Source organism: Pan troglodytes, chromosome Y, assembly GCF_028858775.2.
Source record: "Pan troglodytes isolate AG18354 chromosome Y, NHGRI_mPanTro3-v2.0_pri, whole genome shotgun sequence".
Classification (NCBI taxonomy): domain Eukaryota; kingdom Metazoa; phylum Chordata; class Mammalia; order Primates; family Hominidae; genus Pan; species Pan troglodytes.
In genome coordinates, this window is record NC_072422.2 from 14,616,901 (window position 1) to 14,761,079 (window position 144,179).

Here is a 144,179-nt window from a genome sequence, read left to right on the forward strand (position 1 = left end):
AAAATTTTGTTACAGCAATGATCTGGTCTACTAAATATAATTCTATAATTTATAAAACATACCTAGACTCTTACTATAACTCTGATATGTATGTCTGTAGGAACTTCCACTTGGATGTTCTGAATCATCTCTACCACGGCCATCATGATCACTATTGAAAAAACAACAAAACAAAAACAAAAAAAAAAAACACTTCGTTAGTGTCAGAATGAACAATTTAAGATAATATTGGAGAAAACCAGAAAATGTTATAGTACCCGTATCCTCTAGAGGAATGTTTATCACGGAAAGAATGACCATAATCACGCCATGCAGAGTCTTTACGTGGCGGAGCATAACACGTGGTGTCCCGAGAACTTCGATGATTTATGCTTGCATAAGTTAAAGAAACAAATTTTAAATGATCAACTTCTAGTATTCAAAACATAACCTGTTTACAACTTAAAAAAAATAAAAGACCAGACATCTAAACAGACATTTCTTCAAGTACAATATATTCAAATACCCAAAAAGTGTGGGGAACTGATACTCCTTATTAGGGCTTCAGAAAATGCATTTCTAAGCCAAAATGTGATACCATACTTCCCACATACTGGAATGCCTATAAATTGTAATGAGCTGGAAATATCAAGTCTTTGAGAGGATATAGGTAAATTGGAACCCTGATACAGTGCTTGTTGGAATGGAAAATGATGCAGCTACTATGGAGACATGTGGTGGATCCTCAAGAAAACAAACATAATTATCATATGATCAAGCAACTCCACACATATATAGCCAGAATTGAGTAAGTGTACTCAAACTAATGTTTGTTCCTAGAAATACTGTGGTAGAAACAACCCAAACAAAATAATGGGTTAACAGCTTGTGTAAGGAGTGAAGTGTGATGATATCAACAAACCTTCAGGACATCCAGCAGAAAGAAAAGAGACAGACAAAAAAGTTGTGTAGTGTTTGAGCCCATTACAAGGAAATGCCCACAACAGGTAAGTTCATAAACAGAACACAGATTGATGTTTCCTGGTGGCTGCAGGAAGGGAGAAAATGAAAGGGACTGCTTAACTGGTAGTGGAGTTGTAGTGTGGAGTCATGAAAATGTTTTTATTACTAAATAGAGGTGGTTGTTACACAACACAGAATGTATTAAATGCCATTTAATTGTTAACCCCAAAATGTTTGATTTTGTTTTGTGAATTTCATCACCACAACAAAAATCAACTATTTTTTTCAATTTTCCTTTACCTATCTTCAGTTGCATAAGCATCATATCTTGTTGAGATACTGTTGTTTCTCCAGGAGGAGGATGGCTGTCTGCGTGAAGGACCTGCATATTTCTCTCTTCCGTGTGAAATGGGACCTTTAATTGAACATGATTACATATTATGTGAAGTACAGAAAATTTTTAAAACTATCCTTTCTTCTCTAAAACAACTTTAAAAATGATTTCTCCCATGACTCTCCTTCTCTTTCCCTGAGTTACCAGACATTCATGACACCTTCAGTACAGCTTACAGCTTTGTATAATCTCTTGGCTCCTACAAGTCCAATTCTTCTTAAACACAGTTTAAGCTGAACATTCATTCTCAGGTTAACAGTTCATTTTTAACAGTAAATAACTAGTTAGTTATTATTTTCCTTTTCATATGAATTACCGATGACTATTAATGACACAGGGAAAATAAGTAAAACCATCAAAATTTACACTGATTTTAAAGTTTACATATGTTGTCCTATCTCAGCCAAAGAAAGTAAATTTACTCATGATGTTCAATCTGTCTCACACACACACAAGTACTGCAACTCATTGACTACTGAATGTGAAATTTATACATAAAATTTCTTTGTCTCCAAGTGGTTGGCTCTATCTTAAATGAGGACAAATTAAAATATGCTACTCCAGCTTTTCTAACGATGGCTAAGATTTATTTTACATGGAATAAGAAATACTGGTAAAGCCATTACATCATTGTGCCTCATTCAAAATAGAGCAGTTTTTCCTTTAATATAGCTTTCACCTGCTATTTCTGACAGGTCAGTCTCTTACCTATGATGTGTTCACTGGCTACTCTTTAAGGGGAAATGTGCTAGCTTAAGTATTGTGAACTCAATTACTTTCTAATTTCACCAATCCTCTGATACGAAATGTAAAATTGAAAACAGAAGGTTTCCATTTCCTCCATATTATGATGCCTGCCTTAGTAAGAATTTTAACTTGTTCTGCTTAAACTTCTTTGCTGAGAACTGTGACTTTTTTATCGTGCTTTCTTCTGCTCAGTCTGAAATCTTACCCTTCTCCTCCTTCTCAAGATTATTACTTCTATTCAATCCTACTGCTCACTGCATGTTGCCTATTTCTAAATTCTCTGTTTCACAACTCTGCATTTCTGTGATATCCACTTAACTGAAAAATGATGGACTCTTCCATGGCTACATGTGAAGACTTACTTTACTTTCTAAATAGTATTTCAGCGTGATGATCCCTTTTCTGATAAATCCTCTTGTCCTTCCTAGTATCCTCAGATAACCAGTAAGAATGCCTTGCGTATAAGCATTACCTAAGTCACAGAAATTTTATGGCCAGGCACAGTGGCTCACACTGGAGCCAGTGTGGAAGACTGACACATATGGACTGTGTGAGCCCAGGGCTTTGATATCAGCTGCGACAATATAGTGAGATCCTGTCTCTACAAAAATACAGAAAAAAAAATTGAATAGGTGTGGTGGTGCATGCCACTTGTGTAGCAACTCAGGAGGTTGAAACAGGAGAATTGCAAGTGCTCAGGAATTTGAGGCTGTAGTGAGCCATCATTTCACCAATGCACTCTGTCCTGGTGAGAGAAAGACACCAAACTGACAAAGAAACTGAACACGCAATTTTTAAATTGGAACACCACGGGTCCAATACAAAGAGACCTAGGAAATGGAAGAATTGATCAGATTAAGAAGCTTATCATCAAAGAATACTGCCAGGAACTTTAAGAAAACTTAGGAGGAATTCTCTAGGAAACAAAGCATAAATTGGATTGATTGCCTCACTGTAATCCCTTCTTTGATCTACAGTTAGGTCAAGTATTTTTTCACCATGAATCTGAAATTCACCTAGTGAGATGGAAACTATAATAAAAGCCATCGATCAATAAATGTATCCATGTATGTGACAATGCTAGTATGTTTCTCAATCTTAAAGTTAATCATTCAGGTAAATAGCTCATTTTCAGTCATACAAAAACTACTGTCTTCCTCTCAGGTAGCATTTGCCTTGGCCTCCCATCCCACCGTTTCTTCTTGCCACAGTCGAAGGAGCAGATTTTTTAGGAGGAGGACTTCTAGTTCTTGAAAATGGACCTCTTTTAACCCCAAATGTTCCCTAAGAAGAACTCACGTTGAGATCAAGGGTGTATCTACTCTCATCTGTGTTTCAAACAAAATCTGTTTAGTTGAGACACATCGCTGTTTCTTAAAATGCTGAATTTTAGATGTTTAGAAACCTTTCCTACATATTGTAAACTTAAAATTGCACATTTCTCTAAACTTAAAAAATTTAGTATTTCTATATGAAATTAGTGTAATTCAAGCAATAAAAGTCCATTTAGAAAATCTACAAATTAATCAGGAGTCAGTATGTATTGGTGTGAGAGACAGATGTGGGATAAGTGGAGAGTGAAAAGAGAGCAGAAATCTATCAGTTAAATGTTTAATTATAATCTAGATCAAGAAAAACATATTAGGAGATCAATGATAAATGGCTGCTCATATCATTCTGGTATGAAGAAAGCTTTGTCAAAACATACCAGAATGTTAAATGAAATTCCACACAAAGGAACTCAACTACAGAATCAAAAAGTGACACCTCAGAAAAATATATTATCTGTAAAATGTGTTAACAGAATTTAGGATTCCTACAGTTCCTTTATGAAATAGTAACTTCCAGCTTAGGTTGTGCTCAATTTTAATAATCTTTAAGAATTGAATTTTAAATAATGAAAACATTTTTGTATATCTACAAAGAATGTAAATATATTCCAATTCCCCAGTGGTGTCACAGATATCAACAGGGACATTCTCATACATAGCAGAGTATTATTAAATTTCACCCTCAAGATCAATTGAGAGTCAAGTAAAATATAACACAAAGCTCTGTCTCTTAGAATGGAACATACACTGCAATTTCTAGTTGAGAAAACATCTCCAATGAATTACACATCTAGTTGTCCAAATTCCAGATTAAGTGTTAGGTTTTTGAAGATTGGTTAATAGATAATATAATTTAACCAGTAGGTGTATTTTTAATGCACCATTTGCTTGCTTTTTTAAGTAAAAATTGACCCCTCATTCCTATCAGTAAATCCCTCATAATACCATTTTCAGTGACCCATCCTCCAGCAAGGAAAGTTACATACTTATTTGTGAAGCAGTGGTTTTTAGACTTTTCCTGAGTCATATAATCTTTGGAGAAATTAAAGTTCTACATTCCTTAAATGAAAGATTCTGTATGGCAGGCCAATGTGCATATTCTCCATACCAAATGGAAAAGGAATAGATTTGTATACATGTGTGCAAGTGTATTCACAGAAAAACACATATTTTGAAATGAATCCTAAAATACTGAGTTACTAATGTCCTGTTGGAAGGTTTTCATGATTTCATCATATTTTAACAATGCAACTTTTATGAGTTTCAGGGCCCCAAAGTAAGAAACTCTAAATATTATGAATGGGAATGAGTTCTGCAGATATCCTTTTGAGTACACATAATCAGCATTTATAAACTCAATTCACTTTGAAATTTGTATTATTTCAATACAAAGTAAGTTTTTAAAACAATTTTTAGATATAAATATAATCATTCTTAATAATACTTCCTTAGTACTTACAAATCACTTTGCTCATGAAGAAGAATTTACTTTTCATAGGATGTAAATATAATTGAGAAATTTCTACATCTTCAAACACTGTCTTTCATTACTACGGTTTCATCTTTATATGTTAAAATGTTACCCCAGTGTCCCCCATCTGAGGGATGCCATCCACCTGTTCCTCCACTACTTCCTCTTTTCAATCTCAGAATTCCTAAAGGGCTTCTGTGTCTTGAAGGAGATGGTGTTCTCCACGTACCACAACTTTGAAAAGATGGTTTGTTGGCTGCTTCTACTTTATTGCTTTTGCATACAAAAACTAAAAGTATTAAGTGTATTATCGATGAAATTCTTACATTTAACCTAACATTTTACAAACATTTTTTCAACAAATATATTTCAGTTCTAGATGTTTTCTTTGAAACAAACTTTTCTTTCTTTTTTTTTCCCTGAAATGACCACATCGTTCTCAAGGTGAAAGTTAAGACATTTACTGAGTACCTGCCTTCCATGAAGGAATACACACAAATTCTATCATTCAAATTTCTTGAAAGACCTCCAGCATTAAAAAATGACACCTCAAGAAAAATTAACCTATCACAAATTCTATAAGACAATGCAGCACATCTGTTCTTTACAATACATAATTTACTTCATCTTTGCATCCACATCACTTATTTAAAAAAGCTTCAGTGTCTCAAGTGTATATGAAAGAATGGGTCATTAGAAAAGTAAGGTTATTGGCTGGGCGCGGTGGCTCACACATGTAATGCCAGCACTTTGGGAGGCAGAGGTGGTTGGATCATGTGGTCAGGAGATAGAGACCATCCTGCCTAACACGGTGAAATCTTGTTCCTACTAAAAATAAATAAAAAAAAAAAAATAGCTGGGCATAATGGCAGGCGAACATAGTCCCAGCTACTAGGGGAGGCTGAGGCAGGAGAATGACATGAACCTGTGAGGCGGAGCTTACAGTAAGCCAAGATAACACCACTGCATTCCAGCCTGGGTGACAGAGGGAGACTCCATCTCAAAAAAAATTAGATTATTTATTCAAAATGATGATTCAAAATATTGATTTTGTATTATTTCTTGTTTATTTTGCTCATAGTTACATACAATGTCTCTGTATGATTTAAAATTCTGCATTTACTCTACTTCTGTTTCATTAAATGAGATCCATGGTTGATCTCCTTCATGTTTTCTACCTTACTAATTTCTTATTGGCCTTAGACATGTCCCTAAAAACAACTTTTTGTAGAGTACTGCATGTTATGTCTCAGAAATGCTTAAATGTCCTAATTAAATTCATAACAACTTTCTTCAGTTTAATCTTTTCTATAGTCCAAAGTAATGTTTGAAAATAGTTCTTTTAAGAACACTATTTAAAAATTACATGGCTTTTGTTAATTGGTGGAAGATCTTAAATCCCTTCCAAGATATCTTGCAGCCGCATAGCCAATATTTCCTACCTTGAGACTTCTTTTGTTATTTCTGGTCCTAAAATATTTCCCCAGATGTGCATATGGGTGCTTGCTTCCTATTGAGGTTAGTCAAAATTTCTTAAACTGTTTATTCCCTCTGAAAACTCTCAGTACCCCTTTTATGTCTGTTCTTAATAGTTATATAATATAGTTATAACATATATTTATTTTTATTCAATAAAATATGTGATATGAAGTAATTTAGAAATCACATCTACACAAATTACCTGTTTTGTGCTTGAAAACTAGTGGAAAAAATATCATAGTTTACTATACATAAGTCAAAATTAATAAAATAACTTAAGCACGTTTATTTTGCTTCTGTTTTAGGCTATCTCTCACCGTTTATCTTGATTATACTCACTTATTTGGTTTAAATTATTTTCAATATCAGAGATACAGGAAACATGTTTCAAATACTGTCATACAAGGAGGGAGGCAATTCAAGGTTTTATGGAGGCAAATTTAAACTGTGATTATTTATGGCCCCAGATTCTACATACACTAAAGTAACACACTTTAAGTCAAAAATCCATTATTTCTGTCAAGCAAATCAGAAATTTGACACATGCAGACTAAAAGGACAAGTTTTCAATCACAGTGGTTAAGTAGATTGTGTATTTAAATTATGGCCACATTCACAAAGAAAAACCACTTTAATAAAAGTGCACATGAAAATTATGGTGCCCTAGCTCGCTGTCCCTCAACTTGCCCACCCGTCAGACATGGCCGACAGTAAAAGGAAGAGTCTTCAAGAAACAGACAATGAGTTTACAAAAATGAGTTTCTTAATAACACTAGAGATTTCTTTCCCTAAAGTCTCCTCCCATAGTTCAACACCGATACGTTCAAAACACATCCTGTTTTATAAACAATATCCAAAAAACTTGCTGTCTTTGTATTTTTGCTGAGAGACAAACCTGAGCAGAGAAACAGAAAATAAAGGTGCTTCAGTGTATGAAAAACAGCCTCTGTGTTGCAGGGCCCTCATGGTGCATACATCTGGCTTCAGGACCACAGTTGGCCGACTGCAGCATAAGATCCATACCGTACCTAAAGGACACCGAAAGTGCTGGAAAACCCAGCCTCTCTCCATGGCTGATCAGTGCAGGGGCAGTGGGCATCTTCTGGAGCTCCCTGCATCCTGGTGGCCTGCTGTTCCACCCTCCTGGGAAAAGTATCCTGTGAGAAGCCATCAGAGCTTGTACCAGGTGGCACTGGCAGTGTGCACTTTGGAATTGGGTATTTGGAAGTCCTACACTCTAACTGGCACCCTGACTGTTGCAAGCCATTGTCCCACAGTGAACACATGAAACATCTCTCTTCCTTAGGCAGGCCTGGCAGATGATACTGAGAATTGCTGATCTAGAGGAGAGAGAGAGAGGGACCAGTGCTGGTTGCTTGGGCGTCTTGGGCGCAGTGGGCCTGGGCAGGAGAGTAGGAGGAAATTTGCCTTGTACAGTGGAATTCTCCTGCTCTTGAGGCCAAGAGCACTGCAGGAACTCTTACAGGCTTAGGAAAATACAGGCTTCCAGTACCATTCTTCTTCCCTGAGCCTAGTATCATGCTGAACTCCCAGGAGCATTCTGAAGGACCTCTCACCCAGTGTCCTGGGAACACCAGAGGCCAGCAGCCACGGATGCTCATGGAGAGTATGTGTGGACACTGTTGTGCACTGCCTTGCTGACCCTGTGGCTCCTGGAAGCACAGAGGCACCCCTGATGCTTGCTGGCAGGGCTTTCGCCTATGGCTCCTAGACTTCTGTATGCAGCTGACTGGGCTGTGGGCCAGGGTCCGACAGCAAAAGCAGCAGACGGCAGGCCTGGTGGGGCTTCCCAGGAAACCTGGGTCAACGTAGGCGTGACAAAGGATTGACAGCAGGGGACTCCTGAGGGCTTCCAGGGGAGTGGCACACAGAGGCCAGGGGTCATGGTGTTGTGGGGTGGGAGGAGTAGGCCATGGTATGTGGGAGCTCTGGAGGAGGGCGCCCCTGTTCAGCCTTCAGGAAGGAGAAGGCAGCAGGGGAGCAGAGCAAAGAGGCAGCCTTGGGTGATGATGCAGTGCTGGTGGTGGACAACGTAATGGAGATGATCAAGCTGGTGGCTGGGGAGGAGGCCGATGAGAAGTGGCAGAAGGACCAGAAGCCACAGCCTGGTCTTGGCCTCAACTGGCAATGGACTCTAGATATCCATCTCTTGGAGGTTGGCTATGTGAACACCCCAGGCCCCAGGGCATCCCCGGTTTCTGGACAAGATCCTCAACCTTGCAGCTGCTCGTTCGGTATGGCTCACAGCTCGGGCTGGGTGTTAGGCTTCCCAAAGCAAGATGGAGTGGGGCCAGGCCAGAGGTCCTTGGGGTCAGCCAGAAGGGGATGGAGGACAGAGGAGAAACCAAGGTCAGGCTCCCGTAGAAAGGAGGGCAGGTTGTTTGTGGGTTCTGTGAGAGCACATGGTAGGGACAGGTAGGCAAGATCATGAGGAACTAGGGAGAAAGACAGTGCCAAGTACCCTTTACACACAGCAGAATGTTGAAGGGGACTTTTCTCTTGTAAAGTCCCTGGAGGAAGGAGATTCTGCATGTCCATTCCAGCCATGAAACCATCCCCACTCCCCATGCCCGTTTCTAGCAGTCTTACCCCAGAAACCCAATGTGCACACCCAGAAGTCAGCCCGGGTCACAAAACATGAAGAAGTCCTGCTTAGCTGCATGATGGAATTTCACATCAGGTTGTAGACATTGTGTTTGAGGAAGGGGTGGGGTTTCTGAGCCAGTTGATGTCCCTCTGGTACCACAAGGTGTCTCAGCAGAAGAACTGAGAAGAAGGAAATCATGCTTCACCCCAGCTAGCTGGCCACCTCCGCCCATCTAGATGAAATGGTACCTTTGAGTCTCTCTTTCCCCTTTTTAGCCAGGCAGGTGGAGGAACTCAGCCATCCCAGGTACCAGTGACAGGATGAAGTTTTCCTCTTGTCACCACACTTACTTCTTCAAGGAAGTGATCACTAAGGAGCATTACGTTGACGTCCTCCTAAAGGAGTGCCTCCTGGCGTGGTAGAGGAGGTGGTATGTGGAAGGGTATGTCTGGCATAAGCCTTCAGGACTCCTCTCCCTCTAGGATAAAGGGTTTCTCATTCCACTGCATGCTAGTGGTTCTGGGATCATGAAGTTCAAGCCCCCAGCTACAGGCAGGACACCACCTAATTGAGGTTCTTCAGCTGGTTGGCTGACCATGACTGTCCACAGTCTGGCAGCGTTGCTAAGATGGAGCTGCTGTGGGTCCTCATGTGAAAGGAGTTTAGGGGTTATGCCTTGGCCTCTGGGGAATTCGCTTTGAGCCAAGACCTGACCTGTCCTGGAACACTTTCCCCAGTCCCCCAGATCATCAGCCAGGGCCAGTAGCTCAATCCCCTGTAGTACTACCTGAGGGAGTTAGGGCCTCAGAGAGGGAACAGAGAGGAGGCCAGGGTGGGTGCTGAGAGGCCTGTGGGTGCTGGAGCTGGGACACCTGGAGAACCTGAATTTCAGAGAAGAGACTGCAGTGAGCAAAGCCAGGCCATTCATGGACTGAGGAAGAGAGGCCCATCAGGGAACTGTAACATGCACATTCCAGGATTGTAGTACCTTAAGCCTCCTAATTGGCCTGAGTGGCTAAGTGCACTGTTTTGAGAAGCAAGTCTCAATGGATAGCTGCTTCATCATCCCTTATCAGCTGCCTTCCCCTCCCTTAGGCCTGCTACAACCTGAGGCTCAGTTTGGACTCAAATAAGGCCCTCTCGCCCTCTATGCATATGTCCATGCCAGGTCCGTCTATGTCTATGTGTTTTCAGAATGGGTCTCCCAGACCTGTCCTATACATTTACAATGACCTTAGTCTTTTAAAAACATGTTTTGTTCTCTGCAATTCTCACTAACCCTACCATAGCAACCCAGAGAAGATAGGCCACTTCACAGGGAATCTGGATAACCATACTAAGCACACAGAGGGGAGGAAATTGAAGACATGTCCAAATGGCAGAGGACAATTTGTGTGTGTCCAGGGAGGAAATCTGGCTGAGCATTACAGCCTACCTAAGTATTGACGCAAACACCCAGTGTCATTTGTCCCTGAGCATGTGCAGCAAGCCATAAGGATTAAATAACATGCACATCAATACTACCTAAGTGACCTACAGATTCTAAGCCATCCCAGTGTAAATATCAATGACCTATTCCTCATACAAAAACACTCTGAATATCCTAAATTTGCTATGAAATAGAAGATCCTGAAGAGCCAGAGCAATCCAGTAAACAGCACAGGGCTAGAGGCAGCACACTACCTAACTTTATAATATACTGCAAAGTTTTACCTAAAATAGCACAGCACAAAAGAAAGGAAGACAGACAAGCTAAAGAAAAACAATATGGTCACAGAACAAAGTCACTGCTTTTGCTTCTCACGACCTTTACCCAAAGAAGCAAGAACGCACAATGCAATGTTAAGTCTTTTCTATACGCTAGGTGAAGAAGAACCTGAATGTCTATGTAAAGGATTTTAAAATTAGATTATTTTGGCCAGGCTTGGTGGCTCATGCCTGTAATTCCATCACTTTGGTAGGCCGAGGCAGGTGGATCAACTGAGATCACGAGTTTGACCCCAGGCTGCCCAACATGGCAAAACCCTGTCTCTACTAAAAATACCCTAAGGTAGCCAGGAGTGTTGGTGGGAGCCTGTAATCCCAGCTACTCGGGAGGCTGAGTCAGGAGAATTTCTTCAACCCGGGAGGCAGAGGTTGCAGTATGACAAGATTGTACCACTGAACTCCAGCTAGGGCAACAAGAGCAAAATTCTGTCTCAAAAATAAAAAAATAAAAATAAAAATAAAAGAGTAGACAATTTCTCATCAATCTCCAATATCAGACACATGATGATAAAAAACACAAGAAAAAATCAGAAGGAAGAATCTCCATGACAATGGTGTCAGTAATGATTATCTCAAAGGGACTGCAAAAGCACAGTAAAGAACATCAAAAATAGAGAATGAGGTTATATTAAATTAAGGTGCTTCAGAAGAACATGAGAAACTAAACAGAGGGAGGAGACATCCTACAGGATGTGAAAAATTATTGGATCACCATACATCTTACAATAAGTGAATATTTACAATACATACAGTACTCAAACGACTAAATAGCATGAAAATGAATGGGCTAATGAGTTGAATATTCAGTTATTTTAGTAAGACATACAGTTGCCCAGCACACGTACTACAAAATGCTCATGATCCCTAATCCATAAGGCAAAAGCAAATCAAATCCACTATGAAATGTCATCTCACTTCAGTCAGAATGGCTATTATCCAAAAGGCAAAAGAAACACATTTCTGGTGAGGATGCAGAGTAAAGGATATATGTGCACCCTTTTGGTGAGAATGTAAATTAGTGCAGGCCTTAAACAGAGCTTTTTGTCAGTTTAAGTACAGACAGCCCTAAGAAATCTACCAGCAGAACCACGCATCATATGATCCAGCAATCCGAGTAGCGGGGCAACACCATGTGTTTGGTTCCATTCTTTCTAGCATATTTCCTCAGTGTGCATTATTTAATGACTCCCTATGTTTGAGACCACTTTTCCTTAATGGGATGTTTCCCATTTGCCTGGTGTTTCTGGAACTTTCTCTGTCTCTGTCACTACGCCTATGTCAAGGTCTACGTCTATATCTATGTCTATCTATGCCTATCTCTATCTCTATCTCTCTGTCTGTCTTTGTCTCTGTCTCTATCTATATTTCTGTACCTATCTCTATCTTTATATACCTGTAACTCTATATTTATCTAACTTGAAGCTGTTTGACACCTCTTTGCTCTTTGTTTGGATTATTGCTTCTGTCATGCGACTCTCTTAATCAACCGAAACCCATCTTCTTGAACCCTGGTGGATCTAGGCTTTGCTAAAGAGGCATCCTTGCTGTTTCCATGCTGTTGTAAGGGTAATCTGGAACTTCAATGATCTTTGAGAAAGTTAACATCTCCCTACACTGGTGCATCTTCACATCTTCCCTCCTATTACTTGTGTTCCTTGCTTTTCCTTTTACTATCTTCCATTTAGCTCCATTCAATTCTTTGACATATCCCACTTCAAACCTCTCATCTTCCATCCTTCTATTTACCGCTAAACAAGTCTTTTTTTTTCTACTTCAGCTCTCAACCCACTATAGGCATGAGAAAATTAGGGTCTCAAAATCAGAGGCTCTTGAGAGATTCAAGGATCTTGTCCATATTCCAAAAAAATTATCTGATAGAAGTGGAAAAGAAAAATGGCTAATTGGAAGAGACTGAGCATTTTAACTACCCAAGTTTTGAAGACATCCAGACTGTCTCTGAATGTATCCTATGGGTAAAATGTAGTCCTCTGATCCCCTAGATTAAACATTAGGGCTAAATAATCTCAGAAAATTCTTCTTTACCAATACAGTCAAAGGGTATTAGACCTCCTGTTGAATAGATAACCTTGTCTTATTTTTTTGGAAGCAAAATTTAGATAAAAACATAAAATATAAACCAGTGAGATTTACGTTACTCTATTGCTTTATTCATGACTAAATTTTAGGAGAGTTATAAAATCTGTTTGCCAATATCTATATCTTTTACATATACATTATGTGTGTGTTATGTTTCTACCACTATGTGTTATTACCATGTTAATTTTGAATATCACTTAAAAGGGTGCTACTCTAATTTATTTAGAGACAAGTGAGCAGTATTGTGAATTACATACTCCTAAAAATCCTGGAAATAGATAACCAAGTTCACATGACTTATGCAAATACTTAGTAAATGAGATTAGCTTAAAATTATTTAATGCTTTGAACTTAAAAATGAATTAAATAATTAAATTAATTAATTATTTAAAATTATTACCAGTTGTTATGGTGTAAGTGCATGAATACTTTTGTGGGCCAGGTATGGTGGCTCACACCTATAGTCTCTGCACTTTGAGAGGCCAAGGCAGGTGGATCATCTGAATTCAGGAGTTTAAGACCAGACCAGCCTGGCCAATATGGCAAAACCCAAACTCTACTAGAAATACAAAAGTTAGCCAGGAATGGTGGTGCACACCTGTAATCCCAGCTACACAGGAGGCTGAGGAAGGACATTGCTTGATCCCAGGAGGGACAGGTGGCAGTGAGCTGAGATCTCGCCACTGCACTCCAGACTGAGTGAAACAGGGAGACTCTCTCAGTGAAAAGAAAAAAGAAAAAAAAGAAAAAAAAATGTGAAAAAAGAGAATACATTTACATTCTTCTTGGATTTACTAATTCACTAATTGAGCTGCATTACATTCACTGGACATTTAGTATTTTATAAACATTTTTGTGACAGCAGAGGCATTTCTCCTGTTCACTAAAAAAGTGTTCTTTTTCTTTTAACAGAATGTTATTGGAAACTGGTTTTATTACCAATCCTTGTCTAAAATATCAAATACATTTAAGAATGATTTCCATAGAATCAGATATAACCAGGCAGCATTAAAATCTAAAGTTGACTGTGGGAACTTATAAAGGCCCATTGGGAAAAATAGCCTTGTAATTGTTTATAGATTTCTTAGACTAAGTGATGAAAAAGATCACTTCTGGGCAAGTTCTGGTATTTGGCGACTTTGAGAGGAGAGGATTTCAACATAATCTACAGGTTCTCATAGAAAAGCCTGGTGGCAAGTTCCTGGCTTGGCATCTAGTTCCAAGGCTTTACAAAATGTAATCTGAGACTAACAGAAAGTTCTCACAAAGGAAACTGTAAAGGCCTCTGTGGCCAGGCCTGGTGGCTCGCACCTGTAATCCCAGCACTCTCACAGGCCAAGGTGGGAGGAAAACTTGAGCCCTGGAGATCATGACTAGCCTATGCAGCATGGTGCAACCCAGTATCCAAAAACAAACAAACAAAATACAAAATTAGCTAGGCATGATGCTGTGCACCTACAGTCTCAGTTACTCTGGAGGCTGAGGTGAGAGGGCCACTTGAGCCCAGGAGGTTTAGGCTGCAGTGAGCCAGATGATGTGTCTAATTTAAAAAAGTAAATAATGAATAAACGAGGAAATAAATAAATAAAGGTCTCTTTGGTCAATGAGCACTGTTACTTCATTTAGGTAAATAATGACAAAACTAGTAAGACCAGACTTATTTTGTGAACAGGAGTCAAGAGAAGTAACTGCAGAGAGAATTCTGTTTCAGTGGAAAACTAGAGAACACCCACATGAGATATCTTACAAATTTTTATTAGCCTACACTTTCAATTCTTGTTTTATTCAAAATAAAGCTACAGCTCTCCAAACTAAAATTTCAACATTGTGTCCTCCTATCATGATTTAGCATTACTGAAAACTACAACTACCTAATTGTCCCCAAACCTTGTAATCTGAAGCTGGATGACTCAGTATCAACATTTTAAAAAGTCATCTTAATGTTTTTAACACCCGATTGCAACACTGGAGTCACTAAAAACTGCAAACCAGGAAATTCATCCAATCGTTACTGCCATCCTCACTGCATCTTCTAAAATATACTTTAAGTTCAACATAGAGAAATGTCAATTGGCTGCCCTCTGGATAATGAATACGATCTTTGATTAGAACTAATGAGGTCAGGAAGACAGCACCCTCATAAATGTTATTAGTAACCTCCTGTAAGAAACCCAAGAGTCCCCAACCCCTTCTAACATGTGTAGACTCAGCAAGATGTCTGTTTAAAATCCACAAAGTGGACCCTTGCCAGAACACTATCCTTATTGATTCCTTCATCTTTGGCTTCTCAGGCTCTGGATTACAATAAATGGTTATAAACCTCCAAATCTAGCTATTTTCTCAGAGCAATCCTGGTGGCCAAAGATGATAAAATGTATTCTATTATTCATTAAAAAGCATGATTTTCATAGAAAATTAAGGAATACGTCTTTATAGAAAGGTTCATTATAGAAGAGCTTTTCACCGTTTACTATAACTTGCTGAAGCCTGTATTCCAAGGTTGATGAATTGTTTTTTGCATGTTATGCTTCTGTTTCCCATTACTTTAAATTATTATGATAGAATGCCTCATAAAGATAATTTAGGTTCAAAACTCATAGGGTCAGAGTATCACAGTTCGTCTTTTTTTTTTTTGGCAGAGTCTCACTTTGTCACCCAGGTGAAAATGCAGTGTGCAGTGGAGCAAAGATGCTCACTGGCAGCCTGGTCCTCATGGCCACAAGCAATCCTTCTGCCACAGTCCTCCAAGGAGCTGGACTGCACTGATGCACTACCACCTCCAGCAATTTGTTGTCTATTTTATAGCGACAAGATTTCTCCACGTTGCCCAGGCTTGACTCAAACTCCTGAGCTAAATCAATATGCCTGCCTTAGCCTCCCAAAATGCAGGGATTGAAGACCTGAAGCATCACAACTCGACAGACACTAATTCTTATGCTGCCACTTGGAAGATAGACAAGACTAGGGAGTTTTATCTTTGCATTTAATCCTCACAGTCCTACATTATAGGTGAAGGAAAACATAACTTCATAATGTAAGTAACTCACTTGAAAGTCAAAGTTGGTAACTTCTACTTTAAAATTATTTTCAGATATTCCCTTTAAACACTGATAATCTTGTCAACATTTTCCATGAAAATGCTTCCTCTTTGCAGATTATTCTGTTAATTGTAAGAATTATCAACTGAGAAACTTCTGGAAGTCACTATATTCTATTCTGTAAGTTGTAGGTTCAGGAAATTTATTTGGTTTTCTTATTTGGGTCCTATTCCTTATACTTTTATTGTTACATAATTTCTTAAACCTTTAAGCCATCCCCTATCTGAATCTTTGTTTTGTTGTTTTATACACAACTGTCCAAAAAACATCGGTTTAAAATATTCCTATTCATATATTCAATGATATCTGATAGGCTGAGCATGGTGGCTTATGCTCATAATCCTAGCACTTTATAAGGCAGAAGGGGGGGATCAAGATTTTAAGACAAGCCTGGCCAATATGGTAAAATGCTGTCTGCACTAAAAATACAAAATTTTACCCAGCTGTGGTGCCACACTCCTGTATTTCCAGTTACTTGGAATGCTGAGAAAGGGGAATAGCTTGAGCCCATAAGGTGGAGGTTGCAGTGAGCCAAGGTCGAGTCACTGCAACTTACGTGATAAACTAGCACCGCAGCTTAGGTGATAAAGCTAGACTCTATCTCAAACAAACAAACAAACAAACAAAAACCTGATAAATTTTCAATCCTCCCAGATTGTTCCTATTAGTAAGAATATGTTGCTAAACTGTTGGTTACAACAACTATTGTCAAATATTTGAAGACAATATTAATGTGAGTATTTTCCAAATCTAAACACTCATTTTCCACTATTTAAACTAGGAACATTTAATTTCATTAAGCTATATACTTAGGAAATTTAGCTGATTCAGTTTTGATTTTGTTGCAAAATATGTTTTCAATACCATTGTCCCACTCCAGTCACAGAATCCTTCAAGAAGATTGTTCTGGATGTTTTAAACTCTAGTATCAACCATATCTAATTATTTCCTTTGACCTTTGCTATTCCTCTGAAGGATAAACATTTTAGGGTGAGGCAGACAGTTTTGTGGTCTTTCTGAAGACTTCTGAAACTTGACTTTGTGATCCATCCGCCTCTGCCCCACAAAGCACAGGGATTACAGGTGTGAGCCAATTTGTCAGGCTGAAGCTGGTAAGTTTTTAAAAAGAAACACAGCCTAATTAGGAAACTTGTGCAGTTTCCAAGGGAGACTTCACATATGCCTCTATTTATGTGCAAACCAACAAAGGAAATTATTCACAAACAAAACAATTTACTTTCCTTTTGCATTTGCTTTTGAGCATGTGTAGCAATAACATCAGGCATTTTGCATTACAAGTATAATTTCATTTGGAAACTTTTAATACAAACATCACACCTAAGCCTACAGTATTCAAATAGCATTAAAAATTATGAAATTACTGGCCATGAACAGTGGCTCACAACTGTAATCCCAGCATTTTGGGAGGCTGAGGTGGATGGATCATGAGGTCAGGAGATCGAGACTATCCTGGCTAACACATGTGAAACCCTGTCTCCACTAAAAATACAAAAATTAGCAGGGGGTGGTGACACTCACCTGTAATCCCAGCTACCAGAGCCTGAGGTGGAGAATCACTTGAGCCCGCGAGGCGGAGGTTGCAGTGAGCTGAGAGAGAGAGTAATTATAAATATATGTAATTACTTTAAAAACAATCCTTTTCATCCTAATACCTCAAAAACTTCATGGAGGAAGGTAGTATCTATCTCTCCACACAAAACTATCTGTTTCTTATGGTGCTACTCAGGAAACTATGCAGAAACAACATCTTAATTTTCAATATGAAAACAAGACTTCATATGCAAGAACTATTATTTTAAATATCTGCTTTAGTCTCCTTTTTCAGACTGGCTTCCCCCAGCACCTTTTCTAGAAGTCCTGTAACTTGAGAGGATCACAGTGCACCCTATCCACTGAAGGTGGATACATTCATTGTTTTCTGCCACCATGCTCATGACCACTGGAATAGAAATCACCACAGCTTCTTGAGTAACCCTGCCAGCTTCTGTCATATCTATCTTGTGTATTGTTATAATCATGGTGACTGCTTCTGCCAGAAGTCACCGGAGCACCTGGTGCATGTGCTGCACCAGGAGAGGTCCCTGCAGGGTTGATAAAATAATAGAACTTACGTTGAACTACTTTTGAACATTTTTACTGGTATCACTAAACCATGAATCAGTTAAAGTACTATTTGGAAATATCTGCTTTCTTCTGCCTCTGTTTTGGATATTAACTGACTGCCAAGGTCAAAATGTTTTATTTAAAAGAAGTGTCAGAATAGTATTTTGAAACTTAAGAAAGTTTACTCTAAAATAATGGTTGAGTCACATTTTCTGAAAATAAGTTGAAGTTCTAACCTTCGTATAAATCCCTGTGCTTTATACTGTTAACAATTCTCAATATTTTCACATGGTATTTTTTCCTTTGTAATTTTCCTTAACATTTCATTAAAACAATGATCTGTTCTATTAAATATAATTATATAATTTACAAATAACACCTGGAATCTTACTATAACTTTGATATGTATCTCTTTAAGAACTTCCACTTGGACATTCAGAATGATCTCTACCACAGTCATCATGATCACTATATTAAAAAAAAAAAAGGCCAGGCATAGTGGCTCATGCCTGTAATCCCAGCACTCTGGGAGGCCTTGGTGGGTGGATCACAAGGTCAGGAGTGCAATACCAACCTGGACAAGATGATGAAACCCTGTCTTTACTAAAAATACAACAACAACAAAAAATAACTGGGTGTGGTGGCAGGCACCTGTAACCCCATCTATTCATGAGGCTGACGCAGAGAATTGCTTGAACTCAAGAGGCAGAGGTTGCAATGAGCCAAGATCACACCACTGCACTCCAGCCGGGTGACAGAGTGAGTGAGAATCCATCTCAAAAAACAAAACAAAACAAAACACACACACACACACACTTTTTTAGTATAAGAATGAACAATTTAAGAGATCCATTGGAGAAAATCAGAAAATGTTATAGTACCATAGTTTCCATATTCTCTACAGGAATGTTCATCCCAGTGAGAACAATCATAATCCTGGTATGCATAGTCTTTATGTGGTGGAGCATAATCCCTGGTATCTCAGGAACTTGCATGATGTCTGCCTGCATAAGTTAAAGCAACAAATTTTAAATGATCAGCTTCTAGTATCCAAATCATAACCTGTTTACAACTTAAAAAAGTTAAAGGGCTAGACCTCTAAACAGATATTTCTCCAAATATATTATGCAAATATCCCAAAAGCAGGTGGAACAGATTCTCATAATTAGGGATTCAGAAAATGAACTTCAAATACAAAATGAGACACCATATGTCTCACATACAGGAATGCCAATAAATTGTAAAAAGCTAGAAATATCAAGTCTTTGAGAGGATGGAGGCAAATTGGAACCTGGATACAGTGCTTGTTGGAATGGAAAATGATGCAGCTACTATGCAGACATGTGGTGGAATGGAAAATGATGCAGCTACTATGCAGACATGTGGTGGGTCCTCAAGAAAACAAACATAATTATCATATGATCAAGAAATCTTCACTCATTTATACCCAGAATTGAATAAGTGTACTCAAACTAATATTTGTGCCTAGAAGTACCGTGGTGGAGACAACCCAACTGAAATAATAGGTTAACATCTTGTGTAAGGAGTGAAGTGCTATGATGTAAATGATCCTTCAGCACATCCGGCAGAAAGAAAGGAGGCAGAAAAACTCATGTAGCATGTGAGCTCATTAAAAGGAAACGCCAAGAACAGGTAAGTTCATACACAGAACACAGATTAGTGCATGGGAGGGAGCCCCAGACTGATAGGGGAGGCCCAACCCTGTCCTTGGGAGTTTTGGACAGATTGCGGAGGCCCAGCCCTGCCCCAAGGAGCCCCAGACTGATGAAGGAGGCACAGTCCTACTCTTAGGGAGCCACAGGATGACAGATGAAGCACAGCCCTGCCCTCAGGGAGCCCTACACTGATGGAAGAGGGACAGCCCTGAGGAGCCTCAAGGAGCCCTGGATTGATGGGGGAAGCACAGTTCTCAGGGAGCCCCAGACTGATAGGGGAGACACAGTCTTGCCCACAGGGATTCTCTGATCACAGGAGACAGAGCCCAGAGCTGGCTTTGTGGCAGACAGGGTTTCCTACTCTTGGAGCCTTTATAGGCAGCCTCAGCCTGAAGCCCCTGAAATTGCATGAGGATGATGGCTTTGGTGACTGGTCCCAGAGGCCAGAGCAGCAACAGCAGTGCAAGGGGGCCCAGGGTGCCTCAGACAGCAGAGAGCCCCCCACTACCCATACAGTAGTCCTAAAGGGGAGCAAGAGGACAGGTGAGTGGGGGCATAGAGAGCGGGCGCTGGGCAGAGTGGGGCTCCCTCTGGCCTTGAGGGTGGGTGCTGGGCAAATCAGGGCTCCCTTCAGGCCCCCAACCTGCATTTGAGCAGCCACCCCATGCTCCCTGTTCCAAGCAGCCCCTGAAATTCCCCCCTGGCCAGGAAAGGGGGAGAAAGGAGGGAAGGGAGGAAGAGGGTGAGACAGCATGGTGGCCTGAGAGGGGCCATGAGGAAACCTCATTCTGGGGCTCCCCAGGGCCCCTGGGCCCCATCCAGGCAGGGGCCAGGCCGGGTGCTGCCACATGAGCACACAGCTCGGGTGGCTTCCATAATGGAGGTTGAGAGCCTGCTGCTGCCACTCCTTCCTCCCTTGGGGCTGGCTGATCTCCATGCCCACAGATGGGAGCAGGTATTTCCAGATGTGCATGCTGGAGAGTCAGACGGGAGAAAACACTTTCCAGATATGTGGATGTGTGTGTGCCTGTTTCAACCCCGGCAGTCCCAACAGGGGCTGCTCCCAGTTCCCACCTCACTGCTGCTGCTCAGGGTCGTTGCCACTCTCAGTCACCTGTGGCCATGATGTAGCCGACCCCACCCACCCTGTGGGGTCCAGGCTGTCTGGGAACCCAGACCTTCTCAGGACCTCCTTGCCCTGAGTGGGACCAGAACCCATAGCTGTGCTGACAGTTCTCCCTGCTTAGGGTCTTTCTTGGCTGCTCTGAGGCTCTAAAGCAGCCTGGAGCTCTAGAGACCAGTGTTGCTTCACAATACTCTCTTGTCCTCCTGCAACCAGGTTCCCACTCCCCAAGAGTCACTTGTCCTTGTATGTCTGAAATTGGTTCCTTTTGGTGGGTTCTTGGTCTCACTGACTTCAATAATGAAGCAGGGAACCCTCATGGTGAGTGTTACAGTTCTGAAAGATGGTTTGTCTGGAGTTTGTTCCTTCAGATGTTCAGATGTGTATAGAGTTTCTTCCTTCTGGTGGGTTCGTGGTCTTTCTGACTTCAGGAGTGAAGCCGCAGACCTCCGCAGTGAGTGTTACAGCTCTTAAAGGTGGTGCGTCCGGAGTTGCTCATTCCTCCCAGTGAGTTTGTGGCCTTACTGGCTTCAGGAGTGAAGCCACAGACCTTCATGGTGAGTGTTACAGTTCATATAGGTGGCTCTTCTGGAGTTGTTCATTCCTCCCGGTGGGTTTGTGGTCTGTCTGGCTTCAGGAGTGAAGCTGCAGACCTTCGCGGTGTGTTACTGCTCATAAAGGTGGTGCGTCCAGAGTTGTTCCTTCCTACCGGTGGGTTTGTGGTCTCGCTGGCTTCAGGAATGAAGCTGCAGACCTTCATGGTGAGTGTTACAGCTCATACAGATAGTGCAGACCCAAAGAGTGAGCAGCAGCAAGATTTAATGTGAAGAGCAAAAGAACAAATCTTCACAGCATGGAAGGGGACCCCAGCAGGTTGCCACTGCTAGCTTGGAAGGCCTACTTTTATTCCCTTATTTGGCCCCACCAACATCCTGATGATTGGTCCATTTTACAGAGAACTGATTGGTCCATTTTACAGAGTGCTGATTGGTCTGTTTTACAGAGGGCTGACTGGTTCATTTTACAGAGTGCTGATTATTCCATTTTTACAGAGTGCTATTTGGTGCATTTACAATCCTTTAGCTAGACAGAAAAGTTCTCCAAGTCCCCTACCCAATTAGCTGGATGCAGGGCACTGATTGGTGCATTTACAAACCTTTAGCTAGACACAGAGTTCTGATTGGTGCATTTACAATCCTTTAGCTAAACAGAAAATTTCTCCAAGTCCCCACCTAACCCAGAAGCCCAGCCAGCTTCACCTCTCAATACCCCCTCTAAACAGGACACCTCAACTGCTGTTGGGAATTGGGCACTGACTGCTCTAGCTACTTCCTGCTTGATAGGGGTGAAGAACGGGTCCTGCAGTTATAGTGTTCTCTAGAGTGGAAATGTTTAGGCCAGTGGAAAGGCCAGAGGGTTGGTCCAGGTGTCCTCCGTAGAAGTTTTTATTTGAACTCATTTGGGGCTCCATTTGTAAGACCATCAGTAGCTTGATGGCCTCGATTCTAGAGGAAACAAATTTGACAAGAATGTTAAAAATATAGGACTGAAAGGCAAGTAACAGCAAGATGGCTGCCATGGGATCTAGAAAGGGGAAAAGCCATGTTGCCGAACTCCAGAGGTTATTATAAGAGTTTGAAAGGCTTTGTCTGATTTCAGAAGCCATTCCTTATAAACACTGGGCGTCATCTCTTACTCTCCCTGAATGGTTAGTGTAAAAACAACATTATTCCCCTAAGAAGGTTCAGAGTCCTCCTTTCTCAAGTGAAGAGGTCTAGGCCTCAGTGGTTTTGGAGAGTCACTGCTGCTAAAAAGTCTATTTGGGATTGACTAATAAGGAGAGATTTTAATATTTCTTGCAAACTGTCTGAGAAATCTTTTGAGAGTGTGTGGTAGTAGGATAATGAAGTAGATAAACTGGCTATTCTGGTTCCTGTAGTAGTAGCCATTCCTAACCTTATAAGTAGGGGTATTAGTTGTATGGCTCTGCCCTGATGGACTTGAGCTTTGAGGGGTACTGATAAGGACTGATTTCCTGGGGCAATGTTAATGTTGGGAATTAGAAAAACAAAGATGCAGGGGAGTTTCCAAAATGTCCGAATAGGAACACCTTCATCTACAGCTCCCAACATAAGTGACACAGAAGATGGGCGATTTCTGCTTTTCCAACTGAGGTTTGAAGAGGCTAGTTGTTCTCCCAGCACATAGTTTGAGATCTGAGAACAGACAGACTGCCTCCTCATGTGAGTCCCTGACCCCCAGAGTAGACGAACTAGGAGGCACCTCCCAGTAGGGGCAAACCAACATCTCATACAGCCTGATGCCCCTGAGATGAAGCTTCCAGGGGAACAATCAGGCAGCAACATTTGCCGTCCTGCAATATTTGCAGTTCTGCAGCCTCTGCTGCTGATGCCCAGGCAAACAGCTTCTGGAGTGGACCACTGGCCAACTCCAACAGACTTGCAGCAGAGGGTTCTGACTGTTAGAAGGAAAACCAACAAACAGAAAGGACATCCACACCAAAAACCCATCTGTACTTCACCATCATCAAAGACCAAAAGTACTGCACCAACTAATGAGCAAAATAACCAGCTAACATCATAATGACAGGATCAAATTCACACATAAGAATATTAACCTTAAGTGTAAATGGGGTAAATTCTCCAATTAAAAGACACAGACTGGCAAATTGGGTAAATAGTCAAGACCCATCAATGTGCTGTATTCAGAAGACCTATCTCACGTGCAGAGACAGACATAGGCTCAAAGTAAAGGGCTGGAGGAAGATCTACCAGGCAATGGAAGACAAAAAAAAAAAAAAAAAAAAAGCAGGGTTTGCAAACCTAGTCTCTGATAAAACAGACTTTAAACCAAAAAAAGATCAGAAAAGACAAAGAAGGCCATTACATAATAGGAAAGGGATCAATTCAACAAGAAGATTGAACTATCCCACAAAAATATGAATCCAATACAGGAGCACCCAGATTCATAAAGCAAGTCCTTAGAGACCTACAAAGAGACTTAGACTCCCACAGAATAATAATGGGAGACTTTAACACCCCACTGTCAACATTAGACAAATCCATGAGAGAAAGTTAACACGGCTATCCAGGAATTGAACTCAGCTCTACACCAAAAGGACCTAATAGAACTTACCACCTGAAATCAACAGAATACACATTCTTCTCAGCACTACATCACACTTATTCCAAAATTGACCACATGGACAGAAGGAAAGCACTCCTCAGAAAATGTAAAACACAGAAATTATAACAAAGTGTCTTTCAGACCACAGTGGAATCAAACAAGAACTCAGTATTAAAAAAACTCACTGAAAACTGCTCAACTACATGGAAACTGAACAACCTGCTCCTGAATGACTACTGGGTACATAATGAAATGAAGGCAGAAATAAAGTTGTTCTTTGAAACCAATGAGAACAAACACACAACATACCAGAATCTCTGGGACACATTTAAAGCAGTGTGTAGAGGGAAATTTATAGCAGTAAATGCCCACGAGAGAAAGCAGGGAAGATCTAAAATTGACATCCTAAAATCACAATTAAAAGAACTAGAGAAGCAACAGCAAACACATTCAAAAGCTAGCAGAAATCAAGAAATAACCAAAATCAGAGCAGAACTGAAGGAGATAGACACACAAAAAACCCTTCAGACAATCAATGAATCCAGGAGCTGGGTTTTTGAAAAGATCAACAAAATTGATAGACTGCTAGCAAACCTAATAAAGAAGAAAAGAGAGAAGAATCAAATAGACATAATCAAAAATTATAAAAGGGATATCACTGCTGATCCCACAGAGATGCAAACTACCATCAGAGAATAATATAAGCACCTCTATGCAAATAAACTAGAAAATCTGTAAGAAATGGATAAATTTCAGGACACATACACCCTCCCAAGACTAAACCAGGAGGAAGCTGAATCCCTGAATAGACCAATAACAGGTTCCAAAATTAAGGCAATAATTAAGAGCCTACCAACCAAAAGAAATCCAGGACTAGATGGATTCATAGCTGAATTCTACCAGAGGTACAAAGAGGAGATGGTACCATTCCCTCTGAAATTATCCCAATCAATGGAAAAAGAGGAAATCCTCCCTAACTCATTTTATGAGGCCAACATCATCCCAATACCAAAGGCTGGCAGAGACACAACAAATCAAGAGAACTTTAGACCAACATCCCTGATGAATATTGATGCAAAAATCCTCAATAAAATACTGGCAAACTGAATCCAGCAGCACATCAAAAAGCTTATGCACTATGATCAAGTGGGCTTCATCCCTAGGATGCAAGGCTGGTTCATCATAGGCAAATCAATGAAAGTAATCCATCATCTAAACAGAACCAAAGACAAAAACCACATGATTATCTGAATAGATGCAGAAAAGGCCTTTGACAAATTTCAACAGCGCTTCATGCAAAACACTCTCAATAAATTAGGTATTGATGGGACATATCTCAAAATAATAAGAGCTATTTATGACAAACCCACAGCGAATAACATACTGATTGGCAAACCTGGAAGCATTCCCTTTGAAACCTGCCACAAGACAGGGATGCCCTCTCTCACCACTCCTATTCAACATAGTGTTGGAAGCTCTGGCCAGGGCAATCAGACAGTAAAAAGAAATAAAGGGTATTCAACTAGGAAAAGAGGAAGTCAAAATGTTCCTGTTTGCAGATGATACCAATGTATATTTAGAAAACCCCATCATCTCAGCCCAAAATCTCCTTAAGCTGAAAAGGAACTTCAGCAAATTATCAGGATACAAAATCAATGTGCAAAAATCACAAGCATTCCTATACACCAATAAAAGACAAACAGAGAGCCAAATCATGAGTGAACTCCCATTCAGGATTGCTACAAAGAGAAAAAAATAGCTAGAAATCCAACTTACAAGGGATGTGAAGGAACTCTTCAAGGAGAACTACAAACCACTGCTCAATGAAATAAAAGAGGACACAAACAAATGGAAGGACATTCCATGCTCATGGATAGGAAGAATCAATGTCATGAAAATGGCCATACTGCCCAAGGTAATTTATAGATTCAATGCCACTCCCATCAAGCTACGAATGACTTTCTTCACAGAATTAGAAAAAAACTACTTTTAAAGTTCATATGGAACCAAAAAAGAGCCTGCATTGCCAAGACAATACTAAGCCAAAAGAACAAAGCTGGAGGTATCACTCTACCTGACATCAAACTATACTATAAGCCTATAGTAATGAAAACAGCATGGTACTGGTACCAAAACAGAGATATAGACCAATGGAACAGAACAGAGTTGTCAGAAATAATACCACACATCTACAACCATCTGATCTTTGACAATCCTGACAAAAACAAGAAATGGGGAAATGATTCCCTATTTATTAAATGGAACTGGGAAAAATGGCTAGCCATATATAGAAAGCTGAAACTGGATCCCTTCCTTACACCTTCTACAAAAATTAATTCAAGATGGATTAAAGACTTAAATGTCAGACCTAAAACCATAAAAACCCTAGAAGAAAACCTAGGTAATACCATTCAGGACATAAGCATGGGCAAGAACTTCATGTCTAAAACACCAAAAGCAACAGCAACAAAAGCCATAATTGAGAAATGGGATCTCATTAAACTAAAGAGTTTCTGCAAAGCAAAAGAAACTACCACCAGAGTTAACAGCAACCTACAGAGTTGGATAAAAATTTTGCAATCTACCCATCTCACAAAGGACTAATATCCAGAATCTACAAAGAACTTAAACAAATTTACAAGAAAAAAAATTAAACAACCTCAACAAAAAGTGGGCAAAGGATATGAACATACACTTCTCAAAATAAGACATTTATGCACCCAACAGACACATGAAAAAATGCTCATCATCACTGACCATCAGAGAAATGCAAATCAAAACCACAATGAGATACCATCTCACACCAGTTAGAATGACAATCATAAAACAAAACAAAACAAACAAACAAACAAAAAACAGGTGCTGGAGAGGATGTGGAGAAATCAGAACACGTTTGCTCTGTTGGTGGGACTCTAAACTAGTTTAACCATTGTGGAAGACAGTGTGGCGATTCCTCAAGGATCTAGAACTAGAAATACCATTTGACCCATCCATCCCATTACTTGATATATAGCCAAAGGATTATAAATCATGCTGCTATAAAGACACATGCACACGTACATTTATTGTGGGACAATTGACAGTAGCAAACACTTGGAACCAACCCATATGTCCATCAGTGATAGACTGGATTAAACAAATGTGACACATATACATCATAGGATACTATACAGCCATAAAAATGATGAGTTCATGTCCTTTGTCAGGACATGGATGAAGCTGGAAACCATCATTCTGAGTAAAGTATCGCAAGGACAGACAACAAAACACTGCATGTTCTCACTCATAGGTGAGAATTGAACAATAACACTTTGACACAGGGTGGGGAACACCACCCATTAACTTATCTAAATGACGAGTTAATTGATGCAGAACACCAAAGTGGCACATGTATACATATGTAACAAATCTGCACGTTGTGCACATGTACTCTAGAACTTAAAGTATATATATATATATAATATTTATGTATACATATATAATATTTATATATGTATATATACACATATGTGTGTATATATATGTGTGTATGTATATGTATATATGTATATATATGTATATACATATATATATACACACACACACACACACTAAGGTGCAGGTGCCTGTGCAGTTAGTGGGAAGGCAGATATAGGTAGACTTTCCACATAAGAAGAATATACCTTGGCTGGGTAGACAAAACTTGTTGTGTATGTTAAAAAGTGTGTGAGTTTGTTGATTTAATTTTCCCATACTCCTAGAGTACTGGCCAAGGTAGCTCTGGTGAGTCACTGGAAAGGGCTTTCGGGAGCAAACTGAGTGGCTCCCTGTGTTCTATTTTCCCATTGGAGGAAAAACTGTTTTGTGTCTACTAGGAAACATTCAAGAGAGTGATTGAAAGAGGGGATGAGAAGGCATTCACTAGCGGTGGGGGTGCTGCTGCAGAGGAGTGAGGGGTGAATGCTCATGCAGGGAGTATGTTTGCCATTACAAAACCTGGGCTGTTTGTCAAACAGGGAGGAGGTGATGATATCTGGGGGCCCTGAGAAGCAGACAAGCCATCTGAATGGAGCTACTTGAGTGACTTGGAAGTTACTATGATCACTTGGGGCTAGAAGTTGTAGGGTGTAATTACACTGATGGGGTAGGATTTGACTACCTGTCAGATGGTCCAGAGAAGACTTAGCACAGTAAATAGGGATTTGGCCATTTGATGAGTGTTTTCAATATCCATATGAAGAGTTTGGTGGAGGGTTTTAAGTATTTTCCATTGGCTGGCTTTGGATATAAGTACCTTTCCTTCTTCTGTCATGAACCAACCCAAGGGGAGAAAACTCTGCCCCTTTGAAAGTCCCCATTCTGTTTCAGTTGGGGAATACTGGAGATTAATCTCTTGGAAGGGATTGTTCCATACCAAGGGTCCTTCTGTAGATATTTCTAATGGGAGGTTCCAACTGGCAGCAATTTTGGCCTCAGCATCTGTGTGACAGGTTTCCTTCTACATTTTCTCCTTCACCTTTCTGATGGCTTTGGCAGTGTAAGAATTCCACCTTCTTGGGTTTTTGCACTGCATGCAGTAACTCCATAATTTCATTGTGGTATTTAATGGGGGTTCCCCCAGAGGTTAGGAACTCCCTTTATTTCCATATTGCAGCATGGGCATGTAGGATTAGATAAGCATACTTGCTATCTGTATACACATTTATTCTTTTCCCTTTCCCAGTTCCAAGGCTTGGGTAAGTGCAACTAGTTCTGCTAAAGGGGCACTGGTCCCTGGGGGAAGAGGCTTACTTTCAAGTACTGTTACAGCACTATCTATGGCATAACCTGCCCTTCACATCCCATTCTCCACAAATGAACTTCCATTGGTATATAGGTTAAGGTCAAGATTAGCTAAGAGGACTTCTAAGAGATCATCTCTGGCGGCATAAGTATGGACTAAAATTTTTTGGCAGTCATACTCCATTGGTTCCCCATCCTCTGGGAGAAAAATAGCAGGGTTGATGGCCACACACGTACATATTTGAAGCAATGGCCCCTCAAGGAGTATCACCTGGTATCTAAGTAGGCCTTTGTCTGATAGCCATAAACTTCCTTTGGCACCTGGTATGCCATTTACATCATGAGTAGTCCAGACAGTAAGACACTTTCCTTGTACTATTTTGATAGCCTCTGACACTAAGACAGCCACTGCTGCAAGTGCTCTTAAACAGTGAGGCCAGCCTCTTGCTACCACATCAATTTCCTTACTTAGGTATGCCACAGGATGTGGGGTTGTCCCATGAGTCTGAGTAAGGACTGCAAGAGCTATCCCTGCTCTCTCTGTGATCTATAAAGAGAAGTTTTGTGCTGTGGGAAGGCTTAAAGCTGGAGCTTGTACTGCTTTAAGGTTTTGAAGGTTGTTTCTGCCCTTTGTTCCCATTCTACTGGATAAGTATTTGCCCTCTGTGTCTCTTTGATTAGAGTATAGAGGGGCCTGGCTAACTTGCAGTATCCAGAAATCCACAGTTAGCAAAAGCCGGTGATTCCAAGGAACCCTCACAAACATTTTAATGTCTTAGGGTGAGGATAATCCAGCATAGTCTGTATTCATTCCTTGCTGAGGGCCCTGGTCCATCTGGCTAAGATTAGGCCTAGATATTTGACCTGCTGTAGTCAAAACTGGGCCTTCAACCTAGACACCTTGTACCCTCGATTAGCTAGAAAGTTCAAGAGATCCTGAGTAGCCTGCTGGCATGAGGCTTCTAAACTGGGAACCAAAAGTAAATCATCCAATACTGAAGGACCAGCATGCCTGGAATTGAGAAGTGGCCGAGATCTTGGGCCAGTGCCTGACCAAACAGATGAGGACAATACCTAAACCCTTGGGGCACAACCGTCCATGTAACTTGGTATGTGTGGTCTGTGGGATCCTTAAAGGCAAAGAGAAACTGGGGTCAGAATGCAGGGGAATACAGAAGAAGACATCCTTGAGGTCCAGAACAGTGAACCATTCTTCTTCCTCTGGTATTTGAGAGAGCAGGGTATAGCGGTTGGGTACAACGATATAGAGGAATTACTGCCTCATTGATGAGTCTAAGATCTTGCACTAGTCTCCACCAACTGTTTGATTTTTGCACTCCTATAATTGGGGTGTTGCAGCGACTGCTGCACTTCCTTACTAAGCCTTGAGCTTTTAAATGTTTAAAAATATCCCGTAATCCTTTATGAGCTTCAGGCCTTAAGTGACATTGCCTTTGGTAATGAAAAGTGGTGGGATCTTTTAGCCTGATTTGGCCTTGGTGGGCATTTTTTACCCTTCCAAATTGTCCTTCCAATGCCCAGATTTCAGGGCTGATTTCCTCCTCAAGTAGGGGACAAGACATAGGTAATTTTCCCCACATTCATGTAGATAATAGCTCCAGCTTTGGCTAATATATCCCTCCCTAATAAGGGTGTGGGTCTTTCAAGCCTAACAAGAAAGCCATGTGAAAAGAACAAAATCTCCCAATTACAAATGAGGGGGTAGGAGAAATAACTGGTTAAAGGCTGTCCCAGGAACCCTCAGATGGTAACGGACCTTGAGGACAGTCGTCCTGGACAGGAGATTAATGCAGAGAAGGCCACACCAGTGTCCAGGAGAAAGTCAATTTCCTGGCCCTCAATGGTTAAACGTACCTGGGGCTCAGTGAGGGTGATGACATGAGCTGGCTGTTGCTCTGGGCACCCTCAGTCCTGTTGTTGAGTCATCTGGTTGGGGGCTTCTGACCCAGAGAACCTTTGTAGTCTGGGGCAGTGCACCTTCCACTGATTGCCTTGGCATAGTGGACATGGATGAGGGGGTGGCTTGTTTCTCATTGGACAATCTTTTTTTTAAAGTCTCTTGTAAACCACACTGAAAACAAGCCCTACTGGGTGACTGGCCTGCTCCATTTTCTCTCCCTTCTGAACCACCAAGGTTTCTTTGTCTGAGGTCCATGACTAAGGCTGTGACCTTTCTCTGATCTTGCTTTCCCTTTTGGGCCTGTTCCTCTTGGTCCCTATTATAAAACACCGAGGTTTTCAGGTTTAATAATGCCTCTAGATTTTGTTCAGGGCCCAGGGTTTGCTTTTTGAGCTTTCTGCCAATATCTGTGGCTGATTGGGTAATAAACTTATCTTTTAAAGTCAATTGACCCTCGAGTGATTCAGGTGACAGGGGAGTATATTTTCTTAAGGCCTCCCATAGCCACTTGACGAAGACAGAAGGATTTTTTTCTTTCCCTGAGTTATGGTGGACTTCATTGAATAATTCATGGGCTTTTTCCTAATTCTTTTTGTCCTTCTAGAACACAGGTGAACAGATGTTTGCAACTCCAGTCCCCCTGATCTTAGTCAAGGTTCCAGTGGGGATGCATACTGGTGATGACTTGATGACTGGTAGGGAATTTGTTCCTTTCTTTGGCTGTCATTCTATCATTTACTTGACTAAGATACCAAGTGTCTGCAAACTCTTGGCTGCAGCTAAAGCTGCATTCTTTTCATTAAATACCAGGGTTTTATCTAACAATAACATGACATCTCTCCAAGCGAGATCGAAGGTTTGCCCTACACCCAGTAAGAAACCTATGTACCTATGTGCCTATCAGGATCATCTGAAAACTTCCCCAGATCTGCCTTGATCTGCTTTAAATCAGAGAGGTAGAGGGGGCCATGTACCTGGGTTGGGCCAAATTCCTCTCCCCCATGGCTTGAAGGGGATATAACAGATAGCCCAGGGGTTTTTGTGGTCCTTTTGAGATTTCTTTGCTTATTTTCTTCTAGGTAGGGGAGATTAGAGGAGGCTTATTATTAATAGGAAGGGGAGCTATAGTGATGCTAGGATATGGATGCAAACTGTAAGGTCCTCCTGTGGACCTTTCACAATGGAATGTGAATTGCAATGTAAATTGCAAGCTTTGCATAGTTTTGTATTCTCCTTCAATGAAAAGAAAGCTTGGACATAAGGTATTTCACTCCATTTGCCTTCCCTCTTTCAGAAAAGTCAAGCTGCAGGATAGTATTGTACTTTATACTTCCCTCAGGTGGCCATTTTTTTCCCATCAGAGAGAGAATATTGGGTCTAGGCCATAGTGCAGAAAAAAATGAGCTGCCACTTTTTCAGGGTTTGTGGGTCAAATTGGTCCCAATGGCTTAGGATGCATTTAAGGGTGAGCCTGTTGATGTCTGAGTGTTTCCCATCTGAAAGACAAAAACACCCATGGTTTTGGTTTGTTTGTTTCTCCCCCTGCCCAAGAACCCACAATTGTCCCTGGACCCTGCTGATTGGAATAGTTGCATTCACTGATACAGCAGCAGAAACACCTCTTACCCACAAACCCACAACAGTCCCCAGGCCCTGCTGATTGGAATAGTTGCGCCCACCAATGCAGTGGCAGAAACACTAGTTTTCCTCCTAGACAACAGGGGGGACTGAGGAAGGTCAGATTTAGTGGCCTTTACTGACACATTCTTGAAAACCTGCGCCTTTGCCTATCCTCCTAGACCACAAAGAGGACTAGCAAAAATTGGAATCTGTGGCCCTTACTGATGCATTCTTGAAAACCTGTTAGAGTCCTAAGCATTCTCCTGTTAGTATTGGGAACTTACCTGTGTCCCATAAAGATGTTATGTCCCAAAAAATGAAGTGGAGGGGCATACTCTGAGGGAGGGAAGTGATCTCCACAGTTGGAAGAGTGATGCCTTTTGCCCTCATTTATATAAATAGGAAGGATACAATTTCTGAGGCTCCCCATGTCCTAGCTTCAGGAATAGCTTTTATAAGGCATGGTTGTCTGAGTAGGGATCCTAAAATTCCAGATAGTCTCCCCTACAGTAGGACCTTGGGCAAAAATTATGTCTTTCTGATTGGTGAGCCCAGTTGCCTAAAGAAGGTAACAGAGTCTTGGAGTTTATACTAGAAATCATTCTTATGGGAGAAACTAGAAAAGCACCAGAGACAGAGTGGTTTTTTTAGAAGCAGGACTAGCCTCAGAGAAGAGAGACAAGAGGAAGTTTGTCTGGCAGGCATAAAGACCCAGGAGGCAAGGTCAGGATAGACTCAGCAAAATGGATGAGTCTTGCTTGAGTGACATGATTTTGAGAGTTCTGCTCATTGATGCAGGGTCAACCAACTTGTCAGGACCCCAGAGCTGGATGGCTTTCTTCTCTGTCAACCCTCAGCTCAGCCCAGAGGTACAGGAAAAGCAGAAGATGGTTCCAGGCAAACCAATGATCCCAATTCTGAAGAGTTGGGGGTTGTTAGAGAGCCCTTTCCCAGAAAGCCTGACACCTGTGTCTTTAGTCCAGTGGCCATGCTAGTCACTTTTAACTGGCCAACAGGTGTCCGGTATTTGATCCCCGAATTCTAAGGAAAAATAGGACAGAATAGCAAGTGAAAGGGGTCCGATGGTACTCACCACTTGTCAATAGTTGATGGTCCCTTCGTCATCACCAAAATGTGTCCAGAGTTGGTTCCTTCTGGTGGGTTCTTGGTCTCATTGACTTCAAGAATGAAGCCGCGGGAACTTGTGATGAGTGCTACAGTTCTTAGAGACAATGTGTCCGGAGTTTTTTCCTTCAGATGTTCAGATGTGTCTGGAGTTTCTTCCTTCTGGTGGGTTCCTGGTCTTACTGACTTCAGAAGTGAAGGCACAGACCTTCGCAGTGAGTATTATAGCTCTTAAAGTTGGCATGTCCAGAGTTGTTCATTCCTTCCCATGGGTTGGTGGCCCTGCTGGCTTCAGGAGTGAAGCTGCAGGCCTTCACAGTGAATGTTACAGCTCATAAAGCCAGCACCTCCAGAGTTGTTTGTTCCCCACAATGGGTTTGTTGTCTTGCTGGCTTCAAGAATGAAGCTGCAGACCTTTGCAGTGAGTATTACAGCTCCTTGTTCATTCCTCCTGGTGCATTCGTGGTCTCACTGGCTTCAGGAATGAAGCTGCATACCTTCACAGAGAGTGTTACAGCTCATAAATATGGTGCAGACCCAAAGAGTCAGCAGCGACAAGATTTATTGTGAAGAGCCAAAGAACAAATCTTCCACAGTGTGGAACAGGACCAAAGTAGGTTGCCGCTGCTGGCTCAGAAGGCCAGCTTTTTTTCCCTTATTTGCCCCACCCACAGACTGCTGATTTGTCCATTTTACAGAGTGCTGATTGGTCCATTTTACAGAGTGCTGATTGGTCCATTTTTACAGAGTGCTGACTGGTGCATTTACAATCCTTTAGCTAGACAGAAAAGTTCTCTAAGTCTTCCAACCAATTAGGTAGACACAGAGCACTGATTGGTGTGTTTACAAATTTTAGCTAGACACAAAGTGCTGATTGGTGCATTTACAATCCTTTAGCTAGACAGAAAAATTCTCCAACTCCCCACCCAACCCAGAAGCTCAGCTGGCTTCACCTCTCACTGGCTTGGTGCAGGTGCCCACCTGCACCCACAGCAAGCCCAACCTGGGTCGCCCCATATGCACTTGGGAGTCAGCAACCCTGCATTTCTGAGATGGGGCAATTACCTTCTCCATGGCCTCAGGCTTAGGTGGGCATGGCTTCTCCCAACAGCAGGGAGTCCCTGTGGGACTAGCCCAGAGTGGGTCAGCACCCCACAACCCTAGACCTTACAGCCCCTTTTGGGCCAAATTCTCAGAGAGGGCAAGGCTCAGATACCCTCTTGTAAGATCTGGAGATATTTCCCCAGACTCTTCAGTTCCTCAACAACAGCTCCAGAACTAGAGCACATCAGGGCCATAGAGAACCTGAGGCCCATGGAGGGGACATCATTTGTTCCCACAAGTGCTGGGTGATGCAGAAGGGGTACAAGCAGGGGGTCACTTTGTATGTCTGTTTGATTGTTTTCTAAGACCAGAAATATCAGGATCCCAGGACACCCAGCCCCTTGGTCTTGGAAGGGATCATTGAACAGTGTTCCCCTCCCCTGAGCCCCACCACCAAAGTAGGTCAAGCTGACAAGCCCAGCTTCTTTTTCTCTCTCCCGGACTAATACCTGAAAGGTCAATGCCACATGCCAGCCACAGGAAGACCTGGCCCAGGCCTGGCTTTTGTCTGCTATTCTGCTGTTGCCTGGAACTCAGAAAACCTCCATGATATAAGGGTTGGAGTTTGCATTGGTGGATGGAGTAGTTGGGTGCATGGAGGGTGGGCTTTTCCTCAGCTGCTGCAGGCCCATGTCTCTCTCCACCCACTGCAGCTAATTGACAGGACTGAGTCCTAAACTGCTCCATAGAAAGGAGGTCTGTCTGTCTGTCTGCCTGCTTTCTGGGCTCAGATGTTAGGTTTCTCCAAGTGGGGGTTGAAAGGAGTCACAAGGTAGAGATCTGAAGACTGAATGGAGTTCTAGGAGAGGCTCAGGGAGGTAGGGAGGAGACTTATGGGAAGACATGGGGCCTGACACATCTTCTACCCTCCAGTAAGAATGTGAAGAAGTATCAGCCAGAATTGCCCATCTCCAAGACTGAACAGTGGGCTTTGAGGTATGACCTGGCTACCCTCTGCTTCCAGGTTCCTTCTCCATCCTGTCACCATTCCCTCCTGCAACCAATACTCATCCAATTAATCGGTGTTCTTCCATGCAATCAATGCCCCCTGTTGGAACAATACTCTACCATCCAATAAATGTTCCTCCATCCATTCAATGCCCTTTCATCCTATCAATTCTCTTATATCCAGCCAATACTCCTCCAGTCAACCAATGCCTCTTTATCCAACGAGTGCTCCTTAATCCAATCAATGTCTCTCCATCCAATCAAGATTCCTCAATCCATCAAATACTGCTCCATACAATCAATGCCTCTGCATCCAATCAATGCCCCTTCATCCAATCAATGTCCCTTCCATCCACTCAATTCTCCTCCATCAGTCAATGTTTCTCCATCTGACCAATACCCCTCCAAACAACCAATACTCAACTATCCAATTAATGGCTCTCCACGTAACCAATGACCCTCCAATCAATCACTCAGTGCCTCTCCATCCAATCATTGCTCCTTCATTTAACCAACACTTCTACCTTCAGTCAATATCCCTGCCTCCAACCAATATCCCTTCATCCATCAACTCCCTTCAATCCAACCAACAAATCTTCACCCAAACAATATACCTATTCATTCAGTGCTCTTCTATTCAATAAATTCCCTTCCATCCAAACACTATTCCACCAGCTAACCAAAACAACTTCATCCAATCGATGTCCCTCCATCCAATAATACCTTGCCATCCAATCAATGGCCTTCTATCAATTTCCCTCCATCCAGTCATTATGTCTCCATCTAAAAATAATAGTTTCACCCTGTCAATGCCTCTGCTTCCAATCAGTGCCCTATTCAATAATACTTCCTTATCTAATCTGGACATCTCCATCTAACCAGTATCCTTCCATCCAACAAATACTCCTCTACTAAATCAGTGCCACTTCATCCATCCAGTGCCCCTCAATCCACCCAGTACTCACTTTTCCAACAAGCACTTCTCTATCTTACCAGTTTTCCTTCATTCAATCAGTTCACCTCTGTGCAATTAATGGCCTTCCATCCATCTATTACTCCTTCACTGAATCAACAACCCTCCATTCAACTAATACTTCTGATTTCAATTAATCCCCCTTCAACCAACAAATACTCTTCCATCCAACCAGTACTCGTCCATCCAATCAATGTTCCTCTATCCAACAAAAACCCTTCTACCAAGCCAATATTTCTCCATCCAATTAATGCCTCTCCATCCAACCAGTAATCCTCTGTCCTATCAATGCTTCTGTATCCTATCTATTCCTCCATCCAACCAATACTTTCCCATCCAATCAATACTCCTTGAAACATTCACTGCTCCTCCATCCAGTCAATACCTTGCATGCTATCAGTGCCCCTCCAACCAACAAATAAGCCTTCATCTAACCAGTATTGTTGCATGCAATCAATGCCGCTTCATTGAACAAATATGGCTCTACCCAACCAAAATTAATTCATTCAATCCGTGCCCCTCCATCTAACAAATACTCCCTCATATAATCAGGACCCCACAATCCAAGTAATAGTTTTTCATCTATCAACACCTTTCTATATAACTAGTACTCCTCCATATAATCAATCCTCCCACATCCAACCAATACATCAATATTTAACCACTGTCCCTCCATCCATTCAGTGCCCCTCCATTGAAACCACGGCCCACCAGCTTTATCCCATGAGCAGCATGGAGGCAGACCCACATCTGTCCTGTGTGCCATCATCTCCCTGGTGCTCTTCAGGACAGGGAACTGTCTCACAATTCCATCCAATGAAGGAAGGCACATCTTTTCAGTGATTCCCCACTCTAGTGCTCCCAGGGAAAATACAAAGATAAAGTAGAGGGTTGTCCAGTGTGTCCCTCCAAAGCGTCAACAGTGGTCATCCACTAAGGTAATCCTGATTCTAAGGCAACCCCCAAACTAGCCTGCCAGGCCTCCATAGAGCTGCCCAGCATGGCTGTGGCCAGTACCAAGAGTCAGTGGGATATGGGTAAGGTGCAGGCTCAGTCTGCAGCCAAGATTCTGTCTTGCAATATAAGGTCACCTCCAGGGGTAAGGCTGGGCTGCATAGCCAGTGCCTGGGAGTTTAGTAGCAGGCCAGGTTTCCTTGTTAAGGCAGGTGTGGGACTGTGCAACATGAATGTGGTTAGACAGAACACTGAGGCATTGCAGTAGGGTCGGGTTCACTCTTGTTGGTGTTAAAGGCTGTGTTGGCTGAGTGGAGATGGATGGCACCTTTATTCCTTTATGTGCCTCTTTCACTGGGATCACACAAAAAAAGGTAGGCAAGTCCCAGACTCGCTGGCCAGGTAAAGCAAAGCAAGAGAGAAGGGCCCAGGGCTTCTACTTATGGAGATGCAGGGGTCTGCATTTGTGACATAGCCTACTGCTGCCCCCAGGATATTGTGGCTGGAGACATGAGCAAGAAAAGCCTCTGAAAGCAGAAGGGGGGGGCTCCAAGATCTTACCACCAATTAAGGGATAGCCTAAGAGTCATCAGGGCAAGCAGGGTGGGTGCAGCAGGGGAGGGCAAACAGGGGCTGTCCTCTTGCATCTGGGAGTGTTTCCCAGAGGCAAAGCCAACATCATCTCCTTTGTGCTGTTCTCATCTTCACTCTTGATCTCCTTCCCCAACACTCTCGGCCTCCTGCCTTCTGGGAAGAGGTATACGTTTGTGGTCCTCTGGCATGGGAAGAATGACAAGATGCTTGTGGAAGGGGGCCTAGCACCCTAGGCCTCCCATCTCAGTGAGTCCCCGGCAACCCATAGAGCAGGACCAGGTTCACGCATGTGCACCATGCTGAGAACTTGGAAGGCTCGAGGGGGCATGGAACACTGTTGCAGGCAGCAAAAGTGGGCCCTGAGTTGGCCAGAACCCAGACCAGCTCAGTCTCCCCACCCTGCACAGACACCACCTCCCTCACCTGACAAAGGATTCAAAGTCTGGTCATTTCAGCAAAGTGAGACTGGCTTAGCCACTGCTCCAGTAGGAGAGCTCAATATCCCATCTAGGACTCCCAAAAAGCCCCAGCAAGGCTCATGACGGAAGTGAGGGTCAGCCTGACCACCAAGGGGTTAGCATTGAAGAAAGGGGATGGCATGGAGCCCGGGTTCCCTGCCCATCTGTGTGCTGGGGGTCCATAGAGGGGCAGTAACTTAGGTCCTACTCCCTTGTCCCAGCTGAGAGCCATTCAGGAGTCCCAATGTCCTCCCCATCCCATGCTGCAGACATAACAGTGCCACTCCTGCCATGGTTAGACACACATTTGTTAGTGACCTGGGCCTTCTGCCCCATTTCCAGCACACATCACAGCCCAGAGTGGGGCAGGTGGCCTCCTATCATCTTTCCCTGCTAAACCCTGACTCTCAAGGAGCTGAAGCAGAGGCTTTTTCTAGTACCTTTGTGTCCCAATCCTGTGGTTGGCCACCCCCAACAGAGCCTGGCCGATGGCCTACTGGGCCCCTCCACTGTCCTTACTGGGGCCACAGCCCCTTCTCGGCCTTGCTTGGCCAACTGTCCTAGCAGGCTTTGGACTGAGGGCTCTCTCCTCATCCAGCTGCCAAAGCCTGGTCATAGCCAGTGATGAAACACTTTCTCTCCCTTCTCTCCTACCAGGCAACCCCTAGAGTCCTGGTTGAGGTTGGCCTCACTCACTGGGAACATGGAAGTGCAGAAGGTCCTGAGAGGGGTGAGGTGCATACCCCCTGTCATCTTCTGGGCTGCCTTCCTAAGGAGCTTCTGGGAACGCAGATTGTCCTTCCCTGGCTTGGGAAGCAGGGGCAGTGGGGGTCAAGGGGTTCCCTGGAAGCTCAGGCCATGCACCTCGTGTGCCATTGACATGGCCGAGATGAGCATGGCTGTGTCCTGGGGTGGGAGGGACAGTGGTCAGCCCAGCCCTCCTCCCTCCCAAGTTGGGAGGCCTGTGTCTCCCTTAGTCCAGGGAGGACCTGGGGCCAGCGTTGTGGAGACCTGACCATTCCGCTTCCTGAGCACCCAGAATCTGCCTGGGGTGTCCTGAGCTCAACTGTGCCTTGGGGACTTTGGTGTGACCCCACCATCACCCTGGTACAGAAATGAGGTCACAGAGGCTGAGTCCTTCTGGGGACAGGGCTAGAACCTGCCTCTGGAGCTCTGTCATCCATGCCACCCTGGCACAAAGTAGGACCCAAGTACACAGCGTGAGTCAGGATGCAATGCCATGTGGGCTGGGATGGGGGGTCGTAGGTGAGCCCCGAGTGACAGGCATGTCCCTGGCCAGCTACCAGCCACTCCAAGGTCTGGAAAAGTGGCTGGCCTCAGACACATCAGGAGTGCCCTGCCATCGCCAGCCCAACCACAGTTGTGTTCACTGTGAGTCAGCAGTGAGGGGTGGCAGCCAAGAGGCTCAAGAAAGCTGACGCTGCATCATCACAGGTACATTGGCCAGAAGGTGGGAGCAGTTTTCACTGAGCTATGCCAAATGAGATATTCCTGCAGATCTCCTGGCGGGGTGATCCGTCCTAGCTACCCATCTGGTTTGTGGGCACCACATGTTTGCAAAGACATTGACAAGTGGCATCTGTCAGAGCCAGAGGCTATCTGGTTTGGGGAAGGAGGGAGACCTGGGGGCTGCTGCTGGTGGGGGTTGGCTCTGCTGAGGCAAGAACAGAGCTGCTGGAGGAGTTTGGAAACAAGGAAACTGCCCAGGACTCGCTCACAGCTGCCGGCCTGCTCTGGATGCCAGGATTGCAGGAAATATGAGAAACCCAGTTCTAGCTCCTGGGGTGGACAGGCTGCTTGGGAGGCAGGCCACCTTCCCTTCACCTGGAGTTGGTCTCCAGCCAGAGGCCCAGACCTGGAGCACAAGTTCTCACACTGGGAAGCAGGCCTCTGAGGCAGGACATCTTGTCTCATGATGGAGATGTCATGTGGGCAGGACATGGAGGCAAGCAGAGAGAGGTGCAGGGAGCAGGCTCTGTGGGCTTGCAGGAGGCAGGTCTGTGGTCTCTCCATAGACTCCAGTATAATGTCCCCTGAATCCTATGCCTATATTCCAGCTTCCTGGGTCTGCAAGTCCAGCCATGTGACACCGTCCATGTACCCAGGGGAGATTCCAGCCAGATACCTGCCCCCTTATCCTGGATAAGGAGCTGCTTCCTATTGCCAGCATGGCCTACCCTCACCTCTTTGACAACACCCACTGCCACCCTCTTTTGATCCTGGGCCTTTTTGCCTCCCCACCCTTCCATTCTTTGACCCCCAGAGCTCTGCTTCTCATTACTTGGAGGAGGAAAGGAACTCCTAATCATTGCCCAAAGGGACATACCCCTGGAGAGGCCAAGTGCCTTCTAGGAAGGTAGGAGGTTGAGGCACAGCCTGTGCAGAGAGGATGGGTCACCCTCAAGATCTGAGGGGAAACTGCAGGTCAAGGTCTGACAATGGCCATGCAGGATGCTTGATGCTTCCTCTCTCCTGCACTCTGATTGCCAATCCTCTCTCCTCAATTTTGTGTAATAATTCACCCTGTGTATTCCCATGTGCTGGCTGTCTTGCACTCACTAAGGTGTCAGGACTGGCCAGGATGGGACAGCTGAACCAGTGGCCAGCCCATTCCCACAGCACAGAGTATAATATGGCCCCTGGGTTCAGGCAGTCTGTCCTGCCTCATGGTCTTTGCAGTGTAAGACTCCAGCACATAAGCTCTGTGGTGGTCTAAGACAGGGCACACACAATGGGTGGGGTCCAGGCTTCCTTTTCCAGAATGTCTGTGATATCCTACCACCACCATGACTAGCCAAATATAAACTTATGTGCCCTGATTGTGCACCCACTGAGGGCAAGATCCACCTTGGGGTCTCCCCCAACATCCCCCAGGATGTGCTAAGTGAAGGTTTTGTAAACAGACAAATGGGTGGATGGTGGGTGGATGGATGGATAGATGGATACATGGGTGGTTGAGTGGATAGATGATTAGATGAATGTATGGATGAGTGTATGGATAGGTGGGTGAATGGATGGGGAGGTGCGTGAGTGGGTGAATGGTTGGGTGGGTGAGTGGAGCAATGGGTGAGTGGGTAAATTGGGGATGGATTAATGGATAGAGGGGTGTATGGGTGAATGGGTAAGCGGGTGGGTGGATGGTTTGATAGATGGAGGGATGAGTGGGTGAATAGATGGGTGAATAGGGGGTGGGTGGGAGGGTGGCTGGAAGGCTCTGTGGATGGATGGATGGATGGATGGATGGATGGATGGATGCATGGATGGATGCATGGATGGGTTAGTGAATGGACAGGTGGATGGATGAATGCAGGGATATATGAGTGGATGGGTAGATGAGAGAATGGTTCGATGGATGAATGGATGATTGGATGGATGAAGGGATGACTGGATGAATGGACAGAGGGAAGGAGGAATACATAGGGAGAGGGATGAGTAAGTGGATGGGTAGGAGGGTGGGTTGATGGATCAATGGATAGAAGGAAGGGGGGATAAATGAAGGGATGGGTAGATGGTTGGATGGATGGATAGGTGGATGAATGCATGGATGGGTCAGTGAATGAAAGGATGGATGCATGCATGTATAGATGGATGGATGGATTAAGGGATTGATGAGTGATGGAGAGTTAGGTGGATGGATCAATAGGTGGATGGATGAATGGAGGGGTGGGTGTGTGGATGGGGAGTTGAATGGATGGATGAAAGGACGCATGGATAGATAAGTGAGTGGGAGAATGGATAGGTGGATAGATGAATGGAGGGATGCATGAGTGGGCATGTGGATGGATGGATGGATGGATGGATGGATGAAGGGTGGGTGGATGGATGGGTAGATGGAGGATGGAGGGAGGGATGCAGGGATGGATGGATACGTGGATGAGTAGATGATTGGATGAAGAGATGGATGGATGGATAGATACCCAGATACATGATTGATTGATAGATAGATAGATAGATAGATAGATAGATAGAATAGCTGGATATATAGGTGGGTAGATGGGGGGATCAATGGATGGATAGATGAATGATGGATGGATGGATAGCAGGAAGCATGGATGAAATGGAGGGATAAATGACTGGATGGTTAGGTGATTGTATGGGCGAATAAAGACAGAGGGATGAATGATGGAAGAGAAGGAGGGAAGATGGAAGAAGTGAAAGTGAGACTGAATGCATGGGAATGAATAGATGGGTGGATGAATTGACAACTGTGAAATAGCAAAGAGCCTGGGGACATCCCCCCTGCTCTACATCCTCTCCCAGGTCCAGCATTAGGGCCTGACACTCAGCCCTGCAGCCCTCAGTGCCGGAGAAGCCTCTTTGAGGAGAAGGCCCTCCAACCTCTGATTTTATGTACTTCACTTTGCCATTCCCTTGGCTCCTCAGAGGCAATATTTTCTGAAGGATTCATGTCAAACCCTGAATGAACACACACAGTTCAGAAAAGTGAAACCTTGACAGAGCCACCACCTATGCAAGGGAGGTGACATGTTCCCATCCTTTCTCAGATGCCCTGGCCACTGAGAGATCATCCAAGCCACCCTACCCAGTTGGGGATCCACCGAGTGACAGCACTCCCTTCCTTTCCCACCTGATCTGGATGGGGCGGTGACCAAGGGCAGATGGCAGAGGCATGCCCAAAGGCCACAGCTGGGCACTCAACATGAGTGCAGAGAGATCAGCACCAGGGGCAGGGGATAGCTGGGGTCTACAGTGCTGAGGAGACAGCCACTGCCCCCAGCCCCTGATCAGCCCTGGCCCCTCATCAGATCCTCTGCATCCCTCAGCTGAGCTCCAGGGCTTGCTTGTCCCTCTGAGCAATGCCCAGCCACAGTTCTGCTGTGTTTCTTATGCAGCCTCCCCTCCATGGCCACAGCAACCCCATGCCCCTGCTCCTGGTAATCTGGAGATCAGGCCATGCCCAATGCAGAGATCAGGAGGCTAAAAGGGGTTGCAGCCTAAGAGGCCCCTTGCCAGGGATAGCAGATGAAGTCCCTAGCCTCTTTCCTGCCTGGCCGAGCGACCACTTGACACCCTGTGACCCCTGCTACAGGCTCCTAGGCCAATCCCACACAGATGATGCCTGTCATCTCTGCAGAACGAGTCAATTAATCTGCAAAATCAGGACTAGGCATGTACGGAGGCAGCTACCTGGGGCTGGAGCAGCTCAGTCCCCAAGTGCTGTGTCAGCTTCTCCTGTCCTGGACCTGGCAGTGTCTGAGCCCACAGCTGGGCCGAATGGCCTCCAGGCTGGATCCATCTTGGGCACTCAGGTCAGCTCAGGGAAGCAGTAGAGGCTCAGGATCCTCTTGGTCTCCACCATCCCCAACCATGCTCCTTGGGTGCTGGGAACTAGATTGCAGGGCCCCAGCCACCATTTGGGTGTCACCCAGGCAGGGAGCTGGAGGCAAGACACTCAGAAGGCCATCTTCCCTCCCACAGCCTGCTCCCCACTCTGTGGGCTTGACTTAGCATTCTCCAATTTCAGAAACCCAACAACTGCCCTGGAGCCAAGGCCCCGTGGTCCATACTCAGACTCCTCCTGGTTGGAAATGACTTTCCAACCCAGGCTGGGACTCTCTTGTGCATGCCCCAACCAAGGCCTACAGTGGCCCAAGAGTCCCCTGTCCCACCTCCTCTCCTTAGACCACCACAGTCAGGCCAGATAGCAGCAGGGCACATGTTACTTGGTGCAGGCTCTCAAGGCCCCTGGTGTCTGCTCTGTGCTGTCCCTGCTACCAATCATGGTTGGCACTTCATTCAACCCCTCCATGGAAGAGTGAGGCCGCAGAGCCCATGGACAGGCAGGGTGTGCCTGAGACCACATTACAAGGCAGGCAGGCCTTAGGGTACTGGCTTAAAGGACAAGGACTCTCCCCTTCCTGCCTCCCCTGAGTGCCAGGCACTTGGAACACTGTTGGAGCTTTAGTTGCTGGGAACATCACTGTCTTCCTGCTTTGGGTCTATGGCTTCCTCTGTGCTGCATGCCTTCTCCTCCCTGTCCATGTCCTCGATGGGCAAGGTTTTGCAGGAAACTTAACAGCACTGTCCCCTGGACATCTGTGACCTGATTTCTGCCTACTGGGGATGTCTGCCAGCACCAGCCCCTGGGGGAGGTATGGTAAACTCAGACTGCAGCCAGCCTGGCTGTGTCTCTCAGCCACTTATTGTGTGGGCCTCAATGGATGCCCACCTAGGAAAGCAGAGTTGACCTCTAAGGGGGGCCTCAGATGGGATGCAAGTGTATCCTCAGTTCCATGCGGGGTGTCCCAGGCTTCAGGCTTCTTCCTCCCCTGGGGTAGACAGTGAAGGGCCTGCCTGGGACATTGGGCTGGGGAGCGGGAGGGAACACTGGCTGTGCAGACCGTTTTTCTGGGCTAAATGTTTACTCCCACAAAACATGCTGGGAAACTTGGAAGCCCAGTTCTGGTGACCACCACACCAGTTTGGCCCAAAGAGATCCCTCAGCTTTGTGTCCCAGGGCCACCCAACACCTTCCTTTTCTCCTCCCCTCCAAACCAGAATGTACCCACTCCTGAGAGTAAAAATAGAAGCTGACACCTCCTGGAGGCACAAGGAGGACCTTGCCTCTTCTCCAAGCACATCTTCTGCATCCTGAACTTCAGCCTTCTCCTCTGGCCATTCCTATACTTTATTAAATGCCTGTATGGGCACAGCACCCTAGTCCCACACACTCCCCACACACTCCAGCCACCCAGCCACAGGCCAATGGGCTGCTGGGAAGATCAAATGTCACTAAAGTGGGGGAGGGGGGGTATGAGCTGAGCACCAGTGCCTGCAGCTTGTACTGTACACAGGTAGCTCAAGCTCTTCTCACACTCAATCCGCAGGTCCTTATGGGCAGGAGCAGTCACCCAGGGCTGGGGCTGTTGGGGCCTTCTGCATGCAGGTGGATGGCCCCTCATTCCAGGGACACTCTGGGGTCCTGGGGCACTGAGGTCCAAGGCCCTTGTGGTACTGAGTATCTCAAATTCAAGCATCATGGTTCAGAGCCCTAGGCGGCTGCTTCAGGCTCTGGAGAGTGCAATTCAGACACAGTGGTGTCACTGTCTCAGCACCAGGAGGATGCAGAAGAAGGTGGAGTGTGGGAGGCCAGGAGGGGGAATTTGATGCTCAGGGAAGCCCAGTGCTAAGGAGTGGCCTGAGGCAGGAAGCAGGGAGGCATGGGCTGTGAGTGGCATGGGAGAGGCCACACAGGAGCTCTGCCAGGGCTTAGTTTGCTGGCTAGTGGCTGCAATGCAGACAGACATTTGCCCAGGCTACTCCTGGCTTTGCCATGATGCTCTTGCAGCCTTGGCCTCCAAAACAACCATTTTGTAGAGATGAAAACAAGGACAAGAGGGCAGGGGTTCATGTATGGCCAGCCGAGTGCATCAGGGTGAGGGCATCTAAAGCCCATGCAGCATTGGGGGCCAGTGTCTGGAAGTGCAGGACAAAAGTGGACAAGGGCTGCACTGGGGCAGGATGGGGCATGAGTGAGAGGCTGGGCTTCATCACTTCCCACTGGCTGGAGGCTGGAGGAGCTGGCACTTCTAAGAGTCCCCACACCCCCTCCGTGCCCTGGACATGGTCTCCCTGACTTGTGCCATCTGATCAGGCTTGGCCACCCCTCCTGAAGTCCATGGGGAGACATGGGGCAAGGCAAAGGCTGGCTAGGTGGACAACAGGTCAACGGTAATGGTCAGCACCACAGAAAGCAAGGGGCAGTGGCTCCTGCCTCCCCACCCTGTCTTGGCCCCATCACCTCTGAAGGAGTGAAGGGTGATGCATGTGCCCAAGGAATCTGATGGCACAGGTTATTTTTAAGCAGCCCCCCTTGAGACAGGCCCTTGCTGGACACCTACTTTGCTCTTCAGTTGTTGAAATTCCATCCCCTGTCCCTAGCCCCTCCCCACAACAGGGGCGATGACACAGGCCACACTGGGGGAAACAGAGCAGCCTTGTGTTGTTTTCAGGCACTCAGCAGAAAAGCAGATGCCTCAGTTTTCCCATTTGGAGAGTGGGTCTTTGCCACCTCATGTCGGGAGGCCTTGAGGTCACCATGACTGGGGGTATAGGGACAACCATGTGACTCTGGCCAGGGGGCACAGGAGGCAGATATGAGGACCTGGGGAGGGCCTGGCTGCCTGAGTTTGAGGGGGCTGCTGCGGGCCAAGAAGGACTGAGCTGTCACACCCACTTCACCTACTTCTTGGGTTTCTGAGCAGAAATGTCTTGCCTGTTTCTGGACACCTCAGCTGCCACTGGCTCCTTATAAATTACCCACCCCAGGCGAGGGCCACTTGGCCCACATCTTGGGGCTCTTGACAGGTGTCAGCCCAGCCAGGTCCAGTGGTGGGCACAGGAGGGCGGGTTCAGGCTCCTGCCCCTTTCTTAACTGACCCTCCTCCCTACAGAGGATGGCCCTAGAGGAGGTTGTGGGGTTTGGGGCCTGAACCAGCTGGGAGGACAACACCAAAGGCAAAGAGAAGCACAAGGGGCCAGTCAGCAGCCTGGAGCTGGGTCACACCAGGGGCCTGGGCAATGCTGGCTGGTGGGGTTGAGGACTGAGGAGAGACTTGCCCAGCCACAGCAGTTACAGGAGGCTTAACCTGAGGGGTAGCAGTCTCAGGAAAAGATTCCAGGATAGGAAAAAGCTGCCACCATTGCCTGGAAGATAGCTATCTACTGGGTAATTCTGCATGGAACTTAAGTTGCTCTGGGAAAATTAATATCCTTGACAGAGGGTTTGGAAAATTGTTCCCACCTCAGGAATGCAATGTAGATGCATTTTTAGCCAATGAATGTGTATTTTTTTCATACAACACTCACAGGGGGGACCATAACTATTGTCTTCCAGTGATCTGTACTGCATTGTTATGATCTTTGTTTTCTAAAACCTCAGCCATCATGCCGGTGCAGCTATTCAGAGCCTCCCCAGGCCTGGCCACCCTGGTGTGCATGGTGGCCAGCTCACAGAGAGGCAGTCCCCAGCATGCTGGCCTGGCACCACCACCACACATGGATAGGGCAGCCAGTTGCAGGCACAGAGCTTCCCCTAGACAGGGACCGATCCAGAGCATCCTAGGGCCTGGGAAAAGTAGCCACAAGGAGGGAAATAGGGATGGCTGCTCAGTGGGCTCTTTCAGTCCGAGTATGCTATGCACAGAGGCCAGTTCAGGGGACACACTGGAAGCAGCCCAGACAGAACCCAATGTGTTCCATGGCTCAGCCTCAATGTCTTCAGGGGACATGGGTGATGAGGAGATGGAACAGCTTCAGTGCTCTGTGATCTTGGAAGAGGGGACCTCAGAGGGTTGTGGGGGACACACCAGAGACTTTGAGCTCAAATAAGGAAGAGTTTCTCATTGGGAATGCTAGGGTGAGCAGATTACCCATCTTGGGGTACCAGCCTCAGTCATCCAGGGGCTCCCAGAGAGACCCCGTCTACACGTACTGGGCAGAGAACACCCAGAAACAGTTTTCAGCTCCATCAGCAGGACCTTTCCAGTGTCCAGAGCAGGCTGGATGGCACATGCCCTGCATTCTGGATGACCCTCCTCAGGGGAAGTTGCAAAGAGGATGTCTGCTTCTGGTGGGGGTGGACGCCATGACCTTCTAATGTCCCATCCAGCTCCAAGATTCCAAGATCCAGGCTGGAATCAGGGAAGGAAGAGGGAACAGAGTCCAGGGCGCCAAGGGCTGGGAGGGGCCGGAAGCCCTGGGAGAAGGGGGAATCTGAGAAGGTGGACTCATCCAAGGCCAGAGATGGCCCCCAAACCCTGCCCACAGTCCCCGGACAGCTCTTCTCTGAGAGACCCTCCATCACCCAACACCCAGGCAGCTCCTAACTCTCTTGTCTCCTCTCTGTCTCTGTCTCTATCTTTCTCAACCTCTTGGCAGAAACCACCCACTTTCACCATGTCTGATGAGGAAGTTTGAGTACCCAGCTAGTGGCTGCCCCCCTCCTGGCTCGGGATCCTGACCCCTTGGCTTTTGTGGGGCTGGAGCATGCACTAACTTGCACAAGTACAAGCAAAGTCCAGCCTCAACACCTCTCTCTCTCTCTGTTTCTCTCCCTGTCCCTACCCCACAGTGAACAGGTAGAGGCTAAGTGTACAGCCATTTTATTTTGGCTTCCTGCTCTAGACGCAAGGGTTACACATGGGCAGGGGGCTGGACTGTGCATACCATGTGTCCCCATCACAGCCCTACGTTGTGGTGATCAGACCATTACCAGCCCATGGGGGCTAAGAACTCTGGCAGAGTCAAAGGAATGAGAAAAGATAAGTTAAGTGAGAAAGTGGGACAAGGAGGCCAACTCTAGTATGGAGGCTGCAAACGCCCCCAGCTAGGGAAGCCCATACCATTTATTGGTGATCAAACAAAGAAACAGGTGATGAGGGTGTGGGGGTTGAAAGGAAATGGTGTATCCACAAATAAGCTACAGCTGTGATAGTGTAGCATTTTCTTTGAAACATATGGCTACTTGAGATAATGGGAGTGCTAGAAGCAAGGAAATTGGCAAGTCTAGCAGGCATGCAAGCCCTGCCTCAGCTTCTCTCCCAACAGTCAGCTTTTCTCCCAACAGCCCTACATTTCTTCCATCCCATGGGTTGCTTCTGAGTGACCCCCTGAAAACAGCTCTCTGACACGGGCCTTGTCTTTTCCCCAGTGTGTGGCCACAGGATCCTGAGGGGCTTATAGGGATGGGTCAGGCTCTGGGTCCTGTCTCTCTGCCTCTCTCATGCTCACTGTGGGACCTGGGCATCCAGTACCCCTAAGACCTCAAAAAGCCACTGTCGTCACGACAGCCTCTGCCTTCCGCAGTGCCTCTTCTGGGCCTGAGGACCACTGATGTCCTACCACTGGCCAGGGGAGTCACTCCTCCTCCCTTCTTGGGCAGCCCCTTCTAATGTGGTTGCCCTCTTTTGTTCTGTCCGAATACAGAGCAGTATGAAGAAGGTAACTCAAGCAACTGCTGGAAGCCCCCCAGCCCCTCCTTGGAATTTAACCTCTCTCCCATGTGTCACTCACAGAGCCCCCCACTCCTGTCCCCAGGCTGCTCCAGGCTGCCTTGAGCTTGTCAATCAACGATCCATCTTCCTCATCATTAGTCATTAATGATCACCATTAATTAATGATGAATGAGGCCATCACTTAAATAATGATGAATGACAGTCGTTAATTCATCACTAACCTCCATCTCTTTAATTAATTAATATACACTCATGATCCTTCATTAATCCTTCATTCTCCATGTGCAATGGCATGTGGGGTTCACTGGGGCTGGTCATGAAGGCCTCACTCTCATTAACAATGAATGCTCTGCCATGCCCAGTGCTGTTGTCTCTCAGCATCTCTCTCTATCTCCACCCTCCCAGTGTCTGAGTCTCCCCATCTCTCTCCAGTTCCTTTATGTGTCTCCCTTGGCACCCTCATGTCTCTGTGCACCTGTGTATCTCTTAGCTTCTCTTTGTCTCTGTATCTCTCAGCCTCTTGGTCTCTGAGAGAGGTGACAGGGTGCTGGCAACTCTTACAGCCCTCACTCACTCTTGGCACCTCCTCAGCCTCGGCATTCACTCTGGCCATGCTTGAGGAGCCCTTCAGCCCACCACTGCACTGAGGGAGCCCCTTTCTGGGCTGGCCAAGGCCGCCGGCTCCCTCAGCTTGTGGGGAGGTGTGGAGGGAGAGGTGCAGGCAGGAACTGGGGCTGTGCAGGGTGCTTGCAGGCCAGCACCAGTTCCACGTGGATGTGGGCTCCCCAGCCCCACACTCAGAGTGGCCAGCCAGCCCTGCCGGCCCCAGGCAGTGAGGGACTTAGTACCCAGGCCAGCAGCTGCGGAGGGTGCACTGGGTCCCCCAGCAGTGCTGGCCCACCGGTGCAGCCTGCCATGCCTGAGCCTCCCACCCCCACCTGGCCTAGGCTCCTACATGGCCAGAACCTCCCTGACAAGGGCTGCCCCCTGCTCCACGGCACCTGGTCTCATCCACCGCCCAAGGGCTGAGGAATGCAGGCACAAGGCGCGGGACTGGCCCACAGCTCCACCTGTGGTCCCCGTGCAGGATCCACTGAGTGAAGCCAGCTGGGCTCCTGAGTCTTGTGTAGACTTGGAGAACCTTTATGTCTAGCTAAGGGATTATAAATACACCAATCAGCACTCTGTGTTTAGCTGAAGGTTTGCAAACGCACCAATCTTCAACCTTCATCTAGCTCAATTTTTGTAAATGCACCAATCGGCTCTCTGTGTCTAGCTGATCTGGTGGGGACTTGGAGAACTTTTATGTCTAGCTAAGGGACTGTAAATACACCAATCAGCACTCTGTATTTAGCTCAAGGTTTGTAAATGCACCAATCAGCACTCTGTGTCTAGCTCAAGACTTGTAAATGCACCAATCAGTGCTCGGTGGGGACTTGGAGAACTTTTGTGTCTAGCTCAGGGATTGTAAACACACCAATCAGCACCCTGTAAAAATGGACCAATCAGCTCTCTGTAAAACAGACCAATCAGCTCTCTGTAATATGGACCAATCAGCAGGATGTGGGTGGGACCAGATAAGGGAATACAAGCAGGCTGCCCAAGCTAGCAGTGGCAACGCACTCAGGTCCCCTTCCATGCTGTGGAAGCTTAGTTCTTCCACTCTTTGCAATAAATCTTGCTGCTGCTCACTCTTTGGGTTCGCACTGCCTTTATGAGCTGTAATAATCACTGTGAGGGTCTGAAGCTTCACTCCTGAGGCTGATGAGACCACAAACCCACTGGGAGGAATGAACAAATCCGGACAGGAGGAATGAACAACTCCAGACATGCTGCCTTAAGAGCTGTAACACTCACCTTGAAGGTCTGCAGATCACTCCCGAAGCCAGCGAGACCACAAACCCACCAGAAGGAAGAAACTTCAAACATGTCTGAACATCAGAAGGAACAAACTCTGGACACATCAACTTTAAGAACTGTAACACTCACTGCGAGAGTCCGTGGCTTCATTCTTGAAGTCGGTGAGACCAAGAACCAAATTCCAGACACATCTGTCTCCCCCACCTCTCTCTCTCAGTCTCTGTCTCCTTTGGGGTCTGTGTCTCCATTTCTCCACCTCCATCTCCATGTCTCTCTCTATACATGCATCTTTGCATAACACCCACCCCCACCCTGTGCTGTAGCCCAGGGTGCCTGGAGCCCCCTTCCTGTGCTGGCCACATATGGTCTGTGTGTGCCTCCATGGTGCCTGGGCAGGTGTGGGCAGGTTTGGGCACACTTGGGAACTGTGCGGGGTGGCAGCTCTCTGGTCAATGGCACTGCCCTGGAATCCCTGGCACCCACTCAACTGGGAGCACGTTCTCACAACCTTTCCAGGCAGGGCTGTCCTGTGAGGAGTCGTGAATGCTAAATTTTCAAAATGATTTGAGAATACTTGGCTACCCTAAACATGAGCAAAACATTTCTCTTACTGCCAAAAGGTAGAAAGACTTATTTCTGCAAGGGAAATATGGCCCTGGGGAGTCATCTTTTCTCCTGAAGTAGCCACGTGGCACGCCCAGAGGCCACAGAAGGGTCTTCATATGACATGTCCCCAAAGACATTTCAGTGCCAGCCTTGTTTCTGGTTGCACTCACCAGGGCTTCCCCCAGGCCCTGTGGGTTTTGTCCCCATCCTCACTTGTGTCACCTGCAGAGCAGAACACAGCAAGGGTATCTGTGCACAAATGCCTCTAGGCATGGGAATAGCAGGCCCCCAGGAGGGAGGGGCCTCAGAACCCCCAACAGGGGCTGGGCCCAACCCAGTTGACAGTGACCGGCTATGCTGATGGGAGTTGCTGCTCTCCAGGGCTGGCCAGAGATGCGGGACTGACCCCCATCTTTCACCCCAGCCAAGAAGAGAGCTCAGGTGCTCTTCTCCTGGCCAGCCAGCATCCTGTCCTTGCGGCCTGAGTACACTCTAATCACTGTCTCTGTTCTGTCTCTCCCCCAACCCTGTCTTCTCCTGCTCCAGGCTTCTCCAGCTCTCAGAGGAAGCCCAGGAGGAAGATAAGTGGGATTCAAGGCCCCGACCCCCATGTCTCCTCCCCAGACTCACTGCTCCACATGTCATTGACCTCCATCCTGCCTCTATGGATTGCTGTGTGCCCCTGTCTAACCCTCTCCTATCTCCCCCTGCAGCCTGCAACCCCTCTCATCCACTGCAACTCTCATCTGCTGCAGAAATCCATGAGGAAGGTGGGAGAACACAGGACTTGTGGTCTTCATGTGTGTCCCAGGGCCCAGGGCCTGGCTGGAGCCCACATGGGGGTGGGGGAGAGGGTGGGACAGCCAGGAGGAACCAGCCAGCCAAGGGGCCCCCATATGTGGGCCTAATGTAACCCACTAACAATGGCCAATGCTTGACCAGAGAGAGCATGGGGTCTCCAGGGTGGAACCCCTTTGCTGCAGTCCCCCAGGCAGCAGCAGAGCCAGGGATTCAACAGGCAGGTGCAGGCTGGGCTTCTTGTCAGCAAGGCATCCCTAGGCATGGGCCAGAGGGGATGCTGCATGGCCAGAAGTAGGCCCGCCCTAGCCCTCCATCCCAGGTTAGGCAGCCGAGAACCCCTGGTGGCATTGACCCCTGGGCCTGGCCAGGACCCCAGCCACATCTTGGGACAGTACAGGGGGAGGGGAAGCACTTAGCTATGGGGCTGCACCCACCCCAGCTGCGAGGCCTTCTTGGTAGGGAGAATCTCACATTCCAAGGTTGCTCTTGCCAGACCCAAGAGAACAGACCAGGGGGCCAGATGATACCCAGTGCCCTTAGCCCCCTACCTTGCCCTATGAGGTCCCATGTCTCCCCTACTCTCCACCAGATCTTCTGGGGAGGAGCTCCACTGGGAACCTAGCCCCTTCCACCCTGTCCCCAAGCATCAATTCCCTGGCCCAAGCTTGGGGCACTGGTAGGGCCCCATAGGCACACCCTGGGGAAAAGAGGGTCTGAGTGAAAGGGGCCCCTTGTCCACCACATGCCCCATGCCTGCTGCTCCCCCACAGCCATGCTGCCTTTTCTCTTGCATGTGTCCTTGTGCTTTTTGCCACCTCAAAGACACTGCAGGAGAGGATTCGAAAAGTAAGGGCCCACTCCTGCTGCTGGAGATGCAGGATGCTGGCTCTGACTGATGCCAGGTAAACAGCAGTGTCTGGGGTCTCTGGCTGCCCTGCCTCCAGCTCACCCTGTCCTCTTTCTCTTCCCCTGACATGTGGGCCTTGGAAGGCCAGCCCTTGCTGCCCCATGCAATGCTGCTGGGGTCAGGCTGCCAGGGCTTTGCAGATGCCACTGCTCTGAGGTTCTGCCACACAGCAGAAGGGGAGGTTGTGGGACCACCCAGCAGTACCAGAGCCCTGGCAGGCCACACCCCCTCTTTCCCAATCATCTTTCCAATCCCCTATCCTCTTTCCTCCCTGTCCTCCCTTCCCAGCCTTCAAGGAAACTGCCTGTCTCACTCCTATTTCTTCGCTTCCTCTTCCTCACCCTTCCTCCTGGCCCCAGGCCCTGTATTCTTCCCCTTCAAACCCCTCCAAAGGGGCTTTTGGAGGTCTACAGCAAAAACTGGACCCAGGCCCTTCGACCCCCTCCAGAGGCATTGAATTACCCGCCCCAGCTCAGGGCACCTGTAGGGCCCCATAGGCACACTCTGGGGAAGAGAGGGTCCGAATGAGGTTGGTGGGGGGGCCTTGCCCACCTCAGGACCATTGCCCGCTGCTCCCCCGCAGGTGAACTGGTTTTTTTCTTGCATGTGTGCTTGTGGGTTTTCCCACCTCAAAAACACCACAGAGGAGGACGTGGAAAGTAAGGGCCCACCCGTGCCACTGGAGGTGCAGGACCCTGGCTGTGGCCAACATGAGGAAAATGGCATGGGCTGGGGTCTCTGGCTGCCCTGCCTCCCTCTCCCTTTGTCCTCTTTCTCATGAGCCCCTTCCTTCCCAATCTTCTTTCTGAGCCCCTCTCCTCTTTGCTCCCTTTCCTCCTTTCCCAGCCTGTCTTGCTCCTATTTCTTCCCTTCCTCTTCCTCACCCTTTCTCCAGACCCCAGGCCCTGAGCTCTTCCCCTCTGACCCCACCAGAGGCTTTTGGAGGTCTAGAGCAGAAACAGGACCGTCTTGTTTCTGAGGGTTGGGAATAAACTCAGCTGAAATGGAGGGTGGCCTTCAGCAGGTGGGGGAACCCAGGGCCCCAAGCTTCCCAGTCTCACCCAGTGTCTTTCTCCCTCTCCCCACGCTGGTGGTGTGCTGACCCAAGTAAATGTGGGGTCCTGGCAGGCCTGGTGCTGAGTGTGTTCCATGGTGGGGGCAGAGGAGCGGGCCAGGACCAGCTGCCTAGAGTCTGCACTCGGAGTGATGCTCAGAGTGCAGGGTGGGAGGGATGAGGGTCACCTGGGAGATGGTCTTGGGAGTCCCAGCAGGGTGTGATTTTGTGCAAGCTGGCAACTGCTACACTATATGCAGTTTTTGCAGGGAAATCTGAGGTAGGAACACAGCACTGCTGCCTTCTCAGTTGAGCTTCAAACCTGTATGGGCTCCAGGAGCTCTACTGCAAAGACGGCACCTGCATTCTGAATAGAGACCTCCTCTTGGCAGCACTTGGGCTCTGGGTGGTGGAGCCACATGTCTTACTGAAGCTGTAGCATCACCATTTGGTAAGAATAAAGCTCAATCAAGTTCATAGCAGCCTAGAGGAGTAGTTTTTGTTTGTTTGTTTGAAGTAGAGAAAGGTTTCGGGGTTTCACCATGTTAGCCAGGCTGGTCTCGAACTCCTGACCTCAGGTGATCCACTGTGCCCAGCCTATAGTAGTATTTTTTAAATGTACACCCAACTCACTTCTTTCCAATGTTAGGAATCATTTGGGGTGGACAGGCTGAGGACAGGCAAAGGCAGTGAAACCCCACTGCATGTTGTGACCTTCCAGGAGTCACCCCAGTAGCAGCACCATGCTCCAATCTGACACAGCCCACTCCTGCCCCCCACATCCGAGTTTCTGCCCATCATCCTGGGACAGTCACCTCTCACCCTGCTCCCTGGATCATGACAGTGGCAGGCTTTCCTCTCACATGACCTACAGACACAGTAGTGATTCCCCAGTCAGCTTTGGCCAAGGCCCGTGGAGCCAGCATCTGCCGAGACCCGCCTTCATCATGACCTCCGTGTGCTCCAACATCCAGCCCACCAAGGCATGGCCCGATTCAGAAATGCAACCACTTTCTGTTCTTCCTTGGCCAGGATCTTGTTCTTTTTGGCAGTCCCTTAAAGAATGCCAGAGTGTGTGTCGGGCACGGTGGCTCACTCCTGTAATCCCAGGTCTTTGGGAGGTCAAGATGGGCGGATCACCTGAGGTCAGGAGTTTGAGACCAGCCTGATCAATACGGTGAAACTCTGTCTCTACTAAAACTACAAAAATTATCCAGGCATGTTAATGGGTGCCTGTAGTCTCAGCTACTTGGGAGGCTGAGGCAGGATAATCACTTGAACCCAGTAGGTGGAGGTTACAGTGAGCTGAGATGATGACACTGCACTCCAGCCTGAGCAACAGAGCATGACTCCTCTCAAAAAACAAACAAAAGAATGCCAGGGGTGTGAGCTGAGGTCCTGGCCTCTCCCTGTCTGGGCCCTGCTCCTGCCCCATGTAGTCAAAGCAAGGCTCTCTCTGCACATCTGCCTCTTGTAGCTCTGCGCCAAACTTCACTGCAGCCATAGCTCTGGACACCCCAACTCAAAATGACATTCTTCAGCTGAAAATGCTGTTGAAGGAGGTCGTGATTTCTTCTTCTATAAATGTTGCAATAATCAAAATAGCTTCTGCTGCTTTTAGGAAGAAGTGCAACCCTCTGAGGAGCCTCTCCTCCTACCCCAGTATTGGGAGGGGCCTGCAGGGCTAGGGCAGTGGTCACAGAACAGCAGCTTTTGACATTCTCCCTAGCAGGATGGGCAGAGGTCTCCTCAGAGTTATGGGCCTCCTGCTTACTTTCCCTCTCCCCTCAGACCTGGCAGGGCAGCTCCTGTCCCTATCACTTTATGGCTCCTTATGGCTTCTACTCATCCCTTCAGAGGCCTTTCGCCTCGGGGACAAGACTTCTTCTTTTTTTTTTTTTTTTTTTTTTTTTTAAGAGGCAGGGTCTTATTCTGTTGCCCAGGCTGGAGGGCAGTGATGCAATCATGGCTCACTGCTGGTTCAACTTCCCGGGTTCAAGCAATCCTCCTGCCCCAGCTTCCTGAGTAGCTGGGACCAGAGGTGTGCTCCACCACCATACCTGGCTAATACTCTTTTTTTCTTTTCTTTCTTTTTATTTTTTAAGAGTTGGGGTCTTGGGTCTTGCTATGTTGCCCAGGCTGGTCTCGAACTCCTGGCCTCAAGCAGTTCTCCTGCCTCAGCCCTCAGAGTGCTGGGATTACAGGCATGAGCCACAGTGACCAGCTAGGGACAAAAGTTTGCATTAAATTTCTCCTGTTCAGCTTACTGGTGAGCCTTCATTTCCTGTCTCAGATTTTCCACACATCTATAGGTTTCCATTTTGTACAACTTAAATCAGCTCAAGAAAGAAAATACTGAGCACTCAAGTACATCATGCTACTGGAACCTTCCACCACCGCTTTACTGCAAGGATTTAAATCCTAAGAGACACTGGCTGTGGCCAATGAGTAACTTCAACCAGGGCTGGCTACAGGACTACGTATAAAGGCATGAGACAACAGGGCTTACAAGACAGGATTTACCTGAAAACAAGGGAGTGTGTTTCTAGTATGGACTAGCACAGGCAGGCCATCGACACCAGAAGAAGCGACAAGCTTAGTTCAACAGGGATGGTATGGCCAAGCCTGCAGCCTGGGCACCAGGAGGACACCATGCCCTACTTCCTATATCAGTGACCAGAGATGAGCACTTAGGGGCATCTCTCCCACCCAGGAGCCTGGGCTCCCCATGCTTCCTGCACTTCCTTTAATCAGACCATTCAGGCATTTGCCCCTGAACCTGCAATGACCACTCCCCATTCCCTGTGCATATGGCTCATTGCCACATGCTCTCCCTTCTCTCTGCCTTACCCTTCTCTTCTGCCTTGTGGGATCTGGAGACAGAGGATGGCCCTCCCCACTCCTGGTGCCCTCCAGGCCCAGGATCTGTAAGTAATATGTTTTTGAACTTGTTTCCTATTGTGGTAGGGACTGAATTTGCACCTTCCACAAGGAAGAACCAGGGACTGCCCAGGCTGGGTTTTCTCAGGGATGCGGGGGACCCAGGGCAGGCTCCCAGCACCAGAGTGATGGTCAAGCAGGCATAACATGGACACAAATCAGACAAGAGCAACTGAGTGTCTGCCAGTGTGAGCAAGTTTCCTGGAGGGACTCCTGGACTTACAATGGACATTAAGCTGTCCACTGGGTCAAAGATGCATCCCTTGCAGGGTGCAGGATAATCACCACCAATAGTACCTTCATCTCCCCTGAGAGCAGGACTGCCAGCCACCAGGCACTGGACCCTAGTTTAGCTGGGGGATCTCAAGACTCGGGCTGTCCACACTAAAGATGAACACAGAGTACTCACTCAGTGCATTACACATGTGAGATGGCGTCCTGTTAGTATTTTCCTTTTTTCTCCTGGAACTGGGGGTCTCACTCTGTTGCCCAGGCTGAACTGCAGTGGTGTAATCACAGCTCACTATAGCCTCAACCTCCTGGGCTTAAGCCATCCTCCTGCCTTGGTCTCCTGAAGAGTTGGGCTTAAAGGCATGAACCATCACACCCTGCCCCAGCTGTATTTTCTTTCAACTGGTCTGTAGTTCCCACTCAGTCCTTCCTGCTTTTCCTCTATTACCAAAAGCTTATCAATTTCCACATAAAAGTAAACGGTTACACAAAAATACATTTTAGTAAGACACAGGCAGTGCCAATCCTCTCAACCCATGGGGCTGTTGTGGAGAAGCCAGGTGTGTTTTGCACAGCATCTGGCACAGCAGCTGGCCCCACTCCTCTGCAGGGACCCGCTGCTTTCTCAAGCAGAAGCCCCAGGGACCTGTGAGAGGTGTGTGTGTGTGCTAGGAATTCACTCAAATTGAGGGTGAGGGAACTCGGTTCTTGCAGGGATAGCTCGCATGGGAGGTTCCTGCTCCTCAAACACCTGGGGCAAGAACCACTTCCCTTTTCAAACTTTCTCTCTGTCTCAAACTGACAGTGCAGGTCTGAACTTCATCCCATAAGAAGATGACTGATCACATCTGGGCGTCACCGCCATAGCTACAGAAACCTCCAGCAGCTCCGATTCCTGGTTTGGTCCTGCTCCCCTCACAGACATCGCAGACCCCACACTGAGCAGCCACAAAACAGCACTGTCAGAGGTGGCCAGCCCACCCGTCATCCATCACCGAAACTCATCTCCTGTTCCTACTGATGTCGGTGCCATGAGTTTTGCCAGAGGTCACGCTGCGGATCCACACCTCTCCACAGAGCCCCTACTGCGCTGAAGGCACAGATGTCCCTCCATGGCCATGGGCAGCAGCAGCCCTCGGGTCCACAGTCAGCCGTTGGAGCTCAGCCCCCATTAGGCCGGTTCTGGGCTGAGCCCACCACACCCAGACCAGCTAGGCATTTTTACTTTTTATTTTATCATTTTTATTTTTTTTGGGGGGGGCATTTTTCATTTTTATTTTTCATTTTCTTTGGCCAGGCGTTTTTATATTTCTGATGAACGAGTCTGTCTATTCTTACGTAAATCTGTGATGTTTTAAACTGAGGAAAAGTACATGGTATCATAAAGACATGAGTTACACAGAACTGAAACACAACATGTGTTCCTTTCCATGTGATGGTTCCCTGCCACTAAATTACAGGATAATCAGGCTTGGATCTGGCTCTCTCCACCTTGCCTCTAAATACCTGCCTGAGTATTTCTGGGGTTCAAGCCATGCTAAGAACAGCCTTTGCCCAGGGCACACCCCCTGTACCTTCAAGAATGCGCTGCATGGTGTACTTGAAGTTGACAGTGTGCACAGAAGTGTGTCCTTCCCATGCCGAGTGCAGTGCAGCCTCATTGCAGATGTTGGTGATGTCAGCCCTTGTTAATTCAAACAACAGCCATGGCGTGGGTGGGGTGGGGTTCTGCTCTCTATCAGGGCTTAAGAAGAGGAAGGAGCCCTCAAGGAAAGACAAAAAATGGCTGGGCATGGGGGCTCACACCTATAATCTCAGCACTTTGGGGGGCGGAGGTGGGTGGATCACCTGAGATCAGGAGTTTGAGACCAGCCTGGTCAACATGGTGAAAACCTGTCTCTACTAAAAATACAAAAATTAGCTGGGCATGGTGCGCACCTGTAATCCCAGTTCTGCCGGAGGCTGAGGCAGGAGAATCGCTTGAACCTAGGAGGTGGAGGCTGCAGTGAGCCAAGATCACGCAACTGCATTCCAGCCTGGGCGACAGAGCAGGACTCTAAGTAAGTAAGTAAGTTAAGTAAGTAAATAAATAAATAAATACATAAATAAATAAATGGAAGAAAAAAGAAGGAAAGAAACTAGGAACCAAGAGTGGTGAGAGCGTGTGGGAAAGAGGCACGGGGAGCTGGCACCAGGAACAGAGGTGGGGAGAGCAGCTAGCACTTGGACCATGTTCTACTGAGGCCATTCCGCAGAAGAGACACAGAACCCCCAAGGTCCATCCACCCTGACACCCGTCTCTCATCGCAAGGGCAGTTTCACACACCATCTTGTGACTGACTCCACCTAACAGCTGATGGGCATTGATAGCAAAGAAATTAAAGGCTCTCTAGTATCCACAAAATTCCAGTGGAAGACCTTAACAAATAATCAAAGGGGAAGTTCATCTCATAATAAAAGGGAGTTTTGTTTACACTAACTTTTAAAATGTGAGTCATACAGAAAAGCATCTTGAGGTATGATTTCTGTTTCTGCAACGTGACAGAGACTGAGGGTCAGAGGGACGCGGCTTTGCTGGTACTGCCTGGTCTGACTCTGGTTCTAACAGGAAACGCTGGGGATGACTGGTCACCATGTGGAAGAAAACATAACTCCACTATCTCTGGAGTCAACACAGACCTGGAACTAAGGTCTACTTTTCCACCTCTGGGGCGGAGGAAGGAGCACGCGTGCCATTTTGACCTCCTGCTGCCCCACATATACATCAGCTCCTACCCAGGCTTGTACTGAGTAGGGGCCCCCAGAGAAGAAGCAGCACCCACCCCATATAGGAGGTCTCGATGCCATGTGCGCAGATGAGACCATCTGTCCTCAGGACGTGACACTGCCCAGGCTGTGAGTTGAGAAAGTACCACTGAATCCTGGTGTCAGCATTGCCAGATGCTGGGAGTAAAAGGTGCTGGAACTGGGTCAGCTTCAGGCTCTTCAGGTGCTGCTTGAAAATCTCCTGCCTCTCCTGCCAGAACCAGGAGTGGAGGACAGACCATTGGGCTCACACCCAGGTACTGCCGCAGGCATGGCATGTCTGTCTGTGGGGAGAGAGTGGGCTCCCCAATGTGCCTGCCCTGAGAACAAGCCTCAGCTTCTCAAGTAGCTGGGATTACAGGTGTGTGCCATCACCTGTAATATGCCTGTTTTATATTTTTAGCAGAGACAAGAGTTTCGCAGAGTTGGCCAAGCTGGTCTCAAACTCCTGGCTTCAAGTGATCCACCCGCCTCAGCCTCCCAAAGTGCTGGGATTACAGGCATGAGCCACCACTCCTGGCCATGAGCAGAATTTTAAACATGAACAGAATGCTCTTGAGTGGCCAGGCCCAGTGCTTCACACTTGTAATCCTAGCACTTTGGGAGGCCTAGCAGCCTGGCCAACATGGTGAAACCCTGTCCCTACTAAAATATAAAAATTAGATGGGCATGATGGCAGGTGCCTGTAATCCCAGCTACTTGGGAGGCTGAGTTGGGACAACCACTTGAACCTGGGAGATGGTAGTTGCAGTGAGCTGAGATCATGCCGCTGCACTCCAGCCTGGGGGGATAGAATGAGACTCTGTCTCAAAAAATAATAATAATAATAATGATGCTCTTGGAAGCCAAGGTGGGTGGGGATCACTTTAGGTCAGAGGTTTGACACCAGCCTCGGCAACACAGGGAGACCCTGTTAAAAATTAGTTGGCATGGTGGTGCACACCTATAGTAGTCCCAGCTCCTCAGCTTGAGTCCTGAAGACTAAGGCTGCAGTGAGTGATGATCGCAGCACAGCACTCCAGACTGGGTGACGGTGCAACACCCTTTCTCTAAAAATTAAAAGAAACAATTAAAAATAAAAGACTAATGCAGAATAGCTAATGAAGCATGTCACATACAGCAAAGGCTTTTCTGCAAAACCTCTAATTCCCAGACATATTCCATGCGTCCAAATCCTGATGTAAAATGTTTCCTGCCCAGTCAAGACAGACAGGAGCTGCCCTTCCCTGAAGAAGCAGTGTCCCAGTGGGAAGAGTTTCTGCTCTGCCCCTTCATTGTCCATCCCAACACAGGCCAAGCACCTGCTGAGGCATCTTGGCAGCCACCTGTGTCAGCCCAGCCCTGCTCCCCAGGTGGCACTGATGGAACATTAACCCACCAGTGGACCCTAAGTTCCTCTCTCCAAACCCTCCCCTCCCCTCCATGAGCTGAACTCCTGCTCCCTCAGGGTGGCAACAAAGGCCCTTTGGCCAGGAGGTATAACATCCAACCAGAGCCCTGTGACAGGGGAGGGATCGGGCAAGAGACCTCAGGACTTCTACTCCCACCCCAATTTCAGGGCGGCTGCGTAGTACATGTCCCCAGAGCCCATGCTCTGGATGGAAGGGAGTGATGAAACCCAAGAATGAAGTTTCCCACGATTTATCCTCCTGGATTTTGTTTCAAAGGATTTGCTATAAAAACTAGATTGATACTGGAGATAAAAGGAAAACCAATAGCGAGTGAATAGAACTGCAAAACCATGAGTAGTGACTGCAGGGGGTGGGTGGGTCTGCCAAGGGGCATGTGGCCCATGTGGGGGCCACGCTGGACAGATGCCAGAACCTGTGGGGCTGCGGTAGGCTTCACATGAAGAAGTGTCTTAGAGGAGAGGCCAGACCACTCAGAATGAGAGTAAGGGTGGCCCAGGCAGACTGAAAGAGGCTGAGGTCCTGGCTCTGACCTGCAGCATGGGAAGATCAATGAAGTTATGTCAGTCCAGTTGGCCTGGCCTCTTCAGAGCAACATCCAAAATGTCACTTTGGTTCTTGGACCCCAGGATGATGACATGGTCTGTGGTGCCCATTCCTGGGGGGACAGAGCAAACAGTGGCCCTAAGGGTGGGGGTCCTGACAGAATAGATTTCCCCTGCAGCTTCCCCAGCAGGATACAGGAGGGGGAGAGACCACCCTGCCAAGGCCCAGTGAGAAAAGAACAGGCCTGTCCTTCTGAGCTAGGAGCTATGATCCTTCCCCCATCCCTCCCAGCCAACATCACCAGGAGGAATAGGAATTTGCCTATTTTGACAAGTGAAAACAGCAATGCCATCCTTCAGGCTGGCTACTGAGGCAGAACTGTCCAAGACCCTCCTGGAGCTCCCAGGGCATCCTGGAGTATTTCCCTGTCTCACGGTGCCACCAGGGAACCCATCCTGGGATCTGGTCCTCACAGTCCCCCTCTCCCTGGGCCCTGTCATTATTATTGTGACCTTGTAACATTTTAGCTAACAACCCTTTAGCTAACAACCCCACTTTAGAGTGTGACTTTGAAACACTTTATCTTCAATGCCTGGCCTTAGACCCTAGGTTTCAGGCTTGAGGTTTGTCATTGGAGAATTTAAAAGTGAGTCCAAAAACAAACATTGATCCCTGGTGTATGTGAACCTTGACTGGCCCATGATGTGAATAAATCAACTGTGAAATGAGATTTATGAAGCCGCTGGGAACACCTGACTGGGTGCTCATATGAACATTCAGGTGTTATGATGCTGTGATATTTCTCTGAATTTAAAGAAATGTACTCAGAGCATATAAGATTCAAAACCCTGGATCTGCTTTAAAAGAATCCACTTGGCCAGGCACGGTGGCTCACGCCTGTAATCCCAGCACTTTGGGAGGCCAAGGCAGGTGGATCAAGAGACCAGGAATCTGAGATCAGTCTGGCCAAAATGGTGAAACCCTGTCTCTACTAAAGATACAAAAAATTAGCCAGGCACAGTGGTGGACACCTATAGTCCCAGCTATTTGGGAGGCTGAGGCAGGAGAATTGTTTGAACCTGGGAGGCAGAGGTTGCAGTAAGCTGAGATCATGCCATTGCACTCCAGCCTGGGCTACAGGGCAAGACTCCATCTGAAAAAAAAAAAAAAAGAGAGTCCACTGGTGGCCAGGCACATTGGCTTGCACCTGTAATCCCAGCACTTTGGGAGGCCAAGGTGGGCGGATCACCTGAGGTCTGGAGTCTGAGACCATCCTGGCCAACATGGTGAAACCTCATCTCTACTAAAAATACAAAAATTAGCTGGGTGTGGCACATGCCTGTAATCCCAGCTACTTGGGAGGCTGTGGCAGGGGAATCTTTTCAACCTAGGAGGCAGAGGTTACAGTGAACCGACATTGCGTCACTGCACCCCAGCCTGGGCAACAGAGTGAGACTCAAAAAAAAAAAAAAAAAAAAAGAATGTCCACAATATGTCCACAATAAACAGTGTTAAAAGTAAAGATGCAAGACTCTACCTTGACTAATGTAAGAACAGGATCTCTACCTTGACTAATGTAAGAACAGGCTCTACCTTGACTAATTTAAGAAATCTTTAATAATCCCAGCATGCTGAGTGGCGAAGGTGGAGGATCATGTGAGCCCAGAAGGTGGAGGCTGCAGTGACCTATGATCATGTCCCTGCACTCCTGCCTGGGCAATGGAGTGAGACTCTGTTTCCAGCAACCCCATGTTCTTAGGAGAAGACTCTGAATGCTCTGAGGGGACTGAGGGGAGGGACTTGATCAGCTTCTCCAAGGCCACTGTCCTGAGCCTAAGCTGTAGCTGCAAGGACAGGACAGAAGCTCAGTCCAAGCCACACCCCATTCCCAAGCAAATCACTCCCGAATTTCAAAGGAACTTTAGAAAGACACAATCATCCTCCCTGGTTCCACATGTCAGAATGTGATGAGCTGGGATGCTGAGTCCCAGTCACATTGCTACAAGGGAGATTGCAGAAGAGAACCACCTTGCCAAGGCAAAGGCAGTGCCTTAAAATGACAGTGACTTTTAAAATAAACTAAGAAACAAAAACAGCAGAGAGCACAAGTGCTTTGTCTCACTATGACACAGGGAGCAAGAGGCTGGGGAGGGCGAGGACTGGGACTCCAGCTGGCCCCTCCAGAGTGGTCTGGAAGGTCTGCCAAGGCTTATTGCTCAGTGTTGTGGAGTGCCTTCCTTGCAGGGGCCAGGGCTGTGGATACGGAATTCTGAGATTGTATAGAGAGTGAAAAAAATGTGAAAAGTAATAGGAGCATTGGTCTCAAAGAAAAACAGCAGCCAGGAAAGGGAAGTGCAGTGTGAGCTCCCTAGAGGGGGCAGCATCTGGTACAAAGCACAGCTGGGCCTTCAGCAGAGCCTGGCCACCCTACAGGGCACATGCTCCCCTCTGGGCCACTATGTGTCAGGGACACGTGGTTTCAGGATAAAGACTTCCTGGGACTGGATTCCTGGTTTGACTTTTTAAGTTTTGTATTCTGATGGTAATAGATACACAACAAATTGCAAAAACAGCACAAAGCAGTCCCTTTGGCCCAGGTCCCCCAACAGCTGTGCATTTAGTAGCTGCAATACAAAGGCAAAGCCAGGAGACTGACACAGATATGTCAGGCCTTGCTCAGACAATCCCACTCCTACGTGCTCTCACCTGTGTGTGTTCCACATAGATGGACAACTGCATCATCCACACATTCACGTAACCACCACCTCCCATCAAGACAGAGAACCGCCCCTCTCCAGAGCCTCCCTCCACCCTGCAGGCCTCCCCTAACTGCTGCCAACCACTAACCTGTTCTCCATCGCTAAAATTTTGTAATTTTGACAATATCCTACAAGTGGAGTCATACGATAGTAAGCCTGGCTCTTCTCACTCGGCATCATTTCCTTGTTGCTGCAGGAAGAAAGTTGCCTTCTATCACTGTGTAGAACACCATGATAAGGATCCACCAGTTTAAGCTCTCAGCCACTGAATGGCACCTGGGTTGCTTCCAGTTTTTTGCTATTAACAGATAAATGAGCATCGGCGCACAGGCAGCATAGATGCACAGGCATTTTGTGTGAGCCTAAGTCTTTGTTTCCCTGAGATAAGCACCCAGGAGGGTGGACACGGGGTCATATGGTGAACGCATGTGGACACGGGGTCATATGGTGAGCACATGTGGACACGGGGTCTTATGGTGAGCACACGTTTAGTTTCTTATGAAACTGCCAAACTATTTCCCAGTGAAACTGCACCATGTCACATCCCCATCAGCAACGTACAAGGGATCTGGTTTCTTTGCATCCTCAGCAGCATTTGGTGGTGTCACTGTTTTTGTTTTTTGAGATTTGTTTTGTTTTTGAGATGGTGTCTCGCCCTGTAGCCCAGGCTAGACTGCAGTGGGGTGATCATGGCTTCCTGTAGTCTTGAACTGCCAGGCTTAAGTGACCCTCCCACCTCAGTCTTCTGAGCAGCTAAGACTACAGTTGCACCAGAGCCCTGTGACAGAGGCGCACGCCACTACTCCTAGCTAATTTTTATATTTTTTTAGAGACAGAATCTCACTAAGTTGCTCAGGCTGGTCTCAAACTCCTGGGCTCAAATAATCCTTCCGACTCAGCCCTGCAAAGTGCTAGGATCACAGGTGTGGCCCCAATCTCAGCCTGTCACTGCTTTTTCCTCTACCTTTCCTATGGGGTGTGTGTGCCTATATACTTTGGTATATAGGAACAAGCTTATTCTAAAATTTATAGGAAAAGGCAAAGGAATAGCTGAAACAATTCCAGTAAAGATAAAAGTGGGAGGAATCACTCCACCTGCTCTCAAGTCTCAGGTAAGCAAGAGACCAGGCGTGTGTGGAAGGACAGACTCACAGAGCCAGCACATACTCCCATGCCCACCTGAGCTCTGGCAAAGGTGTAAGCACACTTTGGTAGAGAGAAGACAGCGTTTCAGACCAGTGGGGCTGAAGTATTTTTCACAGGCAGAAAATGAACCTGACCAAACCTCCCACTTCATGTAAAAGTTAACTTAAAATGAGATCATGGATTAAATCTAAAACTTCTATAACAAACACGTGAGAGGCCAGGCATGGGGGCTCACACCTGTATTCCCAACAATGTGGGGAGGTGAGGTGAAAGGATCTTTTGATCCCAGGAGTTCAAGTCCAGTCTGGGCAACAAGGTGAGACCCCCAACACCAGACAAATTTTAATTAGCCGGGCAAGTTGGGGCACACACCTGTGTCCCCAGCTACTCAGGAGGCTGAGGTGGGAGTGATGGCTTGAGTCCCAGAGGCTGAGGCTGCAGTGCAGTGAGCAATGATTGTACCACTGCACTCCAGCCTGAGTGACAAAGCAAGACTCTGTCTCAAGGAAAAGAAAAAAGAAACCCACAGGAAAAAATATTTAGGATCTAGGAATAGGCAATGAGTTGTTAGACTTCACAGTAAAAATGAGATAAATAAAAGCAAAAATTGATAAATTGAACTTTATCAAAATGAGTAGCTTTTGTTGTTCCCCATTAGAGGGTGAAAAGACAAAGGACAGATGGGGAGAAAGTGCGTAAACCACACATCCAAAATAGGGCTGTATCCAGAGCCCTGGAAAACACTCAGAACTCAGTCAAGACACCCGCTGAGAAGATGCACCCTTGGGTCTCAAGATCTGCGCCTTCCAGCCCTGAGCTCCCACCCCTTACCCCCGCCTGGGTTTCCCACAATATCCTCAGTGCTCAGGGCTGCCTGTTTGTCCACCATCCCGGGGACCTAAGACAGTGTCCAGAAAAAATAAGCAACCAAACTCTGAGGATAAAGGACAAGCTGCCAAGCCTTGCTTCCCAGAGGGCCCCAGACACGTTCCCCCAGAGGCTCTCAACTTGCTGCAGGAGACAACTGACAGTTTGGGGGACATTTTTGGGTCAGAGGCTCCTTTCATTCCCCATCAGAGGTGGATGTGGAGGACAGCAGGGCAGGCAGAGATGGCACCACGGGGAGCAAGCCACAGACAGAAGCTAGACCTGACCCTGCTCTCCCACTCAGAGCCTGAGATCCTCGAACCAGCACCCACTGCCTCTGAGAGAAGAAAGGGCAGAAACAGCAGCAACACCTCTGGGCCATGAGCAAGCGCTCAAGAGGTGACTCAACCAGGAATAAACCACCCCGCTGGCCGCTCCCTGCCTAGGAAGCCCAGAAGCCCAGGCCTCCTCGTCCAACAGGGGAATAAGCCACACTCCTGGCTCCTCCCTGCCTGGGGAGCACAGAAGCCTAGTCCTCCTTGTCCACCCATCCCCCAGGCTTGCTGTCCATTCTGGCTTGGGTCTGGGAGAATCTCCCCCAGTGTTCCCTAAATGGCTCTTATCAAGAATTTACCCATAGGACTTCCACATACAGCAGGTGACAGCGGATGCCTTTGCTCTGTGGGGGTGGAGGATACCGGTGCTTTGAGGGATGTCTCAATGCACCAGGACAGCATGAGATGCCCAACCCAGAGCAGCTGCTCCCACCTGAGTTCACCCTTCCAACCTGAGGTCTAAAATGGGGAAAAAGGCTGCATCCCCAAACCACTCCCAGCAGAGCTGATGCTTCTGAGCAGGAGAACACAGTCTGAACCCCCAGTGCCATTCTCTGTGCGCCAGCCAGGCCATAACACCATCATCCAGAGCTCAGCAGTGCTCACAACCCCCGTGGGTGTGCAGGGGCAGTAGGTGGGCATAAGTTGTGAGTCAGACAGCCGGCTCCTGCTGGGCCTCAGCTTCTCCCTCTGCCAGTGTCCATCTACTCACCTGGCAGGCAGTTCAAGGCTCCCAGGCAGAGCATGCTTGATACATTCACTGCCATATTAAGGACAGAGGTAGGGGTGTCCCTGGGTCACACTGGGACCAGGACCAGGACCCTGGCTTCCCAGGACCTCATTCACTGCCCAGACACTGGAAGCCTGGACCTGAAAGAGCCCCTGGCAATCACTGCCAGGCGCACATGCTGATGACTTTATTTTTCACAGACTGAAAAAAACAGAGCCTGGCATTGTAGCTCAAGCCTTGAGTCCCAGCTACTTGGGAAGCTGAGGCATCATGGCTGCTTGAGACTAGGAGGTGGAGGCTGCAGTGAACTATGATGATGGCACTGCACTCCAGCCTGGGTGACAGAATGAGACCCTGTCTCTGAAGAAAAAAAAAAAAGTTGAAGCATGAAATTTTCACAGCAGCCTTTTCCATGTGTGGCTGCATGTCAGGGGCCATCATCTCGGCTTCTGCCACCCGAGGATGATTACATTGAAAGGAGACCTGTGTGAACCACTGCGCATCCTCGGCTCCCATGTGAGATTAGTGCTGATGCTCCCCAATACTACTTTCTAGCACAGTAGCCGGGACCTGGATGTCCATCGCTGGAGGAGCCTGCAGTGCTCTCTGACTTACGCCCTTTCCAGGGCGGTCTGGGGTTGGCAGGACACCGCCACGGACTGGCTGATGTAACCAACAAGGCTGCAGCTTTTCTCTTCCCCAGTGAGATTTTTCCATGACTGGCACAGTGTCCACCCCATCCTGTGTAATTTCATGAGCAGAAACTTCCCCACAGAAGCAACAAAACCTGGCCTGGGACCTCAGAAGGGCTGAGCATGCACAGCTGTGGCTCTACATAAAGGAACTTGTTTGGAGCTGGCATGATTCAACAAGAGGCCTTCAGTCAGTGGATTCCCAGGCCTGAGGAAATCCAGGGGGCACAAGTAGCTATTCTTATGATAGCACAGAGAGGTTATGTGGAAAAGTCGTTTGATAGATGCTTGCCGTTGGGCTCCAGTCATTCAGAAAGGTGGTCTCTGTCTTCAGTGTGAAAAGCAACCCAAGCAGAGTGAAAAACATTGCCCTCCATGGCCCTGTGGGCTCTGTGAGACAGGAGCAAGCAGGGGTCTCTCCTCTGAGCTTCCTTCTGGTCCCCTGGGAGGGCACCTGGTCAACATGGAGAAGGCCACAGACTCACAGGACGAAGACCTCATGAAAGAGCATAATCAGTGAAAATTAAACAAGAATCTGAATTCAGAAGTGCCAGACCACTAAAGCAAGTGACTAAACAAACTCCAACAAACTTGCACACAGTTGGCCTCCATAGCCACGGGTTCTACCTCTGCAGGTTCAACCAAGCACACATTGAAAATATTTGGGGAAAAATGTGCATCTGTACTGAACATATACAGATACTTTTTTGTCATTATTCCCTAAACAATAAAGTATAATGATTGAAATAGTATTTACAGGGTATTGGGTATTATTAGCAACCTAGAGATGATTTAAAGCATATCAGAGGATTTTTGGAATTTTTTTATTTTTATGTTGAGACGGAGTCTTGCTCTGTTGCTCAGATTGGAGTGCAGTGGTGCTATCTCAGCTCACTGCAACCTCTGCCTCCGGGGTTCAAGCCATTCTCCTGCCTCAGCGTCCAGAGTAGCTAGGACTACAGGTGCCTGCCACCACATCCGGCTAATTGTTGTATTTTTAGTAGAGACGGGGTTTCACCATGTTGGGCAGGATGGTCTTGATCTCCTGACTTCAGGTGATCCACCCACCTTGGCCCCTGAAAGTGTTGGGATTTCAGGCATAAGCCACCGTGTCCAGCCACTTCTACATTTATTTAACCCTCCCACAAAAAAAGGCCACTTAACCACTTTGGGAGGCTGAGGTGGGCGGATCACAAGGTCAGGAGATCGAGACCATCCTGGCTAACACGGTGAAAGCCCATCCCTACTAAAAAAATACAAAAAATTAGCTGGGTGTCATGGCGGGCGCCGGTAGTCACAACTACTCCTGAGGCAGGAGAATGGCGTGAACCCAGGAGGTGGAACTTGCAGTGAGCCAAAATTGTGCCACTGCACTCCAGCCTGGGCGACAGAGTGAGACTCCATCTCAAAAAAAAAAAAAAAAAAAAAAAAAAAAAAAAGGGCTAGTTAACTATAGGCAAAGACAGTTTGAGATTTTGTTTGCAATCTGTTTCTCACATTAAAAAGACAAGCTAGGTTTAGTTCAAGTGTCTACAAAGATGTCCAACATACTTTCCGAAGAATCCTGTTCACTTGTAGGAAACTGGGATCCTGTCCTTGGCCTTGATATTCAGCTCACCTTCAGCTACTCAAAGCTTCTCTTCAAACTTGTCAATATTTGTAACCTGCATTCGGTACATCAAGGCTAGTCGCTGTGGGGCAGAAGGGAGAGGGGACCAAAAGAAACATGCAGGGACAGACGGGCAACCCCCCAACTCAACAGAGAACCTGCCTAGAACTCATGGTAATGACAACCTCAGCATTGTGAAGAGGACATCATTCAGAAACTAGAGATTCCTAACATACAACAGTACCATTTATGGTCTTTCTACTTTACAACAATGTGAAAGCAAGTGCAACCTAAGCTCCTTGTGTGAAAGCAATATGCACGCTAAACTCCTTGACCTACGATGGAGCTACCTCCCAATGAGACCCTGGGAAGCTGAAAATATCCTAATTCAAGGAGCATCTGTACTTCCAAGTCTAAACAATTTTAGTTTCCTTAACCAAAATTTGAGAAATAAAATTTCAACAGGCTTTGTGATGTATGTTCCACTCATAGGAAAACAAAGAAATGGAGGGGTGTCAGCACATTAGCTTACAGCCCCACCTCTGATGTGTGCCTCAGACTCAGCTATACTTGCAGACAGAGCAGGAGCCTCCCTGAGAGGCCAGCATGGCTTCTGCATGGGACTGAGAATGGCACAATCAAGAACACAGCCAAAAATAGATGTTTTAGGAAACTGCGGCCATGGAGGGTTCGTGTTTAAACACAAAACCTGAGACCATTCATCCCTCACACCAGGACACCAATGGGTCTGTTTCTCTGGCACATGGTTCTCCAAATGCAGTGTTTTCCTAAGTAAGCTCCACATGTTTCACTCAGATTTCAGCAGGACTGGACGGCAACAGCCGAAAGGGAGGACAAAGATGGACCTGCAGGACTCTCTTTGAGGTTAACTGGAAACTCCAGAAGAGGACAGAGATGAGATGAGGGAGTGGCACCTGTTGCTCCCTCTCTCACACCCCAAACTACTATGACAGAATTCTGAGCATTTCCTCTTTAAGGAAGCTATTTCTTCAGTTGACTCATCCAGAGATGAGCACAGTGTTGTAGGTTAAAATAACCTTCCAGGCTGAAATAATCAGTCATCCATCAGAGGATTTACGTGAATAAGCACCATCCTCTGCACTTAGTCATGGTGTATTTTAAAAACAGGGTTTCCTGTTTTTAAAAATATCAAGACAGAGCAGGGTGTGGTGGCTGATGCCTGTGACCAGGCACTTTGGAAGGCCAAGGTATAAGGATCACTTGAAGCCAGGAGTTCAAGTGGAGCCTGGGCAATATAGTGAGACCTCATCTCTCCAAATAAACAAAAAATTTAAAAATTAGCCAGGTGTGGTGGCCTGCAATCCCAGCTACAGTGGAGGCCGAGGTGGGAGGATCACCTGCGCCCTGGAGGTCAAGGCTACAGTGAGCAGAGATCACAGACCACTGCATCTTGGCCTGGGTGAGAAAGAGAAACTCTGCAAAAAAAAGAAAGAAAAGAAAAAAAGAAAGAGAGAGAGAGAAAGAAAAAGAAAGAAAAGAAAGAAAGAAAAGAAAGAAAGAAAGGGAGAAAGAAAGAGAGTGAAAGAAGGTAAGAAAGAATGAAAGAAAGAGAAAGAAAGAAAGAAAGAAAGAAAGAAAGAAAGAAAGAGGGAAGGGAGGGGAAGGGAGGGGAAGGGAAGGGAAGGGAAGGGAAGGGAATGGAAGGGAAGGAAAGGAAAAGAGAGAGAAGGAGGGAGGGAGGGAAGGAAGGAAGGAAAGGGAAGGAAGGAAGAAAAAAAAAAAGAAAAGGAAAAAGCATTCTGAATCCTGAGGAACCCAGCAAAGGGGCAGAAGCTCCGGTGGAGGCCATGGTTGTTTCCAGACCCTGGGCTGGGCCACAACAAACCCAGACCACTTTCCTAACCGGTGGTCCACACATTGTCCAGGGTTAAATTGCTCCAAGCACAGGTTCTGATGCACTCTTGGAATCTAAAGTTACCAGATCTGGCTAGGCATGGTGGCTCACCCCTGTAATCCCAGCATTTTGGGAGATCAAGGTGGGCAGATCACCTGAGGCCAGGAGTTCGACACCAGCCTGGCCCAACATGGAGAAACCCCATTTCTACTAAAAATACAAAAATTAGCCAGGCATGGTGGTGCATGCCTGTAATCCCAGCTACCTGGGAGGCTGAGGCATGAGAATCACTAGAACTCAGGAGGCAGATGTTCCAGTGAGCTGAGAATACATCATTGTGCTTCAGCCTGGGCAACAGAGCAAGACTGTCTCAAAACCAAACCAAACCAAAACAAAACAAAAACAAAAAAAGACAACCAAATAAGTGTAAATCAATGGGCTGAGGTTCCTCATGATAAAGAAGCATGCCCTCAACTCCAGGTATCCAAAAGAACAGCAACAGCCTGCACCCACACGCTCACTCACAGGCTGCCCAAACACCACAGCTCCAGGGTGCAGGTAGACTTCCACCATGTCACTCTCCAGCACCACATGGACACACTGCACCTCTCCCTTGGCCAGCATCTCATAGACAATGTTGTCCTAGGAAATGCTGTGTCCGCTGGCACTGAGAGCATTCAGGAGGCTCATGACAACTGCGATGACCAGAAAGAGGGGCAGCCACTCTTGGTACATCTAGTCATCCAGCTCCTGGCATCTCCTCTCCTCTGAGCTGGCAGAAAAGCAAAAGGGAGAAACGAACACTTGAGCATCAGACATGGGCAACATCCAGAACTTCTTCAGCAAAGCTCAACTGGACTGGGAGGTGCAGTGTCCTGCACGGAAGATCCTGCACTTCTGCCAATTTTTCCCTGAAGTTTTTAGAGGCAAAGACTAATGGTGTACCATTTGAGGTCACCAACATTTCATTCACTGAGGTCACTTCAGCGAGGGCAGGAGTGGTTCCTGCCTGAGATAACAGGAAACCATTTCTAAATTGAAACACTCAGAGCTGGGCACAATGGTGCATGCCTGTGGTCCCAGCTACTAGGGAGGCTGAGGAGGGAGGTTGAAGCTGCAGTGAGCCATGATCGTGCCACTACACTCCAGCCTGGGCAGCAGAGCAAGACCCTATCTCAAAAAACAAACGACTGTCCCAGGCCTTCTGAGCTGTCACAGATGCAGTGAGCTTTCCCAATGCAAAGTGCACACTCACAATGGCCATGAATCCAGTCACTTGGAGTCTGATCAAATACGAAAACACCACATAAGTTATTAAATAGCAAAACATAAGTTGTTAAATATCAAAACATACACATAAGTTATTAAAAACAATAAAACAAATACCTTTTACCACAACCTGTCTCAAGAAATAATATCTTCCCAATCCCTCTGAAGACCCATGTGCCTTCTCTCTTCCTACCCAACAACCATTCTGAACTTTTTACTCATCACAATGAGTAACGTTTAACAGAAAGTTGTAGGTTATTTATCACAACATCTGAAAATATAACTTAAAAGTATCATAAGATACACTGTTCAGTCTAAAGGCATATACTCCAGACTACTTAACTCTAGAACTTTCCCAGAGACCAACTCTTTGTAAGAAGCATCAGGTGAATTCTTCTAAATCACCTTCCTCAGTTATTATCCTATTGAAGACACAGCAGCATCATGCTCACCTCTAAGAGGATGGAAAAGACACTCAGCCCCTGTTCTTGAGACACAGGGATACCTCGAGGGGAGGTGGACAGGTGCACCCCACAGGCAGCAGGAGACTAGCTGAAGCCCAGTCTGGGGCCAGCGCAGAGGGGATCTGGAGCAGCAGGTGCTCACAGGCCCTTCATGGGGGCCTGCAAGGAGGTGTGGCAAACAGGAATAGGCAGGGTAGCCAGGGAGATGCCTCTGAGGAGGGCCTGGTGGGAAAAAGGGCAGCCAGGATGGCCACTAGGTAAAGTGCCTGAAGGGGTCACTTTCCGCAGCCCAGGGCCCAGGTGGAGAGCAGTCCTGCAGCCAGGCAGGCTCCCAACAGTGACCACCCAAGGGTAATCCAGTCTTCCTTCAAATCCTCTGGTCAAGTAAGTCTCTCCTCCAGCTCTGGGGAGGGCATGAGTGACTTGTTTTGTTTACAGTGCTTTCCTACAGGATCTCATTCACCCACTGACCCAGGTCTCTACAAGCAGCCTGGGGCACCTCTGCTTTACACCAGGAAGAGGAGGGACGCCTGGTGAGGCCAGTGACAGACCTGTGCCATCACCGCTGCATAGCCAGCGTCTACTGCAAACCACTCCATGTGGAGCTTCCCTCAAGACAGGCCCACATCTGTCAAAGAAACCAAAGCTTCAACTGGTTACCGGTTATCCTAGCTGTACACAAGGAACTCGATCTCATTACACACACCTGCTCAGAGCAAGAGCAGAGACCCAGACACAGGAAGGGCCAGGAAAAGCACACAAAACGCAAGTCTGAGGGCCAAACCCAGACAGGGGAAGCCCACTTGGTCTCACCATATCTGCCACAGACCCAGCAATGGGAACAATGCCATCTCCAGACCACCTGCATCTGTGGACACAGCACCACAGACCCAGTAGCGGGAACAATGTCATTTCCAGAACACCTGTGCCTGCGGACACAGCGCCACGGACCCAGCACCAGGAACAACATCATTTCCAGAACACCTGTGCCTGTGGACAAACCACCATAGACCCAGCTGAGGGAACGACGTCATTTCCAGAACACCTGTGCCTATGGACAAACCACCAAGGACCCAGCACTGGGGAAAAGAGACTCACCTGTGCTAGAGATTCACAGCTGTGCTCCTCCTGCATTGTCTGGGGCCTTCACACTGGCATCAAAGCCAGACCTGGGCATGTCCCATGTACCACCATCCTTTCCAACAATCATTTTAGATGAATTCAAACAATTTTAAAATCAGCTTAAAAACACAAAATGAAACCTACTGAAAAGGTTTGGCAAAATAATTGCTTTGAATATACGAAGGTACATTTTAGATATCACTGTGTCTTGTTATAATCGATTCTAATTGTGCGTCTAATACTTAAAGCTCATATTCACGAAGGCAATTATATAAAGCCCACCGCTTATTTCAGGGAGCAAATTTTTGTTCTCAGGTTAGTATCTCATTATTAAAAACTATCTACTTCCAATATTTAATTACCAATTGTGTTTTCTACTAGAAATATGGGGCACCCTGTGAAAGTGTGAGAAATACTTTCCAGCTGCTACTCTAGCTACCCTGGAGGGAGGATCCAGAATCACGACCAACATTTCTCCTTCAGAAGCTCTGTGACCATATCAAGAGTGTCACATTTTCTTTTCATTTTTACTTTTGTTGAGATGGGGTCTTGCTCTGTCACCCAGGCTGGAGTGTGGTGGTGCACTGCAGGAGAAACCCACAGTGTTCCATGGGCCAACCTGGGCTCACTGCAGCCTTGACCTCCTGGGCTCAAGTGATCTTCCCACCTCAGCCTGAGAAGCAGCTGGGACTACAGGTGCATGCCACTGTGCCTGGCTAATTTTTAAAATTTTAGTAGAAGACAAGTTCTCACTATGTTGCCCAAGCCAGTTGCAAACGACTGAGCTCAAGTGATCCTCCCACCTCGGTCTCCCAAAGTGCTGGGATTATAGGCATGAGCCACCACACCCGGCCAAAGAATTTCTAATAATAGTGAAATGACAGCTTGGATTTGGTCTACAATAAACACCTCTTGTGCTTTTGTCACAAACATGTAGCCCTTCTCCAGTGAGGGTCAGCCAGGCATGTTAATTCACAGGTATGTGACACAGGATGGCTCTTAGTCCCACTGTGTCAGGAAGCAGGATCTGCCCAACAAGATGCTGAGGCCACACAGCTCTTGGGAGAGCCTAGCCCCATCATGACACCTTCTTCTGAAGCTCCTTAGGTTCAAATCATTTAGCTGTTCAGCAAGTCCTCTCTGGCCTCCACGGCCTCCTCAGTGGCAGGAAGGAGGCCAACAGAGCACCCAGGACACAGGACCACAGAGAAGTCTCTTCCAGCCACAAGTGAAGCCACCACAGGGAAAATCCACATGCTCCGTGAGCACACGCAGGTGGATGACATAGAGAGCCAGGCCAAGGAGGGTCCACAAACAGGACTTGCACACATTCTGGGGTGGTGCAAACCGGTACAACCCTGTCTGATAACTGCCTGGTAGACCGATCAACAGCCATAGACAGTATTTCGTTTCTTTAATTCAAAAATCCTGCTTCTGACACTTTAACCTAAGGAAACAAACCTTAAGAAATTCCGGCCACGCACAGTTGGCTCATGACTGTCATCCCAGCAATTTGGGAGTCAAGACAGGTAGATCACTTGAGTCCAAGAGTTAGAAACCAGCCTGGGCTACATGGCAAAAGCCCATCTCTATAGGAAAAAATAAAAATGAAATACAACTTAGCTCGGGCTGGGCGCAGTGTTCACGCCTGTCATCCCAGCACTTTGGGAGGCTGAGGTGGGTGGATCACCTGGTGGGTAGATCAACTGAGTTCAGGAGTTCGAGACCAGCCTGGCCAACATGGTAAAACCCCATCTCTACTAAAAATAAAAAAATTAGATGTGCGTGGTGGCACACACCTGTAATCCCAGCTACTAGGGAGGCTAAGGCAGGAAAATCATTTAAACCTGGTAGGCGGAAGTTGCAGTGAGCCGAGATCATGCCTCTTCACTCCAGCCTGGGCAACAAAGAGTGAAATTCCATCTCAAAACAAAACAAACAAACAAACAAATGCACTCTTGGTATAAAAGGCACTTCCTCTGCCTGGAAGACCCTCCACCTCCTTCCCATGAAGTCCTTAACTTCTGTCCAGCCCAAGCCTCCAGTGCATCCCTTCCACTGAACTGCCTAACACACCTCTTCCTGCCACGCCTTCAGTGTTATGGCCATTAGTGCCTGTGCACCCAGCACAGCCAGTGCACTCAGCACAGCCAGTGCACTGCTCCTGGGATGGTTATTCAGGATGCTCAGATAAGCCGCCAGATCACAGAGAGCTGGGAGTGCGAGCTCAGCATTTGCTGCCTGTGTTCTTGAGGCAGTGCTGCTGCAGATGTGCTCAGGAAGCTCACCTGCCTCCTGAGCCTCATATGCACATCCTGTAGATGGCAGCCTGCAGGACCACTGGTAAGTTCTGTTGAAAAACCCGCCTTCGAGGAAAAAAGAGTCAATTGTTGACAATTAGATATTATGATCACATAACTCACCTCAGTCAGTCATCTAAAAACAAATGGCTGATACCACTGAGTCTCAAGGAAGCAACCACAGGGTCCAGAACAGGCTTATCCCACTTGGAAACAGCTCCTGAAGACAGCAGCCCCGAGTGCCACAGCTGACCCCAACAGATGAGAGGCCTCCAGGGCAGGGGCTCCACCTTGACACAGTCACACTTCACAGGGCAGAGGGGGCCTTCTCCACAAGAAGCTGTGTGAAAATGTTAGCAACTGCTGCTGGGCACAGTGGCTCATGCTTGTAATCCCAGCACCTTGGGAAGCTGAAGCTGAGGCCTGAGGTCAGGAGTTCAAGACTAGCCTGACCAACATGGAGAAACTCTGTCTTTACTAAAACTACAAAAAATCAGCCAGGTGTGGTGATACATGCCTGTAATCCCAGCTACTCAGGAGGCTGAGGCAGGAGAATCACTTGAACCCTGGAGGTGGAGGTTTCAGTGAGCATAGATCACACTATTGCACTCTAGGCTGGGCAACAAGAGCAAAACTCCACCTCAAAAAAAGGAAAAAAAAATGTTTGCACCTGCTTTTTGTCTAGTTAAAGTTCTGACTATGAAGTAACTATAGCTTCACATGTAGTTGTAAGAAATGGCAAAGAGCTTGTTGGGTGCAGTGGCTCACCCCTGTAATCCCAGCACTTTGGGGAGCTGAGGCAGGTGGATCACAAAGTCAGGAGTTCGACATCAGCCTGAACGACATGCTGAAACCCTGTCTCTACTAAAAAAAAACAACAAAATTAGTCAGGCATGGTGGCATGAACCTGTAATCCCAGCTACTCAGGAGGCTGAGGCAGGAGAATCGCTTGAACCCAGGAGGCAGAGGTTGCAGTGAGCAGAGATCCAGCCACTGCACTCCAGCCTGGGCGACAGAGTGCAACACAAGCAAGCAAGCAAAGAAGGAAGAAAGAAAGAAAGACAGAGAGAGAGAGAGAGAGAGAGAGAGAGAAAGGAGGGAGGGAAGGAAGGAAGGAAAGAAGGAAGGAAGGAAGGAAGGAAGGAAGGAAGGAAGGAAGGAAGGGCACAGAGCAATACGTTGTCCACCTGCTTCCAGTGGTTACATCTTGCAAAACTATAAACAGTATCACAGCCAGGCTTTCCCACTGCGACAGTCACTTAAGCTCCCTGGTGTTGTCCCGTGACACATGCTCAGTGTATGCTCATGAACCCACCGCAGCCAAGGCAGGCAACAGTCCAACCACAGGCTCCCTCCAGCTGTATCCCTCCCCCATCCTTAGCCCCTAGCAAACATGAAACTGTGTTCCATCTCTTTATTTTTTGTCTTTAGATAATGCTCTATAAAGAACTGAAAACCATATGGAATATGATCTTTTGAGTCAGCCTTTTTTTACTCAGCATAATTCCTTCCAGATTCACCCACATTAACAGTAAGTGGTATTCCAAGCAACTACTTTTTGGGCAACCACTACTTACAATCTTTCTGCATGGCTGGCAAAACTGTTTCTAAGTCACATTCAGTATCGTTCTTTCATTTAAAGGGGAGGCAAAATAATTTTCACGTGAACAGATGCAATGTGGTTCAGCATCCGACCATGAAGAAGGCCTGTCTGAGGGCTGAGACTGTGCTGTGTGTGTCTGATATAGTCAGTGGTCCTGAAAACCCACACAAACCAACTCCCCCCGCAACCACAGCAGAAGGCCCAGGGGAAACCAAGAATAGGTTCTCACGAGAAAGATTCTTTTGGCTCAGTAAACAATTACCCCCTAATGCAAATTTAACAGACATTATTTTATCAAAGCAAACTACAGTTCAACCCAAAACAGAATAAATATAAGACAATCACTCGGCTGGGTGCGGTGGTGAGGCTCATGTCTGTAATCCCAGCACTTTGGGAGGCCAAGGAGGGTGGATCAGGAGGTCAGGAGAATGAGACCATACTGGCTAACACAGCGAAACCCCATCTCTACTAAAAACACAAAAAATCAGCCAGGCGTTGTGGCATGCACCTGTAGTCCCAGCTATTCGGGAGGCTGAGGCAGGAGAATAGCTTGAACCCGGGAGGCAGAGGTTGCTGTGAGCCAAGATTATGCCATTGAACTCCAGTTTGGGCAAGAGTGAAACTTGCCTCAAAAAAAAAGACGATCACTCAGATGCAGGAGAGACACACAAGTGGGCCATGTGCACCCTCACCCATAAGCAAGTGCAGGACCCAGAAGAGCAAAGGGCATGATGACTGCCTGCCCTCCCACATGCCAGGGCACCTGCCAATGCAGCAGTGATTAGGATTTCACTGAATAAGCGTCTACAACACCCCAAGAGTGATAACCAGGAAGCTGCCATTGCTTTGCCTTGTAATGGCAATGGGGGCTGCCATGCCATTCCTTCCAGGAATCAGTTATTAGTGAAGCCACACATATCCCTGAGTAACCATAACACAACACACAAGACTGAATGCAAAATATGCTCAGGCCACAAAATTCTTCCCTCTTCTCTGACAGGTGACCCTTGAGCAGCATGGGAGTGAGTTGCATAAATTCACTTACACGTGGATTTTCTTCCACCCCTGCTACCCCTGAGACAACAAGACCAGCCCCTCGTCCTCCTCAGCCCACTCAAAGTGAAGTCCATGAGAATGAAGCCTTTTATGGTGATCTGCTTCCACTTCATAAACAGGAAATATATTTTCTTTAATGACATTTTTTTCTTTCTTAATTTTTTATGTTTGAGACAGAAAGGTCTCACTCAGTTACCCAGGCTGGAGTGCAATGCCTCAATCTCAGCTCCTCTGCAACCTCTGCCTCCAAGGTTCAGATGATTCTCGTGCCTCAGACTCTGGAGTAGCTGGGATTCCAAGCACGTACCACCACGCCTGGCTATTTTTTCTTTTTTCTTTTTTTTTTTTTTTGGTATTTTTAGTAGACAAGGGGTTTCACCATGTTGGCCAGGCTGGTTTCAAACTCCTGGCCTCAAGTGATCTGCCTGCCTTTCTTCTTTTATTAAAAAAAAAAAATAGCCAGGTGTGGTGGCTTATGCCTGTAATCCCAGCACTTTGGGAGGCCAAGGTGGTTGGATCACCTGAGGTCAGAAGTTTGAGACAACACTAACCAACATGGTGAAACCCTGTCTCTACTAAAAATACAAAAATTAGCTGGGTGTGATGTTGCATTGCTGTGATCCCAGCTATTTAGGAGGTTGAGGCAGGGGGATCACTTGAACCCTGGAGGCAGAGGTTCCAATGATCCAAACTCACGCCATTGCACTCTAGCATGGGCAACAAAAGCAAAACTCCAGGCTAGGTGCGATGGATCACGCCTGTAATCCCAGCGCTTTGGGATGCCAAAGCAGGTGGATCACCTGAGGTCAGGAGTTCGAGACCAGCCTGACCAATGTGGAGAAACCCTGTCTGTCCTCAAAATACAAAATTAGCCAGGTGTGATGGCTCATGCCTGTAATCCCAGCTACTCGGGAGACTGAGGCAGGAAAATCACTTATACCCAGGAGGTGGAGGTTGTGGTGAGCCAAGATCGCGTCATTGCACTCCAGCCTGGTGACAGAGTGAGATTCCATCTCAAAAAAAAAAAAAAAAAAAAAAAAGTGTGAAATTCCGTCTCAACATAATAATAACAATGGCCAGGCACAGTGGCTTATGGCTGTAATCCCAGTACTTTGGGAGGCCAAGGTGGGTGGATCATGAGGTCAAGAGATCAAGACTGGCCGGGTGTGGTGGCTTACACTTGTAATCCCGGCACTTTGGGAGGCCGAGCCAGGCAGATGACGAGGTCAGGAGATTGAGACCATCCTGGCTAACATGGTGAAACCCTGTCTCTACTAAAAATACAAAAAGTTAGCTGGTCGTGGTGGTGGGTGCCTGTAGTCCCAGCTACTGTGCAGGCTGAGGCAGGAGAATAGCATGAACCCAGCAGGCAGAGCTTGCAGTGAGCCGAGGTCACGCCAATGTACTCCAGCCTGGATGACAGAGTGAGACTCCATCTCAAAACAAAAAAAAAAAATAGAGAAATGATTTAACAATTGAGTTTTGCAACCACAGGGGAGGAATATAGGAGAACAGTATACTCCTAAATAACTAAAGCAAAACACAGAAACCATCTGAAAAATCTGCTTATGTCCACAAGATTTAAAAATTTGAAATAAACCATTACCTATATTATTTAGTACATTATTTACTAATTATAGAACAATAAACTATTTCAACTTATGAAGTTAAATATCTTCGCTATTTAAATTGCTAATGTGAGAGAATAAAAATAGTTATGAACACAACTTTGGGAAAATATCAGGAATCCCTTTAATACATGAAATTGCTTTAAAATAACTTAAACAGGCCAGGCACAGTGGCTCATGCCTCTAATCCTAGCACTTTGGGAGGCCGAGACCAGTGGATCATGAGGTCAGGAGTTCAAGACCTGGCCAAGATGGTGAAACCCTTTCTCTACTAAAAATACAAAAATTAACCTGGCGTGGTGGCAGGCACCTGTAATCCCAACTACTCAAGAGGCTGAGGCAGAATTGCTTGAACTGAGGAAGTGGAGGTTGCAGTGAGCTGAGATCACACCACTGCATTCCAGCCTGGGTGACAGAGTGAGACTCCCACTCACAAGCAGCTTCCAGCCAAGTGGCAACAGCAGCAGCCCAGCCACCACCAAGACGGACTGGCATGACACCCCTCACACAAGGCTCTATCTCACCCAAAGTCTGAATAAATAACATTTACAAATGGGGGAGGGAGTTGCAGTGGCTCCTGCCTGTAATCCCAGCACTTTGGGAAGCTGTTGGAGGAGGATGGCTTGAGCCCAGGAATTCAAGACCAGTGGAGGCAACATGGACAAAACTTCATCTCTAAAACAACAGCAACAACAACAACAACAACAACAACAACAACAACAACAACAACAACAAATAAAAGTGTAGCTGTAGCTGGATGTGGTGACACATACCTGAAGTCCCAGATTCTCAGGAGGCTGAGGTGGGAAGAGCACCTGGGCACAGGAGGTTGAGGCTGCAGTGAGTGGAGATTGTGCCTGGGCAACAGGGCAAGACGCTGTCTCAAATAATAAGAAAAGATATAAAGATGGGGAAAGAGTTTCATAACCATGACCTGAAATATAACTTTCTTCACAAAGACATGAATGGGTTCACCAATGAAACGACCCTGTTGCCACTTGCACATAACCTCAGGTGTTAAGGGGGCTGAAGCATGTGCTTCTTGTTTCACAGCCACAGGCACCTGTGGGCTGACGTGAAACACTGGCAGCAGATGGGCAGGTTGCTGATGCATGGCCAATCAGTGGGCACAGCACTCTCCCTACCCATGTGTTGGCACAAGGCTGTATAATGTCAGTTATGGGTAGAGATATTTTTTATTTTTCCCTGTTCTGACTGCATAAAGCGGAGCATGAAATAAAGGTAAGAGGTGTCAATCCTTCAGGTTTTTTAACTTAAAGTCAAGAGACCAAAGAATGTTACAAGGTTTAATTAAATGATTTATTGAAGAGCAAATTATTTGCAGGGTAGTTTTAGTGATTGTGTGGATATAAAACATCTGAAGCCACTTTGTAAATCCTTACTAAACATTCTTACAGCTGACTAGACAACATGAAAAACCTTTTTCAAGCAGCCAGTTGCTGCAATACAGCAGAATTTTTTTTTTACAAAAGGACAACTTGGGCAGGTGTGGTGGCTCATGCCTGTAATCTCAACACTTTGGGACGCCAAGGCAGGCCAATCGCTTGAATGCAGGAGTTCAAGACCAGCGACCAGCCTGGGAAATGTGGCAAAACCCAATCTCTACAAAAAATACCCCCCAAAAATTAGCTAGGTGTAGTGGTGTGTCCCTGTAGTCCTGGCTATTTGGAAGCCTGAAGTGGGAGGATCATTTGATTTATAGTTAGCCTGGCCTCTGGAGCTCTTGGACTGCAACACCCATAATGACTGCCAAAGCTGCACCCACGGGGACTCCTCCTGCTGAAGTTAAGTCATGCAGACAACAAGTTATGTGTGAATACGAGGATGTCTTACATAAAACACATTACTTTGTGGAATGCTTGAAAATAAACAAACTCATCTTTGTAAATTTTTGTAAATTTTCTTCCTGAAGCTCTTTCTTAGGAAACAGTTTCTTGTCATATCACTTGTTAACTGGGCTTCAATCATCCCATGTACAACCAGATTTTATTCTTCTTTAAAATACAGGGCCAGGTGCAGTGGCTCACGCCTGTAATCCCAGCACTTTGGGAGGCCAAGGTGGGTGGATCACCTGAGGTCAGAAGTTGAAGACTAGCCTGGCCAACATGGTGAATGAAATGTCTCTATTAAAAATAGGAAAATTAGCTGGGTGTGGTGGCAGATGCCTATAATCCCAGCTACCTGGGAGAATGAGGCAGGAGAATCACTTGAACCTGGGAGGTGGCGGTTGTGGTGAGCCGAGATCATGCCACTGCACTCCAGCCTGTGTGACAGAGTAAGACTGCTTCTCCAAAACAAACAAACAAACAAAAAAACCAAACCAAACCAAAACAAAACAAAAAAACAAAAAAACAAAAAGATGGAAAGTCCCTTTCTTTCTTTTTTTTTGAGACAGAGTTTCACTCTTGTTGCCCAGGCTGAAGTGCGATGGTGGGATCTTGGCTTACTGCAAACTCCGCCTCCCAGGTTCAAGCGATTATCTTGCCTCAGCCTCCTGAGTAGCTAAGATTATAGGCGTGTGCCACAACACCTGGCTAATTTTGTATTTTTAGTAGAGAGAGTTTCTCCATGTTGGTCAGGGTGGTCTCAAACTCCCGACCTGAGATGATCCACCTACCTCAGCCTCCCAGAGTGCTAGGATTACAGGCATGAGCCACTGTGCCCAGCAGATAGTCCCTTTCTACTAGTAAGAAACCTGTACAGGAATTTGAGGATGACTAAATAATCATGTATTTCTCAGTGTTACTTTAGACTGTTGGGTGTGGGACTTCGGACAGGTGTTTAAGGCCATGGAAGGGACAGCCTATGTCCTCTCCATGTGATAGAAACCCCCACAGCCCTGGGCAGTGCATTCCAAGTTCACCAACATGGCAACTTAAAACAACAAATACTTATCTCACTCTGTTTCTGAGGGTCAGGAATCTGGGAGTGGCTTGACTGGATTGTTTAGTCTCTTGGACTGGATGATCTTGCAGTCCAACTGATTGATGGTCAGGGCTGTGGTCGTCTGAAACTTGACTGGTGCCGAAGGACCTGCGTCACATCCAGGGTGGAGCACTCATGCAGCTGTTGCCAGGAGGCCTCAGCTCCTCCTCACGTGGGCCCTTCCCCAGAACCAATGACCAGAGGGCAGGAGCCACGGCCTTTTCTATCCTCATCTCAGAATTGACTGTCACCTCTGCCATATGCAGTTGGTAACTAAAATCCACCCTTATACCACATGAGAGGGACTGGCTGGGGGTATGAATATCAAGTGACAGGGGTCATAGAGGGCCAGCTTGGCTGCTGACCATATTGATGATTATATTGAGATCTGCTCAGCAAGACCCATCCAGTCAGCTCCTCGTGGCTCCTGATCATGTGGACCAGGCCCAGGCCCAGCCTTCACAGCCACATTGATTAGCTCAGGAACAGAAAGTCAAACCTGTTAAGTCCTTCATCTCGATTTGTATTTGGCAAAGAGACATTTTGCCTTTGGGGTCCTGGAGCTAGAAGGGTGAATTGTGAAGAGAGGTGTTAGCATCTTTCCACCATGGTGAGGAAACCAGCCGTGGCTGAAGAGGATCAGGTCCACAGAGTGTTAAAGAAGGTGGGAGATGAGCATCCCAGAGCCAGGCCTGTGTCCCTAGATCCAGCTCCTTGAAGGGGTGTGTTCCCTTTCATTTCCTTGTCATGAGCCAATCCCCTTTTTACTATGCTGCCTGTCCAAGTCCATTAACTACTGGGCTGCTCGTACTGGCTGGAGGCCTGAGGACCTTCCTAAACATCCCTGGCAAGGGTTCAGAAGCCTCATATGAGTTTAGCTACTAGGAAAGAAGGATCACATCTGGGCATCCAATTTATAGCCTATTCCTAAAAGTAACTAGTTTGAGGTGTCTCTGCTTCCAGGGAGTATTCCTTAGGGGAATGATAAGATATTTGAAGTGAGAAAGGGTTTGCCGGTCTGTGGCTGGTCTCTTAGTTTCATTTTCATTTATTTATTTATTTTTTGAGATGGAGTTTCACTCTTGCTGCCCAGGCTGGAGTGCAATGGCGCATTCGTTGCTCAATGCAACCTCCATCTCTCGGGTTCAAGTGATTCTCCTGCCTCAACCTCCTAAGTAGCTGGGTTACAGGCACCTGCCACCATGCCCAGATAATTTTTGTAGTTTTCAGTAGAGACAGGGTTTCACCGTGTTGGCCAGGCTGGTCTGGAACCCCTGACCTCAGGTAAACAGCCTGCCTTGGCCTCCCAAACTGTTGGGATTATAGGTGTGAACCACCATGCCCAGCCTGGTCTCTCAGTTTTGACCTAAATGTGTCATGTAACCAACAGGATGCTCTGTTTGCTTGTTTCTGGGATACAGCCAGTTATCACATGTCTGTGTCTTCATCGTTTCATTCCCAGTCAGCCACTGTCAACTGCACTGCTCCCTGATGCCTGCTGGACAGAACCTGAAGTCTCCCTTAAGGATGGCAGTCTTATGCCATCAGCCCTTATCATTAGGTGACAGGTTATCACTGGCTTGTTCTGGATCCCAGTGGCCTCTGGCCATTTTAGGTTCTCAGCACATCAGTGGTGGATCTGCCACTCTGGAGTTTACCATGAACCACATTGGAATTTTGATGGCCACAGCTAACAGAGAAGAGGCTCAGGGACCAGTAACACATCCCAGGCTTTTTCTGCCAACACCTAAAAGAAACTACTTGGTGGGGTGCAGTGGCTCACGCCTGTAATCCCAGCACTTTGAGAGGCCAAGGCAAGTCGATCACTTGAGGTCAGGAGTTCAAGACCAGCCTGGCCAACGTGGTGAAACCCTACTGTTACTAAAAAAATACAAAAAAAAAAAAAAAGCCAGGAATGGTGGCACACACTTGAAATCCCAGCTACTCAGGAGGCTGAGGCAGGAGGATTGCTTGAACCTGGGAAGCAGAGGTTGCAGTGAACCAAGATGGCACCACTGCACTCCAGCCTGGACAACAGAGCGAGGCTCTGTCTCAAAAAACAAAAACAAAAACAAAAACAAACAAAACAAACAAAACAAAACAAAAAACCAAGTAGGGTTTCTGGATGAGAACAAACAAATAAAAGAACACTTCACATAAAGATTAGGTATCTAGAGAATGGCCTTGTGCTGCAGGCAGGCCAGGCCTCATCACCATGTGGGGCTGTGCCCAGGGCCAAGGTGGGAGCAAGCTCTGGTGCCACGCAGGACTACTGCTTCCAGCTACTCCTCACTCCCCCTTCCTCACTCTCCCCAGTGGCCCCCTCAAGGCAAACAGGCATTTGGTGTTTGATCCTCTCAGTCATATGTGTCTTTGGAACTGGAGCTGACATTGAAGGTTCTTGGAAAGGTTCCCTTGAAGGGCTTCCCTCCCCTTTTCCGCCTGGCTGCTGACTTCTCGTCTTCTCTGCTTCAGGACGCCTCCCTCCTCCTGGGCCTCTGAGGCCAAGTGCCTGTGTGAGGGGGAAGGGGCTGAGTCAGAGCCCTTCTCAGGGGCTTTGGGCACCATTCGATATTTAGATGATTGTTAAACAAACTAGTGGTTGGTGGAGTTGTTAACTTATATAAGGAGAGGAACATTTGCCCAGGATGTACTTAAAGGCCTGTTTTATCAAAATACTGTGGAAGACAATCTGAATTTGAAGTGTTCTCTTTCTCTCTGGGAGTCTGTGGAGAGTAATGTTCTCACATCTGTTCAGGAAGAGAGACTCACCCAGGTGGAAGGGGGTTTGGTGTTTTAATACAAATTACAGTGAACCCTTGAATAACACAGGGGTTGAGGGCAACAACCTCCTGTGCAGATGACAATTTGTGTATAGCTTTTAACTTTCCTCAAACTTAACTAACAGCCTCCTGTTGACCAGAGCCTTCCTGACCACATAAAGCTGGACACACACATTTTGTATGTTATGTGTGTTATACTCTTATTGTTAGGGTAAAGCAAGCTAGAGACATGAAAATACTAAGATCATGAGGAGAAAATAGGCTTAAGCTTCATGTAGCAGCAGTGGATCTCCATGAATGGCTTCCGTCCTCCTCGTTTTCACATTGAGGAGGCAGAAGAGGTAGATGAGAGATAGGTCTTGCAGTCTCAGGAGTGGCAGAGGTGGAAGAAAATCTGCGTATAAGTGAACCCATGCAGTGCAATCCCAGAGCCAGGTTGTTCAAGGGTCAACTCTACTTACATTCCATCCCTTTATTGAAAGGGAATTTCAACCCAACCCCAAATAAGTCTTTTTTTCCTGTGAGTTTTAAGAATGAGTTGTGTCATTACAAGTTTTTTCTTGTACAGTGCTTCTCAGATGTTAGTATGCAGAACAGAACATGATTAAAGTGCAAGTGTGGATTAAGAAAGTCTGAGTGGACCTGTGAATCTCCATGTTCCACGAACTCCCTGGTGATGTGAAGGGCTCTGGTAAGGAGTGCTCCCCGGCAGCCCCTGCCCCTAAGCTCCCCACTCCCCACCCTGCCCCACAGCCCCTTCCCCACAGGCCCCACCCCACAGCCCCAATTTCCACATCCTGCCCTGCCCCACAGGTGTCTCAGGGTCATCCTGGCCTAGCTCTGATCCTGGAAGCCCAGTAGAGGTAGCTCTGGATTCCCCACCAGTGCCTGCTCTTCAATTGTGAGCTGAAGGGCCTAGATAGGCTAAAATTCCTGGGGTTTTTGCTAAACTGACCTTGCAGCTGTCAATGTAACCCATTCTGTGTCATGCTTTGTCCTGGAGGAAGGCTCTTTGGTGCTCACTGCGTCTCCTGTGGTGCAGAGGGAATCGCAGTGGGGCTCCTGTGTGTGCAGAGGGGGAGGACGCAGTGCCTGGATGGTTTAGATGAAGGCTCTGTGCTTGCTGGCAGGTGGTGGGTGCTGGGAAACCTGCCCTGTGGTTTCCCTGGGCTGGTCTTGACAGCACCTCTCACGCCTGAGTGCTCTCGAAGCCACCTTCAGGGAGGAGCAGGGCATCGTTGTTCTTGTTATGTCTGTCCTGCCAGCCAAGTAGAAGGATTGTCTCTTGAGCCCCATGGTGGGAGAGGTGGCGCCCCTATGGGCTGCAGGGCCTCTTGCAGTGTGGAGAGGTCACAGGACAAGGACAGCTGTTCCCAGCATCAGCTGTCCCTGGATCCCAGAGTTGGCCACAGACACTGTTCACTCTTCTGGGCTGAGTTGTGTGCTATTTTGGCACAGATGTGAGGCTGCCTGGTAATCGGCAAGTTTCATGAGTCCACAGCATTGGCGCTGTGGCTTCTGTGTCAGGTAGTATGCCAGTGGCTCATGTGGGGGTCTCTTGCCACCCTGGACTCTTTGTGACCCTGACAATCCATGAAGCTGGGGCGATTGCCATCTGGAGGTGAGGGAACAGGGAATGCGTGGCCTGGGGCTGGTCAGGGCCAGGTGCTGTCCAGCCCCTTCAGCTGCCGGCTCTGCATTTCGCTTCCCGTGGGCCGTGCCTTGCCACTCAGCACAGGGTGTGAGTTAGTCTCAGTGTCCCCAGGCATGTTTCATTCTCCTGCTGACTCACGGTTCATGAATTTAAAATAGACTTTGCTTGATAATTTGGAAATGAGGGAGATTTAAGCTGCACTTAAAATGAGTCTAGGCAGGGACAGCCAAGTCACCTTTCAGGTAGGAGTCTCTCCCGGAAATGAGATCCAGTGGCCCCTGTTTTGTGGCCAGCTGTGCAGCATCTTGATGAGAAGGCATAGGGTCCAGGCCTGGGCAGCTGAGGAACTGTCTAAAGAGGGGACCTCCAACTTTGAAGCCCAGTAGAGGCAGCTCTGGATTCTCCACCAGTGCCTGCTCTTCAATTATCCCAGATAGGTTGAAATTCCTGGGATTTTTGCTAAACTGACCTTGCAGCACTCAGTGTAACCACCAGTGAATCAGCAGAGCCTGTCGGCTTGATTCCAGAGTGCTGTGCAGCCCCTGGGAGAAGTCACTGACACGGCTGAGTAACACTGTCTTGGCCCTCGTCTGGCTCTGCCATTTGATGGCAAGGGGCGAGGCTGATAAGCCCTGAGCCCAGTATAAGGAACACAGGGTAGTGCGGGGGCCAGAGGTGCCAGAGGCATCACTAGGGCAGCTTCTGGGAGAACTGGGATGGCAAGTCTTGGAAGAGAACAGAAGCAGCCGGAGCCTCTGTCCTCATCTGGTCTCTCATTGAAAAAGTATCTAGAGTGGGCAACATGCTGCATACCTGGTGTCTGCAGACAGGTCCTGGGAGGTGCAGGATGGTCTAGATGGCAGCTACATCAAAACCAGCTTCATCCACATCCACCTAAATGCTTCAGCAGCACATCTCAGCTGTCACCCATCTCGATGACTGTGATGAGCGTGGTTGTTCATGGAGAGGCGGGGGCTGGGGTTACAGGGCCTCAAGCACATAGCTGCTATCGTTAATGTTGCCATCGGTAACATGTTGTAGCCAAGGCCAGGTGGACATGAGGGTCCTGGAACGGCAGCGACCTGGATGGTCTTAGCTATTGTCATGCTGGTGGCTGGAGAAACATCTCTTTCCAGAAAACAGCACACAACTGGGACAACACTCCTGAGCCCCAGGAGTGTTCACTGTGATATTCTGCCTGATGGGTGCAACCCACTTCCTCCACATCCTGAGTGGACTCTCAGATCCCTGGTCCATTGGGAAAGGTTCCTGGGAACAGCAACAAGCTAGGGACATGGAGAAAATCAGGTGTTTCAGGAGTGAAGTGATATGCCCCCGCACTGTCAGGACCCAGACATTGTCCGTAGGCCATGTGGTTTTCACCTTGACCATGCCAAAGCTGTTCTGGGTATGTACATGGGTCACACACTCACATCTGGGATCAGGACAGTGGACTCTAATGGTGAAGACCCCATTTTTCCATCCTGAGAGCAGGCAGTCTGGATTTTTAAAAACATTACTTCCTGATAATCCTTAAACTTCTACTAAACATTAACATGGAATTTCACACCCATCAGTTTGAACAGCCTTCCCTGAGTCAGGTGTTGAGATGCCATTTCTCCATGCTGAGACATTCCAGTTTTGTGGTGGAAAATTGGAAAAGAATGTAAAATTAATAGGTTCCAGTAGAGAGAGAAAATATCTCTGGCCTCAGCCATCAGAGATGGTGGATAGAAATACCTGCTCACCTGCACTGCAGGTGGAGGTGTCAGGCAGTGAATACATTGACCTGACCTGTCCTCTCCAGAATAGCTTTAGATATGTTCTTGTCTCAGTTAAGTACTAAGACAGCACTTTGTGAGATTTTATCATTTATTTTGGAAAGACAAAGCAGGTTGTTAGACAGTGTTGAGGAGAAGCATCTTGTGGTCTCACCCAAGCCTGCATCCAGGGGCAGGTGGCACACACTGTAACCTTGAGCTGACGAGGTGCAAGTGGGAGAGGCTTGGAGAGGCGCTGCCACCCACAGTTGTGTCTGAACCTTGTGTTTCAACAGCCACACTTTGTGGGTGAGCAAGATGGTAAATATAGGGGAGCATGTTGCATAAGCTACTTCTCTTGGAATGGTTGTGCACAGAGGTGCTGCTGTGGCAAAAAGAGCAGAGATGCATGCACAGATTGGTTTGTATGAAATGTTTTCTAACTGATGATGTGGTGAGGACATGACGGGACAGTGGCTTTGGGTGTGGGGGTGTAGGTGTTCCCCCATTCCTCTTGTAAGTGCACCAGGAAGGCCTGGCTGTGATGACGAACAAACCTAGAAGGCCTGCAGGCAGAGAGGAGGCCCATGCTCCTAAGAGTGTCCATGCTGGGCATGGTGTGGTGAAGTTGGTGCCACCACAGAAGAGACCAGGACGAGGCTGGGAAGGAAGAAGTGTGCTTGCACCGTGTGTTACAGATGGGCCACCTCACACCATGGTGGCCGGGAGTCGGAAGCAGGGGCTCAGGAAGGCCTCCACCACTGCCTGTTGTGTTTTCTGCAGGACGAGTGGGAGAGAGCAGAGCAAATAGTTCAGGAGTGGCTACTTTGGAAAGTTCTTGCAGGCTTTGTGCTGTAGGGATGCTTTCTAGCTTCCTGTATTACCTGGCTCTGCGATGGCTTCAGGCCAGGGATTGGCTTTTTTACCTGGCTGTGTGCTGGTTTCAGGCAGGGCTTGGCTTGGGTGTGGAGTTGGGTAAGAAGGTGGTTGGGTTGCTTGGGAGCCCTTGGCAATCTAGGAGTTTGCTAGCCCTGAGAGGGGCACTCTCTTCCTGGGCAGAAACTTTTTAAGATGCCAAAATTTCCTAAAATAAAATATGATTAATAAAAATAAAACATGATTAATACAGTATGTGTCCTTGGATTTCCTGGGAAACCCACAAGCTGGAGCCTGAATCCCTTTGAAGGCATCTGCTTCCATAAGTGTGAAGTTGGGACCTCAGAGCTTGCGGATTCCCTCAGAGACACCCTTTGCCCACCAATTTAGGGAACTGAGTGTGCAAAAAGCACAGGCCTGGTGGGGACAGGAGCTACTTCCCAGGTGGTGAGTGGGGTGTGAGGTTGAGGCTGTGGACATGACCTGCCAGACCTGAGGGCTGGGGTACTGCACTACATGTTGTGACCTTACCTGTGCTGCAGGGAAGGGACTGCCTTGTGGCACATGACCATTTTGTGTGCAGCCTGTACCAGCAGGGACCCAGGATCCAAGTGCTGCTGACTGCCACCCAGAACACAGCCACACCCTAGACCATATGTCCCTTTCTGCCACCACAAAGTGCTTGAGCCCTCTCTGTTCTCCTTCCTGCTCAAAGCTGCCATTCCTGTTGCTGGTGACCACTTTATGGGAGGCACATCCTGAGAAGTCCCTTCATGGGCCTGGTACCGGCCCCAGCCCTGATCAGAACAGCTGCCTGCCTTGACCAGTTGCTGGGTCTGTCAAGGACAGTGTGAGAGTGGATCAGTTTTGTGCTGCCTCTGAATTCAGTGAATTGTGTCCTCTCTTTTGAAGCAGGTGGTTGATGATGAAGCGTTGGCCATGTAAATGAAGATCAGGTGAGGAGCAGGACAATGCCCAAGGGTGGGTGCCCTAAAGCACCACAGCAGGAAGACTTTCCCCTCAGCAGCAACATGGTGGAGAACCAGACTGGGGAAAAGGTAATGCTGCCCCAGTCCCACCCCTGCATGCTCACTGCACCCAGATGGGGATGAGGCGGGAATGGAGTCCTGCCCGCACGTGGCCTGTTCTCCGCCCTCTGGCCCTTTCCTTGTGCCTCTGTCTGCAGCCAGGGGTGGAGACGGTGGTAAGGAGTGATCTTTCCAATATTGGCCTTGCTTTTTTTGTATTTGTCATTGGGAACCAAAGTTAAGCATTAAATGATAGCTTTATGTACAGAAATTGCCCTGAATCTCAATGTGGCTGCACGTTTCTACGCCCAGGAATACAGGATTTCTCTCCTGGCTTCCGTTAGGCCTGTCAGACATTCAGGTATCCTGGCTGCAAGCAGTGCTGGGGCATGTTACTTCCAATTTTGGTTTATTCTAAATGTGAATAGGAAAATGGGATGTAAATCAAAACCACTGCATTTTATTAATATGCGGTTAATGCTGATTCCTGGGATGAAAACTTCTTACCTTGCAGTGTGGGGGGTGATGCAGTTTCCTGGGGTGCAAACTTCCTGTTCTGCAGTATTGGTGGGTGCTGCCAGGTTCTGGGGTGTTAGAAAGCACAAACTTCCTGTCCTGCAGTTTCAGGGAGATGTGAGTTCTGGGGTGTGCCCAGCGAATGTGAAGTTGGACAGATCCTGGTTCAAGTTCAGGCTTTGCCATGTGTTCTCTTTGTGACTGTCAACAAGTCAGGTGTCTGTCTTGAGTCATCTTCCTGTCTCTGCAGCAGGCACAGTAGTGGTTGGTGGAGTGAATGGTGAAGCAGGGCCTTGCTGTTCAGGATGCGTGTCATCTCTTGCCATCCTGTTGCTGGCATCCTTTGATCCTCATGCCTCCTTGCTCCTCCTCCCTGCTTGGCGTGTGTGGCAGGCCATTCATCGGTGACCTGTCTGACTCTCTGTGGTCCCTGGTAGGCAGGTTCCCTTCAGTGTGGTTCCTGGTTGCTGCTTGCTCTGGGCTGTCTTCTGGTCCCCAGGTCACTGCTGCAAGGCCTCTTGCTGCTTCCTGTGCTGCTGTGCTGCAGCTCACCTCTCTGCTCATGTTATGGGTTTGGTGTGGTGTGAGCTTAGCAGGGATTCCACATGGGAACATAACCAGCCAGATGAATTTCCTCTCAGCAGCAACATGGTGGCAATTCAGTTCACTTCTTTTTGGTTAATTGTGAAGCATTTTGTGAACACGGACATATGCAGGTGCTAAATGACAGTAGCTCTGAGACCCTTGATGTCTGGGCAGTGTCTGAGTGTATGCTCCCACTTGCTCTGTCCTGAGCTCCTCATGCCCTGTGCCGGGCCGGGTGGGTACCATGGCTTGCAGCCACCAGTGAAGGATGAGCTGAAGCTGGTGCTTCGTCAGCACCACACTACCGAGTTCACACATGAGGACATGTGTTTGTGAAGCCTATGGAGGGTCTGGGCTTGGTGGGTGGGTTGGTGTGTCCTGCTGAGCTCCTGAGGAGATGGGGGTTCAGAATGCTAATGTATGGCCTTCAGCAGTAAGGCAGAAAGGTGTGAGGATAGATCACACTTCCTGGTGGTTCCTGCTCTTTTGTGGCTAAGCGCTCAGAGTGTTGGGATAGCTTTATGTTGCCACCTTGGTCTCATTTTCCTCATCGTGTGGGGTTGGGTCCTGGGACTCAGCATTCATGGGGAGCAGCCCTGCTCTGCAATGGTGCAGAATGCTGTCCACACAGCCCAAGCCCTGCCCCCATCCTCTTGAGCTCCTGCCACTGCCACCAAGCTTCAGCTTCAGCATGCTCCATGCCTCCACTGAGCACTGTCTCCCAAAGAGGTTGTGTATGGTATGGTTTCACCCTGAAAGTGTGGAGGAGTGGGCTGTGTTTTGGATCAAAAACATGTCATGTTCACAGGGGTGATGTGGGTGGGGGTTCCAGGACCTCAAAACATCTGTGAAAGGGTTGCTTGGCTTCTGCACCTGGGTTGTACTCTGGGAACAAATATGTTTTGGTTATGCCCTTGAGGGTCTGATGCTGGAGTTCTGGAGTGGCTGCATAAATGGACTGCTGAATGAACCTGGCTTGTGCTTCATAGAGGATCCCAGCCTCCGTGCCTGCAGGTTTTAGGGTAAGGGTGGTAGTGCTAGCCTGGGTAGGATGAGGAAGGCACATGGGGAAAGGAGATGCTGGCCCAGGCATTGATGGCAAGGTAGCACCTGTCACTCCCAGTCTTCTCTCTGCCTGGTCTGATGAAGATGAATAAGCAGTGGAGGGAACAGGGAGCTCTTCTGGCTCAGGTCTGAAATGCTTATTGAGGAGGTGGTTCTCTGAGCCACTTGACACGCCAGCATGCTGGGCATGGTGGAGCCCTGCATTAGTGGACTTACGGGAAGGCTGTCCAGGCAGGGTAGCATGAGAAAGGCCAGGAGAGCAACAGAGAGCAGGTTATGTTGGCTCATGAGGCAGGTTGTCATGATTTGCAGGAAGCCCCAGTGCTGACATGTGCTCTCAGCTGCTTTGAGTTATTCTCTTGCTTAAGAAGAAGAGACACTTGATATTGTACATGCAAGCTCTGTTCACACATGTGCCATGAGGGACACAAGGATTTCACACTAGGCTTTTCCAGTAAGGTAGCTGTGTTCTGGGTTCAGTTGTGTGTGTGTGTGCGCGTGTGTGTGTGTGTTTGAGACAGAGTCTGGCTCTGTTACCCAGGCTGGAGTGCAGTGGTACAATCTCAGCTCACTTTCCCCATGTGCCTTCTGCACCACCGCCCCCCCGCCACCCACCCCAGGCTCAAGAAATCTTCCTACTTCAGCCTTCCTCATAGCTGGGACCACAGGAGCATACCAACACACTCGGCTACTTTTTGTGTTTTTTATAGAGAGGAAGTCTTATCATGTTGTCCAGGCTGGTCTCAAACTTCTGAGCTCAAGTGATCCTTCAGCCTTGGCCTCTCAACGTGCTGGTATCAGAGGCATGAGCTACCACACCCAGCCTGTCCTATTTTCTTTTTTTTCCCAACTACTCATGGTAAAGCCAGGCATTTTCCTCACGGAGGCAGACAAATTTTAAGTGCATTACAGGGAGTAGGGAGCTCTCAGGCCTAGTGGAGCTTTCTTAGCGAAATAACACAGTAGCTTGAAATGGAATGCCTAGGAAGACACACTCCTGGTTGCAGCTGCTATAAGAAGAGGCTGTATTCCTTAGGGAGGAAGTGATCCCAGAGTACCAGAACTCAGGTGCACACATTTGACCTGCCTTCTCCTGGTACAGGCTGAAATGGTTTCTGCTCAGTTTTCTACCATAAACTCCCTCTTCCCCAGATATGTTTTATGTTATCAAAAACAATATATTTTTAGATTTTTCCACAAGCATCATGATCTCAGTGACATATACATGGAAGACGGAAACAGAGCCCATGACTCTGCAGTGCATCCTGAGGCCATGCTGACCTGAGGGCTTGTGCATGTCCCTTTGGCTGCACCAGTGAGCACAGTGGAAGGCATGTCAGAGAAAGGGATCCTCCTTGGGCATTCTCTCAGGGCCCATCCTGCAGACGCGGTCTCTCACCGCTGCTGAACATGGAGTCCCAGAACCACAGAGCTGCCTCAGGAAGAACCAGCACATGTCTGCATTGTTGAGTTTGTTCTGATCCAAAGGTGTCCAGTGCCACAGAGAACAGTGTCATCTCACCCCATGGCACAGTCATCCTGTTTCATTGTGCTCTTTGCATGCCATTCAGAGTACAGACAGCCTCACAGCCAACTGAGCTCCACTTGGTAGTTCTCAAAGTGTGTCCTCTGAGTCACCTGAGCATCTGGAGCTTGTTAGGAAACCACATTTGCAGCCCCAATCAGAGCTGGTGAGCTTTGTGGAGGCCGAGACACTGGAGGTGGCACCCACAGGCATGGATGCTGCAGTTGAGAACTGAGCATGTGAACCCTCCAGTGAGTCTCAGTGGAACCCCCCCCCACAGTCTGCACCAGTTACAGACTCACATCTGGTCTGAGGCCCCTCCCTGAAGGTAGCTTTGTCAGTGCTGCAAGTGAGGAGCTGTGAGCTACGTTCTCCCAAGACAAGTATTCTAGCAGTGACCTTAGCTGAGAAGCTGGGAGGCTCATGGCTGGGCCTCAATGTGTCCCACCTCAGGCTGTGGCTTCATGAGTAGGTCTGGTATGGGGTCTGTATTCAGAATAGAACCCAGAACTCACCCTCATGCTTCCGGAGGAGCAGGAGGCCATGTTTGATGGCGAGAGCAAAGGAGGACAAAGCTGGGCTCAGATAGCCCTGAGGCTGCTGTGGGCCCACGTGGGCTCCTGGAGAGGGTGGTTTCTGTCCATCTTTTCACTAAGGCAGAAGAGGACATAGAGCAGCATCACAGAGGAAGCTGGGCTTTCTGGGCTTGATGGACTTGGGTCTGCTTCTCTTCCCAGTCCTAGGGCTCAGAGCAAGGGGCCTGTGGCTGGCCACCTCAGCACAGCCAGCATATCCTGGCAAGCTCCTACCACTTCTGCTTACCTAACAGTTGGGCTTCCCTGACCACCCAATTCATATGCCTGCATGCTGCCTCTGCCCTGCCCCTCCCCTGTGTTATTCTTCTCTGTAGAACACACCGTCCTCATCTCCTCCCACCAAAGGTGTAGCTCTGAAGCAGCAAATTTGCATTCTCTGTATTCTCAGCTCTGCCACATGCGGTCTGCACTGAGGTTCACCTGATGCTGTGAACACTGAGCTCCTCAGGTTCTCACATCAAGTTTAAGAAGTGGAAGTTCCTGGCTGGGCATGGTGGCTCACACCTGTAATCCCAGCACTTTGGGAGGTCAAGGCACGAGGATCACCCAAGGTCGGGTGTTTGAGACCACCCTGGTCAACATGGCCATCTCTACTAAAAATACAAAACTTATCGGTGCGTGGTGGCGCACACCTACAATCCCAGGATAATTATAGGTGTACAGGATATATGAGGATATATGAGGCAGGATAATTGCTTAAACCAAGGAGGCATAGGCTGCAGTGAGCTGAGATCACGTCACTGCACTTCAGCCTGGGCAAGAGAGTGAGATTGTTTCAAGGAAAAAAAAAGAAGTGGAAGTCCTTCCTTGTGTTCTTCTTCCTGATTTTCATTAATAGAATAAAGCAAAAACTTCCCACTTTAAGAAAGGAAAACCAAGGAAATCCCTTGGCTCTTAGTCCTTAGACAGTGGTGCATAGAATGCTCTGAGCAGTGTTCACTCTTCTCCACCTTCCAAGATAGAAGTCCACTCTATTTAATTTTTTCTTCTCTGTGTCATCTTCTAGAAGCTTCCATGGGTGAAGAAAGGGATTGAGCCCAGTCTGATTCCAGAGGAGGCCTGGGTACAGATGTTCCTAGCTTGGTTGCTGGATTCATCTGCCACTGTATTCATGGGGCTCCTTCACAAGGCTGCGTGCACCTCCCGTGTTTATCACGTGTGACTCTGCTGTTTACTGCACACACCACGTGTTTACTGCATACACCTCTTGTTTACTGCATGCACCCTGTGTTTACTGCGTGCACCCTGTTTTCATGATGCTCACCCTCGGTGTTTATGCCACATATCCCCATTTTGATGGCACACACCCCGTGTTTATGGTGAGCGCCACGCGTTTATGACATGCACCCTGTTTTCATAGTGCTCACCCTTGATGTTTATGTTGCACACCCCCCGTGCTCACAGCGCACACCCCGTGTGGTATTTCATTTGTATTCTAGAGTTGTTCATTTGCCTTTGGACAGGCAGTTTAAATTTGTCGTTTTTGTATTACAAACAAAACTGCCTTGAACATCCTTGTACTTGTTTGTGAACACACATTTGTTTCAACCACACCATGGGAAATGCACCAGCAGCTCTCCCTCGAAGCCTCGGCGGTGTTTACTGGGGCCTGCAGAGTCTGTCTTCTCCCAGCTGTCCTAGTGGAAGTGCTGGTGTGCATCTCCTGGTGGCTGTAATTCGCATTTTCCTGATGAGAAACAGCATTTCAAGTGTTCATTGTGTATTTGGAGATTTTCTTTTGGAAGTGCTTGTCGGGGGGTGCCTGTAGGCATTCTTACCTTGACCATGGACCTGTGAAGAGTGTTCCTTCTGTCCAGCCTGGACGCCTTGATCAGTTTGGGGCTATCCTCCCACACCACAAACAGTGTGGAATTTTATCACAGGCCTTTTCTGTAGCTGTTAAAATGAGCACATGACTTTCTTTCGTTTATTTTCTTAATGTAGTGAAATACATTGCTTTTTAAATTTCTTGCATTCTTGAATCTATTCTTAGTCCTATCATTTGTGTTGTCTTTTTTTATATAGCCTGTGTATGTTCATAAGGTACGTTGGTTTATAATTTTGTTTTCATAGAATACCCTCATCAGGTTCTGAAATTAGTCATGGTAGCCTCTTCAAATGTTTGGTAGAACCCACCCCCTGCATCAGGAGTTTTCTTGGAGGAAGGGGTTTAGGATTGTAGCCTCTTCCTGGTGTGCGCCATTCTTTCCTGGTGTTCCCTGGCCCCATGGAGGATGTCTCTCTCATTCCAGGTGGGGACCGCACTCCGAGGGGGCCATAGAAAAGCTCAGATGAGCTGCAGCCAGGTGGCAGATGAGCTGCATCCGGGCACCCAGGCTGAGGGCCGGGAGGGACTTGCACAGCTGGGGTGGGTGTTACTCACCCTAGGCCTGGGAGGGACCAGCCACTGCTTGAATGGATGTTAACACTCCCAAAGCCCTGGAGGGACCTGCACTGCTGGGGTGGGTGTTATGGTCCCAAGGCCCCATCTCCCCAGAGATCTGTCTGGCACCCTCCTCCTGTCCCCATATCTCACTGGAGAGGTGGGCATACTGCCATGGCTCCGGTCTGCTTGCCAGCTTCTCTTTGATTCCAGTTGCACTCTGAGCTTGCAGCATGTTCTGGAAAGCTCTCCTATGGTCACTCAGGGATGTCTCTGATTAACTGCCAGGTTTGGTGGATGCAGTGTTGACCAGTCATGCTAGAAGATGCATGGGTCCCAGGAGGCAGGACCGTGGCTAGGGGTTCTTGGGCTACTCCCAGGAACAGTTGGGTGTCTCAGTCCTGGTGCAGCAGAGGCCTCCAGTGCTCCGAAGGCACCACTGACCACTGCACAGTATTTGCTGGCAGCTTACCTAAGGAAAGTTCTGGAAAGAAGGCTTACTGATGGAGAAGAGGGCAGTATGCTTCTGGGGACCATGCTCTCCATGATGGCAACAAGGTTTAGCACCCAGGACTTCTGTGTGTGAGGTGCTTGGCTGGCGTGGGTGGGCGCTGCACCCCGGACCTCTGTGTGACATGCTTGGCTGGCATGGGTGGGCACTGCCCTGGCATCTTCTCTGTGGATCTGCCATTTGGCTGTGCCTTTACATGGCTGGTGCCCCATGTAAGGGAAGTTGCCATTTATGGAGGCTCCAACTGTGACATGTACTGGGAAGGCCAGGGATTGGGGCTGCTATACCTGTCCAGTCCTGTAGCTGACTAGAATTTGTAAGACTCCACTAAGCAGCCTGACCTAGGTCAGCCTGGGGGCTGGGGCCCCTTCTGGTGCTAGTGTCTAGTCTGTGAGAGGAGCCTGTTTTGACAGCTGTGGCAGTGGCTGAGTCTGTCTCTGTGCTCTCACTATCGCATGCTCCCTGGCCTGGGTTTAGGTTTGGGTTCCCCCACCCTCTCCCTCTCCCTCCGTGGCTACGAGTTATACCATTTCCATGTACCCATCTACAGTTCAGGAGACCACAGAAATTACGGAAACTCTGCTTTCTGAAGGCTGTATGTGTTGTACCATCTCCCTCCTCCATCCTCAGGGCATGTCTTCTAGCCAGTGGATTATGCCACTGAGGCAGACACTTGCTCAAGGCCAACCTTGGGACCGGGCTGGAATTAGGGCTTCACAATCCCTGTCCTGTCTCTTGCCTGGTGAGTGCGCCCTGCACTCAGGCCTGCAAGGGGCTATGCTACCCTGCAGGGGCTCCTCCCGCCTCTCTGGGAGGGCAGAGATGGGGATGGGGTCTGTGCAGCAGCCTCTAGAACAGTGGAAAAGTCCATGTTCAGAAATGGAAAAGGCAAAGCTACAGCACAACCAGTGTGAGATGGGCAGAGTAAGAAGTGCCCAGCCAGAACTCAGAACTCAAGGTGGACAGAGCTGTGCCCAGCCACTCACCTGGGGAAGACATGCCCTACCCTGAAGGCTCTGCTAGCCTTCACTCTACAGCGAGTCTCCTGATGGGAGGATGGCTATGCATGGCAATGCCTCTCTTTTGAGAAGGCAAAGCCTTCATTTATCCTCATTGTTCAGTACCTCCCACAAAGGCAGGGGTGGGGTGGGAGGTAGCATGTGTCTGTCTCCTCTGCTTTCTCCACACACACAAGCATCCTGAGCGTCCCTCCAGTGCACAGGATGAGACATGAGCTAGAGTCAGGGATGAGCCACAGCCCAGCCCCAGGCTTCTGGGTGAAGGTTCTGTAGTCAGAGACCAACCTCACCCAACCAAGCCCTGGGGTGCAGGAAAGCTGTTCATTGCTCAAATAAGAGATTTGCTTCTCCTGGCACATGAAACACAATCTTGAGAACTTCAGAATTTAATTTGGGAATCACGACTGAAAGCATCCTTTTCTTTTCTAGGATAAAGATAAAAGCTTCTCTAAGCAAGACCACAAAACTGGAGCACGGCGATGGTGGGAGGGAGGTAAGTGAGTGAGCCGGTATGCGGAACCTGCCCTTCACCCCCGGCACCAATGGGGAGCAGAATGACTTGGACACAGGTACAAGCCTGCAGCATCTCCTACAGTCAGCCCTCCATGGGAAGCCCAGAGCAGCCCAGGCAGGGTGTCCCTGGCTCCCACACCTCCCGGCTTTGGACTGGGACCCATTCTAGCACCCTGAAAGCCATCCATGGTAAGGGGCAGCAGGGGTGGAGCACAGGCCCCCACGTGCCACCTCCTCTTTACCTGAGGCTCAGGCCCACGGGGCTGATTGGAGAGCTTCACTCTTGGGTTCCACATGTGTGGAGATGCACCCAGTGCATGTCCAGCCAAGGGTGAGGTATGGGGCTCCTCACCTGTGGGTCTTCTGATAGCTGGACACAGGAGGGAGACAATGGTTCCCCTCAGGGCCACAAAGTAACAGGAAGAAACTCCATTGCTTGTAGTAAAAACCAAAGGGAGCCCTAAAAGTGAGCAGCAGGCAGGGAAGTCTTCCCAAGCGCAGGTGGGGTATGAGGCTGCAGAGCAGCAAAACGTACTGTGTGCGTGTGCCTATGCCAGAGTGTGTGCCCATGTGTGTATGCCCATGTGTATGAGTGCCTATGTGTGCATGCCCATGTATCCGTGTCCATGTGCCCATGCGTGTGCCTGTGTGTGCCCGTGTGCATGCAAGTGTGTGTCCATGTGTGTATGCCCGTGTGCCCATGTGTGTGCCTGTGTGTTCCCATGTGTGAGCCCCTGTATGTGTGTGCTTGTGTGTGTACCCATGTGTGTGCCTGTGTATATGTGCGCCCATGTGTGTATGCCTGTGTGTGCCCATGTGTGTAGTTTTGTGTGCCCATCTGTGTGCCCATCTGTATATATGCGTGCGAATGTGTGCATGCCTATGCACATGTGTGTACCTGTATGCATGTGTCTGTGTGCATGTGTGTGTCCATGTGCATATGCCAGTGTACCTATGTGTGCCCATGCGTGTTCCTTTGTATATGTGCACCCATGTGTGTCCTTGTGTGTGCCCATGTGTATGCCCATGTGTGTGCCCATGTATGTGTGTGGTTGTGTGTGTGCCCATGTGTGTGACTGCATATATGTGTGCCCATGTGTGCATGCCCGTGGGCATATATGTGCCCATGTGCATGTGCCTGTGTGTGCCCATATGAATGTATGCCCATGTGTGTGTGCATGCCTGTGTTCATATGTGCCTATGTTCCTGTGTGCCTGTATGCTTGTGCATGCCTGTTTTAGTGTGTGCCCATGTGTGTGCATGTGTGTGTCCATGTGTGTATGCCTGTGTGTGCCTATGTGTGCTCCTGTGTGTGTGTGCTTGTGTACCAATGCATGTGCCTGTGTATATGTGCACCCATGTGTGTATGCCTCTGTGTGTGCACATGTGTGTGGTTTGTGTGTGCCCCTGTGTGCCTATCTGTGTATTTGTGTTCCCATGAACACACACCCTTGTGCATGTGTGCCTGTGTGCATGTGCCTGTGTGCATGTGTGTGCCCATGTGCATATGCCCATGTGTACCTATGTGTGCTTGTGCGTACCCGTGTGTGCCCATGTCTGTTCCTGTGTATATGTACGCCCATGTGTGTATGCTCATGTGTGTGCTTGTGTATGCCCGTGTGTGTGTGTGCCCATGTGTGTATGCCCATTTGTGTGTCCATGTATGTGCGTGGTTGTGTGTGTGCCCATGTGTGTGCCCGTGTATATGTGTGCCCATGTGCACATGCCTGTGTGTATGTTTGTGCCCATTTGCATGTGCCCATGTGACTGCCCATATGCATGTGTGCTCATGTGTGCATGCCTGTGTTCCTGTGTGCCCACGTGTGCAAGTGTGCCCCTGTGTGCCTATGTGTGCCTGTGTGCCCATATGTGTGTGCATGTCTGTGTTCGTGTGTTCTCATGTGTGTGCATGCCTGCGTTCGTGTATGCCCGTGAATGTGTGTGCCTGTATGCGTGTGCATACCTGTTTTTGTGTGTGCCCATGTGCGAGCCCATGTGTATTCATGTGCACATGCTCCTGGTGGGGTCAGCACCTCCTGCAATGCCAGCTTTCCAGTGGATTCTGTCTTGAGCTGCTCTGCAGGGAGCCCAGGTCTCTGCCCTGGCCATGCTTGCTCTTTGGTGATTTATGTGTCCAGAGACCTCCTTGTTCTGCTGGTCATTCAGTTTCTCTACAGTCATGCTGGGGAAGGTTGTGGGCAGTAGAGCACTAAGTAGCTACAAAGCCTGGAGTGCACCAGGAGAGCACTGAGTCAGGTCTTGGGCTCTGTCCCTGGCTTCCTAAGACTTTGAGAATGCAGCCATAGCACAAGGCACAGAGGCTGTGCCAGGATGCATGGTTTAGAGCAGATGGGGGAAAGAGTCCAAGTGAGAGTTGCTCATGACACTAAGGAGATTGTTGAAGAGGAAAGGCAGCAGGCACAGCCAGTAATGAGAATCCACACCCTGGCTTTTGTCGGCACAGCCCAGGAAGCCTTGGCCTTTATGATTGTGTGGCTGCTGTATGCCCGTGGCCCCTCCTCTCCTATGTGGGGTACTCCAGGGATGTGCTCACAGTAGCCAGGTGGAGATTCTGCTGAGTGAAAGGCCAGCAGAGATGGCTGGTTTTCCCAGATGGGAAGGGAGGGGTTTGTGCAGTGCCAGGGACATGGTTCTTGTCTCTGGGCCAGCACAAGTGGGGATAGGAAGGCTGCAGGGAAACTAGCACAGGCTCAGGGAGGATTCCTCTTTCTAGCAGCGGACAGCTCCAAGGAAGAGCACTGGGAGGCACAGGGAAGCGAGTGGACAGAAAGTGTGGATAGGACATGTGAGGGACTCAGCACCCAGAAGGGAGGGCCTGGGTGACTCCCTGGAGCTCCCAGCGGCACTGTGTACTCTTGGGCTTTAGGCCTAGAGAAAAATCAGTCCAGGCCTGAAAATCCTGTGTTTGCTGTCTTTGGTCCCCATGCTGGTTTTGGTTGTAGAAGGCCATCACATTGATAAGTTGCTGTTAGCTCATTGCACAGTGGCTGTGTGGGAGTTGGCCTCAGACCTTTGAGGTGTTTCTGTGATGCCTCTGGAAGTGTTAAAAAAAAATCCATGAAGTGCTCACAAGCAGGTATGTAGAGGACAAGATCCTCTGAATTCTGCCCCAAAGGGGACCAGGGGCCCCTGCACAGAAAGCTGTTTTGGACACGGTCAAGGTCTCATTCTGAAGTGGGTTTCTCGGGTGATGAGTCCCCCACCTTTATCCCATTTCCCAACTCACTTTCCTGTCAACTTTCACATCTAGGGCTCTGGGGCCTCAGAGGGTCTGGGTGAACCCCCACCACATGGATGACCCTGCATTTGCTGTCTGTACCACTCTGTGGGCCCTGTGGGACTAGCTCAGTGTGGGTCAGCACACCACACCCGTGGACCTTGCAACCCCTTCTGGGCCCACATTCTCAGAGAGGGCGAGGCTCAGATACCCTCTTGCAAGATCCAGAGATGCTTCCCCAGATCTCTCAGCCCCTCACCACCAGCTCCAGAACTAGAGCATATCAGGGCCATGGAGAACTTGAGGCCTATGGAGGGGACCGCATTTGTTCCCACAGGTGCTGGGTGAGACAGGAGGGTACAAGCAGGGGGTTACCTGCGATGTCTGTTTATTTATTTGTTTTCTAAGACCAGAAATATCAGCAGCCCAGGACACCCAGCCTGTTTGTCTTGAAGGGCACCATCAAACAGAGCTCACCTACCCTGAGCCCCACAACCAATGTAGGTCAAGCTGCCAAATCACTATCTTCTCCCTTCTCCCGGACTAATACCCAAAAGGCCAATGGCACATGCCAGCCACAGGAAGACCAGGCTCTGGCCCTGCTTTTGTCTATTATTCCCCCATTGCCTGGTGCTCAGCAAACCCCCATGATACAAGGGTTTGAGGTTGGATTGGTGGATGGAGTAGTTGAAGGGATGGAGGGTGGGTCTTGCCTCAGCTGCTGCAGGCCTGTGTCTGTCTCCATCCTCTGCAACTCATTGACAGTACCGAGTCCCTAAACTGCTCCACAGAGAAGAGGTCTGTGTATCTGCTTTCTGGGCTCAGATCATAAGCTTCCCTAAGTGAGGGTTGAGAGGAGTCACAGGGTAGAGATCTGGAGAATGAGTGGGGCTCTGGGAGAGGCTTGGGTGGGCTGGGAGAAGCCTTGTGGGAGACATGGGGCCTGACATATCTTCTACTCTCCAGTAACAGTGCGAAGAAGAAGTCTGAACCAGACTTGCCCATCTCCAAGATTCACCAGTAGCTGGAACAATACACCCAGGCCAACGAGGTATGTCCTGGCTCCCCTCTCCTGCAAGGTCCCTCCTCCATTATGGCACCATTCCTTCATGGAACCAACACCTTTCCATCCATTCCATCAGTGCTGCCTTATTCAACCAACACTAGATCCAACTGATACTTCTCCATCCAATCACTGCCCTCTACACAACCAATGCTCTCCCATCTAATCAGTGTCCCTCCATGTAATCAATGCCCCTCCGTCCAATCAATGCGACTCCATCCAACCAATAGTCACCCATCCTATCAATGCTACTGCACCCAATTAATGTTCCTTTATACGATCAATAATCCTGCAACCAATACTCCTCCAATTATTCAGTGTTCCTCCATTTAATCAGTGCCCCCTATTGGAACAATACTCCACCATCCAATCAATGCTCCTCCATCCATTCAATGCCCTTTCATCCTATCAATGATCCTATAACCAGCCAATACTCCTCCAGTCAACCAATGTCTCTATCCAACCAGTGCTCCTTAATCCAATCAATGCCCCTCCATCCAGTCAAGATTCCTCCATCCATCCAATACTACTCGATATAATCAATGCCTCTGCATCCAACCAATGCCCCTTCATCCAATCAATGTGCCTCCCATCCAGTCAATTATCCTCCACCTGTCAATGCTTCTCCATCTGACCAATACCCCTCCATGCAACCAATACACGACTATCCAATTAATAGCTCTCCATGTAACCAATGTCCCTCCATTCAATAGTGCCTCTCCATCCAATCATCGCTCCTTCATTTAGCCAATACTCCTATATTCAATCAATGTCCCTGCATCCAATCAATATTCCTTCATCCATCAACTCCCTTCAATCCAACCAATAAATCTTCATCCAAATAATATACCTATTAATTCAGTGCTCCTCCAATCAATTCCCTCCATGTAAACACTATTCCTCCAGCCAATCAAAACAACTTCATCCAATCAATACCCCTCATCCAGTAATGCCTTGCCATCCAACCAGTGGCCTTCTATCAATTTCCCTCCAACCAGCCAATATACCTCCATCTACAAAAAGTTTTCACCCAGTGAATTCCTCTGTTTCCAATCAATGCCCTTCTATTCAACCAGTACTTCTTTACATCTCCATCTAACCAGTATCCTTCTATCCAACAAATACTCCTCTACTAAATCCAGTACTCCTTCATCCACCCAGTTCCCCTCCATCCACCCACTTCTCACTTATCCAACAAGCACTTCTCTATCTTACCAGATTTCCTCCATCCAATCAGTTCACTTCTGTGCAATTAATGACCCTCCATCCATATATATGCAGCATGGCCATGGCCAGTACCAAGAGTTGGTGGGAGACGGGTGAGGTGCAGATTCAGTCTGAGGCCAAGACTCTGTCTTGCAAGGTTAGGTCCCCTCCAGAGGCAAGGCTGGGCTGCAGAGCTAGTGCTTGGGAGTTTAGCAGCAGGCCAGTTTTCCTTGTTAAGACAAGCATGGGACTGTTCAGGATGAATGTGGGTAGACAGAACACTGAGACATTGCAATAGGGTTGGGTTCACCCTTCCTGGTGTCAGAGGCTGTGTTGGCCGAGTGGAGGTGGATCTCACCTTTATTCCTTTCCCTACCTATTCCACTGGGATCGCACAGAAAAAGGTTAGGTAGGGAGGTCCCAGGACCCCTGGCCAGGTAAGGCAAGACAGGAGAGAAGGCCCAGGGCTTCTACTCCCTGAGATGCTTAGGTCTACACTTGTGACATATCCTGCTGCCCACAGGATATTGTGGCTGGAGACATGAGCAAGAAAAGCCTCTGTGAGCAGAAGGGAGGCTCCAAGAACTCATCAACAATTAAGGTAGAGCCTAAATGTGCTTGGTGCAATCACAGTGGGTGTAACAGGGAAGGGCAAAGAGGGGCTGTCCTCTGTGCTTCAGGGAGGGCTTCCCAGAGGTGGAGGCAGTATCATCTCCTTTCTGCTGCTCTCACTTTCACTTTTGGTCTCCTTCCCCAACAGAGCACCCCATCTGGGAAGAGGTATAAGTTTGTGGCCACTGGGCATTGGAAGTAAGAGAAGGTGCTTGTGGAAGGGGCCTGGTGCCCTAGGCATCCCATCTTGGTGAATCCCCAGCAACCCACAGAGCAGGATGAGGTGCACACACATGCACTGTGCTGGGAACTTGGTGGCTTGGAGGGGGGCCTGGAGCCCTGTTGCAGTCTGCAAGAGTGGACCCCAAGTTTGCTGGAACCCAGACCAGCTCAGTCTCCCAGCCCTGCACTAATGCTGCCTCCATCACCTGACACGAGCTTCAAAGTCTGCTCATTTCACAAGAGTCAGCCTGGCTCAACAACTTCTCCACCAGGGAAGCCTAAGTCTCCCATCTGGCATTCCCCAAAAGCCCCAGCAGGGCTCATGAGGGGAGTGAGGGGCAGCCTGACTACCAAAGGGCTAGTGATGAAGGAAGTGGATGGCATGGAGCCAAGTTTCCCTGCCCATCTGTCTGCCGGGGGTCCATAGAGGTGCAGGAACTTATGTCCTACTCCCTGTACCAGCTGAGGGCCATTCAGGGGTCCTAATGCCCTCCCCATCCTATGCTGCAGACAGAGCAGTGACACTCCTGCCATGGTTAGACACACATTTATTAGTGACCTGGGCCCAGGGCTGCATTTCCAGCACCCATCACACCCCAGGGTAGGGCAGGCAGCCTCCTACCATCTTTCCCTGCTAAACTCTGACTCTCAAGCAACTACAGCAAAGGCTTTTTCTAGTACCTCTGAGTCCCTCTTCTGTGGTCGGTGACCCTCACCAGAGCCTGGCTGACTGCCAAGTAGACCCCTCCACTGTCCCTAGCTAAGCCACAGCACCTTCTCGGCTTTGCTTGGCCAATCTGTTCTCGCAGGGTTTGCACTGAGGGTTCCCTTCTCATCCAACTGTCAAACCTTGGCATGGTCAATGCTGAGACCCTGTCTCTCCCACAAGCCAAATTCTTGAGTTCTGTCCCCTCAGGCTGTCAGCCCAGGTGGAGAAAGCAGAGGTGGGAAGTTAGAGGGGTCATTCCAGGCCTTCTTCCACCCCCTGATGAACCCCTCCCTGCCTGTCCCTAAGCACTTGTATCAGTGCCAAGTCCCATGCTGGCTGGGGACTCCCCCGTGCACCCCAGTCCCAGGGTCTGGCTCTGCCATCAGGAAGCACAGGCAGCAAAACTGTTGATTGTGCTCCTGATGCTAATGGCCTAGCCAGCCTGACCACGCCCATGCCTCATCGAGCAGAGATCTGCCCCCAATCCTTTGACAGCAAAAGGAGGAACTATGGGAGGCCCAGGATGCTTAGGAGCTTGGGCTAGTTCAATAGGTGCAATTCTCTGCCATCATACCTAAAGTTTTCATCCCAAGGTGCCTATCCCACATCCCAACACAGACCCCTACTCTGTTCCCCTCACACCAATGCAGCCCGGGGGCTCCAGCTCGCCAACTCCACCCTGTCAACCTAACCACCCTGCTGACATCCACCTGACACTCTCCTGGCACCCTTTTTGCCCTTTCCAAGCTGCCCTGCACTCCATGCCCCTTGGGCCCTGGTGCATCCTCATGCAGTGATTGTGGGCCCTCAGCTAGAGCCTCAGGCCTCTCTTCTGTCCACCCCATGGTCCTTGGCCCTGAGACTGTTCTAGCCACTTAACTGGAGCCTCCAACTGGTCACTGTGCAGTTGAAGTTCTTGGGTGTGGGGTTCAGCTCCAGGATGGAGTGGACTGTGGTAGGGTGCCAGGTGGCCTCCTGCAGCTTCAGGGCTTGAAGCCAGGCTGGTACAGGGAGGGCAGGCAGGTGAGGCCAGAGGGCAGGCAGGTGAGGCCAGAGGTGGTGTGCTCCTCACCGCTGGGTCCTACCAGGCACCCTTGGGGCTCCACCACCATCATGCAGTATAGCACAGCATCCCACATCCTGGAGGCCCAGGAGGCGGGGCCTGTGGTACACAGGGGTGGGCACCTCCTGCTCCATGGGGGCGGGCACCTCCAGCTCCAGGCTCTGCTGCAACCTAGGGCACAGAGGCTCTAGGGCCTCCTCCAGCAGCTGCTTCTTGAGCTGGGGCTTGGGCGCAGCTGTGGGGACAGGGCATTGGTGAGGGCCTGATGCTAGGGCAGGGGATGAGGCCCAGGTAGGGCTGGACACTCGCTCAGCCTCAGGGGCAGGGCCACCCATTGGGGTTTCTTCCAGGTGCTCTCCACCAGGGCCCATGGGGACGAGGCTGTGCAGTGAGGGCTCCAACATGTGGCAGGTCAGGGCTATAGGTACCATGATCCTGGCATTAGCCTCTCTGGGCACCGAGGTCTGGAAACTGGGTGGCGGTTGTAGTACAGGGGGTTCCTCAGGCCAGTGAATGGCAGCCTGAGCTGCAGTGGGCATCAGGCGGATGTGAGCCACCACGACCAGGGTCTGTTCCCTGAGGGGACATGGTGGGGGCATCTCCGTCCTGGCTGTTGGATCCCCCTTCTGGGGCTGTACTGGGGGTTCAGGGGTACCATCATTTAGGGACAGTACCAGCTGGATGTGTACCCTGGTGTGTGGGTGCCCCCAGCCGTGGGGGCTGAGACAAGTGTAAAGCCACTAAGAGGCTGGGCAGGTTCAGGCGTCGGGGCTACAACCTGTGGCCCCTTGGCCTTGAAGTGAGCAGCTAGAATCCTCTGCTGGGTGAGGCTGAAGTAGAATGTGGACTTTTGCAGGGGTGACTCCATGTGGTGGATGATGGGGGTGTGCGGGGAGCAGGGTAGGGCAGCCATTGTAAGGGGAACCTCTTTGGGGCACGTGGCTTCAGGAAAGTGTGGGGCTTTGGCAGGGTGTGGGTCCTCAGCAGTGTGCAGGGCTGTGACCTCCTGGTCATGGCGGACATCCCTCAAGGGGGAAAGAGAGGTGCAGGAGGCCCCAGGTGGGGTGAAGTGCATAGCCCCTGTCATCTTCTTCTGGACTGCCTTCCTCAGGAGCTTCCGTAGATGTAGGTTGTCCTTTCCTGGCTTGAGCAGCAGGGGCAGCGGGGGTCCAGTGGTTCCCTGGAGGGTTGGGCCACACACCTTGGCTACCACTTACATGTCCAATATGAGCATGACTGTGTCCTGGGGTGAGTGGGATAGTGGTCAGGTCATCCATCCTCCCTCCTGAAGTGGGAGACCTGTGTCTCCCTTGGTCCAGGGAGGACCTGGGGCCAGGGGTGTGGAGACCTAAACATTCTGCATCCTGAGCATTCAGAACCTACCTGGGGCATCCTGAGCTCCACTGTGCCTCAGAGACTTTGGGGTCACCCCACCATCACCCTAGTGTAGAAATGAGGTCACAGAGGCCTAGTACCTCCAGGGACAGAGCTAGAATCTGCCTCTGGGGCTCTGTCCTCCAAGCCAACCTGGCACAAAGCAGGCCCCAAGTACACAGCCTGGGTCCAGCAACAATTCCATGGGGGCCAGGATGGAGACATGGGTGAGCCCCAAGTCAGAGGCATGCCCCTGGCCAGCTGTGGGCCGCTCCCAGGGATGGAAGAGAGGCTGCCCACAGGCAGTGAGGGGTGTCACCGGCCCAACCACAGGTGTGTCCACTGCGAGGCAGCAGTGAGGGGTGACGGCCAAGAGGCTCCAGAAAGCTGAGGCTGCATCATCAAGAGTAGAAGGTGGGAGCAATTTTTCTCTGAGCTATGCTAAATGGGATATTCTCACAGAGCTCCTGGCTGGGGTGGTCTGGCAAAGCTGCCCACCCTGGTTTGTGGGCACCACATGTTTGCAAGGACATTGACAAATGGAATCTGTCCAACCCAGAGGCTATCTCATTTGGGGAAGGAGGGAGGTCTGGGGGCTGCTGCTGGTGGGTGCTGGCTCTGCCAAGGCAAGAACAGAGCTGCTGGAGGTGTGGAGACAGAAGGAGCCTACCCAGGACTCACTCTCAGCTGCCAGCCTCCTCTGGACAGCAGGACTGCAGGAACCATGAGAACCTCAGTTCTAGCTCCCAGGGTGGACAGGCTGCCTGGCAGGCAGGCCGCCTTCCCTCCACCTGGATTCAGGCCTCCAGCCAGAAGTGCAGACCCAGATCACAAGTGCTCACACTGAGAAGCAGGCCTCTGAGGCAGGGCGTCTTATCCTGTGATGGAGATGGGGTAAGGACAGGGCAGGAAGGCCAGCAGAGAGAGGCAGGAGAGTAGGCTCTGTGGGCCTGCTTGCAGGAGACAGGTCTGCTGCACCTCCCTGGTTCCCAGCCTAATGCCTCCTGCACTCCATGCCTATGTTCCAGCTTCCTGGGTCTGCAAGTTCAGCCATATGGCACCCTCCAGGTACCCAGGGGTGATTCCAGGGGTGGGCCAGACTCCTGACCCCCAGCCTTGGCTAAGAAGCTGCTTCCTGTTGCCAGCATGGCCTACTCTTGCCTCTTTGATGCACTCGCTGCCATCTCCTTTTGCTCCTAGACCCTTTAGCATATCTGCCCTTCCGCTGTCTGCCCCCCACCCCTAGCTCTGCTTCTCATTACTTGGGGGAGAAAGAAACTCCTGATCATTGGCCAAAGGGAATTACCCCTGGAGATGCTAAGTGTCTTCTAGGACGGTAGGAAGTTGAGGCACAGCCTGTGCAGAGAGGGTGGGTCACCTCCCACATCCAAGTGGAAACTGCATGTCAGGGGCTAACAATGGCCATGAAGGATGAGGCTTAATGCTGCCTCCCCACTGTATTCTGCTTGCCACCCCTCACTCCCACGTTTGTGTAATAAAGCTCCTTGTGTATTCCCATATGCTGGCTGTCTTGTACTCACTAATGCGACAGGGCTGCCCAGGATTGAAAGGCTGGGCCAGTGGACAGCCCATTCCCACACCACACAGCATACTGTGGCCTCTGAGTTTGGGCAATCTGACCTGTCTCATGGCCTTTGCAGTGTAAGACTCCAGCACATAAGCTCTGTGGTGGCCTAAGTCAGGGTATACACAGTGAGTAGGGTCCAGGCTTCCTTTTCCAGAATATCTGTGATATCCTACCCCCACCATGACTAGCCCGTTATAAACTTCTGTGCCCTGAGTGTGCACCCACAGAGAGCAAGGTCCACCTCGGGGTCTCCCCCCAATACCCCCCAGTATGTGCTCAGTGAAGGTTTTGTAAACAGATAAATGGGTGGATGGGTGGGTGGATGGATGGATGGGTAGATAGGTCAATTAATTAATAGATGAATAGATATATGAATGGATGGATGAGTGGATGTATAAGTGGGTGAATGGATGAATGGTTGTGTGGGTGAGTGGAGACCTGGGTGAGTGGATGAATAGGGGATGGATGAATGGATAGAGGAATGTATGGATGAGTGAATGGGTAAGCGGGTGTGTGGATGGATTGATAGGTGCATGGATGAGTGGGTAAGTGGGTGGGTGAATAGATGGGTAGGTGAGAGTGTGGCTGGTTGGCTAGCAGGATGGATGGATGGATGGATGGATGGATGGATGGATAGATCGATGGTTAGTGAATGGATAGGTGGATGGATGAATAGAGGGATTTGTGAGTGAATGGGTAAATAAGTGGATGGGTTGATGAAGGGATGGCCTGATGAATGGTTAGAGGGAGAGGGAGAGAGAAAGAAGGATGAGTGAATGGATGGTTAGATGGGTGGATGGATGGATGGATGGATAGATGGAGGGATTAATGCAGGGATGGGTAGGCAGTTGGATGGATGGATAGGTGAATGGATGGATGGATGGATGGATGGATGAATAGAGGGATGGATGAATGGATGGGTAGATGGATGGATGAGTGGATGGACAGGTGGGTGCATGGATGAATAGGTGGATGGATGAAAGGAGGGGTGGATGTGTGGATGGGTGGATGAATGGATGGTTGAAAGGGGATGATAGGTGATTGAGTGAATGGATAGATTGATGGATGAATGGAGGGAAGGATGAGTGGATGGGTAGATGTGTGGGTGGATGAATGGGTGAAGGGTGGGTAGATGGGTGGGTGGATGAATGGGTGAAGGGATGGATGAATGTTTGGACATAGAGAGTGATGGAAGGAGGGAGGAATGAATGAGTCAATGGGTAGGTGGTTGGGTGGATGAGTGGATATGTGGATGGATGAAAGGATGGAGGGAGGGATGGAGGGAGGGGTGAGGAGTGGGTGGATGGATGGGTGGATGAAGTGAGGGAGGGATGGATGGATGAGTGGATGGGTAGTTGGATGGATGAAGAGATGGATGGATGGATAGATTGATAGATGGATGTATATAGGTGGGTGGATGGATGAATGATGGATAGATGGGTGGGCAGATGGATGTTTAGGTAGGTGAATGATTGGATGAATGGATGGATAGATGAATGATGGATGCATGGATGGCAGGAAGGATGGATGAAATGGAGGGATAAATGACTGGATGGTTAGGTGGTTTGATTGGTGGATGCATGGATGGACAGATGGAGGGATGATAGATGGAAGAGAAGGAGGGAGGAAGAAAATATTGAAAGTGAGAATGAATACATAGGAATGAATAGATGGGTGAATGAATTGACAACTGTGAAATAGTAGACGGACTGGGGACATCATCCCTCCTCTCCCAGATCCTGCAGTGGGGCCTGCCACTCAGTCCTGCAGCTCTCAGTGAGCATCTGGGAAGCTCCTTTAAGCAGGCCCTCCAGCTTTCTGTATTTCACTTTGCCGTTCCCTCGGCTCCACAGAGTCACTATTTTCTGAAGGCTTCATGTCAAACCCTGTTTGCCTCATGAATACACTCAGTTCAGAAAAGCAAAACCTCAACAGAGCCACCATCCATGTAAGGGAAATGATATGCTCCCATCTTTTCTGAGATGCCCTGGTCACTGAGAGATCATCCAGGCCTTCCTTTCCCACCTGATTCAGATGGGATGGTGACCAAGGGCAGCAGGCAGAGGCAGGCCCAAAGGCCAAAGCTGGGCATTCAACACTGGGTTGCAGAGTGGACAGCATCTAGGCAGCAGGTAGTTTGGGTAAGTAGTGCTGAGGAGGCAGCCACTGCCCTACTGTGTGCCACCATCCCTGGCCCCTTGTCAGATCCTCCACACCCCTCAGCTCAGCCCCAGGGCTTGTCCCTCTGAGCTCTGCCCAACCACAGCTCTGCTGTATTTCTGATGCAGTCTTCCCTCCATGACAACAGCAACCCCATGCCCCTGCTCCTGGAAATCTGGAGGTCAGGCCATGCCCAACACAGAGGTCAGGAGGCTCAAAGGAGCTGTAGCCTAAAGGACCCTTTGCCATGGATGGCACACAAGCCCCTAGGCCAATCCCCACAACTGCCCTGCAGCCAAGGCCCCATGGTCCATCCTCAGACTACTCCTGGGTGGAAATGCCTCCCCAACCCAGGCTGAGACTCTCTTGCGCTGTGCCCCCACCAAGGTCTACAATGGCCCCCAGGAGGGCCCTGCCCTCCCTCCTCTCCTTGGACCAACCCCATCAGGCCAGATGGCAGCAGGGCTCTTTTTACCTTGTGCAGGCCCTTGAGGCTGCTGGTGACTGCTTTGTGCTGTCCCTGCTACCAAAGATGGTTGACACCTCATTCAACCCCTCCATGGAAGAGCCAGGCCACAGAGCCCAGGGACAGGCAGCATGTGCCTGAGGCCACATGACAAGAGAGGCTGGCCCTAGGTTCCCGTCTCAAAGGACAAGGACCACTCTCTGTCTGCCTTCTCCCCCTGAGTGCTGAGCACTGGGAAAGCTGTTGGAGCTTGACTTGCTGGGAATGTCACTGTCCTCCTACTCTGGGTCTCTGGCTTCCTCCACAGGGCACACTTTCTCCTCCCCATTTGTGTCCTCGATGGGCAAGGCTTTGGAAATAATGAACAGCCCTGGCCCCTGGACATCAGTGACCAGTTTTCTGCCCACTGGGAATATCTGACAGCACCAGTCCTGGGGAAGGTATGGTAGACTTGGACTTCAGCCAGCTTGTCATGTCTCTTTTCCACTTATTGTGTGGGCCCCAATGATGTCCACCTGGGAAAGCAGACCTGACCTCCAAGGGGGGTCTGAGAAGGGATGGGGACCTAGCCTCAGTTCCGTGGGTGGTCTCCCAGGCCTCAAGGTGCTTCCTCCCCATGGGGACACAGCAAAGGGCCTGTGGCATTGGGTCGGCTAGTGGGAGGGAACCCTGCTGTGCAGACCCTTTTCCTGGACCAAATGTTTACTCCCACAGAACATGCTGGGATATTGGCAGGCCAGTTCTCATGACCCCACACCAGTTTGGCCCAAAGAGAGCACTCAGCTTTGTGCCCCAGAGCCACCAAACACTTTCCTTTTCCCCTCTTCAGCCCAACCAGAATGTACACACTGCTGAGAGTACAAATAGAAGTTGACTATTCCTGGAGGTAAAGGAGTACTTTGCCTCCTTCTCTAAGCATATCCTATGCATCCTGGCCTCCTTCCAGCTCCTCCTCTGGCCATTCCTATATTTGTAAAGGGCCTGAAAGGGCACATCTCCCCAGCCCTGACTCCCCATACACCCCAGCCACCCAGCCACTGGCCAGTGGGCTGCTGGGAAGATCAAATGCCACTAAACAGGAGGTTGAGCTGGGTGCCATTGCCTGCAGTCCATCCTGTCCACAGGGATCCCCAGCCCTTCTCACGCTCAACCCGCAGGTGTCTATGGGCAAAAGCATCCAACCAGCATTTGGGCCAATGGGGCTTCCTGCAAGCGGGTGGACTGCCCCTCTTTCCAGGGACACTCTGGGGTCCTGGGGCACTGATGTCCCAGGCCCTGGTGGAACCGAACATCTCAACTTGAAGCATTATGGTTCAGAGCACCCAGGTGACTGCTCCAGGTCTGGAGTCTGCAATTTGGACACAGTGATGTGATGGTCTCAGTACCAGGAGGATGCAGAAGGTGAAGTGTGGGAGGCTGAGAGGGGGGAAATTGGTGCTCAGGTAAGCCCAGTGTTGGGAGTGGCCTGAGGCAGGAAGCAGAGAGGCACAGGCTGTGAGCAGCATGGGAGAGGACATGTGGGAGCTCTGCCAGGGCTTAGGTTGCTGACTTGCAGCAGCCATGCAGACAGATATTTGCCCTAGGTAGTCCTGGCCTTGCCATGCTGCTATTGCAGCCTTGGCCTCCAAAACCACCATTTTGTAGAGATGAAAATGAGGAGAGGAGGGCAGGGGCTCATATATGGCCAGCAGAGAAGTGCATTGGGTTGGGGGTGTCTAACGCCCACACAGCCTTGGGGGCCAGCGTCGGGAGGTGCAGGACAAAAGTGGACAGAGGCTGGAATGGGGAAGGACAGGGCAAGAGTGGGGGCTGGGCTTCATCGCTTCTCACTGGAGACTGGAGGAGCTGGCACTTCCAAGAGTCCCCACCCCCCCTGCCTGCCTTGGACATGGTCTCCCTAACTTGTGCCACCTGATCAGGGCTTGGCCGCCCCTCCTGAAGTCCATGGGTAGACATGGGGCAAGGCAAATTTGAGTGGCTGGACAATAGGACTAGGATCATGCTCAGGGCCACAGTCAGCAAGGGACAATGGCTCCTGCATTCCCACCTTGCCCTGGCTCTGTCACCTCTGAAGGAGGGAAGGGTGCTGCATGTGCCCAAGGAACCTGATGGCATAGGTTATTTTTATGCAGCCCCTCTGAGACAGGCATTTACTGGACACCTGCTTTGCTCTTCAGCTGTTGAAATGTTATACCCTGCTCCCAGCCCCTCCCCACAACAGGGCCGATGAGACAGGCCACACTGGGGGGAACAGAGCAGGCTTGTATTGTTTCCAGGTGCTCAGCAAAGCAGGTGCCTCAGTTTCCCCACTGGGAGAGTGGGCCTTTCCTGCCTCCACTGGAAGGCCTTGAGGTCACCATGCCTGGGGTTGACGGGGCACCCATCTGACTTTGGCCAGGGGGCACAGGAAGGAAATATGAGGAGCTGGGGAGGGCCTGGCTGCATGAGTGTGAGGGGGCTGCTGCGGGCTAAGGAGGGCTGAGCTATCACCCCTGCTTCACCTATGGCTTGCGTTTCTGGGAAGAAATGTCTTGCCTATTTCTAGACACCTCAGCTGCTGCTGGTTCCTTATAAATAACTCATCCCAGGCGAGGGCCATGCAGCCCACATTTTGGGGCCACCAACTGGTGTCAGCCCAGCTGGGTTCAGGGGTGGGCAAAGCAGGGAGGGGCCAGACTCGGCTCACTTTCTTCAGTGACCCTCCTCTTTACAGAGGTTGGCCCTAGAGGAGGCTGTTGGGTTTGGGGTCTGAACCAGCTGGGAAGACAGCAGCAAGGGCAAAGAGAAGCCCAATGGGCCAGTGGGCAGCCCAGGGCTGGGTCATGCCAAGGGCCTGGGCAACGCTGACTGGTGGGGATGAGGATTGAGGAGAGCCTTGCCCAGCTGTGGCAGGTACAAGAGGCTTAACCTGAGGGGCAGAAGTCTCAGGAAGAGATTCCGGGATAGGAAAAACCTGCCACCATTGCCAGGAAGATAGCTATCTGCTGGGTAATTTTGCATGGAGTTTAAGTTGCTCTCAGAAAATTAGCATTCTTGAAAGAGGGTTTGGAAAATGGTTCCCACCTCAGGGATGCAATGTAGATGCATTTTTTTGCTGATGAACATGTGTTTTTCTTATACAACACTCCCGGGGGGACCATAACTATTGTCTTCCAGTGATCTGTACTGTGTTGTAATGAACTTTGTTTTCTAAAACCCCAGCCATCATGCCGGTGCAGCTCCTTGGATCCTCCCCAGGCCTGGCCATGCTGGTAGTCATGGTAGTCAGCTCAGAGAGAGACAGTCACCAGCACACTGGCCTGGCATCACTGCCACACAGGGACAGGGCAGCTGGTCCTGGGCACGGAGCTTCCCCTGGAGAGGGACAGATCTCTCTCTCTGTCTCTTCCTCAACCTGTTAGCAGAAATCACCAACCTTCACCATGTCTGATGAGGAAGTGTGAGTATCCAACTGGTGGCTGCCCCCACACCTGGCTCTTGAGCTTGGCCTCTTGGCTTGTGCATGGCTGGGGCATGCACTAACTTGCACAGGTCCAAGCAAAGCCCAGCCTCACCACTTCTTTCTCTCTTACTCTCTCTCTTCCTACCCCATAGTGAGCAGGTGGAGCGTAATTGTAACAGCCATTTTCTTTCTACTTCCTGCTGTACATGCAAGGGTTAAACATGGTCAGGGGGCTGGACTGTGCATACAATGTGTCCCCTTGGCAGCCCTATGTTGGGGTGATCAGGCCCAACACCAGGCCGTGGGGGCTATGAACTCCAGCAGAGTCAAAGGAATGAGAAAAGACAAGTTGAGAGACAGTGGGACAAGGGGGGCAATGCTAGTATGGAGGCTGTGAAGTCCCTGAGCTAGGGAAGCCCATGCTATTAATTGGAAATCAGACAAAGAAACGTGGTGAGGATGTGGGGGTTGAAAGGAAATGGTGTGTCAAGTGAAGGAGCTACAGCTGTGATGGTGTAGCATTTTCTTTGAAACATATGGCTACTTGAGATAATGGGAGTGCTAGAAGCAAGGAGCCAGCAAGTCTAGCAGACATGCAAGTTCTGCCTCAGCTTCTCTCCCAACAGTCAGCTTTACTTACAAAGGCCCTACATTGCTTCCATCCCATGGGTGGCTTCTGAGTGACCCCTTGAAAACAGTGTTCTGACATGGGCCTTGTCTTTTCCCCAATGTGTGGCCACACGGTCCTGAGGGGCTTGCAGGGATGGGTCAGGCTCTGGGTCCTATCTCTCTGCCTCTCTCATGCCCAATATGGGACCTGGGCATCCAGTACCCCTGAGCCCTCCAAAAGCCACTGTCATCACTAGAGCCTCTGCCTTCCACATTGCGTCTTCTGGTCCTGAGGACCCCTGATTTCCCTCCACTGGCCAGGGGAGTCACTGGTCTGTCCAGGGCTGGGACACAGTGGCTCTTCATCTTCCCCCTTCCTTCACGGGCAGCCCCTTCTAATGTGGTTCCCGTCTTTTGTTCTGTCCCAATGCAGAGCAGTCCTAAGAAGGTAACTCAGCCCCCCAGCCCCACCTTGGAACTTAACTCCTCTCTCCCATGTCACTCACAGAGCCCCCTCCCCAGGCTGCTCCAGGCCACCTTAAGCTTATGAATCAACCATCCATCTTCCTTATCATTAGTCATTAATGATAACCATTCATCACTAATTAATCATTCATTCATTAATCATCAATAATTAATGATGAATGAGGCCATTGTGTTCAGAATTGGTTCCTTCTGATGGGTTTTTGGTAAAGAATGAAGCTGCGGACCCTCACAGTGAATGTTACCATTCTTAAAGATGGTGTGTGCAGAGTTTGTTCCTTCAGATGTTCACGTGTGTCTGGAGTTTCTTCCTTTTGGTGGGTTTGTGGTGTCGCTGACTTCAGGAGAGAAGCCGCAGACCTTCACAGTGAGTGTTACAGCTCTTGAGGTTGGTGCATCTGGAGTTGCTCATTCCTCCTGGGAGATTCACGGTCTCGCTGGCTTCAGGAGTGAAGCTGCACACCTTTGAAGTGAGTGTTACATCTTAAAGGTGGCACGTTGGGAGTTGTTTGTTCCTCCCTGTGATTTTGTGGTCTCGCTGGCTTGGCTTCAGGAGTGAAGCTACAGACCTTGGCAGTGAGTGTTACAGCTCATAAAGATAGTGCAGACCCAATAAGTGAGCAGCAGCAAGATTTATTGCAAAGAGTGAAAGAACAAAGCTTCCACAGCGTGGAAGGGGACCCGAGCATGTGGCCCCTGCTGGCTCGGGTGGCCAGCTTATATTCCCTTCTTTGGCCCCACCCATAGCCTGCTGATTTGTCCATTTTACAGAGAGCTGATTCGTCCATTTTATAGAGTGTGAACTGGTCCAATTTACAGAGTGCTGATTGGTCTGTTTTTACAGAGTGCTGATTGGGTCATTTACAAACCTTTAGCTAGACACAGAGTACTGATTGGTGTGTTTTACCAGAGTGCTGATTGGTGCATTTACAAACATCTAGCTAAATACAGAGCACTCATTGGTGCATTTACAATCCTTTAACTAGACAGAAAAATTATCCAAGTCCCCACCTGACCCAGAAGCCCAGCTGGCTTCACCTCTCAATCCTCCCTCTAAACAGGACACCCCAACTGCTGTTGGGAATTGGGCAATGACTGCTATAGCTACTTCCTGCTAAGTAGGGGCAAAGAAGGGGGCCTGTGGTTGTAGTGTACTCCAGAGGGGAACTCTCTAGGCCAGTGAAAGGGTCACTGGGTCAGTCCCAGGGTTCTCGGTAGAGGTTGTTACTTGAGCCCATTTGGTGTTCCATTTGTAAGATCATATGTAGCTTGATGGCTTTGATCCTAGAGGATACAATTTTGACAAGGAGGTTAAAAATACAGGACCCAAAGGTAAGCAATAGCAAGATGGCTGCCACAGGACCTACAAAGGGGAGAAGCCATGTTGCCCAAGTCCAGAAGTTGGTATAAGATTTTGAAAGGCATTGTCTGATTTCAGAAGAATTTTCCTACAAATCCCAGGCAACATCTTGTACTATCAATGACTGGTTAGTGTACAAAAAGATCTCCTGGTTGAAACATGCTTAGGGGAACATGCTTCCCCTAAGGTGAGGAGTCCTCCTTTCTCACCAGTGAGGAAGTCTAGGCCTCAGTGGTTTCAGAGAGTCACTGCTGCCAAAGAGTCTATTTAGGATTGTAGAATAAGGGTAGATTTCATTATTTATTGAAAACTCTCTGAGAAATCCCTTGAAAATGTGTGGTAGTAGGATAACGAAGTAGGTAAACTGGCTATTCCAGTTCCTGTAGCAGTAGCCATTTCTAACCCTATAAGTAGGGGTATTAGTTGTATGGCTCTGTGCTGATGGACTTGAGCTTTGAGGGGTACTGATAGAGTCTGATTTCCTGGGGCAATGTCAATACTGGGACTTAGAAAGACTAAGGTGCAGGTGCCGGTCTAGTTGGTGGGGAGTCAGATATAGGTCGACATTCCACATAAGAAGAATATACCTTGGCTGGGTAGACAGAACTCGTTGTGTATGTTAAAAAGGTGTGTGAGTTTGTTATTTTCATTTGGCATACTCCCAGAGTATGCCAAAGTACTGTGAAGGTCTGTGGCTTCTCTCCTGAAGTCAGATCTGGTCAGTAGCTGGAAAAGGGTGTTTGGAGCAAACTGAGTAGCTCCTTGTGTTCTATTTTCCCATTGGAGAAAAAACCGTTTTGTATCTACTAGGAACCATTTGAGAGAGTGACTGAAAGAGGGGATAAAAAGGCATTCACAAGTGGTGAGGGCACTGCTGCAGGGGGTCCAGCAGTGAATGGTCATACAGGGAATAGGTTTGCCATTACAACACCTGGATTTTTCATTAAGCAGGGAGGAGGTGACGATTTTTGGAGGTCCTAAGAAGCAGACAAGACAGCTCTGTATGGAGATGTTTGAGTGACTCAGAAGTTACTATGATCAGATGGGGTTTGAAGTTGTAGGGTGGAATTACACTGATGGGGTAGTAGGTGCCCTGGGGCAGGCCTGATTACAGGTTGAGTTGGATGCCTAAAGGGGCTTGGAAAGTTAAGATGATATCCAGAGTTACAGGGCTGTTTATGGGCTTTTCATTTCTTGTGCAATGGGTGAGGTTGGAAATGTAAGAATGCAAAAGTTGGATTGCGCATCCTGTTAGGGTATTCTTGGTCCTATCAGAGATGGGGAAGTCAGCTAATGATTGCATATTTAGAAGTTGGAAAGCGTTCTTTCCTTCATAATGAGGGATGTAGGTTAACTTGGTAAAGACCCAGTTTTTTAATTTTTATTTTTATTTTTTATTTTTTGCAGGAATGGTAGTGGTAACATAAGCAGCAGAGGTTGATAGAGAGATACAAAACAAAGAGTCATTTGCCAGGGAAGGATTGGACTGGTTTAAGAGAGAGTGGGTTAAGTTGAGTCTTGTAGAGGTAATTAGGAGCTAGTGGAAGGGGAAACATGATTGTATGAGGTATCCAAGAAAGCAGGGGGAATAGTTAGGCAAAGAGTAAGTAGGAAGGTAAAGAGGGTGTTCTGGAAGATGAGATCCTTTTATCCAGTCTGAGTTAAAGGTAGAAGTAAATTGTTGTCAGAAAGAAGGAAGATAGAAAAAAGGTTGATGTGGTTATGGTTTACATCACGGCAGGAGCTACAGTATATATTCCTATCCCAAATCGTATGGTTAGTATGCTGCTTAATAATATGATGAAATAGTAAAAGGATTCCATTGAAGAGGTAAGAAAAGGTGTTAAAGATAAGGATTATGTAGGTTTTAACTTATCTTTTTGAAGGAGGAGGGGATTTTTCTTCAGGATCAGTGGTAGCAGCCTTTTTACTCTAGGATGTTTCCTTCCAAAATAAGAGATGCAAGTCCTCCAGTGGTTTGCAGGTGTATGGAGGCTGTTTTGGTTGATCTTGGGACTCCTGAGCTGACGGTCCTGCAGGTTCCTCAGGGGATGTTCAAAATTTAACTCGGGTGTGGTGAATCCAAGACTCCACTCCTGCAACCTTAAGTGCAGTGGAGGTAGAGAGGATTACTGAGTATGGTCCTTCCCAACAAGAGTCCATAGATGGGGAGGTAGAGGGGAGAGATTTGACCAACACTAGATTTCCTGGTTGAAACATGCTGTTCCCTTTTCTCTGTGACATCCTTCAGGTAGGTTTTTAAGGTTTTGTTGATATTTTGCCTAAGAAGTTATATTTTTGATCAGGTTGGCTGTTTCCTCATCAAGTAGGAGGTCCTTTGTGAGAAAAGGTCATCCATACAGCATTTCATATGGACTGAGCCCCATTTTTTGCGGAGAATATTGGTTTCTCAACAAGACCAAGGCAAAACAGTAGGCCATGGGAGATGAGTTTCTTGTGTTAGTTTCCTTAGATGCCTCTTGGGTGTTTCATTTGCCTTCTCAATCTTCTCAGAGGATTGTGGCCTCCAGGCACAGTGAAGGATATATTGTATCCCTAGTGCCCTGGAAATTCCCAGAATTATCATGGCTTTAAAAGCTGGACCACTGTCACTCTCTAAGCTTGGGGGAACCCCAAATCTAGGAATTATTTCATGAATTAGGACTTTAACCACTTCCTGAGCCTTCTCTGTTTGTAGGGGAAAGTTTCTATCCAATTTGTAAAGGTATCAACAGAGACCGACAAGTATTGAAATCTCTTTGACAGGCATATGAGTGAAGTCTAACTGTCAGTCCTTTCCAGGATAGTCACCTATTCTTTGTTCCCCCAAAGTGGCCTTATGATGGACCAAGGGATTATTCCTTTTGCACACCTTACAGGCCTTAACTACCTGTCAGATGTTTGAGAGGAGATTTGGCCCTGTATATAGGGATTTGACATTTCGATTAGTGTTTTCAATACACATACGAAAAGTTTGGTGGAGGGTTGTAAGCATTTTCCACTGGCTGGCTTTGGATATAAGTACCTTTAGTTCATCTATCCTTAACCACCCTGAGGGGAGGAAACTATGCCCCTGTGAAAGCCTCCATTCTGTTTCATTCAGGGAATACTGGCACTTAATCTCTTGCATGGGGTTATTCCATACCAAGTGTCCTTCCTTAGGTATTTCTAATAGGATATTCCACCTGGCAGCAACTTTGGCCTCAGCATCTGTCTGATGGTTTCCTTCTGCCTTTTCTCCTTCAACTTTCTGATGGCTTTGGCAGTTTAAGACTGCCAGCTCATTGGGTTTTTGCACTGTGTGCAATGACTCCATAATTTACTTGTGGTATTTAATGGGGGCTCCTCCCAGAGGTTAGGAACTCCCTTTCTTTCCATATTGCTGCATGGGCATGTAGGATTGGATAAGCATACTTGCTATCTCTGTATGCATTTATTCTTTTTCCCTTTCCCAGTTCTAAGGCTCGGGTTAAGAGCCACTAGTTCTGCTAACTGGGTGCTGGTCCCTGGGGGAAGAGGCTTAATTTCAAGTACGGCTACATCACTAACTATGGCATAACCTGCCCTTTGTAAACCATTCTCCACAAATGAACTTCCCTCAGTATCTAGGTGAAGGTCAGGATTAGCTAAAGGGACTTCTAAAAGATTACCTCAGGTGGCATAAATCTGGACTATAATTTGTTGGCAGTCATGCTCGATTGGTTCCCCATATTCTGGGAGAAAAGTGACAGGGTTGAGGGCCATGAAATTATGTATTTGAAGCACCAGTCCCTCAAGGAGTAGTGCCTGTATCTAAGTAGGTGGTTGTCTGATAGCCAAAAAATTCCTTTGACACCTACTATGCCATTTACACCATAAGTAGTCCAGACAGCGAGATCCTTTCCTTGTATAATTTTGATAGCCTCTGACACTAAGATGGCCACCACCAAAACTAACCTCAAACAGTGAGGCCAGCCTTTTGCTACTACATCAGTTTGCTTATTTAGCTATGACAGTGGTTGTGGGGTTGTCCCACAAGTCTGAGCAAGGACTCCAAGAGCTATTCCTGCTCCTCTGTGACTTATAAAGATAAGTTTTGTCCTGTGGGAAGGCTTAAACCTGGAGCTTGTACTAGGGTCTGCTTTAAGGTTTTGAAGACTGTTTCTGCCCCTGATTCCCATTCTACTAGATAAGTATTCGCCCTCTGGGTCTCCTTGATTAGAGTATAGAGGGGTCTGGCTATCTCGCTGTATCTGGGGATCCAGAGTCAGCAAAAGCAGTGATTCCAAGGAACCCCCACAACTGTTTTAATGTCTTAGTGTGAGGGTAAGCCAGCATAGGCTGTATTCCTTCCTTGCTGAGGGCCCTGGTCCCTCTGGTTAAGACTAGGCCTAAATATCTGACCTGCTGTAGGCAAAACTGGGCCTACAACCTAGACACCTTGTACCGTTGATTAGCTAGAAAGCGCAAGAAATGTAGAGTAGCCTGCTGGCACGAGGCTTCTAAACTGGTAGCCAAAAGTAAATCATCCACATACTGAAGGACTAGAGTGCCTGGACTTGAGAAGTGGCCTGGATCTGGGGCCAATCCCTGTCCAAACAAGTCAGGGTTAAACCCCCAGGGCAAGACCGTCCATGTAAGTTGGGATTTGTGGTCTGTGGGATCCTCAAAGGCAAAGAGAAACTGGGGGTCAGAGTGCAGGGGAATTTAGAAGGCATCCTTGAGGTCTAGGACAGTGAACCATTCTGCTTCCTCTGATATTTGAGAGAGCAGGGTGTAGGGGTTTTGTACAAATGGATATAGAGGAATTACTGCTTCATTGATGAGTCTAAGATCTTGCAGTAGTCTCCACTGATTGTTTGGTTTTGTACTGCTATAATTGGGGTCTTGCAGGGAGTGCTGCATTTCCTTACTAAGCCTTGAGCTTTTTAAATATTTAACAAAATCCTGTAATCCTTTATGAGCTTCAGGCCTTAAGGGACATTGCTTTTGATAAGGAAAATTAGTGGGATCTTTTAGCCTGATTTGGACAGGACAGGCATTTTTTGCCCTTCCAAATTGTCCTTCCAATGCCCAGACTTCAGGCGTGATTCCCTCCTCAAGTAGGGGACAACAAATGGGTAACTTGTTCCCCATATTCATGTAAGATAATAGCTCCAATTTGGCTAATATATCCCTCCTTAATAAGGGTGTGGGACTTTCAGGCATGACAAGAAAGGCACATGAAAAGACTAAATTCTCCCAATTACAACTGAGGAGGTGAGAGATATACCTGGTTACAGGCTGTCTCAGGATTCCTCAGATGGTAATGGACTTTGAGGTCAGTGGTCTAAGACAGGAGATTAACACTGAGAAGGCCACATCAGTGTGCAAGAGGAAGTCAATTTCCTGGCCCTCAATGGTTAAACATTCCTAGGTCTCAGTGAGGGAGAAGTCATGAGCTGTCACTTACTCCAGGCCCCCTCAGTCCTGTTGTTGGATCATCTGGTTGGGGGCTTCTGGCCCAGAGAAGCTTTGTGCTCTGGGGCGGTGTGCCTTCCAGTGATTGGCTCAGCATAGTGGACCTGAGCGAGAGGGTGGCTTGTTTCTCAATGGACAAACTGTTTAAAGGTGTCCTTGTAAACCACACTGATAGCGAGCTCTACTGGGTGATTGGCCTGCTTCATTTTCTGTCCTCTCTGAACTACCAAGTTTCGTGTCCCTGAACCACAAAGGGCCAAGACTAAGGCTTCAACCTTTCTCTGATCTCACTTTTCCTTTTAGGCCTGATCCTCTTGGTCCCTATATAGAATACTGAATTTGCCAGGTGTAATAATGCCTTCCAATTTTGTTCAGATCCCAGAGCTCACTTTTGGAGCTTTCTCCTGGTATCTGTGGCTGATTGGGTAATACACTTATCTTTTAGAATCAATTGTTCCTCTAGTGAGTCAAGTGACAGGGAAGTATATTTTCTTAAGGCCTCCCATAACTGCTTGAGGAAGGCAGAAGGATTTTATTCTTTTCCCTGAGTTATGGTAGAGATTGTTGAATAATTAATGAGCTTTTTCCTAATTATCCTTAGTCCTTCTAGATCACATGTCAATAGAAGTTTATGACACCGGTCCCCATGATCTGAGTGGAAGTCCCAGTTGGGACCCACACTGGGCATGGCTTGCTGATCAGTATGGAATTTATTCTTTTCTTTGGCAGTCATTCTGTCATTTGCTTGACTAAGGTACCAGGTATCTCCAAGCTCTAGGGCTGCAGCTAAAGGTGCAATCTTTTCATTAAAGGCCAGTGTTTGATCTAACAATAGGATGGCGTCTCTCCAAGTAAGATCAGAGGTTTACCCTAGAACTTATAGGACATCTATATACCTATCAGGATCATCTGAAAACTTCCCCAGATCTACCTTGATCTGCTTAAATCAGAGAGGGGGAAGAGGACATGTACCTGGGTTGGGCCAAATTCCCCTCCCCCTACAGCTGGAAGGAGACATAACTGATATTCCGGGGGTTTTTGTGGTCCTTTTGAGATTTCTTTGCTTGTTTCCTCCTGGACAGGTGAGATTAGAGGAGGCTTATCAGTAATATGAAGGGGAGCCATAGGGAGGCTAGGATATGGGGGTAAACTGAGAAGTCCTCCTGTGGGATATAAATTGCAAGCTTTGCAGAGTTGTGGATTCTCCTTCAATGAAAAGAAAGCTTGAACATAAGGTATTTCACTCCATATGCCTTCCCTCTTACAGAAAATGTCAAGCTATAGGATGGCATTGTAGTTTATACTTCCCTCACATGACCATTTTTCATTTGAGGGAAAATATTGGGGCCAGAGAGAGAATACTGGGGCCAGGCCATAATGCAGAATAAAATGAGCCTCCTCTTTTTCAGAGTTTGCAGGTCAAATTCGTCCCAAGGGCTTAGGATGCATGTCAAGGGTGAGCCTGTTGATGCCTGAGTGTTTCCCATCTGAAAGGTGAAACCGCCCATGGTTTTGGTTTGTTTGTTTCTCCCCTTGCCCAAGAACCCACAGTGGTCCCTGGACCCTGCTGATTGGAATAGTTGTGCTCACTGATGCAGAAGCAGAAACACTAGTTTTCCTCCTAGACCACAAGAAAGACTGAGGAATGTTGGATTTACTTACTGATATCCATTACTTACTGAATGACCTTACTGATGCATTCTTGAAAACCTGCACACTTGCCTGTCCTCCTAGATCACAAGGACAGAGAAAAATAGGATTTAGTGGCACTTACCAACACATTCTCCTGTTAGAGTTCCAAGCATTCACTTCTTAGTATTGGGACTTTACCCTTGTCCTATAAAGACGTTATGCCCCAAAAATAAAGTGGAGGGCCATACCCTGAGGGAAGGAAGGAACATCCAGGGTTGGAAGAGTGACCTGCTAGTCTGAGGAGGGATCTTAAAATTCCAGATAATCCCCTGCCCCAGTGGGGCTTTGGGTGAAAATTATGTCTTTCTGATTGGTGAGACTGGTTGCCAAAAGAATGTAACAGAGTACTGAAGTTTATACTAGAAATTATTCTTATAAGAGAATCTAAAATCACCAGAGACAGGAAGTGGTTTTTAGAAGTGGGACTAGCCTTGGAGAAGACAGGTGAGAGGAAATTTGTCTGGCAGACATTAGGACCTAGGAGGCAACGGTCAGGATAGATAGGGTAGATGGGCAAGTCTTTCTTGGGTGACATGACTTTGAGAGTTCCACTCATGGCCACAGGGTCAACCAATTTGTTGTTGGGACCGCAAAGCTGAAGGGCTTTCCTCTTTGTCAACCCTCAGCTCAGCTCAGAAGTACAGGAAAAACAAGATGGTTCCAGGCAAACCAATGCTCCCAACTCCAAATAGACTAAGGAGTTGTTAGACAGCACTTTTCCAAGAAGCCTGACACCCATGTCTTCAGTCCAGCAGCTGCGCTAGTTACTTTTAACTGGCCAGCAGGTGCCCAGTATTTAGCCCCAAATTCTAATGAAAAGTAGGGCAGAATAGCAAGCGAAAGTGGTCTGATGGTACTCAGCATTTGGTGATTGTCCTTACATGGTAACCAAAATGTGTTTGGAATTGGTTCCTTCTGGTGGGTTCTTTGTCTTGCTGACTTCAAGAATGAAGCTGCAGACCCTCGTGGTGAGTGTTACACTTCTTAAAGATGGTGTGTCTGGAGTTTGTTCCTTCAGATGTTCAGACGTGTATAGAGTATTTTCCTTCTGGTGGGTTCGTGGTCTTGCTGACTTCAGGAGTGAAGCCGCAGACCTTCCCAGTGAGTGTTACAGCTCTTAAAGCTGGCGCGTCCAGAGATATTTGTTCCTTCTGGTGGATTCATGGTCTCACTGGCCTCAAGAGTGAAGCTGCACACCTTTGCAGTGAGTATTACAGCTCATAAAGGTAGTGCGGACCCAAAGAGTGAGCAGCAGCAAGATTTATTGCAGAGTGAAAGAATAAATCATCCACAGTGTGGAAGGGGACCCAAATGGGTTGCCGCTGCTGGCTTGGGTGGCCTCCTTTTATTACATTATTTGGCCCCGTTCATATCCTGCTGATTAGCCCATTTTACAGAGAGCTGATTGTTTCATTTTACAGAGAGTTGATTGGCCAATTTTACAGCGTGCTCATTGGTCCGTTTTTACAGAGCGCTGATTGGTGCATTTACCAAACTATAGCTAGAAACAGAGTGCTGATCGGTGCATTTTTCCAGCATGCTGATTGGTTCATTTACAAACCTTTAGCTAGAGAGAAAAGTTCCCCAAGTCCCCACCTGATCCAGAAGCCCAGCCTGCTTCACTTCTCACCATCACTTAAATAATGATGAATGACAGTCATTAATTCATCACTAACCTCCTTCTCTTTAATTAAGTAATATGCACTCATAATCCTTCATTAATCCTTCATCCTCCATGTGCAATAGTGTTTGGGGTTCACTGGGGCTGGTCATGAAGGCCTCACTCTAATTAACACCGAATGCTCCCCTGTGCCCAGTGCTGCTGTCTCTCAGCATCTCTCTCTATCTCTGCCCTCCCAGCGTCTGAGTCTCTCCAACTCTCTCCAGTTCCTTTCCATGTCTCCCTTGGCACCCTCATCTCTCTGTGTGCCTGTGTATCTCTCAGCTTCTGTCTGTCTCTATATCTCTCAGCCTCTTGGTCTCTGTCTACCCCTGCCTCTCTCTCTCAGTCTATGTCTCTCTTGAGCTCTCTGTCTCCATTTCTCCACCTTCATCTCCATCTCTCTCTCCCTCTATCTCCATCTCTCCATACCACCCTCCCCAATCCTGTGCTGTAACCCTTGATGGAGCCTGCAGCCCCCTCCCTGTGCTGGCCACTTGTGGTCCTTATGTGCCTCCATCATGCCTGGGCAGGTGTGGGCAGGTTTGGGCACACCTGGGACCCCAGCGGGGTGGCAGTTCTCTGGTCAATGGCACTGCCCTGGAATCCCTGGTAGCCACTCAACTGGGGAGCACATTCTCACAACCTTACTAGAGTAGGGCTGTCCTGTGAGGATTCTTGAATGCTATGTTTTCAAAATATTTTGAAAATACTTGGCTGCCCTTACAATGTGAGCAAAACATTTCTCTTACTGCCAAAAAGGTAAAAAGACTCATTTCTGTGAGGGAAATATAGCCCCGGGGAGCCATCTTTTCTCTTGAGGTAGCCACGTGGCAGGCCCAGAGGCCACTGAAGCATCTTCATGTGACCTGTCCCCAAAGACCTTTCAGTGCCAGCCTTGTTTCTGAGCACACACAAAGCCTGGGTTTCCCCCAGGCCCTGTGAATTTTGTCCCATCTTCACTTGTGTCATCTGCAGAGCAGGACACAGCAAGGGTCTCTGTGCACATATGTCTCTAGGCATGGGAATAGCAGGCCCCCAGGAGGGAGGAGGGGCCTCAGAACCCCCAACAGGGTCCAGGCCCTGCCTAGATGACCATGACCAGCTCGCTGGTGGGAGTCCCTGCTCACTGGAGCTGGCCAGAGATACAGAACTAATCCCCATTATTCACCACAGCCAAGCGAACCCAGGCCCTCTTCTCCTGGCTGGCCAACCTCCTGTCCTTGCAGCCTGAGTATGCTCTAATCACTGTCTCTGTTTCCTCTTTTCCCCAATCCTGCTTTCTCCTGCTCCAGGCTTCTCCAGCTTTCAGAGGAAGCCCAGGAGGAAGGTAAGTGGGGTCCAAGTCCCCGGCCCCCATGCCCCCTCCCCAGCCTTCCTGCTCCACAAGACATTGACTTCCACCCCACCTCTAAAGATTGCCCTGTGTCCCTGTCTAAACCTCTGCTACATCCCCCTGCCACCTGGAACCCTCAGCTCTTCTATGCTGCAGAAATCCATGAGGAAGGTATAAGCACACAGGATTTCTGGTCCCCATGTAGGGCCTGGGCCTTGTTGGAGCCCACATGGGCATGGGGGAGAGGGCGGGGAAGCCACGAGATACCAGCCAGCCAAGGGGCCCCTAAATGTGTCCCTAATGTAACCCACTAACCACAGCAAATGCTTGACCAGAGGGGGTGTGGGTTCTCAAGGGTGGGACCCCTTCCCCACAGTCCCCCAGGCAGCAGCAGGGCCAGGAACTCCCCAGGCGGGTATAGACTGGACTCCTTATCAGCAGCGTGTCCACAGGCATGGATCAGAGGGGATGCTGTGTGGCGAGAAGTAGGACTACTCTAGCTTTCCACTCCAGGGCTAATAGCTGAGAGCCTATGGTGGTGTTGACCCCTGAGCCTGGCCAGTCCCTAGCCACATCTTGTTACAGTACCCGGTGAGGGAAGAGAAGGTGGCTGGGGGCAGAACCCTGCAGCCTGGCACTGTCAGCTCCCTCTTGTATGTGTCCTCGCCAGCACTCCCAGGCCCCCTCAAAGCCTTCAGCTGTGAGACCCTTGGGGTGCATGCAGCCTGGGGGCAGCTAAGAGGGCTGTAGTCCCATATCAGATCAGCAGCAGAGCCATCATTGTTGTCTCGTTCTGCCAGAACCCTCGGAGGGTGGAAAGAATCCCATCAGGGATAGAATGAGTGAGTGGGCCCTCAGCTGTACGGATGGAGGAATTGGGAGTACTGTGGACACCTCCCATGGCCTATCTGTTGATCTGCCTCCCAGGTCTATCTGCCTTGCCCTTATGCGCCCCTGGTGCCACCTGCCCAGGCTACCACCTCGTGCAAGAGCCTTTGTGCCTCAGTCAAAAGCATGGACACCTTTCTGGGAGCACCCCAGGACAGACAGGGGATGGGGACTATCAAAGGAAGGCCTAGCTGCAGTGCCAAGCCTCTTCCACCAAGGGCAAGAGACAGAGCTCCTTGCTGCCCTTTGAGGCTCATTTTCCCCATCTGGGGTGATCCTAGATGCTGAGAGCAGGGTTTGGGGACATGGAACTGGGGCAGTGGCAGCACCTGCACTAATTCTGACCCTGTCTTTATGGCTCCACGCACACGTCCCACCTTCGGGGTCCAGTGGTGATAGGCCACTTTCCACTAACCTCATACTGTTCTCCTTTGACCTTGGACCCATGGTTTTGCCTCTCATTCAGTGGCCTCATTGACCCATGAAGTTCATCAAGCAGGTATGTGCATGACTTCAATGCCACATGGGCAGGTGTGGCCATGTGGGGGTGCAGAACCCAAGAAGGAACAAGAGGGGCCCCATAACTCTGCACAGCCTGGCCGGCTAACCCTGCAGCCTTGACCCTGCCCTCCCCTCCTCTCTGTGTGGCCACTGCTCACACAGGTTCTCTCTTCCTCCTGCCCTTTCTGCCCACCATGATGCTGCTTATGTAGAGGAAGTTCAAGAAGGTATGCCTGCATTTTCAAGCGTCCTGGCCAGAGTCCCCATCCTCCCTTCTATCCTCTCTCACTTCCTCCCTCTTGCCCACCCCTTGTGAGGTTTGCCACCAACAACTTAACACTTTCTGGACTCTGGACTGGGGACAGAGTGAGGACCCTGGCTTAGGAAGGGCTGGCCAATGGAATGCAGAGTTCATCTGGGTCTCCCAGGCAGAGAGGATTCACTCATTCACCTTGTGAGTGAGGATTCACTCACAAGGCTCTTCCTGGCCACCAACAGGAAGATTGGAGGGGGGGTGGCCAGCCTTGAGTCTGAGGCAGAGCAAACCTTGGGAGAATGGTGCTGGGGTCCACTGGGACCCTCTGGATCCACTAGAGTGGAGTGGGAAGAGCTCAGGAGAAGAGGCCTCCACCCTGCCCCAGTTAACAAGCAAGAAGCAGGGAGGTAGGGAGGGGTGACATGGAAGGGATTGTGGACGGGCAAGTGGAGTGAAGCAGAAAGGCAGGCTGAGGCCCAAGCTGGGAATGTTGGGGACCTGAAACAGCTGGGGGCCATGTGTGCAAAGGCCCATTCAGGTCCCAGCATCCCATCCATTGCCTGGGCCCAAGACAGACACACCCAGTCTGAGGACACCCGCTGGGTTGTCCTGGCCTCCCTGACAGTGGGGCCAGCAGTACCCCTGGTTGGAGGTCAGAGATCTGCAGACTCATGTCAGGGTTCCCAGCTAGGGAGTGCTTCTCACCTCCCCCCATTCAAGAGCCTGTGGGGCTGCAGGTTTCCTCCCTGCTGGAACTGAGCTATTGCATGACTCCAGCCTCAGAGAGTCCCCTGGACAAGAAGGGGCATGCTAAGGAGGGAGATGGGGCTCCAGCCATGCAGGGAGAAGTTGTCCAGGAGATGGCCTGTGGGGGTGACAGGGCCTCCAAGTCACTCTGGAAGCAGCACTGAGGCCAGAGGACAGACAGACAGCAGGGCAGAGTGGGGCAGGAGCAGAGGAGGCAGGGCTGCTAGGAGAGCTTTGCCGCTTGGCTGTGTGGTTGCAGCCCACAGACACTCAGCCTCCCACCAGACCTCACCCTCCTTTCTGGCTGGCCTTCCAACCCCAAGGGGTTCCTCCTTAGCCAGGCACTGCATCCAGAAAAGACCCTAAGTCAGGGAGGCCAGGGCCGGCATCTCATTCATCGTCCTCACCATGCCATTCCTTCTGGGCCCTTGGCCAGACTGTGGTGCTCAGGATATCCCACTGCTCACTCCCCATGCACATGCACCCACCAAGGTGTCTGGAACGGGCGAACTCAGGCCTGTTGGCAAAACCAAGAGTGCCGGCAGGCTTTCTGTAGTGTGCAGCAGGGCTCCCAGGCAACCGAGGGATCTGCCAGCAAGGACACTCAAGGGCCAGTGCACCCTGGGCTGGGCACTGGCGAGGGAGGACTCCCACCCACAGCCCCAGTCACAGGCCTGCTGGCCTCAGGTAAGTGCAAAGGAGGGCACTGGTTCAGACTTGGAGGGCCGAGGGCATCGAGTGTCAATGGCTTTGTTGCCACCTAAGTACCAGAGCAGGGACTGAAGTGACAGGATGGGCAGGTGCCTCTAGGCCAGCAGCAGACCCCCCTCCTGGGCCCCAGCTGGGCCAGGACAGCCAGGTCCACTCCAGGGTCCAGGAGCAGAGTGTATCCTAAAGGAAGCCACCAGTTATGAGGGTGGCCAGGGCAGGACAGACAGGCCAGGCAGGCCCCAGAGGTAGCCAGGGAGAGTTAGTGGGGGGTCCCAGAGGGACCCATTCCAGTCTTAGGAGAGCAGCCATGTGGCAATCAGAGGGCAGGCCTTTGGGAGGTCGGGGTAAGCTCACCTGGGCTCCTGGCCTGTGGGCGGCAGCTGTGGTGGACATTCTGTTCTCAGGTAGGGGCTCCTAGGGCTGAGACTAGCAAGGATTAGACATCACGTTGCTGGCAGAGGCTCCTGATGCCTGAGGGCCTCTAGTCTTTCTATGACCTGATGAGTTCCACCCAGTAACACAGACTTTACAGGAAGGGGTAATGCGCTGGGAAGCACCAAGCAATGGGGCTGCACCCATCCTAGCTGCAACATCCTCTTGGTGGGGAAGATCTCACATTCCAAGGTTGGCCCTGCCAGACACAAGAAGACAGACCGGGGGACAGATGAGTCCCAGTGCCCTAAGTCCCCTATCTTGCCCCATGAGGTCCCCATGTCCCCCCGACTTTCCACCAGATCTTCAGGGCAGGGGCTCCACTGGGCACCCACACCTTCCACCCTGTCCCCAAGCGTCAATTCCCTGGCCCAAGCTCTGGGCACTTATAGGGCCGCATAGACACAACCTGGGGAAAAGATCCAAATGAAAGGGGCCCCTTGCCCATCACGCGCCCCATGCCAGCTGTTCCCCTGCAGCCACACTGGCTTTTTTCTTGCATGTGCGCTTGTGCTTTTTGCCACCTTGAAGACACCGCAGGGGAGGATGTGGAAAGTAAGGGCCCACCCCTGTTGCTGGAGGTGCAGGACCCTGGCTCTGGCTGATATGAGGAAAAGATCACTGTCTGGAGTCTCTGGCTACCCTGCTTCCAGCTCATGCTGTCCTCTATCTCTTCCCCCAACATTGGGGCCTTGGAAGTACAGCCCTTGCTGCTCCATACGGTGCCGCTGGGGTAGGGCTGCTAGGGCATCACAGGTGCCACAGCTCCAAGGTTCTGCCACACAGCAGAGGGGGAGGTAGTGGGACAACCAGCAGTGCCACAGCCTGGGCAGGGTGTGTCCCCTCTCCCCTTTCTCCCAAGCCTCTTCCTTTCCAATCTTTCCAAGCCCCTATCCCCTTTCCTCCCTCTCCTCCCTTCCCAGACTTCAAGAAAGCTCCCTCTCTCGCTTCTATTTCTTCCCTTCCTCTTTCTCACCCTCCCTCCTGGCCCCAGGCCCTGTGTTATTCCCCTTCAAACCCCTCCAAAGGGGCTTTTGGAGGTCTAGAGCAGAAACTGGACTGTCTTATTTCTGGGGAGTGGGGGTACACCCAGCTGAAAAGAAGGGCAGCCTTCAGCAGGGTAAACCCAAGGCCCGCAGCCTCCCAGTCTCACCTGAGCTTTCTCTCTCCCTCTCGCTACACTGATGGTGTGCTGACCAAAGGAGAGGCCAAGACCCAAGTGAGTTTGGGGTCCTGGGAGACCTAGCACCGAGTGTGTTCCATGGTGGGGATAGAGGAGCGGGCCAGGGCCAGCTGCGTGGAGCCTGCACTTGGAGAGATGCCTAGCAGGATGCTCAGAGTGCAGGGTGGGAGGGATGAAGGTCACCAGGAAGATGGGCTTGGGAGTCCCAGAAGGGTGTGATTTTGCCCAAGGTCATGCGGTGCAAAGAGGGCTTCCTGCAGGAGGAGGCTACAGACAAAGGAAGGAGGAGAGGGAGGTGGGAGAGAGTGGAGGAAGGAAGAGGGGGTGCAGGGAGTCGGGCCACCACAACACCCCACCACCTTCGGGGGACTGCACCATGCCCCACCATACTTTCAGGACTCCCAGAGCCCTAGATGTGAAAATTGACAGTAAAGTGAGTCAGGAAGTGGGAGAAAGGTGGGGGACTCACCCTAAAAACACACTGCATAATGACACCTTGACCATGTCTAAAATAACTTTCTGTGCAGGGGCCCCTATTCCCCTTTGGGGCAGAATTCAGAGACTCTTGTCCTCAACATACCTGCTTATCAGCGCTACATGGATTTGTTTTTTTAATGCAGCTGTTGCAACTTTTCTGCTTTTGATCAGTATTCAGAAGCCACAGCACTCACTATATGATTCATCTCTTGAGTGCCTTTGCCATCATTTTGCTCTTCATGAGGTGCAATCTTAGAGCATCTTAGCACACACTCACTGTTGGCTCCCACTTGGGGACCATTGCAGAGTCTCAGAAGAAAAGTGAGAACATCTAAAGGGTATAACTGGCATATTTCCATCTTTTCCATTTATTTTTCAGTGATTTTATGTAAAGTGCTGGAACACAAGATACTTTCTCATTTCAGAGAAAGTGTTTGCTTTTTAATTAAGAAAATAAAACACCTCATGAAAGAACATTTGGAAATATATAAAAGTCAAATGAAGAAAAATGTCATCTATAATTCTCCCACCCAGCCAGCCAGACTGTGGAAAAGAGCAGAAAGAACTAAAAAGTCTTTTTTCTTCTGTTTTTGCATATATACGGCTTGGAAAAAAGAATTTAAACTCAGCACTATTTTTCAAACGTCATACAGTCTATACAGCCTTGAATTCTGCTTTTTTTTTAAAAAAAATTAGCATTATTCATAAGTATTTTCCATGTTTTTACACATTCTTCTTAAATAATTTGAATGGCCACATTATATTCCATCAATTGGACTAACCATATCTTTCCTAACCATTCCCCTATTGCAGGCTTTCCCCAATATTTTACTACCATAAATAACGCTGGTTGGAAAGTGTTTTCCATCTTTAGGGTTATTTCCATAGGCCAAATTCCCAGAACTGGAATTACTGTATCAAAGAGTATGAATGTTCTTAAGGCTGTGACATCCATGGCCAAATTGCTTCCCACAAGGCCTTCCCACAAGGCCTGGCCAACCTTACGTGAGTCTGTGTCCCAAACTCTCCTCACCCAAGGAGAGAAATGTGCTTTGATGTCACAGCCTCTGATGGATGAGAAATGGCACCTCATGATTGTTTGGCTTTGTGCCCAAGTAGTCAGGGGCCAGCATTTGTAGATGGGTTTGTAGATGGGTTGTCTCTTCTCTGAGAACTCGTAGCTATGGCCATTGCTCATTTGTCTCATGGTGGAGGCATCTCTGTGTTTTCTTAGTCATCAGTTTGACTAAGGATATAAGTCTTCTCTGTATTTTTGAAAATATATTTTGAGTCTTTTTTTTGCCCTTTATATATATATTTTTCACATTCATAAGTTTTCCATTTATGTGGCATGAATTGGCCTTCCTCCCCTTAGAGCCACCTTCTGCTGCTTTTGAGCCTGGGAAACCCTTTCCTGCTCCAGTTTTTGATTGATATTGTTGGGAAAAAAAGTGTTGTTTTAACTCCTTACTGCATCTGGAATATATTGGTGAGAGGAGGGGATCACACACCCAACCGGAGAGGGGTTCTCATTTCCCCTTCAGATTGCTTTTTTCCCAGCCTTGACTCCTCTTTCCTTTGGGCCTCCAGAGAGAAAGATGAAAGAGGGGCTGGGGAAAAAGAGGGGCTGGAGAAAAAGAGGGGCTGGGGAAAGGCACAGGCTCTCAGTGGCTGTTCCTGCCCAGGGAGGCAACCTCACCATAGCTTCTCACACAACCTGGCTGCATTTGTTTTTCTGTTTGAGAAGGAAACCAAGGTACCCTCACTGGTAGCTACGGTGCAGTGACACTTGCAATGGCCAGAAGCCAAGAGGCACACAGCAGTGCTGGAAGCTGAGGCCTTCTTAATGGTGCTTAAGCCACTCTGAGGATGGTGGGCTACAAACCTCAGAAGCATAAAGCTGAGGCAAACGTACCACTAGGCAGGGCATCCTTAGCTGGAGGCCAGAGCAGGAGGGCACAAGGGTCAGGAGGAGCCAGGCAGAGAAAGGCACCAGGCTGACCCTCTGGGATGGCTTCCCAGGTCTCTGCTCACTGGCGTCTATGTCTGCTCTGGAGACTTACAGCTCCTACGATCCCAGAAAAGGAGAAAGTGGACTTCCATGTAAATTTATAGGACTCTGGTCAACATGGCCACAATTTCCCCACAACCCAAATTTGGGCTCCAGGTCAGCTCACAGAAGGTCTCTTACTCCGAAGCACCCTGAGATAGGGCCCCCTGGTCTGGGCAACTCTACCATAACCTATTCCTGGACCAGAGGTAACCCATCTAAAAACAAACATCTTTCTTCCCTTTTCCTCCATCTGTCCTTCTATCCATTCATACACCCACCCACATAAACACCTAGCTATTCACCTACCCATCAATACACTCATCCCCCACACACTCATTCACCCATCTTTCCCTCCATTCATCCATCCACCCACCCTCCAACCCATGCACCCATACAACCCACAACCATAGATCTCTCCATCCACTCACTCAGCCATCCACTCACCTGTTCACCGTTCCATTCATCCATCCATCCATTATCCACTCACCTATGCAATCACCCACCCACCCACTGATCCACCAATTCATCCATCCATCTGTCGATCCTTACTTCCATCCATCCAACAGCCACGTATCCACTCACCCTTTCATCGATCCATCCACCCACTCAATCACCCATCCATAAACTCACCAACATATCCACCCACTCTTCTACCCATTCATCCATCCATCCATCCAACCACCCATCCATCCATGCATCCCGCATTTCTCCAATCATCCATCCATCCACCCACTCATTTGTCTCCATCTTGTATCACTCATCTACCCATCCATGGGTTCATCGGTTCACATACCCATCTATTTATCCAACAAATTTCTCTTGCTCAGCAAACTTGTCTTTGTCAGGCCCATTCAGGGCATCTTTGAAGTTGATGTCAGAGCCAAGTCAGAGCCAGTCCATCCCAACGATGCTGAGGACCTTATGGCTAGGCACCATCCCTGCACTGTGGCTCTGGAATCAGGTCACTCTCAGCCCCTATGAGGATAGCAGCCATGGCAGTGTGAAGAAGGCAAAACATTCCTTGCCACTTGCCATTTTCATTGTGGCCAAGGGAGACAGGGCTTCTTTCCTGGAGCAAGGGAAAGTGCCTCTTGCTACAAGGTAGGCCAGGCAGAGCAGAGGTTGGAGAGAGGGGTGGGGCTGATGCCCACTGCCCCTGTCCACAGGACATCCAGAAGAAGTGTCAGAACAAAGACCTAATGGAGCTCCAGGCCCTCATTGACAGCCACTTTGAGGCTTGGAAGAAGGAGGAAGAGGAGTTGATCACTCTCATGGAGAGAATTGTGAATGGGGCAGTTCAGGTTGCAGCAGAGACTGTGGGGACCATGAGAGGAGCTGGAGACAAGGCTCAGCAGACCCCCTTCTCTTGCTACAGGTGAAGAACTGTGCAGAGAGAGAAGAGCAGCAGAGGATTCATGTAGAGAAGGAGAGGGAATGCCAGAACAGACTGGCAGTGAGGAGTGCACCATCCCCATCCCTGCCTCCTCAGCAAATGAGACCCAGGCCCAGAGAAAAGCAGGGGGCTGAGACCTTCCTCCTCCTGGGTTTCTCATTGACATTGGCCAATGATCAGAGATACTGACTAAGGCCTCCACACCCTGCAGAAACCCATGCAAGAGAACCAATCCTGTACAAGAACTGGAGCTTCCTTCCAGACAGTTCTAAGCCCAGGGTGGGTCCCTAAAGCCTGCCAAGGAAGCACAGCAATTCCTCCATCCCTCAGCATCTTGCAGACAGGGTGTCCACTGGAAAGGCTAGAAGGGAGTAGGAGGACACCATGAGGAGGGCAGAGGACGATCTGAAGAAGAGTAAGGCTCTGTCTTCCACGGGAGCCAGCTAGAGCAGCTATCTGGCAAAGGTGCATACTGCTGCTGGAAGCATGGTGGCAGCCTTCAGTGAGGGCTGTACGCAGTGACCTCCAGAGACTGGACCCCTCTCTTAGGGCCTGTACCCTACAGGCTGACCAGAAGAGAGGCAAGATGCAGACAACCTTCAAAATGATGAAGAAAGTTCTCTCTGAGAGATGCAAGCCCTCTTTTTGGGCCTGTCCCCTATAGGCTGACCAGAAGAAAGGCAAGAAGCAGACAGTCTGCAAACTGAAGATTCTCGCTGATGGATGCAAGCTACTCAAGATCAAACACCTCAGTGAAGACAAACTGAGGTGAGGTGTTGCTGTTGTGGGACTCAGCCCCAGAGGGTAATCCTGCAGGACCTGGCGACTACTCCCCAGGCTACCAAGGCCCCTGTTCATCGGTGGCTGGAGGAGGACTCCATAGGCCTGGCCCTACCTTTGGGGCTTATTTAACGAAGGCATGCCACATCGTCTGCCCCAGAGACAAGGCTGAAGGGAACCAGAGTTGGGAAGGAAGTGTCCACAGGCCTCACCTACACACTAGCCCAAACATGCTCTATGACCCCGGCCCCACATCCTGCCACAGGCTGAAGGTAAGTGGTCAGGTCCGGGCTGCTGTGTGTGGCAGCCCAGTCCAGTATAGGCCAGTAAGAGTAAGACCAGGCACCAGCCAGAGGGCTAAAGGACGGTGTCCCTCTGCACAAGGAGCCAGGAGGCAGTAAGGGAGCCAAGGAGCCCTCGTGGGATCCCAGAAACCCCACCCACCCTGCGGTATAGATGGTCATTTGCCCAATGCACGTGGACCTGGCCCTCAGTCACCGCAGTGACTCATTTGTGTTGTTCACAGATCACCAAGCTCAGGAGCCGCATCAGCCTGGCCCAGAAGCAGTGAGTAGCCCTGCTATCCTTGCTCCATGCTGGGCACAAGGGCCCTCAAGACTGGCTGCTGTAGCCAATCCCTAACAAGGACTGGTGGTGGCTGGCCTCAGTAGGACAGAAATGAGACTAATTTGGCCAGGTCACTTGGGACAGCATGCACAGGCTTGTGGACAGGGACCTGGAGCCTGCTTCTTCTCCTGCACCCAGGAGAGCCCTAGGGGATGGCAGAGTTAGGAGGAGAGAGCCCAGTGGCACTCGCCCATCATGCCCTCACTCCGGGTCTGGCACTGTCTGCAGGGAGAAGGCAGCCAGGGGACCTCCAGATGGGGCTGTGAGGGTGGCCTTTGGTGTGGCCAACCTGGGTCCCAGGTTATCCATCAAGTGTCCCAACCTCCAAGGGACCTAGGACAGGAAATTAAGCAGCCAGGGGTTCATCAGCAGCCCCTCTGTGACGCTGGCCAAAATAATGGACTCCTCAGGATGATGATGCCTTTTCCATAGAATCGTGTCCCTGGAGGCTGTGGAATCCCTTGGCATAGCTACTTGAACACCTGCATGGGGGTGCACCCAGGGTGCTCCCAGTGATGCCATGCTGGGGATTCTGTCACTGAGCCCAGCTGCGCAGCTAGTTCCATTTCCCCAAGGATCGCTGTGTTTTGGGGCTACTTGGAGTTTCAATGTTTTCTGGGATTCTTCTTCCACCTCCTGTGGACCTGGCTTCCCTGCATCGCCCAGGGCAGTCTCCTCCATGGTGCACATGACCTCACACCCTCCCTGTTGTACCATCAGGGGTCCTTGCAGGCCACTCTGATGGCAGGCAGTCGGTGTGGTGTGCATGAGCCTGGGTGTGTGTACGTTTGCATGTGCTGAGGCTGCTCAGGACCATGAGGGAGGGATGGCCTTTGCCAGCCATGTGTCCTGCTAAGCATCTGCATCCAAAAGGTGCTGGTCTGGCAGGCCCAAGCACTCCTGTCCCTCACCTGCCTCCATCCTTTACCTGCACACAGCTTCTCCTCACTCATGGCCATGTGAAGGCCTCAGATAATTGGGACAGTCTCCTGGGACTGCCGCCGCTCGGAGGCCACTGCCTGGAGGGTCATGAGCTCCTTTGAGGCCAGGCTTCTGGAAGGATTATCATTATCTGCCAAGACAGTCTTCCCCAGCTGGGGGGTCTATCTGCAGTGGTACCTCAGGCAAGGAAGGGAGGACACAGGAAGAGTGTCCTGGGCTCAGGTGCCAGCCCCCTAACCACAGTAAGGACCCAGGCCCGCCAGGCATAGGTGAGTGCACACTGCCTGGACTGAAGCTGGGTGTGTGAGCTGAGAGCAGTCTGGCATTGGGCTGACAGTCCTCCCAGGGTAGGGGAGTGGGAGGGGCATGATCAGAGGTCCTGACCCTCAAGGATCACTTGCTTCCCATTTGCAGCAGCAAGAATGCTGGGTCCCTGGCCAAGGGCAAAGTGGGTGGGCACTGGAAGTAGAGAGGCCAGAAAGGATCCTTGAGGCAGAGACCCTCCACCACTCATGGGACTCTGCATACTCCAGCCCCCACAATTCTGTCAGGTGCTCCCTGACAATCCTGGCAATGGAGAGGCCATCCTGGAGTACCACCCAGGTCTCTATCCTTGCTGCCTCCATCCCCTGGGACCTGTGAATAGAACCTCAAAACCCCCTCCACAGTGTGCACTTGCTTCTTCATGGGGGCCCCAGGAGACAAGGGGTGAGGGAGGGTAGAGGCTGCCCAAGGGCAGAGCATCCTGGCCTCCTGTGAGTGCTGAGGGGAGAACTGGCCAGCATGTGCCACCTGCTGCTACAGCAAGGGCAGTACCCGGATGCCTATCAGACACTGCCCATGGCTTTTCCCTCTAAAACTTGAGTTTCATCCCCACCAGAGCCTATAGGACCCCTCTGCTCTCCACTTCTGTGGGGTCTTCATGCAGGAGGCCTCAACCCCAGACCCAGACCCAGACCCCTTCCATCAGCAACATCTCTCCATGCATTGGAAGCAGAGAAACTGCCTTGGGAGGGGATGAGGGAGCAGAGCAGGCCTGTGAGGGTGACTTTGCCACCCCCCAGAAAGGCAGAGCCATGTGGGAGCAGCTCCACCATGAGGGATGCCCCCCAGGCCCTCCTCAGGGAAGAGCAGTGCAGGAGAGCACACTTGCAGCAGACAGCAGGCATGCCAGACACAGACGGCCTTCTCTTGAACACAGGGCAGCAGAGATCACAAGGGTCATAAATCTGAAAATCCTGACCAGAAAGAATTATGGAAAATATAAATCACATAAGCTGGATCAAGACACAGAGACTTGTACAGCAAAATATTCATGGAGTAAAGTTTGGAGTCCAGAAAGGGCCCCAGAAAGACTTGGGGCCAAGTGGTCACTTCTGGGAGTTCTGCTGCTGCAGTTGGCAGGAAAATGGGGGGCATGGTGGCAGTGCAGCCCCGTTCAGTATACAATGGGGATGGGGACAAGGCCAGGAACCAGAGGACAAAAGAGAACTTCCAGATAGCATCACACATGTGTGCAGACCCTGCAACCCACACAGACACACACACACACACAAAGTGCCATCCCAAAACACACACACACACAGAAACATCATCTCAGGTGTGTGCCCTCACAACACACAAACACATACAC

General features: G+C 48.7%; 3 pseudogenes; 1 reads left to right on the forward strand and 2 right to left on the reverse strand.

The window, feature by feature from the left end:
* Positions 1–33,957: 33,957 nt before the first annotated feature.
* On the forward strand, positions 33,958–108,602 carry LOC112208099 (lymphocyte-specific protein 1-like; annotated as a pseudogene).
* Positions 70,610–75,499, reverse strand: LOC134809380 (uncharacterized; annotated as a pseudogene).
* A 1,149-nt stretch (positions 108,603–109,751) lies between the features above and the next one.
* Positions 109,752–112,533, reverse strand: LOC129138927 (proline-rich protein 33-like; annotated as a pseudogene).
* Between the last annotated feature and the right edge of the window lie 31,646 nt (positions 112,534–144,179).